The sequence below is a fragment of the Crinia signifera genome, chromosome 3 (assembly GCF_055691185.1).
Source record: "Crinia signifera chromosome 3, ASM5569118v1, whole genome shotgun sequence".
Classification (NCBI taxonomy): domain Eukaryota; kingdom Metazoa; phylum Chordata; class Amphibia; order Anura; family Myobatrachidae; genus Crinia; species Crinia signifera.
This window is the reverse complement of record NC_139219.1, coordinates 245,389,967-245,534,145: the sequence shown is the minus strand read 5'-3', so window position 1 is coordinate 245,534,145 and position 144,179 is coordinate 245,389,967. Positions and strand designations below refer to the sequence as shown.

General features: G+C 44.0%; 4 protein-coding genes across 11 annotated transcripts; 2 read left to right on the top strand and 2 right to left on the bottom strand.

The window, feature by feature from the left end:
* Positions 1–35,475: 35,475 nt before the first annotated feature.
* Positions 35,476–50,012, top strand: MYNN (myoneurin). Of its 3 annotated transcripts, none has more exons than XM_083177800.1 (8): positions 35,476–35,675; positions 36,637–36,927; positions 40,517–41,292; positions 42,654–42,813; positions 43,318–43,496; positions 44,128–44,211; positions 46,214–46,300; positions 48,515–50,012. In XM_083177800.1, exons 2-8 carry the CDS (start codon positions 36,662–36,664, stop codon positions 48,775–48,777), a joined length of 1,815 nt encoding a protein of 604 aa, XP_083033926.1. In that variant the 5' UTR covers positions 35,476–35,675; positions 36,637–36,661; the 3' UTR covers positions 48,778–50,012. The 3 variants fall into 3 exon arrangements, with proteins under 3 accessions (XP_083033926.1, XP_083033928.1, XP_083033927.1); XM_083177802.1 differs by lacking the exon at positions 35,476–35,675 and adding an exon at positions 35,698–35,875; XM_083177801.1 differs by lacking the exon at positions 35,476–35,675 and adding an exon at positions 35,894–36,140.
* Positions 50,013–52,336: 2,324 nt separating this feature from the next.
* Positions 52,337–73,664, bottom strand: LRRC34 (leucine rich repeat containing 34). Of its 3 annotated transcripts, none has more exons than XM_083177806.1 (11): positions 73,398–73,664; positions 71,055–71,160; positions 70,253–70,371; positions 64,497–64,561; positions 64,317–64,400; positions 58,895–59,023; positions 57,027–57,122; positions 56,779–56,933; positions 54,857–55,012; positions 54,510–54,636; positions 52,337–52,623 (listed from the first exon to the last, which is right to left on the bottom strand). In XM_083177806.1, exons 1-11 carry the CDS (start codon positions 73,531–73,533, stop codon positions 52,429–52,431), a joined length of 1,368 nt encoding a protein of 455 aa, XP_083033932.1. In that variant the 5' UTR covers positions 73,534–73,664; the 3' UTR covers positions 52,337–52,428. The 3 variants fall into 3 exon arrangements, with proteins under 3 accessions (XP_083033932.1, XP_083033934.1, XP_083033933.1); XM_083177808.1 differs by lacking the exon at positions 73,398–73,664 and adding an exon at positions 73,112–73,316 and having other exon boundaries at positions 52,338–52,623; XM_083177807.1 differs by having other exon boundaries at positions 52,339–52,623; positions 73,369–73,524.
* LRRIQ4 (leucine rich repeats and IQ motif containing 4) lies at positions 73,388–88,816 on the top strand. 3 transcript variants are annotated; one of them, XM_083177803.1, is made up of 6 exons: positions 73,388–73,555; positions 76,003–77,128; positions 79,710–79,883; positions 82,204–82,342; positions 85,202–85,398; positions 88,599–88,816. In XM_083177803.1, the coding sequence occupies exons 2-6, from the start codon at positions 76,034–76,036 to the stop codon at positions 88,749–88,751; spliced, it is 1,758 nt and encodes a 585-aa protein (XP_083033929.1). In that variant the 5' UTR covers positions 73,388–73,555; positions 76,003–76,033; the 3' UTR covers positions 88,752–88,816. The 3 variants fall into 3 exon arrangements, with proteins under 3 accessions (XP_083033929.1, XP_083033931.1, XP_083033930.1); XM_083177805.1 differs by having other exon boundaries at positions 73,388–73,586; XM_083177804.1 differs by having other exon boundaries at positions 73,388–73,638.
* An 8,504-nt stretch (positions 88,817–97,320) lies between these two features.
* Positions 97,321–136,942, bottom strand: LRRC31 (leucine rich repeat containing 31). 2 transcript variants are annotated; one of them, XM_083177798.1, is made up of 10 exons: positions 136,362–136,942; positions 132,291–132,524; positions 131,238–131,375; positions 129,595–129,762; positions 124,733–124,900; positions 121,768–121,935; positions 103,873–104,040; positions 103,305–103,472; positions 99,160–99,327; positions 97,321–97,829 (listed from the first exon to the last, which is right to left on the bottom strand). In XM_083177798.1, the coding sequence occupies exons 1-10, from the start codon at positions 136,372–136,374 to the stop codon at positions 97,513–97,515; spliced, it is 1,710 nt and encodes a 569-aa protein (XP_083033924.1). In that variant the 5' UTR covers positions 136,375–136,942; the 3' UTR covers positions 97,321–97,512. The 2 variants fall into 2 exon arrangements, with proteins under 2 accessions (XP_083033924.1, XP_083033925.1); XM_083177799.1 differs by having other exon boundaries at positions 136,259–136,393.
* Between the last annotated feature and the right edge of the window lie 7,237 nt (positions 136,943–144,179).

Sequence of the window (144,179 nt, the reverse complement as noted above, 5' to 3'; positions counted from 1 at the left end):
AAATAAATAGTTCAAATTAAAAGTGTGTTTTTTTTTTTATTCATCCAAGTGTAATTATACTTGGCCAGCCAGGAGACGTTACATGATAAGTAAGATAAGCTGTTGAACCTGGCAGTGAGATGTTGGACCTGGCAGTGAGATGTTGGACCTGGCAGTGAGAGAAGTTGTTGGACCTGGCAGTGCCTGCAGTGTAATAATATGATAGGACAATTTGGACCACATGCAAGGTTTGGCTGCTCCTATTCTCTGACAAGCCTAAGGAAATAAGAGTTGTAATTCTCACAACAAGGTGTATATTTACTACAGTGCAGGTTTTCAGAAGTACAGATGTTATTAATAACAACAACCAAATTCTATCTAGCACCTTCTAAAAGATAATAGCTGGAATCTGACAAGCAACATCACCACTTCTAAAACCTGTGTTTTAGGAAACATACCCCAAAGACTCACAATATACAGTTGTTTTATTCTCTTTTGTGGGTGGTTGTTTAAGTTCCCAATAATTATTCTGAACTTATTAAATATTTCAAAATTGATTGCCCTAGTTTATGTGTAGGAGTGCACTAACACCTTACTAGCAGAAAGCCTCTGCCAAATTACATGTGTCACTACAGTTAGAGTTTTCCCTCTCTAAAAAATGATCAAAGAAGAAGAAGATGTTTTACACGAGTTTATCCCCTGCTCATTTTTCAAAAGTTTATTATGGAATCAGCAATTCACAACATTTAGATGAGTATGACTTTAAAAAAAAAAGTGGTAACATAGTAACGTACAGAGTAAGCAATTATGTATAAAGACATCCGTCTATCAAGTTCAATCTGTTTTTTTTTTTTTAAAACAAATTAGTTGTGGGCTGGAGATTAACCTAAGATTATATTTGACTAATAGGGGCATAAGCATCAATTATTCAGTCTCAGACCTGATTATTGAAATTTCATATCGCAGCTATTCACGCAAAGTACAAATGATGGTCCTCATTCAGACCTGTTCGCTTGCGATTCCCTGCACAAGCATGCGAGTGTATGTGTACACATCCGCTGTCATGTGGCCGCATGGAGGAAAAATCATTCGATGGTCGCTCACCATCGAATGATTTTTCCTCTGTTTGTGGATAAAAGTACATACTTTTATCCTGACGGAGATGGCCATAACGGGGCGGACGCTGATGTCATGTGATGTCAGCTGCCCGTCCCAAACAGGCATGGGTACTCCTGTGTCCGCAGCGATATGCCAAGTGTTTCTATGAGTGCACCCATAAAATGGGCATTACCCTGCTTCTGCATTATTCCGCATTATTATTTGTTTTATTTATTAACAGTTTTTTACATAGCGCACACATATTACGCAGCGCTGTACAGAGAATATTTGAACATTCATATCGGTCTCTGCCCCAGTGGAGCTTACAATCTATATTCCCTACCACACGGGGAGAATATACAAGCTCCGCCCAGTTAGGGCCATGGTGGAACTGAACCCATGACCTCAGTGCTGTGAGGCTGGAATGCTAACCATTACACCATCCATGCTGCTCCCTTCCCACCCACTATTGAGCGAATGCCCCGGTGACTGTAAAACTCGCCGAAGGTGTTCGCTCCGGGGGTCAGAACATGCTCATATTTGTACATGTGTAAACCCCGAACAGGGGAGCGAATTCGGCCTGCAGCAAGTGGGTCCGAATCGCCCCCTTATGTAGTGTCCGAATTGATCAAAATTCACTTCCAGGGACTCCATATGACAAGGCAGCATATGTCTGCAATGTCACTGCACTTCTATTTCGGAACACTGCAGATTACTGCGCATGTGTGGTCCGCTAAGCATACATGTACAGCAGTCATTGCACTTGGGGAGTTCTAAAGGCACACTTTCCCAGTAATGTTGTGAAGCATAGCCTATAGACTACAGTGGCTAAGGCCATCTTCAGATGGTGTTAGCTACTGGGACCAAACTAGCTTGGTAAACCTGGCAGATTCACAGCCCCGACAGACAAGTATGGGGGCTTTGGCGGCTGTCGGAACTGGAGTTAGCATGGCAGATACTGGAGGCATCCGCTTGCTGCATCCTTGTGACATTCAGGTGATACTTACTATTTCAGAATATCCTCTGAAATATTTGTTTTCAATAGATATGCCTCAAATATTGATTGATAAATAGGTCAAAGAATGAGATATTTATTTGTAATCAGCTTTATTGGCCAGGTATACTTGCGTATACAAGGAATTTATTTTCGGGTTTGCTGTGCAACAGCCAGGTGGGTAACAAGTAAACAGGTAAACAGTATACAATATAAACAATATAAACAGGTGGGGGAACATGTACAGTCGTACAGAAAGATATTCCATGTGGACACAGTGTTAAATTATGTGCAGAGGGTTATGGCGCGCCTAGACAGTGAATTGTTCAGGAGTTCACGTGTCAGCAGGTGAACAGCTTGAGGGAAGAAACTTTTTAGGCTTCTGGTGGACGGTGACCTGGTGGGAATGGCCCTGTATTGTTTTCCTGATGGCAGCAGGTTAAACAAGCAATGGCCAGGATATAGTTGGTCCTTGGCTATCTTCGTTGCCCGTTTTTCTGCTCTGGACAGGTACAGGTCCTGGACAGAGGGAAGGTCCGCCCCGATGATCTTCTCCGCAGTTCTGACTACCTTTTGGAGTCTGCATTTGTCTCTCTCTCTCTCTAGCAGAGCCGTACCAGACCAGTATCAATGTACCAGTACAGCCTCCACAATCCTGGAGTAGAAAAGGAGCAGAAGCTTCTGTGGGATGTTTTACTTCCTTAGTTGTCTAAGGAAGAACAGCCTCTGCTGTGCTTTTCCAATGAAAATAGTGCAATACTTGTTGGATAATAGCGAGATGAAATTTGCTAAAGAGATATGTATGTTATTCTATATTATGCCCTAAATAATTTGAGTATTTTAATAAAAAGTAAACCCATATCTGCAATCTACACAAAGCATGATTTCCATCCTGTGCTCTGGCTTACAGCTGAACACATGGTCTGCAGTGCCTCCATGAGGAAGCTTGTGGCATTACACATGGCTGATTTCTTTTGGCAGCCAAGGAACAATTATAAATAGAAATTACTGTATACTTAAGAAACTATTCTGTATCATAATAAAGTATTATTTTTGGAATTTCTCTGCAATACAAATACATTAGCCAGTAGAAATAAATGATCAGGCAAAGAAGATACTCAATTGAAGATGTCACTCTCAGTATATAGATAATAAAAATGATATATGATAAAGAACAGCACAACTTTAATGCCTACCTGGAAAGAAGGGGATGTTATCTACCCCGTGAGTATGGTTTCCTTCCACAGGTTTTGGCAGGCAGAGGATACCTACCTACTTGCCAAGGTAGGTAAGTATCTGTATGGATGGGCTCTGGATGTAATAAAGTTATACTTTTATTGTGTGTTTGTTTTTTTATTTCACTATTTGTACTGGTGTGGAGCTACAAGTTTCAGCGGGCACTTTAATGCCCCGCATGCTGGTACTTGTGGTTCTCCAAGTCCCTGCATGTGGTGCAAGCTTGCTAGGACTCATAGTTCCACAGCAATACACAATATTTTTACACATTTTTCAGCCCGATGCCCACCACCCAAGGGGTATCAGGGACAGCCCCGGACATCAGCCTGGGCAGGAAAATTAAAACTAAAAATCGCACCATATCGCATTTTTTTTGCCATGAATTCGAATCTCATTAAATAGACGAATTGTTCCAAAAAATTTGATTTTGTAAAATGCAATAAGGTGCAATTTCAGAACTTTACTATAAATTGCATCCCATTAAATCTCATCCACTGTGACCTTCTATGGACATTCAGCAGGTGTATCCTGACCACTTACCTCCTGCCACACCCTCTCACCTTGAGGCCGTGACGAACCTCGGTCCTGGTAAACTCCGGCACCCAGACATGAACACCTAGGAGGAATAAAAGATGGTGAGACTGGTTCCTCCTTAGCGCAGACCAAAGCGTCCCGCAACATCTCTACAGCAAAAGGCTTCAGGCTCCAGGGAGCTTCATCCTCAGCACTCATCAGTGGCGTAACTATAAAGGAGGGTGCAGTGGAACAAATGGAGGGGAAGGGGACAGAGGTAGAGATATCATAGAGAGCAGAGCCACGGGAGGACGGGGATATACAGATAGAGGTGATGTACAGTATATAGGAAAGTGAACAGAGGCACAGATGGCCAAGGGGACAAAGGCATAGAATGGGCAGGAGCAGGGGCACACATGGAGCAAGTGGAGACAGATGGTGGGGCCGCAGAGACGCCGGGGGCGCAGGGACAAAGACAGAGGAGATGCAGGGAAACACGGCAGGGATTATTGTTTTGCACCCTGCAGTTTCAAGCAGCAGCAGAGAGGGGACCAGCGGTGGCTCAACAGGCAGCGGGGCTTACAGCCGAGTGCACTAACCGGGTGGCAGCAGAAAGGGGACCAGTGGCGACTCAGGAGGCGGTGGGGCTTACAGCCAGGTGCACCCGGAGGGTTACATATAGACACACATATATATAAATCTGCTGCAGCCATGTAAAAAATAAAATAAAAAGAAAGGTTCTAGCATGGGGGAAGCGGGATCTGCGGCACCAGGAAGGGGAGGTGAGGAGAGGGAAGGGTGTTTCCTCTCCTCTGAGTCTTCCTGTTGTGTTACAGCACAGCCGAGGCCGGCGGCCACAGCATACAGTATAATGAGTATTCTTACTCATTATTAGTACTACTGCAGCGCTACCAGCCACTTCATCGTGGTGGCTACAGCAGCTGCACTGCGGCTCCAACAGCTCCTCCGTGTATAAAAAAAAAAAAGTGTCAGCAATGACAGGAACCGAGCCAAGAACTCCCTCACAAAAGAAATCAGTCTAGCAAAAAAGCAGTTCTCGGACAAGCTGACAAATGACCTATCCACTAATGGATAGACTAATTGGAAAGGAATGCAATCTATAACCAGCTACAAGAAAACCACACCCAAACCCACCGCCATTTACCAAGACCTAGCTGATGAGCTGAACAACTTCTATTGCAGGTATGAAAAAGTAGTCCCATGCGAACCAAACCATACCCTCTATGCTGCCCCAAATGTCAACTCACCCCCATATTCACCAGGATCTTCAACAAATCACTGGAGCTACGAAAGGATCCCTCCTGCCTCAAAAGCACCACTATTGTTCCGGTCCATAAGAAATCCACTAATACAAATCTGAACGACTACCGGCCGATAGCTATCACGTCTGTGATCATGAAAACGTTTGAGCCCCTGGTACTGAACCACCTGAAAGCTATGACTGGCCACCAGCTAGACCCCATCCAGTTCTCCTACCAATCGAATCGTTGTGTCGATAATGCAGTAAATCTGGGCCTGCACTACATTCTGCAGCACCTGGGTATGCCTGTTACCTATGCAAGGGTCCTGTTTGTCCACTTCAGCTTAGCCTTCAGTACAATCATACCCAACATCCTCCACCCAAACTCTGCCGCCTAGAAGTCACTCAAGCTACATGTTCATGGATTGTGGACTTCCTGACTGATAGAAAACATGTTGTAAAAGTGGGGAAATTCACCTTCCAAGTGCGGTCCATCAGCACAGGAGCCTCCCAGTGCTGTGTACTCTCACCCCTGCTCTTCTCCCTGTACACCAATGACCACCTCAGAGGTGCAATAAATAAAGATAATCAAATTTGACGATGACACTACCATCATTGGCCTCATCAAGGACATGGACGAATTGGTCTACAGACAAGAAGTGGACTGATTGGCCTGTTGGTGCAGAAGCAACCATCTAGAGCTCAACCCACTCAAAACCATTGAGATGATAGTGGACTTTAGGAAGAAGTCTGTTGGTAATCCTCCACTAACAATTAATGACAGTGTGGTGTCGCTAGTGGACTCCTTCAAGTTCCTAGGAACCACAATCTCCCTGGACCTTAAATGGGGGCCCAACACTGATACTATTGTTGGAAAAGCACAGCAGAGGCTGGTCTACCTTAGGCAACTAAGGAAGTTCAACATCCCAGGAAAGCTTTTGCTCCTCTTCTGCTCCGCTATTGTGGAGTCTGTACTGGCTGCCGCACAGCAAACCGAAAACAAATTCCTAGTATACACATGTGTATATATATATGGTCAATAATGCTGGTTCCAATTCTGTCGCTAAAATATTTCCTGCCACTGAAATTGGTGGCGAACCATCTTTAATTGTGTTTTTATTGTATATTTTTTTTAAATACATCTTCTCCATTGAAGAATTTATATTCACTGCACCTTAATAAAAATTATTTGAATACATTATATTGATATTATAATTGTCAGCTTCATTACTAACACCACTAATTTTTCTGCGTTGCCTTCCCCTGTTTACCTCTGATAAATTGTATTACTCAATTTGCAATGATTGATAGGAAGCAGCAGCAGATGGACTAAATCTACACCTGTATGGCTGATCGGGGCTTCCAGCGCTAAGAGTTCATTTTTTATTTTCTTTACATTCTGTACAACACCTGAGTAAGAATAATAATAATTTGCAATCATCAATGTATGGCATATTGTATAACGGTATGCAAGCATTTAATAGTATGGGATGACCACGTACACACGTGTGTCTGTCAGAGCTGCATCCAAAGAGTGCATGTTGGCAGGACTGTAACTAGTGACTGACCAGGATGGCACTCCCCAGGCCCCAACCCCTGGAGAGCCCTGTCTGCTACCCAGAGGACCCATTCTATACCTTTATTATTGTTCAATACATTTAGGTCCATTTGCTGTGCTCACCAGTCCAGACCAATCAGAGGAGAGTATGGAGCCTCCCATCTCTAGTGCTGGCTGTGGCTGGTGTATCCTAGTGGGCAGGGCCAGCGGCTGCCTAAAGATTTAGAAGGAGCCTGCATCTTACTGTCACTGCTGTCACTGCACCAATCTCTGCGCCCTGTAATCACAGTGGGACTGAGCTGCATCACTGACCTTTTTGAGAGCGATTTGATGGCTGGAGACATGGGAGTCATTCATACACCATCATCCCACTACAGAGGATACCAACATGCCCTATCCCTCTCCCCCTACCTTCCTAACCCTCCTATCCCCTCAGCCTAACCCTAACCCCCCCGTACCATGTCGTCTAAACCCAAACCCCCCTCCCCCCCAACCTAACCTTCCCAACTCCCCCACAGCCTACATTGGAGACGCCGGCTGGTAAAACTCAAGCATCTGCATACGAGTCCATGTCTGAGTTCTAGCAGCAGTCAGGATCTGATAGAGTCGCTAGGCCGACACTATGAAGGTCGATATACATTACGTCGACATGGCTAAGGTTGACAAAGTTGGAAGGTCGACACAAGCCTTAGGTTGACAATGGGAAGGCTGACAGTCAAAAGGTCGACATGAACTTTTTAATTTTCCAAAACAGGCGGTGTTTCATACCCTACCATCCACTAGAGCAGGGGTTCCCAATCTCTTTCAATTCACGGCACCCTAGAGTATCAGAAGTTTTCCACGGTACCCCTAGGCCCAAAAAGAAATATATAAATGAAGTAGATGGTGTTTATATGTGCTTCTTATCTTCAGTTATGTGGTAACGGGCAGGGTTTGCTTCTGATTGTACATATATATGATTGGCAGCCACCAGCACTGGTTTTATCCATAAATCATTTATCATAAATAATTTGGATTGGTCCTGGACCAACAAACCGTAGCACCCCTGCAAGTGTCCCGAGGCACCCCAGGAAGCCACGGCACACAGTTTGGGAACCACTGCACTAGGGCATCGAGATAGAATATAATAGTGTGCCGAGCATTGACATTTGGGACAAAAAGCGTAAAAAACTCATGTTGTCCTGTTAACTGTCAACCTTCAGACCCTAACCATTTCAACCTATTTCATGTGTCGACCTAAGTCCTGTTGAGCTCCTAGTGGTCGACCTAATGTATATCAACCTTTATACAGTCGACCCTATGACTCATACCCGTCAGGATTCGGGTACCAGGATTCCGTCAGCCGGCATCCCCGACTGCTGGGATTATATATACAACCAGGGAGAGACAAAGGGGAGAGTTGCTGATGAATACACTGACCCCCCTGCCTCTCCACCACTGACCCCCCTGCCTCTCCACCACTGACTTCCCTGCATCTCCACCACTGACCCCCCTGCCTCTTCACTCACCTACTGTCAAGTGGCACCTGCAAGGCCTGCAAACTGGTCAAAGTTGGTTCCAGCCGCATCTCTCACTAATGTGTATTACCCCAGCTTCTGCAGTTCATGTTCTTACAGGCAGTCAAATTGCAACCCTTCGTGTTGGTCGCAAATTGTTTGCGTCTGTTGGTCTTTATTGCCCTATGCCAAATTATTCTGTATGCCATGAGATTTGGTTCACAATGCCTCCATTTATTTTGTTCTGCATATTTGTATTGGTGTCAACCAAGACATTGGCTATCAGCCGGGTATGGATTGTAAGGTCGCCCTAAAGATGGTCCACAGTCATTAGGTCAACACCACTAGGTCGACATACTGGAAGGTTGACAGGGGTCTAGCTCGACACAAGCATTAGGTCGACACAAGCATTAGGTCGACATTGCCTTATAGTTATACCAAGGTTACTGGGGTATGAGTCATAGGGTTGACTCAATGAAGGTCAACATGCATTGGGTCCACCGCTGAAGGTCATGTCGACATTTTGACTGTCGACCTTCCCATTGTCGATCTAATGTTTGTGTCGACCTTTCTAACCTGTCGACATATTTCAGGTGTCGACCTGAAGCCCTGTCGACCCAATGTATGTTGACCTAGTGACTGCTCATAGATTGCAGGCTATCTATGAGTAGTTGGAAGTTGTCCTGTTGTAAATTTCCAAAAGCAGTAGTGAAATTGGATGTTGCAGCTGGACTATTTGTTCTGCAGCCTGAAACAATAATAGTGAGTTTTTGCAGCACAAGATCGTATTAAAGATGATTCTTGCATGTCTTAATCCCTTTCCCCTTAAAATATGTGGTGTGTTGAGTTTTAAATGCTATTTATCATTAAAACGGCTACAAGCTCAAATGTTTACTAGAACTTTACATTTTCTTAAGTTTGCCAACTACTGCAGTCACTTGCTGCCACCTGTAGAACATGAGGAAGTAATGCGCCCACATTAGTAAATCGATCACTCCTATCAATCGAAATCTCTCTAAAACGTAACATTACAAGAACTTCCCCAAATCTACATCTGTGTCAATGAAAGTCACACTGCCAGGTGTATGCAGCTTCAACCATCTACCCACAAGTGCCCTTAATTGCTGGAAAGAGACATTGAACACTTGCTATACCATTATCACTAGGATGTGACGAGGGGAAAGGAGGCAGCAGGAAGTCACAGACTGAGTGTTGTATAGTGAGAGGAGCAGGGTCCACAGCAGCACAAAGTATATCAGGAGATAAAGGATGTGTCAGTGAGGCTGCACAAGACAGGGGCAGTGACATGATGTGACGAGGGGAATTAATGTAGCAGATAGCCAGAGACTGAAAGTTATATAGTAGGAGGAGCAGGGTCCCCAAAGCCGTGATCTCTTATCTCTTATTTTTTGTCTGTTTGTCTGCATTCGGACATTGTTGGACCAATTTGGAAGAAACCAACGCGAGGTGGCTTTAGGTTTACAGCCACTAAGACACCCACTCTTGATCCCATGAGTGTCCAAGGGGCCCAAAAAGGGTCCAGCCACTACACAAAGTGGGTCAGGGAAGCAAGATGGCATAGCATAGAGGGGGTAGAGGACATGGGGTTTAAGAAAGAAAATTTGGTCAGATCCGGGAGCTGACCACAGAGAGGTGTATGCCAGGCACACCATGGGCATGGGGGGCATGTTCAGGGCCTTATGCTGTACAGATTTGGAGGAGAACTTCAGAGAGGGATGGTAAATGGTCTGTGATGCCTATTGGCGTGGCCAGGACCTCTGTTCCATGTGAAGTTGGTGTACAAAACCCGAGCAATGCCGGGTACCTCAGCTAATACTAATATCCTGTAGTTCTGCTACTTCTAAAAAATATATATATTTTACAATGTCCATAATTGGCGGCACTCTGGACTAATAAAACAGTGTCATTAATTCAATGTTTCAGCATTTTATTGTAATTTCAACTGAATATTGAGTTAGTGACACTTTAAGAGTATTTTATTAGTTCAGAGTGCCGCCAATTGTGGATATTGTATTTATTTGACTGCCGGATAGAGGAGAAGAAGTTTGCCCAGGGTGCCAAGAAACCTAGCACACTTCATGAAGAATTGAATAGTGGATTAAAGGTTCATACATTTAAGTTTAAAAAAAAAAAACACAGTTGATGTTGAAGATTGGAGATGACTTCAAAAGATATTGTGACCATACGACTGATTTTTAGTTGGGAAAAAGCAAGAAAGTAAATTTAGATAAAATGTGCAGAGAGTTAGATTTGGATGGGATGTGTTCAAACTGAAATCTAAATTGAAGTTTCAAAATAAAACTTTTATAGTACTTGTGGGCTGCAGGCAAAAGCAGCCAGTATTTACTTTGCATGCAACAAATTTGTTTGCACCCCTTGCATTGTAATCTAATTTGTCCAGGTGTACAGTTACTTGCTTTACAGAATAAGGCCCATTGTGGGGGTTCTATGGCCTAGTACTGGCTAGTTAATATATGCCTCAAAAGATGATTACACAATATTATTTAGGTTAATCCCAAAGAATTCTTGATTTAAAAATAGAATTTACACCTAGAATGGTGATGATGCAACCCAACAGAATGTAGATATAGGCAGTAAGACACCAATGAAATAATGGATAAGTAAAATGTGTACTCTTTTAATGCCCTTGAATTAATTTAGTCAGTTGGAATTGAAGCAGTTAATCTGAACAAACATACAGTTTGTTTGATTTTTTTGTTTTGTGAAGGACAAGGGAACAAGATTAATGGCATCACCTGACCAATTATCTGTAAGTAGCTGACCCTACCCAGTAACTCACACAACAATCAGGATTCATGTGACAGCGCAGAATGCTGTTTAATCATAGCACAGAACACTCATGTTGACTGAAGGACTCCACAGACAAATATGCATTCATCTGAATGTATATGTGATATTGTGTTATCTGTTCTACTGTTTACCTTATCATAGGGTAGATGGGAATTACAAAGCCTCTAACATGTTCATTTTCACCTAGATTCAGATAGCTGTGGGAACCCCATGCACTAATGCTGCTTTCACATCAAAAATGAAGGTTCGCACCGGGATATGAAATGGGTCAGTCCCGGCACGAACCTACATTTTGGAATGTTTACATCCCCACAGCGAACCGGCAATATCAGGGGGCACAGTGGGGAGTCGGCGCGTCATCAGGGGCAGGGGAGGAGGCAGCTCTTATAGCTGATGCTGCTCCAAGCGCTACCTCCTCCATAGTGTGAGCGGGAAATGGGTCAGTCAACCCGTTTAACCCTTTCACCCCGCTCATGGCAACAAACCGGTAAGGACTTTTTTACCAGTTTGTTTTGCCGTGTTGCTATCCATTTTCGGTAACCCCTTTCACATCGCACTAATTACCAGGTGAAAATGGCTTGTGCCCGGTAATTAGTTGCGATATGAAAGGGGTATATGCTGCAGAGAGTGGGGTTTTCCTTGCAGACTCAGGAGCTGCAGTGTAAAACTTGCGTTAAAATGTTGACTGCGCATTTTATGTGCATGGAAACGCAAAGATTCCAGCACTTTGCACATAATCTATGGGTTAATGTGCATTAAACCAATCTTCAATACTCAAGAAGAAAGCCAAACACTTTAATAGATTTGGGAGTGAAAAACATTGCTATTTACCACACAAAAAAAACTCTTCTTTGTGTGAAAATTCTCCCTATGCTTTAGAGCAGGGCTGGGCAACACCGGCCCTCCAGATGTTAATGAACTACACATCCCAGGATGCATTGCATTAGTATTGCTATGTGGCCATGCTGAAACTGATGCAAGGCATGCTGGGATGTGTAGTTCATCAACATCTGGAGGGCCGGTGTTGCCCAGCCCTGTTTTAGAGCTACCTGTGCTGAATTAAATGATTTTCTTCAAAATTCCATCAACTATTTCAGTACATTTATCTGTAATATCAAATTACAGGGAAAGTTTGAGAGCAGAGCTTTTTGTACCTGAGGACAGGGGCGAAGATAGCTCTGTGTGCCCAGATAATGGAAGGGGTATGACCAATAAAAGGTATAGGGCGGGATGTTGCAACATCCGCAGCCCTGTTCGCCCCCCCCTTCGCCGGTCACCGCATTATTAATAACGGCATATGCTCTAACATATACTGTTATTAACGCAAGGGACAGCTCTTCCGATAAGAGCTGTCCCTTGTGATGCAGCGCCGGCACTGGACTTCTGGGTCTGTGACCCGGTAGCCCATCTGCGCATGCGCAGAGTGACGCGCCGGCTGCAGGGCATGCTGGGAGGGATCCGTGATGGATCCCTCAAACAGCGCTGCGGTAAGAAGCCCATAGGCTTCGGCAGGGAATCACCAGCTTTTTTACCACATTTCTGTCTTAGAAAATCACCCCCATAGTGTCACAACTGAGGTCTGACCTGCACCGGTGAAGGCCTCAGGCATACTGGCTGAATGACCTTAGCCTAGATGAGGCTCTTGTGCTTGTGCCAGGATATGGTAACCTTAGGAGTAGGCCCAAAGGTGTGACCAGAATAGAGGAGACGAAATATATAAAAACAAGTCTTTTATTTAGCACGCAGGTAAGATGGCAAACAACGAAAGATGGTACTGAGATTTGGCACTTTGGTATCAGGAATATAGGCATACAGATAATCACAGGCACAGAGGTATCGTCAATACTGTAGCAAGTAACATTGATGGTATGATGTCATTTAGGAACACTGATGAATTCCCAGTGTAGATGAGCAAACAGCGGAATATACAATAGATGATGGCACTGTGGGATACAGAAGGTAAAGAACCGATAGATTGCAAAAAGAAGCAGCCACTAAGGTATAGATTCCTGAAGTTACCTTAACCCTTCACCATCCACATGTGCAATAAACAAAAAATTCAGGTGAGAGTTTGCATTCAACCCAGATGGACAGTGGAGGAGCTGAGCCTTAAACCAGGAGCTGCATCCCAGGCCAAGGCTTAAGAGATGTTCGGGACCTGAGTATATATCTACACTTTTTGAGAACTGCCTAAACCCAGTTCTGAATGACTTGGTAATTGCATACCTCCCAACTGTCCTGCTTTTGCAGAAACGTCCCGTTTGTTGGGGACATTCCAGTGTCCCCTGGGGCCAGCAGTGTCCCTTATGGGGGCGGGGGCAGTTGGGAGTCGTCCCCCCCCCTGTCACCCATGAATAGATGAGTCTATTCCGGCAACCTGAGGGACACAGCCAGCAGCTCACGAAGCCACTAGCCATGCCCCCACAGCGGGGGAAATGGGGGGCGTGGCCTCATGGGAATAGGTCATACGCCCTTACTGCCAGGATTTGGTTAGATTTGGGGGGGTGGTTTGTACTTCAAACTGATATCTATATTGCAGTGTAAAAATAAAGCAGCCAGGATTTACTCTTCAGTCTTCACAGAAACAAAATAACACCCAAATCAAACTCTCTGCACATGTTACATCTGCCCCACCTGCAGTGCACATGGTATTGTCCATTAAAGAGAGAATTTGCTTTTGCAAGTTAACCAGAATCAGATCCACAGTGCCAACATCTGCAATAACAAAAAAATGGAATATAACTATATATTATAAATATGTAACGTGTGCAGAGAGTTGGATTTGGGTGTTATTTTGTTTCTGTAGTGCACATGGTTTTGTCCATTAAAGAGATAATTTGCTTTTGCAAGTGAACCAGAATCAGGACCTGTGTACTTACCGCTGAAGACTTTAAAGATACTGGCAGTGATGAATGTCAATGACGGAACACCGGTGGTGAAGAGTATCAATGGAAGAACACCGATGGAGCAGGAGTATCGATGGAGGAACACCAATGGATCAGATCATCGATGGCAGAACACCAATGGATCAAGAGATCGATGGCAGAACACCAATGATATCAGAAACAATGCTGGAACATCACTGGAGTCAGGCAGCACCATGGGTGGAACAGGTGCAAATCTCTTTTTTATTATTAATATCGTTTATTTATATGGTGCCACGAGGGTTCCGCAGCACCTGACAATACATAGCAAAAGAACAAAACAAGAAAATAGTGATTTACAGCACAAATGCAAATTAGAACAAGTATATGCTAAATAAAAGACAGTTGCAGCAGCAGACACTGATGCAACTATAACAGTGGCAGAGAAATAAGGAGGGCCCTGCTCCTTAGAGCTTACATTCTAAAGGGAAGGGGCAGACAAACTGGGGTGACACAGCAGTGATAGAAGTGAGCATAAACAGAGGGTTAGGATGAGAGATGGTTGGATTTAATAAAGAAGTGGGTCTTGAGAGCCCATTTAAAGTTTTATAGGGAGGTGGCAAGTCTCATAGGGAGGGGTAGAAAATTCCAGAGATACAGAGCACAACGGCCAAAATCTTGGAGGCGGGAATGGGAGGAAGTGACCAGTTTGCAGGAGAGGCAACGTACATTTGTGGAGCGGAGAGGACGGGATGATAGCCTCTAAATAGTGGGACTGTACCGCTGTAATTGGGACAGTTGGGAGGTATGGTATTTACTAAAAATTTATAAAGGGTTGCAGATTATGCACTCTTTAATGGTTAGCAAAACCATTATGGCCAGCTGGTCACAACCCCTACAGATACTGACCACACACCTTAGCATGGCCCCCTAACACTGCACTCACTGTATTTCATGCCCCAGTCCAACACTGTCCATATGAGGACCAATGGGGCAGATATAGTGGCAGAGGGAGAGAAGAGGGAATCACTTCACCCCTGCACATCACACATGCAGAGTGCCGATTTTCTCTCGCTTAGACCCATTCGCTAGGCTGCAAATTTTACATCAGCTCTGGCCCGGATCTGTTTCCATTGCAGCTGCTGAGTAAGTCCAGAGCTAAAACTGAAAAAAAATAGTCACTAAGACTTTCACACAGGACTGTTATTCACTAAATTACCAGGTAGAACTGCTTCACCCGGTAAATTTGTTTTCTGTGTGAAAGGGGTATTACTTTTAAAGTCAAAGGCAACAGATCAATTTAATTGTATTTTGCCAAATGTGATTTGCCAAGAAGATAGAATTTTTTAAATAATACGATCTAGAAACACAGTTCTACTGTAAGAATATGACACTATTCCTTTTAACACTGTGAAGCTAAAATCCCCTTGTAAAGCAGGTGCATATACAGGTATACAACACTGATTTTTCGGCACCAGATGGTCCAGAACCTCTGGTGGGGTCGACCTAATGACTGTAGACCTAAATGCAGTCTGACGAATGATCCCATTCCGTCCAATGTATCCTGTTTAAAATATTATTATAGAGGTTTTTAGGTTATCAATGTAACTCATAATACAGTTCTTAGAGCTACAAGTACATCCTTGAATATGACTGTTGATTATACAGATTTGTACATGTTTAGTATTATATGAAGCTCACTAAGTTTTTGTATGATTTGTTTCCTATGAATCTACAATAGATGCTTTAAATCTTGACTTTATCTGGCATATGGGTCACCCTGATCCACAGCAATGTACACAAAAGCTTTTAAGACAAAGCAATTGTTATGTTTATAATATTTCACTTCTGGGCAAACCATGCAGTCAGATTTAAATGAATGGTACTCTTTACCTAGCACGGCGCCCATCGCGGGCATTGAATGCAATAAAAAATCGGGTGCAACGCGACCGACGCGATGCCCGCGATTTCCCATAGGGAACAATGTTAAATTTCTCAATTGACACGATTTTTCCATAGGAAACAATGTTAAATGGCCCACAGAGGCCAAATACCCACCCTGAAGTGTGAAATGGCCCCCACAATTGTTAACGCCACCCCACGATCAACGTGAACCCGAAGCGTGGCGAGCGCAGCGAGCCCGCGAGGGGCGGTGGTACGCGTCCTACGACCTTTTCATACCCCCACTATCCACGTCGGCGTGGAGTTGAGAATAGAATAGTGTGGCGAGCGCAGCGAGCCCGAAGCGTGGCGAGCGCAGCGGATACCTGTGAAGCCCGCGAAGGGACGCGTTTACCTGTGAAGGTATCCGCGTGCGCTCGCCTCGCTGCGCTCGCCACACTATTCTATTCTCAACTCCACGCCGACGTGGATAGTGGGGGTATGAAAAGGTCGTAGGACGCGTACCGCCGCCCCTCGCGGGCTCGCTGCGCTCGCCACGCTTCGGGTTGACGTTGAACGTGGGGTGGCGTTAACAATTGTGGGGGCCATTTCACACTTCAGGGTGGCTATTTGGCCTCTGTGGGCCATTTAACATTGTTTCCTATGGAAAAATCGTGTCAAAGGAGGCATTGAATAGTAAAATCGGGTCAATTGAGAAATTTAACATTGTTCCCTATGGGAAATCGTGGGCATCGCGTCGGTCGCGTCGCACCCGATTTTTAGTGCATTCAATGCCCGCGATGCCCACGATCAAAATCGTGGGCGCCGTGCTAGGTAAAGAGTACCAAATGAATTATAGGTACTTGTTTCCTAGAACGGCCACACCGATTTTGATCGGGTTGGTCGCATCGCTTCGATCAAATCGCATGCGATGCGACCGACGCGATGGCCCCGATTTTTACATTGATTGAAATGTGAATAGGGACCCTGGGACCCTATTTTACATTGGATTCAATGTAAAATACTCCCCAGACCCCAATTTTAACCCCCTCAAAGGCACCCCACGATTGACGCCAACCCGAAGCGTGGCAAGCGTAGCGAGCCCGCGAGGGGCGGCGGTACGCATCCTCCGACCTTTTCATACCCCTACTATCCATGTCGGGGTGGAGTTGAGAATATAAAGTGTGGCGAGCGCAGCGAGCCCAAAGCGTGGCGAGCGTATTGAGCCCCACGAGGGGGCGCGTATAACTTCACAGGTATACGCGTCCGCTCGCCACACTTCGGGCTCGGTGGCTCGCCACACTTTATATTCTCAACTCCACGCCAACATGGATAGTAGGGGTATGAAAAGGTCGGAGGGTACCGCCACCGCTCGCCACGCTTCGGGTTGGCGTCAATCGTGGGGTGACGTTCACAATGGGGGGGGGGGGCATATACAATGAGAAATGGCCCATATTGGGCCATTTCCCATTTTTTCCCGGATTACAATGTTAAAAAATTTTTAACATTGAACCCTATGGCAAAATCGGGTCCATCGCGTCGCGTGCCATGTTAATGCACCCGACAGATGCGATGGACCCGATTTTGCCTTTGCCGGCAAAATGGACCTGATTTCAAAGGAAATCGGGTCCATCGGGGGTAATCATGTACCTTAAATTAAGGTACACGATTACCCCCGATTGTGGCCGTTCTAGGAAACAAGTACCGAATTATACAATTCATACCTCCCAACTATCCTGTTTTCTGCAGGAATGTCCTGTTTTTTGGGGATGTTCCCGCGTCCCGCCTGGGGCCGGCAGTGTCCCGTGGTGGGGGGGGGAGGCAGTTGGGAGCCCCCGTCACCCATGAATAGAAGCTTCATGCCCTACAAAAAATGGCAAAAATGGAGCTTGGCCTCACAGGAGCATTGCAAGTATAGGCCACACAAATTAAACCTGGAAGTTGTGAGTTATGTAAAAATGAATTGCTGGTGCCTAACTATTGTTGTTATTAATAGTTTGAACTTTGGTGTGACTTCCTTTAATTACACAAAGACATGTTACATGCAATTGGTTTATTATAGAATTTTGTTCATCTCTCTTCAATCACAAACCCAGCAGAGGCAGATTGTATATTTTGAAATGTAACTTGCAGTATGTTGTAAAATAAGTAATAAGAGATACAGTAGTATTAGCAGTGGTGATGTGTGATGCGGTGAAGCAGAGCCTCTCCTGTCATACTCCAATGTTTTCCATGTAAAATGATAACAATACAGTTTAGAAATATCTTCTTTATATTCTTCTATTATTTGTTATAGCCAAAACTCTGCAGTAAACAGTATATGACAAGTGAGGCACTGCCTTCCCTGCCTATCATATCTTATCAAAACTCACCAAATATCTAGGAGTAAATACTGCTACATCTTTGTATAATGAAAGAAAAAAGGAATATTCAATAAAGAATAAATTCAGGTGCCTAAGAGGTACTTGTGTAGTATCACGGCTCCCACGATGTGCATCGTATATGAAAAAATCGCATCGCATGCGATGCGATGCCATTTTTCACAATAATCATTGACGTGTTAAAATCATGTTAAATGCACCCCAAAGGGCATTTGTTTCTGTAGCACCCCCACTATGAACGCCAACCCGAAGCGTGGCGAGCGCATCGAGCCCGCGAGGTACGCGTCCTACGACCTTTTCATACCCCCACTATCCACGTCGGCGTGGAGTTGAGAATAGAAAGTGTGGCTTCGGGCTCGGTGGCTCGGTGGCTCGCTGCGCTCGCCACACTTTCTATTCTCAACTCCATGCCGACGTGGATAGTGGAGGTATGAAAAGGTCGTAGGACGCGTACCGCCGCCCCTCGCGAGCTCACTGTGCTCGCCACGCTTCGGGTTGGCGTTGATAGTGGGGGTGGTAGTGTGAAAAAAGACATTTGGGGTGCATTTAACATGTTTGCTACTAATTTAAATGTATTTGTGATCAAAATCGCATGCCATTGCATAGCTTCGCATCGCATGGCATGCGATTTTTACAACAAATGCATAAAAAACCCGTTAAAATCGCATCACATGCCATCGCATGCGATGGGAGCCGTGATAGTATACAAGTACCGCCTAAGATTTGGGCTTGTTTCCAATAAGCAGCTGTGAACAACAAAGGAAAAGCACAAAGTAGCAGCGCTAATGATCCAATCACAAGTAAACGTGAAATTATAAAATATTTACTTCTTATTGCAAAAAAAGGTACTTGTTTCCTAGCACGGCGCCCAGATTTTCTACGTACGGTACCATACTGAAATTGCATTGCATGCCGCGTTATAGTGACATGAGATGCGATTTCAGTACCGATCCCATTCCCGCCCCCTGTTGGATTCTCTCAGAAATCACTCTGAGGTGATTTTCTGTAGTAGTGGAAGCATCACTCAGAGCTCCTGGTGTTTTATTGATCGGATAGTGATATCAATTGATATGGCAGCATCGTTGGACATATTTACGTTGCCTCAGTCCGAGGAGGAGGCCATAAGGTTTTTTCAAGACCACAGACTTCTTCCAGTCGCGCAAAAAGGCACATAATGCACCTCACAGTTAAGGAGGCGATGTGGCGGTGCCACATAAAGGTCTGCTGACTTAAGGTGATCCTGAGAGCCGCGTACTGGTTCCCAGGCTGCCGCTTACCGTTTCTTACGTTGGTGCGTTTCTTGTACTCGTGGGCACAGGAGCTGACGTCTATAGAGTATTGTGCGCAGCAGCCCCACATCTCAAAAAAAACAAGTGCTGTACAACCGCTGGATGAGGGAGGCGTGTGCCCTGGATATAATGGCGCAGCCACAGCGCTGCTTCGGTGGGCCAGGAATGATTGTTGAATGTGACTAAACATTATGGGGGACATTTACCAAAATGGATTCGTAGAAAAAAGGTGTATTCGTAGGGAGAAATACACCTTTTTTTTTTTTACGAATTTGTATTTTCGGGATTTACAATCCCAAAAATACAACAATTCGTAGTCCTAAAGATGGGACATTCGTATTTGTAGTTACAAATACGAATGTCCTACACCATCGATAGGATACGACAGAAATCACCATTCAAAAGAATGGTGGTTTCTGATTTACTAAGCAGCCGTATGGATAATACGGCTGCTAAGTGGTGTGAAACACCCACGCAAATACGACAGGAAAATAGAACACCATTTTCCTGTTCTATTTGCGTTTTAGCCTGCACGGATCAGTCAGATCCGTGCAGGCTGCAGTGTAAAAAATTGAAAAAAAAAATAAATATTAAAAAAAAAAACGGCGTGGGGTCCCCCCCACAGCTGTAACCAGCACCAGGCTGAAGGAGCCGGGGCCGGTAATTAAAAATCAGGGAACCTGACAAATAGGGGTTCCCCGATTTTTAACAACCAGCCCCAGGCTCCAGGTCCGGGGCTGGTTCCCAAAATACGGGGGACAAAATGACTAGGGGTCCCCCGTATTTTAAGAACCAGTCCCAGGCACAACCAGCCCGCAGGGTAATGTCACAGCCGGGGGACACTTATGATATAAGTTCCCGCGGCCAAAACATTAACCCTACCGACCAGTCAGCCTGGCCAGGGGCCCTGGGGGAGTGGGGACCCCCCCAATGAAGGGGTCCCCCCCCTCCAGGACTTACCTGACCAGGCTGAAGCCTGGTACTGTCCTCGATGCCCCTGGGCGGTGGGCATCGAGCTGATAGTGGTGTAAAAAAATAGATTAAACTATTGTTTTTTACTGTGGCACTACAAGTGCCAGCAAGCCTCCCCTGGTCGCCCTGGTCCTGTGTCGTCGTCTTCTGGTCCTGTGTCGTCTTCTGGCTCCATGTCGACCGTCGCTGTCGCCGTCCGGATCCGACGAAATCCATTTGGGAAGCTGTGGAAGGAAACCATACTCACCTGTCCCAGCGCGACGTAGTCCAGGTAAGTGTCTTGGCAAAAAAACAAACCGACACCCGAAACCAAGCGGACAGAGAGCCGCACGGTGTTTGTGTACATCGTGCGGCTCCGCCTCCCGAATGCCGCTATTGGCCGCCTTGCGGCCTAGCGGCTCCTGATTGGCCGCTAGGCCGCAAGGCGGCCAATAGCGGCATTCGGGAGGCGGAGCCGCACGATGTACACAGAGTACCGTGCGTCTCCCTGTCCGGCTGGATTCGGGTGTCGGTTTGTTTTTTTGCCAAGACACTTACCTGGACTACGTCGCGCTGGGACAGTTGAGTATGGTTTCCTTCCACAGCTTCCCAAATGGATTTCGTCGGATCCGGACGGCGACAGCGACGGTCGACATGGAGCCAGAAGACGACACAGGACCAGAAGACGACGACACAGGACCAGGGCGACCTATGGAAAGAAGATAGGTAAGTATTAGTATGTGTGGGCTTTGTATGTATTAAAGTTTTATTTTAAAAGTGTGTCAGTGTGTTTTGTGCACTATTTTTTTAACTGTGGAACTACAAGTGCCAGCGGGCCCTTTAATGCCCAGCAGGCTGGGACTTGTGGTTCTCCAAGTCCCAGCTTGCTGGCACTTGTAGTGCCACAGTAAAAAACAATAGTTTCATCTATTTTTTTACACCACTATCAGCTCGATGCCCACCGCCCAGGGGCATCGAGGACAGTACCAGGCTTCAGCCTGGTCAGGTAAGTCCTGGAGGGGGGGGACCCCTTCATTGGGGAGGTCCCCACTCCCCCAGGCCAGGCTGACTGGTCGGTAGGGTTAATGTTTTGGCCGCGGGAACTTATATCATAAGTGTCCCCCGGCTGTGACATTACCCTGCTGGCTGGTTGTGCCTGGGACTGGTTCTTAAAATACGGGGGACCCCTAGTCATTTTGTCCCCCGTATTTTGGGAACCAGCCCCGGACCTGGAGCCTGGGGCTGGTTGTTAAAAATCGGGGAACCCCTATTTGTCGGGTTCCCTGATTTTTAATTACCGGCCCCGGCTCCTTCAGCCTGGTGCTGGTTACAGCTGTGGGGGGGACCCCACGCTGTTTTTTTTTTTTTATTTATTTCATTTTTCTATTTTTTTTTACACCTTGCAGCCTGCACGGATCTGACTGATCCGTGCAGACTGCTAGAAATAATTCGTATTAGCAGCCGTATATACGGCCGCTAATACGGATGGTTACACCATCGGAGGGTTACAAAGCAGTCGTATCTGACTGCTTTGTAATTTCCCCTCCGGAACACGACTTTGCATACGACTAAAACAGTCGTATGCAACCGTAGGGGAAATACCAATACGAAAAACTAGGTTTTTCATATTGGTAAATTTCCCCCTATTTGTCAAACGCATTTTGCCACAACAGTGGATTTTTGGTGGTATATGCCGGGAAACCGGACAGTGTTTCTTGGAAATGGTGGCCAGCCGTGATGCGACCACATTGATGAACTGCATTATCCAGAATATAGAGCCGGGTACAAATGTGTATACAGACTGCTGGAGGGCATATTGCAGTCAACAGTTACAACTGGCAGGATACCACCATTTTACTGTGAATCACAGATACAATTTCATCGACCCAGCAACAGGGGTTCACACGCAAACTGTTGATTGTGGGGCCAATGTAAATGGCGCAACAAGCACCAAAGAGGAACAGTGAGACATGAGCTGAAATCCTATCTAACCGAGTTCATGTGGCGAAAGACATTGGGAGCTGAGCAGCTTTTCAAACGTATTGTGGAAGCACTTAAACTGCTCCCCAAGGATGATTAAGTGTGTTTAAATTTGTTGATTAATATTGTATTCTTAAAAGTTCATAAGAACGCGTCATCCGACCTTTTCATACCCCCACTATCCACGTCGGCGTGGAGCTGATTCTAGATAGTGTGGCAAGCGTAGCGAGCCACCGAGCCCCACGAGGGGACGCGGTTTACTTTGCATGTTCTCCACGCCCGCTCGCAACGTTTCGGGCTTGGTGGCTTGCCACACTATAGAAAATCAACTCCACGCCGACGTGGATAGTGGGGGTATGACAAGGTCAGAGAACACGTTCCGCCGCCGCTCGCCACGCTTCGGGGTGGCGTGGATAGTGGGGAGGTGTGTGTATCCTTCAGGGTAGCTTGGATAGTAGAGGGGGGGGGGGCGGGAAAATCACAGTAGAAAATGACATTGTATTGTATGTCATTTATTTGTATTTATTTATAAGTACTCTGTAACATATGGAAAATCGCATCACATGCAAAAAAAAGTGGATGCAATGCAACACGATTATCTTACGCAATTAGCTTAGTGGGCGCCATGCTAGGATACAAGTACCCAAAAAAATATGATACCACTTAAACAATTAGTATAACAAATACCCATAAAATACAAAATTAAACATGCCACACTGAGGTAATTTGGTATAATGGAGCACACAGTGATTTAGAAGAAGGTCAAAGTCACATGGACAAAGAGTCATAAAAAAGAAACAAAATATGCAGCGCTAAATAAAAAAAACTCTGACTGTTGGATTGACTTTACAGATTTTTTTATATATTTAAAATGAAATGACAATTTAATAAGCCAAATGGCTACACATACTAATACAGTAAAAATACAATAAAAAAGGTGCACTCATGTAGGGTGTTAGAAGTTATAGCTCTGTCCTTACTGTCCGTTCCTATGTATGCCTGGAAAAATAAATAGACCAACATGGACAGAGGTAAGTGCACTTTACCCTGCTGCTTTAACCCCTTGAGTGGTATGCCCGGAAATTTTCCGGGCTCAGCTGCGCTGAAATTTTCCGGGCATACCACAAATATGAAATAGATACGTGCCAGTGGTGTCCAGGTGTGCACCAATGGCACAGGGATAAACTGAAATGGCTGACCCAATCAGGCTGGAACCAAGCGTCTTCTCACGGGGGTGGCTGTAGATGAAGTAGGCCACCGGAGGATATCAAGAGTAGAAGGTCCCAATGCTGAGCCAGGGGCTGGTGATAACAGAAATACATCCCTTTTGAGTTTGCGGTGGGTAAAGCAAAAAGTTAGCTCCACAAGAAGGCAATAAAGAGGTCCTGGAGACGGGACAGCAAACTGACGTGTTTCACTACCTGCTGTAGCTTTCTCTTTGTAGAGATAGGGTGCCATTTTTTAGACATGTGCAATTTTTGGTAAAAAACTGCAAAATTCTGAAAATGTACAGTTTTGTGCTCCTTTCAAAAACACAGGTGACCCCTACTCATTTTGTCCCCCATATTTTGGGAACCAGGACCAGCCCATGAGCCTGGTGCTGGTTTTAGAAATTGTGGGAATCCCCTATGTTTTTTGGCCCCTGAATTTCTAAAACTAGAACCGGTTCAATGAGCCTGGGGCTGGTTATGCTCGGGGCGGAACCCACACTTTTTTTTTTTACTTAATACCGTACACTTCCATGTCTAAAAAAAAGAATAAATTCGCACATTATCATTACTAAAAACCGCAAGTCTAAAAATCGCACATTTTCATTACTAAAAATCACACTAAATCGCGAATTCCAACTTTGTCTATAAAAACCACACCCTCTTACATTTGCGATTTTCAGACAAAAATTGCAGATCCAGCTCCTACCATAACTCCAGTCCTGATACAGAAAAATTGTCAGTACTAACACTGAACAGCGGATATACTGGGGGGGGGTTGTGCATCAGTGAGTGGGTGTTTGCCAATATGTCTGTGGACTATGTAATTCACAGCCAAATCGCATTGGCCATGTAGCACAGCTGACTGCGTATACTGTATATTGTGTGTGTGAATGTACACTTACTGCACAGGCCACCAGTGACTGACATAACTGGGCGGGCACATATAGATGCATGCCCAGTTGTGCTGGACAACAGGCACAACCCATCAGACCAACAATAGATAATAAGTGTGTATGCACTTTTTGTCTCCTAGTCTCATCCAAGGGCGTACCTACCATAGGTGCAAGGGGTTTAACTGCTATGGGGCCCAGAGCTGAAGGGGGCCCATATTTGCTGTTTAACTAATATGTTTTACATACATTTATCACCATCAATTGCTAATTAGGGGGCACTTACAAACTTTTGCTATGGGGCCTACTAATATCTAGGTGCACCTCAGGTCTCATCCCTTGCTACTAAAAAGTAAACATTGTAAAAGAAGGTTAACTTTGTATGTTTCGTCTACTAGCAACGGCCATTTTACAGAGCCAGAAATTTGACATTATTAATGTGATAGTTTCAGACAATGGGGATAACTCCTAATGCCCTCCTGCAATCTGTAATCGCTTCCTGCTTTCCGTGTCTGACAGAATGAAGTGAAAATAGTTCTACGATAAACACAAAAGAATGGACATGTTTTTCTAACTGCACTCTGCTCCAAAGGAAGAGGTAGACTAACACATAAAAAGATTATATCAAGTAGAATCTCAGCATGCTGGTAATAGAAAACCTTCTTGGAAAAGCTGAAGATAAAGGTATGTATCCACAAGGTGAAGATAAGGTTGAAAAGTGCCAAAAATGGACACGATCTGTCATTGCGTCTGATCAGACTTGGGGTCAGCTTAGATTATGGTTTTTAACATACTTGCTTTCACACATGGGAGACGAAACAGAGCTGGCTGAACTGCAAACCAGTTTCAGGACAGGAGAATTTACACTGTTGTGTTTGAGAGCAATTCAAGCTGTTTCCTGTGATGAAAAATATAATGGTTGTAGAGTAGACATATTGTAGCTGCTCTAAGTACTTTAAATCCCATGATGCAGACACAATATTATGTGATGAAAGAAATGATGGAATTCAGCTATCTGGAGACGTCATAGCCTGAAGGAAACTGCTGACGTACAGCCTTTAGACTCCCAATTCTAGAAAAGGCCACAAAGTCATGCAGGCACTCAGACAGAATACATGAACTTCTCATATAACCAAGATTACAGAATGAAGGAACACAAGTGTGTACATTTACATGTCCCAACCTTTTACTGCAAAGATAGGTATAATAAAAATAAAGTAAAATAAAAAGAGAGAGATGAGCTAACAACTTGAAAGAAGCATGTTTAGAACTACTTACCTGTGAATTATACATGGGGTGATTCAGTAATGATCGCCCGGGGGGGGGGGGGTTCGTTTGGACAGATGTGGGAGAACCAGATGGCGACTGCACCGATGGCATGTGTTGGACACAAATTTTTGATTAGGAATAATGTGAAATGCTTTTGAAGCCAATCCGAACACAACCATGTAAGATACACTAAGGCAGCAAGGATATGAATCATAAATCATATTTTGATTTGTTTCTGCTGAAAAGGAAAACTAGAGCTGCAATATCCCTTTTACCCCCCCCCCCCCCCCCCCCCGAGCACCTGGACAACCCACATTGCAGTGCAAGGGGTGCATATAACAAGAGTTATGGTAGACCTAACTTAGGTTAACTCTCTTTCTTCAAGGATCATGGTACCCACAGGGTGAAATCGGGGTTGTAGGTGGTTCAGAGGACCATGGCACCAATCAGCGAAGCTTTCAGGTTTCCCAGGATGCACGGCTCCCCTCCCATATAACCCCGCCTACATGCCTAGCTCATCAGTTTGTTAGCCAGCCAATAGCAGAAAGCGAAGAAGAAAGAAGATTGACAACTTCTCTCCCACTTTGGAGCTCCCCCTGCTGGAGGTCCACCCCATCATGCTGCAGCTTTATCTGGCTTGACTGGGGGTTGTCTAGTGGCCCAGGCTTGTTTGGGCTTAGACTTCGTTGGCTTGGCAGTGGTTGGTGTGCGAGGAAAGGATTGACCTCTCGCTTTACCTTGGGGAAGAAAGGACCAAAAAGGTGTAGTGTCCACGCCAGCTGCTGCGGCCCGTCTCCCTGGCGCGCAGCAGGACAGTGATTTAGTGCCTTACCTAGTGTTCCCGCTAGGCCGTTTTAGCGGGGCGCTGCGCCCTGCCGGATTTTTAAAGGGCAAAATGCGCCCTGCCCCTCTCGCAGCACCCCGCTAAAACAGCCTCATGGGGAAGCCCAGCGTCGCCATACACGGCGATGCCCGGCGCTTCCCCAGCAGCATAGTGGCTTCAGAGGGGCCGGGCCCACCCCTTTGACGACGCTGGCGGACCACGCACCCCCCTTTGATGATGCCAGGGGCCCGGGCACGCCCCTTTGATGACGCCGGCGGCCCGGGCACGCCCCTTTGATGACGCCGGCAGCCCGGGCACACCCCTTTGATGACGCCAGCGGCCCAGGACCGCCTCCAGCTGTGGCTCGGTCCGCCCCCCGGCGCCCTGCCCGGTCTCCATGCTAGAGTGAATACTATTACCTGTACCTGTGCTCCGGCCACGCTGTCGGAGGTTACCAGTGTCCGGCAGTGCTAGGCGCCGGGCTCCACCTCGCCGCATACCAGGGTCATGGGGAAGTTTGGGCACTGGCAGGGGGGTGGAGCTGCCGCGCTGTCGTCAATGTGACTGACGGTGCAGGTAGCCCAGCAGCAGTAATGCTGCACAGTGTCAAACCCCCCCCCAAAAAAAACCCACCTCTTTGGGATTGCCTCAAACTGATAATAAAAGGTGCTCCAGCTTCCTGCTGGCACCAACAAAAAACTGATGGGCTAGGTATGGAGGCGGGGTTATATGGGAGAAGAGCCGTGCATCCTGGGAAACCTGAAAGTTTCGATGATTGGTGCCACGGTCCTCTGAACCACCTACAACCCCGATGTCACCCTGTGGGACCATGGAACCCGAAGAAGTAACATACATTTTATGGCATAGACTCTATAAAATCGGGATCCCCACGCTTGGGATGTCAGTGGTCAGGAGACCAACAGCAGAATCCCAATGGTCAGGAATCGGACATCTTTAATAGAAGTAGGGTAACTCTCCCCCCCTACCCCTGAACCCTCCCTACTTGCAACCTAACCATGACCACCCCTGTACCCCCTTAGTGCCAACCACCTAACTCCTTCTAATGCCTAAACCTGTCACCCCTCACCCTAACTATCCCCCTGCATACTTACGTTTGGGATGCCGTTTGGATTCTGGGGCTGGTGATATTATGGTGCAAGTCTTCTGACCAGTGTTGGGATTCCAATTACCGGCATACTAATCAGTTCCCACCACAAATACTGGGCAGCTTTATTTGTACACTGCAGTTTAGATTTTAGTTTGGACACACCACACCCAAATCTAAAGCTGGATACCCATTGGCTGATGTGTACCCAGCCTGAAATTGCTGTCAACTGGATTCAGCCGGTAACAAGTGCATACACACTTGCCGATGCCCCGTCCGACAAGAAGAAGCCACATGATATCCTGATGGAGAATATCACTAGCAACATGCAGGAGCATTCATCTCATGGGTCCACACTATGTCACTCCAATCTGCAGAATCAGGCAACATATAATGGAGTATGTACCCAGAGTAACATTTTCTCTCTCACATATTACATCTGTCCCACCTGCAGTGGAACATGGTTGTGCCCAGGGTGCACATTTACTCTTTTTATTTTTGCTTTATTCCCAACTTAGTATCAGGCCCTGTGTACCTAAGCACTATAGCTTCAAAATTTATGTAGAAAGCACATATTTAGTACTCTTGTAATCGGCAGACCAGACTGAGTTGCCATATGCAGGGGCTGTTTCAGAGTTGCACACAAAGTGGAGCAGCTAATGCAAGACTCTGCAGGGCTTACATGAAGGTTTGTACAGATGTAGCCATGATGGTTGTTGCCACAATGTTTATTCCCGAGGCTGCAAAGTCTGTCAAAGTTTAACCTTGTGCTCATGCATACACACACATGCCTCACAGTCATAGGCACACTTGTCGTGCCAGCTTTGACACAATGGCCCTTATTCTGGGTCACTCGCAAAGGCAAATTCCTTCTCAAATGGACAAAACCATGTGCACTGCAGGGGGGCAGATGTAACATGTGCAGAGATAATTATATTTGGGGGAGTTATTTTGTTTCTGTGCAGGGTAAATACTGACTGCTTTATTTTTGCGCTGCAATATAGATCTCACTCAATCTAAATTCTAATTCTCTCTGCACAAGTTACATCTGCCCCCCTGCAGTGCACATGGTTTTGTCCATTTGAGAAGGAATTTGCCTTTGCAAATGAACTAGAATAACGGCCAATGTGTACTGAGCTTCCTACATCTACAAGTGAAAATCCATGCCGATCATAGATTTTACTGCAGCCAATCACAAACATGTATCTATACATGCCCTATATGCAAAACTCCTCATTTGCATTAATGTGAATAGGTCTGTCCTACTCAGAAACAGACCCACAATTGCCCTGTAATAAATAAATGTAAATTGGACATGGACCCTGCTCTATAATAGATCACAACTCACTCACTAGTAACTAGGATTGTAAAATGAAATAACACAAGTATATAAATATTTGATCCAATGTTTAATAAGGGGGTATTGTAAGTGTATAGCTCTGCAGCCCATGTTGCAGTGTATTCTAGACACTTAAAATGTGTATGGCTTAACACCTTGGAGTCACGTGCCCTGTAGCACATGAAAACCTTCATGAGGAACGTATTTGACTTGCAATATCTGTATAATGAATAATTGCATGTCCTGAGATGCAGGCGTGTGCTCGCCTCCTGGCCAACTACTCTCACTGCTGCACTAGAAAGGGATAGATCAGGAGACAGAATAATCCTGCTGCATATGAAATAGCACAGTACAGCAAGGGGAGGGTGGCGCTGAGATGACATGGAATATATCAGTTGCATATTACCAATATATATTACTTATTGGGTACATAACATATAGCAAACATGAGAGCATCAGGAGCCTGGCGTGGAACTGCTAGGCATGTATACAATATTATCCAAACACTAAAATGTGCCCAACCCACATAACACAGCAAGAACATAAGGGAATACAAAACTGACAAGCAAACTTTACCTGCTAATGCTATAGTACTTTCATGTCTGCAATGTTTACATAAAAAGGATTTCCATACAAAATAACAATACTGAAAAACTGCTGAGTGTTATTTTATGATGAAAACTATAAAACACAGGCATTCTGTGTGTCTACTGCGAATGGGGCAAACATTACATATGAACACATGTACGCATCACACCTTGCACAAAGTCCATTCTATTTTAAGTGCAAACAACATCATTTTTCATTTTAGTGCATGTTATATAATTGTGCTAGCATCGCCATCTGGTGGAAATGTTTGACAAAGTTGTCAGAACAACGAAACGCGTTAGTTTGCACCTGCAAGTTGGACATTGGACTCACAACAGCTCATCCCACTTGGCCCAGCTCCCCAATAACACCTACACCTCAGATCCCCAAGTTTGTTCAAAAACCTTCCAACTGGACATTTCTATCTGGAACACCACCACCTGCCAAATCACCGGAGACCCCTCTTTTCTCGGCTTGAAATCAGGGAAACCTGACCCTCTCACCGTCAGGAAATAGCTGAAGGGTCCTCCAGCCAGGTTTATGGACACCCACAATAACCAGTACCATAAGGATTACAAAATGGGAGACCAAGCATAACCATCTGAAGAACAAGCGGGACTGAATTATAAATTCCTTTGTCCTATGACTGTAATTTCAAGTGTGTTTATATACTATATGGTTTTTATTATATGTGCTTTTTAATACATATTGATCTGTCAATTATTTAGACAGTCGATATATCTTAATAAACATTTCCTTTAATTAAATGTGATACCCAATTGATCACTCATACTTTTTTTGAGAACTATATCCCAGTTAGCGCTACACCACCCTTTTGTTTGGCTGTGTATTTTCTTCTTTCCAATTGGGGATGACCTCCCCTGGGTGCGAGCAGCTTGCTTAACATCCCTTCCCACCAGCGCCTATATAGTTATAACAATGTTTGGTACTCTTTACCTAGAACGGCGCCCGCGATTGGAATCGTGGGCGTCAGGGGTAAAAAATCGCGGGCATCGCGGGTACATAAAAAAACGGGTGCGACGCGATGCCCGCGATTTTCCCATAGGGATCAATGTTAAAACGGTGATTGACCGCGATTTTACTGTTAAATGCCTCAATGCCCGCGATTTGGCCATAGGAAACAATGTTAAATGGGCCACAGAGCCCTAATAGTGCCCTTGAACTGTGAAATGGCCCCCACAATTGTTAACGCCACCCCACGATCAACGTCAACCCGAAGCGTGGCGAGCGCAGCGAGCCCGCGAGGGGCGGCGGTACGCGTCCTCCGACCTTTTCATGCCCCACTATCCACGTCGGCGTGGAGTTGAGAATAGAAGTGTGGCGAGCGCAGCGAGCCACCGAGCCCGAAGCGTGGCGAGCGCAGCGAGCCCCGCGAGGGGACGCGGATACCTTCACAGGTAAACGCGTCCCTTCGCGGGCTTCACAGGTGTCCGCGTCGCCACGGACACCTGTGAAGCCCGCGAGGGGACGCGTATAACTGTGAAGGTATCCGCGTCCGCTCGCCACGCTTCGGGCTCGGTGGCTCGCCACACTATTCTATTCTCAACTCCACGCCGACGTGGATAGTGGGGCATGAAAAGGTCGGAGGACGCGTACCGCTGCGCTCGCCACGCTTCGGGTTGACGTTGATCGTGGGGTGGCGTTAACAATTGTGGGGGCCATTTCAGACTTCACGGTGACTATATGGGCTCTGTGGCCCATTTAACATTGTTTCCTATGTAAAAATCGCGGGCATTGAGGCATTGAACACTAAAATCGGGTCCAATCTCATTTTTAACATTGGTCCCTATGGGAAATCGCGGCCATCGCACCCGATTTTTAGTGCATTCGATGGTCGCCGTTCTAGGTAAGGAGTACCCAATGTTTCTACAGCATGTTCCATTTAGGCTTAGAATCAATGCTTCATTGGCAATTGGTCTTTTTTTTTATTGGTGCAAATACATGGTAAAAGCAAATAGAGATAGTGAAATAAATAAAATTTACCAAATAAAATGTTACTTTTAAAACAAGGGAAGGCAGTTTAGGGAATATGTGTATGATGTTTGGTTTATTTTAAATCTCTGTACACACGGGACAACTTGAGTCATGTGCTGGTGTTTGGCCTATGCTGATATAAGCAGGATAGACAGCCCATGCGGGCAATGGTGATGCATGGAACCAAGCATCACTATAGGGTGTACTCACAGAACAATCCGTTTCATTTCTAATACCCCTTTTACACCAAAACACTGGGTCGCACACAGGTTTTTGGACCCAGCTTCAACCCGGGTGCGACCCAGTGTTTGTTACCTTTTACACCGGCGCAACCACCCCACCCAGCGCAGGCGGTTCCTGAGCCGCAGCTTGATATCATCTCCAAGCGCCAATCGCTGCTGCCAGGACCTGGAATGCTGCATTGGGGGCAAGCCCAGCACTAAGGTAATCTGCTGGGCTGCCCCCACGCACCCTCCCAGCCCTCATCCAGGATGAGAACGGATGCCGCACACAAGCATCCATTCACCTCCTCCAATGCCGCCCCTGCTGTCTGCAGAGTATAGCAGACAGCAGCGGAGGGTGTGTCCCCCCCCCCAGTCCAACCTGTGGACGCTGCAGTCTGCATTGCACGCCCCCCATTGATGTAAACGAGAGCCGGGTCGTATGACCCAGCGTACCCATTTACACCGCCCTCTTCCCAGGTCCTAGCCATGTTCTACCCAGGTCAGGACCTGGGTAGAAGTCCGTAAAGGGACACGGCCTGATTAATTTACACCGCCGCTGACCCGGGTTTTTGCATCGGTGTAAAAGGGGTATAAGTGAGCTAGTCAGATTGCTTAGAAATTGGGATTAAATGGCCCCATGTGTATGCTCCTTAAGAATGCTTTTAGCTCAATGTCAATATTTAGTCTTATAGGTTACACTTTTTAGTTGGTTTATAAATCCACTGTGTTTCATTCTTTTTGAATAGGGTGACAAAAAGTCTCCTCTCCAATCTTTGTGAGCTTTTTGATTGCCAAAAAGTTTGAGTCTGTGTAGGTCTTTCAATAAAGCGTGCTAATCTTGACTTGATCGCAGGCCAAATTTGTTCTCAAAATGGACAAAACCATGTTCACTGCATGTAGAACAGATGTAACATGTGCAGAGAGTTAGATTTTGGTGAGTTACATTGTTTCTGTGGAGGTTAAATACTGGCTGCTTTATTTTCACACTGCACCCAAATCTTATGCTGCCTATACATGGTACGATGTGCACCGTGAGTTTGGGACTAGATCACATTCTATTTCAAAATGCATTATTTACTAATGCAACGTGATCTAGTCTAAAAAATATGTGCTGCACATACTTTTTGTACCTTGCGATATGATGTACGCAGGAGATAAAACAGTACTGTGTGTGGGGCCACCTTTACTCTCTCTGCACATGTTACATTTTCCCCACCTGCATTGCAACATGGTTTCGCCCATCCACAAACAAAACTTGCCCTGCGATCAGGTCTGAATTCGGCCCATAGCTCCTTGTTGTTGCTTTTCTATATAACATTTGTGTCTGGTAACATCTTTAATTATTCATCTAACAGTAGTGTGCGCCACTGAAAGTCAACTATTATATGTCTTTCTTGTTCCTGTTGTACTGGGAAATGAAGGATGGATCCAGGTTTTCTGTCTGGATGATAAAAAAAAACAAAAAAAACCACAGGAATTGTATGGGGGCCTTAAGGTGGGCTGCCTGATATCACATCACACCACTGACTGCGCATGCTCAGTAGCCATTTCCAAGGAGTAAACTATCACTGTGGGGGCCAATCCATGGCCTGCTTTAGATTTCAGACATTTGTAAAGCCCCATACACATTAAGCAATCCCTGCAGTGGGACCGGGCCTCAGCAAGTGCATACACTTGCCAACTAAAGGGCTGATTTTTGTACAAAATAAGTGTTTAACGACTATTATTGGACACATAGACAATCCATTTTATTTAGGAGCTACAGCCAGTGGCAGTTTTTACCTAGGGGCTGCAGATACCGCGCCAACCCCCCCCCCCCAAACAAAAAACCGCCGCCACCAATAAGCAGTGATTGCTTAGACAGGGGCATTATAGCGCAATTCCACCCTACCCCAGTCAACCTTAAAGGTGCGTACACACGGGGGCGATAGGTGCTGAAATCGCTGGAAATATGGTCGCTGGCGACCACATTGCCAGTGATTGGGAGTGTGCACCGGCGATAAATCGCCGGGTGCGCGCTCCCGTTTTCAGCCCCTTTTTAATCGCTGGTCGCAGGAGCTTGCTCCTGCGACCAGCTAATTACCTCTGCGGCACCGCCAGCAGTGGTTCCTTTTCATCAGCGACCATCTCTAGTCGCTGATGCAAAGGAGACACTAGGCAATATATCTCCCCCCGTGTGTACGGGGCTTTAGTGTCTTCTATGAGCAGCACACATGAGCACCATTTGTGACAGTGAGCCACAGGAGTAGGGATGGCCATCGTTGCCTTTGCCATCGATGGCAAAAGTGCAACTGCCCATCGATAGCCTTTAACCATTCTATGGATGACCATCGATGTTTTTGCATATTGATGGTCATCCATTTTCTCTGATTGAGTGGCCTGTGGGTCAATCAAAATGCGGGGACGGGGCTTCGCAGGTGTCGGGGGCGGAGCTATACTCTGTGTCCTGACACTGTAGGGAAAAAGCAAAAACGAAACTATTCGTTTATGCTTTACATCGATGGTGGGAAACCATCTGGTTCTCCCCCATCGATGCCAAAACTATTCGACATCGGCCATAAACCATCGATGATTTCTAATCGTCGATGGCCATCCCTACACAGGAGACTGATCAGAATGTACTGCAAGGCCGAACGAAGCACCCCCCCCCCCCCCCTCCCAACCCAGGAGCCACTACCAATTACAGCACACATTTACCAATGGGGAAGATGCATTAAGCCTGGCAAAGAGATAAACTGGAAGGAGATACCACACCAGCCAATCAGCTGTTTTAAATGACAGTTAGGAGCAGATTTGGCTTGTGCGGTCATTCCACTTTGTCTCTGCGTCAGGCTTAATACATCTGCCCCAATATTTGCAGATAATTCCCCCAAAACACAATTTAAGAGCTTATCCACAAATATTAGGTAATGCAGCACACTATATTTAAAAAATAAAAAAGAATACTATACATTTGGCTTGCACATGGTACAAGACAACCCGTGGCTCTCCAACGATTATGAACTACAACTCCCAGCATGCCAAACAACTTGTTGACTAGTCAGGATAATTATCAACAGACCGATATTTCGTCCTCCCATAACCCTGCTGTACATGACAGAATCCGACAAGACAAACACATGATGGTAGCGCATGTATTGACACTGTCGCAAGTATGTCGCAGCGTCAGGAGATGGCGATGCGGAGATGTCGGAGCCAAGCTGCGATTGCACGTCCCACAGCTCAGAGACGGCAAACAGAGAAGGCAGCCCGGCTCGCATTATTCTCCCCCATCCCGCGACGGTCTCCCCGCCACTGCCCGCAGCCACCCAGGCTGACAGAGACGAACTCTTCACGGCTGCCAGTGACAGCGGCAGACCGCGGCCTTACAAGGAGCAACTGCAGGAACATTGCGCGGGGAGCGCGGGGTGCGGGGCTGAGGGAGCAGGAGGGCCCCCGGCTGTCGTTTTTTAGTCCTCACCACTCTGTGCTCTTTCGCCCGCTGAAAGCCAGCCAGTAAAACAACGGGCGCGGTAAGAGCTGCGCTGGAACCCTGCGTATTAGGGTTAGTATTAGTGCAAGCCCTCCGGCTCCCCTGCGCCACCGGCGTAGTAGCGCTCTCATGCGTGGCCAGACTTATATAGCTGTGATGACGTCCCTGATCACATGACAATACAAACATTGGCTGGCGGGAGGGAATGCTGTAACCAATCCGGAGGCGGAAACACTTTTTACCACTGACTGCTAATTCTCACCACCCCTTCCTATATGTGCCCGCACCCGCTATAGCGCTGGGCCATGCAGTACATTCCGCACTGCACCATAACACCGGTGCTCCCCGGCGCCGGGTACCGCAGGAGTTAATGTCGCGCTGCTGCGGTGACGTGCCGGCGTGCGTGGCGTGTGACGTCCGGACACAACAATGGATGAGTAGAAGAGGTGAGTTCCCCACGCGTATATGGCTGCCGGCATCCGTAAAGAAAGACACCCATGGGCGTCCCTCCGCCCGCCCTCCCTGCCTGCAAACCTGGCACACGGTGTTACATAGCCCCCGCCAGGGATAACGCCGTGCTGCTGATGCCGCTGTGCATTATGTACGGGGAGGCGGCTGCTGCCGGGCTCCTCTACAGCAAAGCTCGGTAACCTGCCTTTTGCCCAGCTGCTGTAGAACTACAAGCAGCAGCAAGACTTGCAGCCTCTCGGAACAGCAGATGCACAACAGTGGGCGCTCTCCGCGTACAGCAAGTGTTCTTATGCACCTATGGCATAGTTGCTCTGCGTCAGTGTCCGTGCGGCAGCAGCACCTATGGCATCATTGCTCTACGCCAGTGTGACAGCTGCACCTGTAGCATCGATGCTCTGTGTCGGTGTCAGAACCGCAGCTGCACGTACAGGATTCTTGGTGTGAGTACAGCTGCTCATAACTCTTTGTCAGTATCACTAGTACACAAATAGAATCATTGTTCTGTGTCAGTGCGGCAGCTGCACCTATAGCATCATGATGCTATAGGTGCAGCTGCTGTACTGACACAGAGCAATGATGCTATAGGTGCAGCTGCCACACTAACACAGAACAATGATGCCATAGGTGAAGCTGCCACAATGACATAGAGCAATGATGCTATAGGTGCAGCTGCCATAATGACACAGTGGCAGCTGCACCTATGGCATCATTGCTCTGTGTCAGTGCGGCAGCTGCACCTATGGCATCATTGCTCTGTGTCAGTACGGCAGCTGCACCTGTAGCATCATTGCTCTGTGTCAGTGTCCATATGGCATCTGAACCTATAGCATCAGTGAAACAAGTTGTGTGCTACGATATACAGTCTATAATGTCGTCACTTACAGTCTATAATGCCGTCGCTTATGTTCATGGTTTACTTTTCTGTCTCTCTTCCAGGTAAGACATTACGGACCTTGCCATCATGGCATATTCTGACCACTGTAAACAACTGCTAGACAAATTAAATGAACAGAGAGAAGGCGGCTTCCTGTGTGACTGCACCATTCTCATTGGCGGCTTCCAATACAAGGCTCACAAAAATGTGCTGGCTTCTTTCAGTGAATATTTCGGAGCCCTTTTTAAAGATTCCTTGGACTGCATTATACTTCTGGATCAGAAGCAAGTGACACCAGCTGGATTCCAAACAATGTTGGATTTTGTATACAGTGGTGACTTAAATTTTGACAGGTGAGGTGCTTATTTTGTTACTTGTGTACTAGCACGGCGCCCATCGCATCGCAGACCATAAGGCATGCAATGGTATGCGATGCAATGGCAGGCGATGTTATACAATTTTAAATTGTATGCCATTGTATCGCATATACAATGGTATGCAATTTAAAATTGTATAAGCACCCTAATGGGTTTTTCAATGTTAAAAGTGCCCCCTATAACATAATTAAACGTGATGGGTGCTTATTATGTTAAAAGCACCCCCACTATCAACGCCAACCCGAAGCGTGGCGAGCGGTACGCGTCCTCCGACCTTTTCATACCCCCACTATCCACGTCGGCGTGAAGTTGATTTTATATAGTGTGGGGATGTGGAATACAGTCCGCGCACCACGCTTCGGGCTCGGTGGCTCGCTGCGCTCGCCACGCTATATAAAATCAACTCCATGCCTACGTGGATAGTGGGGGTATGAAAAGGTCGGAGGACGCATACCGCCGCCCCTCGCGGGCTCACTACGCTTGCCACGCTTCGGGTTGGTGTTTATAGTGGGGGTGGCATGGGGGTGCATTTAACATTGTAAGCCCCCATTAGGGTGCTTATACAATTAAAAATCGTATAGGGGGCTTATACAATTTAAAATCGCATCGCTGTGTATGGCATGCGATGCGATTATATATCGTATAAATTAATATCGTGAGCGCCGTGATAATTAAATAAGTACCCTTATTTTATATCGGATGTAATGAAAAACCCACACAGTGCAATATGAGCTACCGATTTTGACTAAATAGTCAAAATTCGTTTAAAACTTGGCACATATTGCACCATGTGTATACAGCTTAAGGTGCGTACACACGGGGCAATATGATCACTGGCAATATATTGCTCAGCAATCATATTGTCCCGTTTTCATCTGCGACCAGAGATGGTCGCAGATGAAAATTTAAACACTGCTGGGTGAAGAGGCAGGGGATGTCGCTGGTCAGAGGAGCATGTTCCTCCGACCAGCGACCATTCAGGGGCTGAAAACGGGAGCGTGCACCCGGCGATTTATCGCTGGTGCACACTCCAATCACTGGCAATATGGTCGCTCAGCGACCATATTTCCAGCGATTTCAGCCCCTATCGCCCCCGTGTGTATACAGCATCACAGTGATGATCCATGCCCCCGAGTGATCCGCATCGCAACAAAAAAAAATACTGTATAGACAGGTACTTTTTTTACTATATTGTATTCAATCTAGTGTTCCAGTATAGTCAAAATCTTATATAATCAAAATAGCAGTGTGCATGCACCTTTAGAGGTAACTTTTTGTTTATTTTAGAGCACTAAAATGTTCCTCAAGATCTTGTGGGCATAATTCAGAGCTATACATAAAATTCCAATGTTTTCAGATATGTTTGAAAGCTGCATTGTGTTGCACATTCTGCATACTGAAGCCACTATGCAGCTTGGCTGGCTTTCGTAGCGTGTATTTTCCAGCCATCCTGAGTAATATTTGGGTTACACAGATGATCCAATGCTGCAACCTCAAACGGAGTAGCCAGGAAGTGTCTATTTAAACAAGATGCCTCCTGCGGCACAACTGCAGCGTACTCAGCAGCTGTGTGATCAGCGTACATCTTTAAATCAGGCCCTGTAATCTGCTAGATCATATTAAGAAACATTAAAACCCACCCACCCTTATGTTAATCTACATAAGGGTGGGTACACACTTATACCCCTTTTACACTGCCGTAAAAACCCGGGGTTTTCCCTTGTGGACCCGGGTCAGTGGCAGTGTAAAAGGGATTAACCCGTGTCCCTTTTTACACAGGACTTCTGACCATGGTAGAACACAGGCATGACCTGGGTAGCGGGCAGTGTAAATCGGTATGCCAGGTCATCTGACCCGGCTTCCGTTTACAGCAATGGGGGCGCACATGGTGGTCGGGCAGGGCAAATCCTCCGCTGCTGTACTGTGCAGACCGCAGCGGAGGCAGGGAGGAGGTGAATGGGTGACTGTGTGCGGCATCCATTCACCTCGTGGGGGGGTCCCAGAGGCTGGGGGCAGCTCAGAAGCTTACCTTGGTGCTGGGCTTGCCCCCAGCGCAGCGGTATGGGGCCCGGCGCAGCAATCGGCGGTCCCGGCACTTGGAGATTGATGTCATCTCCAAGAGCTTCTCCCGTTTACACTGTGGGTCGGCACTGCAGTGTGAATGGACCAAAATCCTGGATCTGACCTGGCTTGGAACAGTGTTCCAAATACCGAGTCGGATCAGGGATTTTGGTGTAAAAGGGGTATAGGTCGATATTGGCATGACTAATCGTGCTGATTGTCATGCTAAATCTGCTGGTCAGCCATGCTGCATAGCCAACTGAAAGATATCGTGTGTGTGTGTGTGTGTGTGTGTGTGTGTGTGTGTGTGTGACCTGGAGCACTGTAATGAAGAACAAAACAAGATTGCTTAGTGTGTATCTAAACACTGGCATGGGGCAAAGGGAAATTGCTCTGACCATTGGCCTGGTTGTTTTAAGTGCGTGTACATCATTAGACAGCCCTACTGCAGAAGCCTGAAAACTGGATACTTGTGTATTATCACGGCGCCTGGCTATGCTACGTTTTCAGCATAGGCTAAGCTACATTATCAGCGTAGCCCAACAGCTAGTCACCGTACTATCCCCGGGAGCTGCAGCGGAGAGGGGATCATGTGGGCGCCGGCGGAGAGGCGCTCCATCTGTCTGAGATGCAGGAGCGTCTCAGACGCTTGAGCATCCCAGTAAGTATTGCGGGACGTCTCCTGCACAACGGAGAGGGTGCGGCCGGACATGCGTCTCATGCACAATAAAGGAAGCATTTGCCAGTGCTCCATGTTACATACTGGCAAATGCATCCATTTGAAACCCCCACTATCCACGCCAGCCCAAAGCATGGTGAGTGGACGTGTTACGCACCCACCTGACCTTTTCATACCCCCCCTATCCATGTAGGCATGGAGTTGATTTTATAAAGTGTGGCGAGCCACCATGCCCAAAGCGTGGCGAGCGTAGGTCAATTTCTTTACATGTATTCCGTGTCCCCTCGCTGCGCTCACCATGCTTCAGGCTCGGTGGCTCGCTGCACTCGCCACACTTTATAAATTCGACTCCACGCCAACGTGGATAGTGGGGGTATGAAAAGGTTGGGAGGATGCTTAATGCGTCCCCTCGCAGGACTCTCCACGCTTCGGGCTGGCGTGGATAGTAGGGGTGTTTCAGGAACACATTCACACCTGTCATGTCAGGCAGGTTAAAATGGTCAATGGTTCCCACACAATGTAATAAGCGCTGACTCACTACGCTAACTGTGTAACACTGACTGACTACGCTAACTATGTAAGCTCCGGCTGGCCGCGAATGGGCGAGAACGCTACACTACGCTGGCCACGGGAACACTACGCCTATTCTGACAGGGCCTGCGTAACGAGCGCCGTGATAATACACAAGTACCGAAAACTGGAACTGTACCACAAAGATCTGTACAGTGGTGAGTTTTGTCACAGTAGTGTCTGTGCATTAAGATTGTGCTTGCAGATATCTATGTATAAAAGAAAGTTAATACTTCCTACTACTTTTTCATACAGGTGTAATATAGAAGAAATCTATAAGGCTGCAGAATACCTCAAACTAGACAATGTTGTTTTGACATGCAGAACTAAAATGGACTCTGTCTTGTTGGAAAAAAGCTGTGTAACAGAATTGCCTCTTACAGAGCCAAGCAAAGATAAGACTGAACAGACTGCTAATCCGCATCTCCAAGGCACAGTTATTACAGAAAAAACAGAGGTTATATGTTCAGCCAAAAAAGTTGTCAGCATTAAAGCTCCTAGGAGCAAAAAATGGAAAAGGAAAATACGTTCATATCAAAAAGTTCCAAAAATTGCAGCAGATCAGCAAAATTCAGTCTCCATTGCTCCCGCGGATCTTAGTCTGGACATAAATGAACTGACCGAAGCTTTTGTAGGACAGGACTCTCAGGATAAGGATGACTGCTCGCTGTCACTTATAAGTGCACTAAACTCTGAAAGCCTTTTATCGGAAGATGGTGTTGTACAATCTGCCTGTATGAAGCGCAAACGTGTCAAGTTACAGGAAAATGGCGCTCTTAAGGAGCACTGTATGGCTAATATTGTAAGTGCAAATAATGTGTGCAAGATGGAAGGTTTGGTGAAAGGCTTGGAACAAAACTACTTCAAGAATAAACCCACATGCAATACTTGTGGAAAGGTTTTCTCAGAAGCCAGCAGTCTTCGGCGACACATGCGGATCCACAAAGGCGTTAAACCTTACGTGTGTCATTTATGTGGAAAAGCTTTTACTCAGTGTAACCAGCTGAAAACACATGTACGGACCCATACAGGTAAAACAAGGTTGCACAGGGGTTTTTTAAGGATGTTTTGTAACTGATGGTGGCCTTTCAGACTGTGATTTTCCTAGTGCAGGTTTGAACATTAAAGCAAATGTTGTTTCCTGTAGATTATACCAGGGCTTTTTCATGGCCCCTCTAGGCCAAAAGGTTCTTATTAAGAAATTCAGGTAAAATATTAAATTAATTAAATTAGGTTCCGTTAATGTGGTGAGGGACAGAATTCACTTCTGTTTGTCCCTATAGTTTATGAATGGAAGCCACAAGCTCTTGTTTTTCCTGTCACATTGACCATAATTAATTTGAATTGGTCCTGGAACACCAACCATAGGCACCGCAGGTTGCCACAGCAAACAGTTTGGAAACAACTGGTTTAAACCATATCTGTGCACATAGCAAGTATATATTCAGACCCCCTGTGATAAATAGCATCCAGAGATTGGAGATAAAGATACTAATATATTTCCCTTTGCTGTACAAAATATGTTTATATGGTTTCCCATCTGAAGTACAATAACTACCTAAATCTAAGGAACAACTTCCTATCTGTCTCCAAAATTATATAGTCTGAATGAGAAGTTAGGCAGAAAAAAAAATGTCAACCCTTTAGCTAAGAGGTGTGGTATAGCTGAAGAAGAAAACAATTGTGAAAAAAAAGACGTGTTAAACTATTGCTTGTATTGACCTTTTGACCGCATGTATGGTGTCAACTGATTGGCATTGTCTGTCAGCCATACTGGTAACCTTACTTAAGCCGGCATCACTAATATGGGCAGGACCGCCCCTCCAGAGTCATTATGGGTGCTTGTCCTGCCGAAGACGCCTCTGAAGGTGTGTGCCCGGCACCTAGAGATGTGCAAGGCTTCCCGCAAGCTCTCTGCTCAATGTGAATAGTTGCCATGCACATGTGCACGGCATCTGTATACAAGGTGGTGGTGAAGTCACGGACAGGCTGTTTTAGCAACCTAGCATGAACACTAGATGGTACAGAAAAAAATGTCACCCTTACATCACCCTTAGGTGGATAGCTCAGTGAAATGTCTTTTAAAGTTAATGGAGGAACTGTAAAAAATAAATGAATAAAATGGTCTGGTATCCACAGTAGTCTGCCTCCATTGGGGTTCCCTTGCTAGTGGCCGTCACATACTGACTTGTTCATTTCAAACCGAAACAGGCAGAAACCTAGATGTAGATATAAATTTTAAAAATCATATGACTGTTTTCTAGTTTTGATGATTCATTTCTGTATGTATAACCAGTGATCTAAGAAGATGTCAGTATAATTAATTTATTAAAATTGTTGCACAACCTTCAAACTGAACTGGGATATTTTTTGTTCTGTTTTATTCTGTCAGGAGAAAAACCATATCAGTGCAAACTCTGCGACAAAGGGTTTGCTCAGAAATGCCAGTTGGTCTTTCATAGTCGAATGCATCATGGGGAAGAGAAACCATATAAATGTGATGCGTGCAATCTACAGTTTGCAACTTCCAGTAATTTAAAAATTCACGCCAGGTCAGTAACACGCCCAAGTAGACGTTTAATAAATAAAATAAAAACTTGTTTGGCTTTTGTTTAAGTGATTGCCCAAGGAAAACGTATGGTAGCATGATGTCACGCATGTAAAACAGTATACTGTTCTAGGGACATCACACAAGTAGTGAGTGAATAATGTAGTGTTCATTCTAGCACCCGCCATCTTTGAAAACCCATGCAGTTCCCGTTTCCTGCCTGGGTTGTCGCTGTCTGCTGTGGTGTTTCTAGCACAGGTTCGGTTTGCATATCAGTGCTGATATACAGACCACACTGTTCTAAAACACTATAGCAGACAGCGACACCCCAGGCAGGGGAAGGGAACAGCATGGGTTTTCAAAGATGGCGGGTGCTAGAATGAACACTGCATTTAATGCATGCTGGGCAGCAAGTTCTAATTCTTTAAGTATAACCTTATATTTTACATTATAAAAATAATAATGTGCTAGTGGATAAATGACTTAATGCTCACTACTGTTTTGTCAGAAAACACAGTGGAGAAAAGCCATATGTCTGTGACAGGTGTGGCCAGAGATTTGCACAGGCCAGTACCCTGACCTACCATGTCCGTCGCCACACAGGAGAGAAGCCATATGTCTGTGACACTTGTGGCAAAGCCTTTGCGGTTTCCAGTTCTTTAATTACTCATGCAAGAAAGCATACAGGTAACAGAAGCAGTTGCACCAACTACACATAAGGATTATTCCACATTTGCACTTTGTTTTCTTTAGAAACACTGACTATTACTCGTAACTTGATTCTCTCTGTGGGGCAATGCAGTTTTCCATTGTAGGTTGTTTTCTTCTAGGGACTCCTTAGGGCAGGGCGCCATTCGTCAGTGATTGCACAAGTGCTTGCCCGAAAAAGGTGGCATGGCCTCTCAGGGACAGGGTATGGCTACATGACGTGTCTATTGCATCACTCTAGAGTAGGGATGGGCAATAAGCGGCCCTCCAGTTGTTGATGAACTACACATCTCACCATGCGTTGCATAAGTTTTAGCATGGCCAAATAGCAAAACTAAGGCAAGGCATGCTGGGATGTGTAGTTCATCAACAGCTGGAGGGCCGCATATTGCCCACCCCTGCTCTAGAGGGTGTGCTCAGGACTCAAGCAGATACTGGGCTGCCCCCAAGCTCTTCCCACACTGTGAGCATCCCAGTGCATACAGCAGTAGTACGCCATGAGGGGTACAGCTGCGGTCTTTTTTTGTAAGGGGAAGGTTATTGCTAAGAATTGCATTGGTTGTTAATAAAGTTACAAATGCACTGACTTTACTCTGTATGCTGTATTTAGGGGAGAAACCTTATATCTGTGGAGTTTGTGGGAAGAGTTTCATATCTTCGGGAGAACTTAACAAGCACTTTCGATCCCATACAGGTAGGTAGATGTTTTCCGAAGGCTTTGCTTTATTTAGGTTCTGGTGAAACTGTACTAGTAGCATTAACACTTTAGTGCAGTGCACCAAAGTGGTTATTGCATGAGAATACACCGCTACCAGGGACATTGTGCAGTGTGATAGTAGCTCGGGTATCCATCAGGTTTGAACACCAGTTAAACTCGGCTCAATGTGCAGTATGAATGGGAAAGCCAGCAGCGGCGAAAAAAGTGGGACCAGTTGTTTTAATCTATGGTTATATCAACGTTTCAGGACAACACCGCCCCGTCGTCAAGATACATATACATCGTTCTATGTATCCTAACGATGGGACATTGTTGCCCCGAAACGTTGATAAAAATCATGGATTAAAACAACTGGTCCCACTTTTGTTACCGCTGAGAATCTCGTGAAAAGCATTTACTAGATAGAGATAGATATGTCTGTCTGTCTCTATCTCTTTACCCTGTTTTTAGCGTTTTGGTTCTATGGTAAATTACCAAATTTGCATTTATTAGCTTATACTTAGCACAGTATGTACAAAACATAAATACCTTTCAGAGTGTTACAGATAACATGTTCAAATATAATGATGCAAAACTTCCATAGTTTAACAGAACTTGACATTTGCTGTGCAGTTGAGTGCAAATAATATTTCTCTATTGGCTCCATTCACACTGAGCCCCTCACCCAGGATATTGCCAGGGCTGTGTGACAGACTACCCGGGTTCGATGCCCCAGGTCATGACCAGGGTTGAACCTTCAATTGACCTGGGTAGTCTTCAGTTTGAAAACATGACCCAGGTAAGCTGACACAGGTCACGTTAAAAGTATGTAAATAGCCAGATCTCAGACGCTTGGTGGTGATGCAGCTTAGTATGTTTGATCACAGCATATTACCTGGGAGCACATGATGACTCCCTGATGAGTACCCGGCCTAAGAATTACTTATATCCCGTTCTCACTGTAAGGCAAATTCCCGTGTCTAGCATGTCGACCTATTAATTTGCCTTTTAACGCAGGTTTTGTTTCAGTGTCAAAATTCTCGGGTCTCCAACCCTGCTTTTTATCTGGGTTGGAGACCCGGGTATGCAGACGTAGGTTGCATTCACACTGCAAAAAAACCTGTGTTAAAAGCAGGGGTGAATTTAGGGGTCAGGCCGCCCCTAGGCACAACATTTTTTGCCCCCCCATATGTATGTATACGTGCACCTGCGTAATATATATAGATAGATAGATATATATCTATATATAGATATATATCTATCTATATCTATCATAATAAATAAAAAACACCAGTACTCAATACTGGTGTTGGAAACACACAATAATTAGCTCTGGTAAGAGAGGCACACACTTTTAACAGGCCAATTTAGTAGCACTTACTGTTACTAGAAGGGATGCAAACAGTTAAAGTGTCTGCTCCCGACAGAGAGGAGGGAGGGCTCCGTAACCTGCACAAGGAGAATACACACAGAAGATCACAGTTTTTCACAGCCTGGGTGGACGGACTCCACCGGAGTTTCAGGCTGTCAGCGCATGCACTGCTCAGAACTAGGGAGGGACGGGACTGTAGTTTCAACCAGCAGCTGACAGCAGCAGCAGCACTGCCACTGAGCACACAGGCAGTGCAGGAACCGCTGTGGGAATACAGAGAGCACCTCCCTGCACTGAGGAGCGGTGGCTCTGTAAGTGTCAGTGTCAGACTGACAAACTATGACAGCAGGTGCCTGGCGGCTGCTGCCCATGGCAGGTGCCGCCCCATGGCCCATGCCTCACGGGCCTAGTGACAAATCCGGCCCTGGTTAAAAGGCCAACTACCGGGTAGAACTGCTTCACCCGGGAATTTGCCTTAGCAGTGAGAACGGGCTCCGGCGTTGCAGTCCCTGGCATAAAATTCTGGGTAAAAGCTGGGTATTTCACACGAGCAGTGTGAACATGGCATAATTTTCAGTATGATATTGTTAGTGACAGCATGAATCTTACCTCACACTCTGGCTCTAGGAGAAAGACCCTTTGTCTGTGAAGTGTGTGGAAACTCCTATACAGATGTGAAAAATTTAAAGAAGCACAAGCTGAAGCTGCACAATGGTAAGCATAGCTACGGATTCTTTATGCATTATTTATTGCATGTACCTGCATAACGTCCTGTACATAGAACAGAACGTAACCATCTTAGCCCTTTATGACCCATTGCATGTGTAATGACACTGATAAGGTATACAAATGAGGCACGAAGTAACACTGCACCCCCACTTTTCCCCATACAAAAAAATGGTTGTTTTTAGAGCCCAATTCAGAATTGATTGCTGATCTGCGAATTCGCAGATGGAACAATTATCGCATAACTACATATACGTACGGTTGTAGTGTGCATGTGTCAGTGTGAGGAGGGGCAGAAATTGCGTACGGATCGTAAAATTTGGCAGGAGGTTGACTGACATTTAGCCAGCATTAGTGGGTGGTAACCTACCGTTTTCAGGGAGTGTCTAAAAAAGTAGGCGTGCCTAGGTGTTTATAGGGAGGTCTGTGATGTCAGCGTTGGCTTCAATCAGCCTGTTTCTGTGGCAGATGACCAGTGGGGTCAGACTTGTTTATATTTGCATAGACTGGAAAAATTATTAAATGGTTCGTGAATCACCTTGCATCCACTCTGCCATCCATCTCCCGCCTTGCGTGCACTCTGCCATCCATCTCCCGCCTTGCGTCCTCTCTGCCATCCATCTCCCGCCTTGCGTCCTCTCTGCCATCCATCTCCCGCCTTGCGTCCTCTCTGCCATCCATCTCCCGCCTTGCGTCCTCTCTGCCATCCATCTCCCGCCTTGCGTCCTCTCTGCCATCCATCTCCCGCCTTGCGTCCTCTCTGCCATCCATCTCCCGCCTTGCGTCCTCTCTGCCATCCATCTCCCGCCTTGCGTCCTCTCTGCCATCCATCTCCCGCCTTGCGTCCTCTCTGCCATCCATCTCCCGCCTTGCGTCCTCTCTGCCATCCATCTCCCGCCTTGCGTCCTCTCTGCCATCCATCTCCCGCCTTGCGTCCTCTCTGCCATCCATCTACCGCCTTGCGTCCTCTCTGGCCCATGTAATGGAAACCAAGAAGGTAAGTATTCTAATTTCCCCTTGGCCAGTCTATGGTATGTCTTGAATTCTGTAATACCCGGGATTAAGATTGAGGACTGCACATCTTCATTTTTTAAATCTAAATAAAGAAGATATAACCCTTCTTCATTGTTAACAAGCTAATTGCTCATTAAGTAATTTAACATTTTCAGCTTCTGTTGTGTTGAGGAAATTACTTTTATAAGGCTTGTATAATTACATTCTGGGTTCAACTAGAGATCATGGGGGAGATGTATCAAGCCGTGTAAAGAGTGGAGAGCTTTTATGTAGCCATTATCGAGGAAATTCTATAAAATGCCAGTTACAAGCTGATTAGTTGCTATGGACAAATTCTCTACTTGTCAATTTCTCCACTCTTTACACCGCTTGATAACCCTCTCTCCATATTTCCTTATGGGACTTATTAGAAATCACAGCAGTGATTGTTAGACCAAGGCCAGCATTTTTCCTGCAATATCTGCTGTCATTATCTCCTGTTTCTCTGCAATAAGTTGGGTAACTTAATTGGAGGTGTGTATCTTAGGATGGGGTTTACAATGCTCTGTAAATCTTATCATAATGTTCTGCAGACAAGGAATAGTGTGAATGGCAGCAGTCTGGAAGCCACTGGTCACTACATATACACCACAAACTGTGTGTTACTTCTTTTCATCCATGGTCACTTGTTGCTATTCCACTCATCACGTAGAAGAACATCTGAAATCTGCGGTTTCTACATTCAAACACAATGCATACTCTACACACTGATTAGCTTCACTGTTTATTACATTTTATTGTATGTTACAAATACATTTTATTATATGTTACAATAGCAGGCCTCCATTGCAACTGTTAAAAAAAAAAAAAAAAAATCTGTGCACTGGATTAAAGCCATACTTGCCTACCTGACCCTCTCCATGCGGGAGAAAATGCTCTGTTCCTGGACTTCCCCGGTAATGTATGATTGCCAGCACCTGTGGGGAGCTGGGTAAAGGTGTTTCACCACAGGTGCTGGCAATCATACATTACCAGGGAAGCACAGAAACAGAGCATTTTCTCCCGCACGGAGAGGGTCAGGTAGGCAAGTATGATTTAAGGTAATTTTTTACATCTATGTTTAGAGTTAAATTAGCGCTGGGGACTAGTGAATAAAGTAAGGAGGGTTACCAGTGTTCCTTGTATTTATTTTTACACCCTGTATTGCAGGAAGTCAAGATACAGATGAAACCGATGCTATTGATGATACACACAATGAGGAGGACACTGAGGAGATATGTCCAGAACCGGATAACCTTGATCTGAAGCCATCCGAATTGTTCCTGCCCCTCACTCTTCACATAGGTCCTGAAGACCATCAAATGTTGCTACCTGTATCTGATAATCAATGTCTCCCTTCAGAGACTGTACTGAGGACATCGTCAAACAGCTATTCAGAGCCACAATTTATATTTCTACAGCAGATGTACTGACAGACAGAACTCAGCAACGCTAGCAAATAACAAAAAGAATCCCTGTAGGAAGAGAGTACAATAGAGATTTCGAGCTGCCCTTTTTTCCTTTTAGGAACAGGCTGTTTGGTCTATGATGTAGAGCAGCAGTTCCCAACCCTTTCTCTTTCCTGTAACCCTTGATTAGGTATTTATGAGGGTTATGGTATTTTAGATCTAAAATGTCTAGGTCTACAGTCATGAGGTCGACCTCTATAGGTGGACAGGGTTAAAAAGGTCGACAGGAGTTTTTTTTGTCTATGTCGACATGGGTCGGTATGGACACCATCTAAGTACCGTGTGGCTCGCTACGCTCCCCATGCTTCGGGCCTCTGCACCGTATGGTATGGCATGAAATACCTCCTGTCAGCTCAACTTATTTTATTTAAACTCATGTCGACCTTTTGACCTTGTCAACAAATAGTGGTCGGCCTTATGACTGTCGACCTAGAGTCAATCAATCATTAGTCCGGATACCATTTGAGTACCCCCTCCTCAATATGAAATATCCACAGTACTTACGAGTAGAGTGGAAGTGGGCGAGGGGAAGTATGTGTGTCCTTATATTAAGGAGTAGCGAGGAGTAGTGTGCGGTCAGCAATCGGGTCCCTCTGTGTCTGGCCGCTGGCTGTGTACGGTCTCTGGGAATCCCGCTAACATCTGTAGGATTAATGCCGATGGTTCCTCTCCCCATGTCAGCGCGGATCAGATGAACAATTGTCTGAGGGCAGTGCCGGTAGCTCCCAGTGGATTGCTGGTCGGGCAAAAGCATGAGGAGACGCTGATGGTGCTGCAGACCGGAAAGGAAATGATGCACCGCGGTTCATCTCCACAGCAATAGGAGACTTCTTCTGCCATTGAGAGACTACTACTTCCGCCATTACCGATATTATTTCCAAGTATCACCAACATGTCACCAACATGTCTGCAGTTTATCCCCAGAGGTACACGTACCCCAGGTTGGGATGTAGAGGGAACATTTACCCTAATATTTTTTACTTGCAATATTCTTGCAGCACCATGGCGGCTTTGCTGGAGTTCAATTTTTATTTTAGTGAATGAATAACTGATTGCAGTAATGTGTTAGAATGTTTACATAACGGTGATTTGCTTTATTTAAATAGGAGCATATTTTTTTTTTAATGTATGTTTTTAAATGTCTCACAGCCCAGTTTCAGTACTTCCAATAAATACATTTGTATCTTTTTTTGACCAAACTTTGAAGCCTCTTTCTGCAAGTTCAGTTAGCAAATCCATACAACTTTTTACATAAGTGGAGCTCCCCCTATAGATATACATATCTACAGTTTCCCTTTTGCTGTAAGACAGTGATTGCTACATGCTTTGCATCATTTGGTTAAGGGGTTCTCTGAACATACATGAGAGGGTGCCAGATTAAATCAGTAATCCCATCAATTTGTTATTTTTTTCAGGCTTCTATTAACGATTTATAATTTTGCACAGTACCCTGGCAACCAATGTTCCCTCTAATTTTACGAAGGCTGTGTGCGGCTAAAGATTTTGGCTGTGCAACTTTGGAATGAAATTTAAATTTTTTTGTGCGTCACTTATATATAACTGGAAAATGACGTTCAGCATTTGTGTTAACTTTACTTCAAAATTAAATTAAACATTTAAACATTCAAAATACAGCACACAATGTAGTTAATGGGTGAAACACACATTAATTGAGTCCACAACTGCAAAAAGGGACCACTGCTGCTTTGTGCGCTCAGTTGTAATGTCTGTGCGCACGCTCGTCAAAGTGTGTGCGCGCGCACGTGCGCACAGCTTAGAGGGAACACTGCTGGCAACCACAGTCACGTGGCTTAAGTTGTAGTGAGCCCTTAACAAGCTGGGTCATAATGCGACTGGCAGCCATACATGTATGCCCTTCAGAGAAATTTTGAAAATAAGATAATTTAAGGGAGGAAAGCCAAGAAAAATCAATGCATTTTTTCGAAGGTACTAAACTTGCTAATTAAAGAAAAGTTCTATATGCCTGGAGAAATGTGTAAAAAAATCTTTGGTGCAAAAAAAGCCAATGCTATTACTAATATAGTTAACCCCTGCAAGTGTGAATAGTATATTTTCACATGTGATGTTGCTATGGGCAACCAATCAGTCTACTTATTTATTTAGCACCCTCTAGAACAGGCATTCCCAACCACGGTCCTCAAGGCACACCAACTTCACATTTGATATTGCTATGGGCAACCAATCAGACAGGATCTGATTGGTTGCCCATAGCAATATCAAATGTGAAGTACAATACACATCTTAGTAAATTTCCACCATAGACTTTCAGTTACTCACTACTTAATTATGGCTTGTGGTTGCCAGTCATAAAATATGTGGTTAAACAGTAGCTAATCTTGTTACTCACTACTTAATTAAACCTAAAGATGACATTTAAACATAATTTATTTAATTAATATTTTTGTCTTAATTTCCCAATAAGAAACTTTTGGCCTGGGGGGGGGGGGGGGGGGGGGGGGGGGGCATGCATATGATTCTGATACTATAGGGCAGGCATGTCCAATGTTGGCCCTCCAGATGTTTTGAAACTACACATCCCAGCATGCTTTGCAATAGTTTTAGCATTCTCTAATAGCAAAAATGACTGGCCGTTCTCTGATTGGCTGGCTGAGAGCTCAGCCAATCAGAGAACGGCTAGTCATTTGACAGGAATTTTAAAATCTAATACCCGCCACTGCGCGTCCCGTCCCGCAGCGCTGCTGTGCTGATATCTATGATCATCACCGCCAGGCCAGGTTAGCACTCAGGAACCCGCTGCCCGCCCCACTGCTCCCCCGGTGTCTGCATGCATATGCCTGTCAGGTGGGCAGGCATATGCATACAGGGAGGTCGGACGTGATCGTATGTACTGACCTCCCTGATCCGGTCCGATGCACACGGGACCGCGCATCGGATCAGATATCACACACCTGCGATTTTGGGCTGATTTCACCCGATTATCGGCACAAAGTGCCGAAATCGGATGAACTCGTCCCAAAATCGCATAGTGTATTGGGGGCCTTAAAGGTCAACAGGGCTTATTTCGACACATGAAATAGTTCGATATGGCTAAGGATGCCCGGGTCCGAAGGTTGAAACAAGCATTAGCTCAACAATAGGAAGATCGACAGTCAAAAGGTTGATATGGGTTTTTCACTCTCAGTATCAGTGTACCACGTCCCCTCACATGGCTCACTGCACTGGCTATGCCTCGGGCACGGTGCCTCACTTTATATTCTCCCTCAACCTATTTCTTATCTGGGACCATATCCCACTTTTTGCTGACCACATCCCACTTTTTGCCGACCATATCCCACTTTTTGTCTGGCATACTGTGGCAAAAATCGTTAATGTGCTTTTCCAACAGCTCTTGCACCTGATACATAAGACCCTGTTTATAAAGTAATGTGTGGGATAACAACAAAAGTATGAGCAAATTGTGTTTCTGTATAATGCTGAGAACTCTGCTAAATCCATTAGATTAATTCACACCTGTGGAAATCACAGCATATAATCCACTATAGAAAGTGTTTAAAATATTTTAATACAGTATTCTGCATTTAATGCAAATATTTGGGGTTATGTGATATGTATAATGTGTGATAGGTTCTAATTTTAATAATCATTTGTTATTGTGAGGCTGGAATTGCATACAGGGTCATCTGCAAATCCTTCACTTGGAGTCCAGTAATAATGTTTTTTCAGTCCGTGAAAAAGCTCTGCAAGATAAATCCGTCCATCTGCAATATATGGCCGAACATCTGTTGAGGAGGAACTGAGACGACCAATGGAAAGTAGGTTTGAAAATGCCTGAAGTGGTACATAGAAATCTAGTTAGTATATCTGATTAGGTCACTCAGGGGTAGATGTATGAAGCGGTGATAAGGGAGGAGAAGTGATAAAGTGGCTGGTACTTTATCACTGGCCAATCAGCTCCTGGCTTTTAAGTTACAGGGTGGGTTTAAAAAGGGACAATTAGTAGCTGATTGGCCGATGATAAAGTACCAGGCACTTTATCATTTCTCTTTCATTATCCCTGCTTCATACATCTACCCCTTAATTAGGTGCACTTAATAAAAATATAGAATATCCAAGCATCTATAATTAGGGTAAAACAGGTAGAAAAAGGTACATGTATATCGCATTAGGGTAAATAAATAGAAAACATGGCATTTATAATTATAAACTCTATTTAGGGTAAAAGTTACAGGCATTTAGGGGGAAATTTACTAAGATCCAAGTTCTATTTTAGATGGGGTGTTGCTCTGGTCAACCAATCAGATACTATCTTACCTTCTAGAAGGTGCTAAATAAGTAGATTCTGATTGGTTGCCCATAGCAATAACCCATATACTATAGTACTCACATCTTAGTAAATTGCCCCTTAGAATGAAATAGGTAGAAAGGTCCAAACACCTAGAATTAGTATAGGGGTGACCTGACCAGCTACCAGCTGTCTTCTTTCTCTAAAGCTGGGTACACAATAGACCAGTGGTTCTCAGACTGTGAGTCTCTACACCAAAGTGGGTCACGGTCATCTCAGCATGGGGTCGTGACTCCATGTTGATGACTATCAGGCTGCTCTGATCTCTTAGCCAGTGATCAAAGTAGTCTGAAAAATCTGTTGAGTTGTTTGTTACTTCAGATTCCTTGAATCCTTAAGGTGCCCACACACTAGAATGATTTTTGGGCCGATTGGCCGATTTTCGATAAATCGGCCGATATTTACCGATAATCGGTCGAAAATCGGCCGATGCTCGCTCCCGTGGATCTTTTGCTAAATCTTCTGATCTTACGTGCTGCACAAAAGATCAGAAGATTTAACAAAAGATCCATAGGAACGCACACGGGATCTTAAGAAAAATCTTTGGTAAAGATGTGCACTTGCCTGAAATCTTTTGTCGAGATCGGACAAAAGATTTGAAGGCTAATTTATGCGCACATCTTATGATCGCAGATCTTTCTAGTGTGTGGGCACCTTTAGAGTTCTGCTGAGTCATTGGACAGCTCTGCCACCACTCCAAATCTGCCTTTCCTTTCTCCATCAGGATGACCTCACAGCTCCCTTATCTACATCAGATATCACCATGAAGCATACAGCTGGCCATTGTGTCCAAAAAAATTCACATTAGCAGTCACTTTACTTCTGATTTGTGCTCTGAAATGCTGTCATACATGTGCAGTCTGTGATAATTTGCTGGGGTCCCGTAATAATTTTATTGTCTCGGCCCCAGAGCAAATAGTTTAGGGGCCTCTTGCACTGTGTGGGGAAGAGAGTTCCGTAAAATCAGCCACAGACTGTAAGCTCGACCCCTCCCCCCGATGAGTTAAGGCAGATTCTAGGTACAGTTAATATCAGTCATCTTCAGATCATAGTAATAGAGAGGGGCAGTAAGGAATCAAGTACCTTTGGCGCTGGTCATGAAAGGCCTTGAAAGTCCCTAAAATAATGTGAATATGCTGTAACAACTCCCATTTTCACATTATATTAGTACAGATAAAAATTGGCCCCTTAGAGAGACTATAGAGGACAACAGCAGCTGAAGCATCGGAGGTAAATATGCTTTCATTTTCTATATTAACTCTTTCAACTATACCCAAAACATTGTTTCTTTTTGGAATAATTTATTTTTATACATTTATCATTTCACATTTTTTTAAATATACAATATTGTAAAGAGCAATAGTATACATACCGTGCAAGCATCTTCATCAAGTACATTTCCCCAAATGTAGATGTAGACTAGACCATTATTTGCATTAATTGCATCTGCCAGCACCTTGAGACCTTGTCCAGTGATATTGTTGCTCACAATTGCTAATCTAATGCAGGGAACAAAGGAGGTATACTGTTAAATAAAATTAAGGACAATCGAAAACATCAGGAATCTCAGTTCTGGAACATATATTATAAGTATTTTGTAAATATCTTATGATGAGAGAGTCAATGTCCATCTGTATGAAAATGAAAGACTGAGGACCTATATACAGTACTTCCATTGTATATTGTTGTACCATTGGGATTTAGGAGTGTAATACTAACGCTTTGAGGCTGCTGTTGTAGGAATGAATGGCTTCAGCAAGGTAGATTGCTCCTTCATCTTCCATTCTGTTTGATGTCAGGTCTAAGATCTCCAGTGTTGTGTTAGTCTTCAGAAGTTTGGCCAAACACTGAACACCATCAGATGTTATATTATTGCTGGAAGAGTAATACAGAAACATTATATATGTGGTGTGTGTGTGTGTATATAGCTAAAAGCAGGGAGACATGACTCCCGAGCAGCCGCTTGTTGATGCGGGTTCCTATGGCAATGATGCCGGCGGGTGAGAGCAATGACGTCATGCCTATGTGCCCCTGTGGATGGCGTGCAGCCTGGAGGAGTGGCGTGGGCGGTGGGGAGAGATGTTGGTGCCATGGATCCTTTTTAAATGGGAAGATGTGTATGTGTACTATATCCCCTTGAAAACGGGGTGTTAACCTCCGAAACGGCCCGTAGAGGTCTAGTAAAGAACCATGTCTGTTTGAAAAAGCTGCAGTGATGTGCTTGTTCCAGATCACCTGTGGGGAATTTAGGACCCTGTCATGTATGTATATTGGCAAAGGTACGCAGCGTTCTTGAACTGTTGGTGAGGAGTGCCGTTCCATTTGCGGATATATATATATATATATATATATCTATATCCGCAAATGGAACGGCACTCATATACATATATTATGTAGACAACAAATGTCAACACATGCCTGATGTTATACACATCTAGGGCAGCGGTAGCATCCTGGTTGTTTAACGCATACATTAGGGTTATTGGCAGACTCAAAATCTGTCACATCAGTATGTACAAGAATGTCCCTCAGATTGCGCCCCCTAGTGTAGCAAGCTAATGGCCTTACGTTCTTAAATACAGGTAAATCCTTGTCTGTAGCCAAAATTGGCCAAAGAGCCTTACTGGCAGTCGGTACTTCCGCACTGGAGGAGTCATATTTAGAAAGAAAGGGGAAAACTTCTTCAGACTTCCTAGGTACTGTTTGCAATAGGTCTGATCTTTTAAGTTTAAGGGCTCTCAATTTTAGCACATTCTAAGGACTTAAGGGTATAGCTCTCTGGTGAAACCTTGTAATAACCCTATTAAGTTCTTCAATTCTGGATTCATCACTAAAAATACGAACAACTCTGACCATTTGGGAATATAGCAACCCTTTCTCCAATGGGGGCGGATGGTGGCTACTCGCCAACAGTAGCATATTCCGATCTGTTGGCTTACAAAATAATGATGTACTGATTTTTCCGTCAGCTAGCGTTACAGACACATCCAAGAAATTAATAAATTGATTACTAGAGGTGTAAGTAAATTTGATCGGAGTATCTGCCACATTAATTTCACCCATCATAATTCCAAACAATTCTACACCGCCATTCCAGAACATGAAAAGGTCATCTATGTATCTGCAGAAAGCCCGGATGTGTTGGCCAAAACAATGTTGGAAAAAATATTTATTTTTCTCAAACTCAAACATAAATTCCCCCAGGGAATATCCTGCAAATATTATACAATAACTAGGACCCACAGAGTTGATGCATGTGTGTTTGGAGACCATTATTTGCTGTGAATTATTACAGATTTGGTACAGAATCTGGTTATTTTGGTGCACTTTAAAGCTTTTACTGTACATACCTGGGGTATTATTAAGTACATAAGAAGTAGGACGATAGTTTGGGCCACATAATTCAGATGCTCAGTACAAAGGTTCAAATTCCCAATGCTGTTTATAAGGAAATGAGTAGTAGTCTGTCACGTCTTAGCTGACTGCTAAACTAAACACTACTACAGTAGATGTAATAATGAGATTCTAAATTCATCCTTTATACCATTGCTATAGACTGAGGTAGCATTTTGAGACTGGGCACCAAAACCACATGTACATCTTTTTTTTTTTTTTTTGTATAATATTGAATGAAACATTACCAGCTTAGATCAAGATATTTCAGAGTGCCGTTCCCATATAAGCCTTCACATAAGCGCTCCACTCCAGAGTTTGTCATCTCATGTTTAGCTAGATGGATCTCCTTCAGAGTATCATTCGCCTTCAGCATCAGAGATATGTGAATGGTCGTGTCTTCCTTAATAGTAAAATATACAATAAAATCTCTGTTAAAATATAGTTGTTGTTTTTTCACAGTGTAACAATTTAAATACTTCCCTACAGTACATACCTGTAGTACATAGAATAAAGGGCGGTTTAGATTTATAGACTTTATCGAGTTGCTGTGTTTTAGAACCGTGGCAAATGCTATTAAACTTTGTATACCCTGTAAGAACACATGCATCAAAGGAATTAAAAACATTATTAAAAATAAAAAAGCCAGACTTTAAAGCAGTTATACATGCAAAAATAGGCATTTACCATATAATATGTTATCTATAGAAACTAGAACTAGAGCCAAAAATATCGATCTTAAATCTTATCTTTAATCTAATATATAAATAAATAAATAATTTCCAATTTTTTGATACCAATATCTTTGTTATGCAGAAACATGTGGAAACCATGAAACTTAAGGAACCTTTTTGTGGAGCATACCATGGTAGACATGGCTCTACAGCTGCCATACTTGGAGGTGTTCTATGAATGAATTATACTGACTGGGCCAGGGGCCTAACTAAGACCTTGTGGGTCCCATAGCAAAATCTGGAAGCCCACTCCCTTCGTTGTGACTGCTATGCCCCTTGGGGGGTTGGGGGGGGGGGGGTAGTTATAGGATTTCAGAGACAAATAGGGTGTGAGGGGGAGACAGAGAGAGAGGAGTGAGTAAAAGAGTAAGAGATGAGTGTTCACAGAGGGGGAGACACTCAAATCGCGGCACTGCCTGGAAGCAAGAGGGGTCTGCTATATCCTCCCACACTATGGCAGCCTGACACACAAATATACCAGGGGCACACTAACGTACACACATACACATTGTACAGGGGGCAGGGACACACTAACACACAACACATACAGTACATACATTGTGCAGGGAACGGGGGTGGGGTGCACTGAAAGTGACACACACATTGTATAGGATACATGGACCAGGAGTGCAGACATACTGTAACCAATCCCCCTTCCCTCCACCTTCAGGATGAAGAGTACCTGCTGCGTGTCCCCGGAGGAGCGGTGCTCTCATGAGTCACTGTGGGGATGGGAGCGCTGTATGGGATCTGGCCAGCAGCAGTATGGCAGATATCGCTGTGATGTTTTAGGCAGTGGCGCTGCATGCTTAGAAGAGCGCTCTATGGCCAGCACTGTGCAGGGCATGGGGGAGGGTTGTTAGGACACAGCCAGCGGCCGTTCTCACATTGGAAGTGGAGAAGAGGGAGATGCAGGAACCAGAAACGCCTCGGGCCCAGTGTTCCCTCTAAGCTGTGCGCACGTGAGCGCGCACACAACTCGATGAGCGTGCGCACAGACATTACAACAGAGCGCACAAAGCAGCAGTGGTCCCTTTTTGCAGTTGTGGACTCAATTAATGTGTGTTTCACCCATTAACTACATTGTGTGCTGTGTTTTGAATATTTAAATGTTTAATATCATTTTGAAGTAAAGTTAACACAAATGCTTAACGTCATTTTCCAGTTATATATAAGCGACGCACAAAAATGTAAATTTCCTTCCAAAGTTGCACAGCCAAAATCTTTTGCCGCACACAGCCTTCGTAAAATTAGAGGGAACATTGCTCGGGCCCCATAGCAGCTGCACCCCCTGCACCCTCGATAGTTTCGCCAGTGGACTGAGCTGAGGGTAAGGTCCAGCAACCCGAATTAAAAGAAGGGTTTTACCTGGGTCAGACCTGGGATGCTGGGCAGTGTGAACCCATTCACAATATAGGGAGGAAGCAGCATCGGCTCCAAGCGCTGCCTACTCCCCCACACCCGAGGACAAGCCGCCGGGTTGCTGTGGGGAGCTTCTCACAAATGGCGGAGCACTCCCAGGCAGGCCCTGGTTCCAATTCCTGGGTGCGACCCGGCCTTTGCAATGTGAAAGGGGTATTACAGATGATCCCAACCAAGGGATGAATGAAAGCCCATTTCCTGGACATACCAAGTCACAGTCTCCAAGGTCCAGTTGTTCAAGAGTGGAGTTAATTTGCAGCATAGCCGCAAAGGACATCCCACCCTTATTTCCAATTTTGTTGCCTGTCATCCTTAGGCTTCTAAGAGTGTCATTCCTCTGAAAGAAAACCAATGTCACATTAAACATGAAACAAAGCAATATCTATTTATTAAGCTTTTTTAAATATAATTTTTAGACTTTCATTTGCTTTTCTTTTGGTTTCTAAAAAGTCAGTGCAGTTACAGAAAGTCTTGAAAGACTCTTACATGTATAATCATTTCCCTGCCTCTCTATACCAGTAAGAAGCCAGTTACAGAGTTATTGGCTTACTTATATAACTGCTAGATAAGGGTTAATAAGTTTGCTATATGTTTAATCACAGGTGTTTTTGTGTGTTACATAACCTTCTAAGGGGTATATGTCTCTGTTTGTCACTCATGGATGCCAAGACACAGGGAGAGCCCCTGGCACTAGTGGGAGTGGTCACATGCCTGGATGTGCTCATGGCCTTTCAGGCATCCTGCAACAGCAGAACAGCACAGTTGGGGGGCTTGTGGGGCTTGTGTACTTTCCACACCCCATTCTTGTCATGTGTATGTTGGTATTACAGCTCCCCTTATATCGTTTGCGCTGTTGAAGCACATCAATTTAAATACTTTGACTGACTGTGTTTGGCACGTGATGTTATCACCATTTCATTGAACACTCGTTGCAGTTAATGACATCGCTATTGGGACATATGGACTTCCTAATCCCCAATGTTTAAGAAGGAAGGGTCATGGACAGTAAAATGGTCCAATGGTGTAACTAAGGTAAGGCAAATAAAAGTGTATAAAGTTTCTGACTGAAAACATTGCAAGATACTGAAAATATGTTAGTGTAGTACCCCTGGACTGCTGTGGAACTACAAGTGCCAGCCTGTCTCTGCATTGCCAGTTGCTGAGGCATGCAGCCCACAGCCTGATGCCCCTCTCTTGTTGACACCCAAAAAGTATAGTAAATCTTCCCAAGAGACTGCAGGGGTTAACTCCATTTTACTGTACTGTGAATAGCAGGAGTCTGCAATGAGCTGTGAAATGAGGAGGACTTTAGGACCCAGAAATGACTGCAGGGGAAGAACACATGTGAGCAGGCTGCTGGGACAGGAAGTAGAAAGGAGACTGCACTTGAAGTATGCTGTGAGAGCTAGGAGCTGAGGGAGCTCTAATGAGAGAGTCAGCAGTGTGCTGAGAAAGTGAGAGAACATGTTACAGCCATGAGCAGCAGTGTGCTGAGATACAGAGCAGATGTGTTACAGCTGGGAGCAGCAGTGTGCACAGTGATGCAGGACAGACCATGAGGAGCAGTGGTAGGCATCATACCAGCACAGATTGTGTGAAGTACAGAGAAGAGTGGGAGCAGCAGCTGCAGTGGAATCCCTGCTGTACAGATATCAGGAAGGGTTCAGCATTCGGGTGCCTTTTGACCCTGGACATTGTGAGTATGTGTTGCCCTGTACACTCACATTGAACACTACTCCAGACTTTCTATTATACATGGAACATTTGCCCTAAGGGTAACACTCCAAACAAGAAGAGAGGAGAAAGGAGCCTTATAATTATAGGTATCCTAGGGATGTGCTGATCCCTGTGACTTAGTGACATTTCAGCTACACCAAGTTAATGTAATAGGCCATGTGGGGAAAGAGAGTAACTGGTCCCCATCCCACATGTTAACAGGGCCTATGCAAAGGAGGACTCTAATTACAGTAGGCTGCTTGGCTGCAGTACAAGACCCAGGTAGCCCCATCTACAGGACAGTGTCTGTATTACAGTGCCTGGGAATAGTCCCATCTAGTGCATGGACATATAGCTCTCATTGCTTTTAGTCCTGTAAACCATTGGAGTACAGTTAATCCTTCCTTGTTGAGCTACAAGGACAGTTAATTTGCCTTCCACAGTATTACATGACAAGGATATTTTCACCATTACCTCGGCCAGAGTTCAAGAGTGAACTTCTGGCTACTTATCCGTAGGAAGGCCAGAGTTCACGAGTCACCCTCCGGCTACTTATCCGTAGGAAGGCCGGGTTGCCCCATAGGGACACCTCCCCCGGGAACTGTACATTGGTTCCTGTACACAGGCCGAATCCTAAACTCGGATCTTGGATAATAATGGGGTACCGGTACCAGTTAGACTCAAGTTAACGTAGGCCAAAGTACTGTTAGTATATTATGTATGGTATGTTGAGAATTTATTGTTTTTACTGATTATTCCAGTATCTTGTACCATTGACCTGGTGGGTACAGAGATTGGTTCACCAGAGGTCGTAATATTTCTTATTGTTATAAAGTGAAGAATAAAATCACTCCTGTTCAATTGCATCTGCGCTCTCAAGCCTGCTTTCGTTTATTGTCTACCAACCCCCTGGACGACTGAGCCCCTAAGCGTGGGTGTCACATTTGGCATCATACCGAACAGGATCGGACATGGAGGTGCATAAAGGCAACCCCACCGCATATGACAAGTCCATCAGTGAAATGTCTGTCATACTGGATGGACTCATCAAGATGACTGCAGAAATAAGGAAGACCCTAGCTAATGATAACATAAGACAGACTGTATCAAGAAACAGGGAATGGCATTCAGAACAAAGAGTGAACAACCAATCCAGATGGAATGTTACCCAGGAGATGGGAAGATGGGTGACTAACAAGTTTCATGCTCGAGGGAGGCCAATATGTTGGCGATGTAGACAAAGTGGTCGCATTGAGAGGAATTGTCAACAACTCTCAAGTAGACCGTCACAAGGAGAACCACCCTGGGAAGGACAACCCAGGAATGCAGGCCCGTCTGAAGTATTCCAGAGCCAAATGAGAGTGTCTGGGGTACAAAATGCTGTGCATAGTGAGCGAACCAACCCAAGAAGGATCTCCGGTCATGTCATGTGGTTCAGTGTACCACGTGGGTATGGGTTCATCAAGAGAACAGACAACAGACAACGCGTGTATGTACATTTTACAGCAATTCAGAGAACAAATCCAGGAAACTGGTTCCAGAGCCTGAGAAGTGGCGAAATGGTGGAATTTGAGTTAGCAAACGGGAGGAAAGGCATCAAGGCTGTACATGTGACCGGTCCGAATGGGGCTCCAGTGCAAGGCAACAGACAAGCCACAGAGGGCAGCCGGTATGGGCACTGTCCAAGTTTCAGAGAGCCTCCACGCTACTGCCAGCAAGATTACCATTACAGTAAAGGTAGAGAGGAACCCAGCAAAGTTTTGCCTGTTGAGGAAAGACCCCGGGGATTTAACAAAATGCAACCAAAGCTGCAGGATGTGGTCAGGCTGCAATTTCCCCCAGAACCAAGAGAAATGGAGGGCAGTAAAGTGGTAGAACGCACTGGTTCCAGCACAGCCAACCCCAGACCAACAGATGCTGGTGCGACTGACCAAGAAAGAGCCATTGAAGCTGTGGGGCAACTGGTTGTGGCAGAGAGATCTAGAGCCTTGGAATCCAACAGTAAAGAGTCAGATGTAGCAAAGTCTGAGTGTAAGGCCCCGGAAGAAACCCCTAGTGCAGCTAAGGAGAATGTGACCTGGCTCTTCCCAGAATTACATGGACCCGATGTTGAGTACCACACGATAAGCAAGGAGGAAGTCACCTTGTGGTTACAGCAGGCATCAAGAAGGCAAGGAAAAAGATCCAAAAGGAATTTCTAGCAGCTAGAAGCACAAGGAATGTCTTGCCCGCCAGTTACGAATATTGATTGTTCCCGTTGCAATTAGCTGTTGATGCGTGAGGACACGCACATGAAAAAGTGTGGGTGAATGTAGTACCCCTGGACTGCTGTGGAACTACAAGTGCCAGCCTGTCTCTGCATTGCCAGTTGCTGAGGCATGCAGCCCACAGCCTGATGCCCCTCTCTTGTTGACACCCAAAAAGTATAGTAAATCTTCCCAAGAGACTGCAGGGGTTAACTCCATTTTACTGTACTGTGAATAGCAGGAGTCTGCAATGAGCTGTGAAATGAGGAGGACTTTAGGACCCAGAAATGACTGCAGGGGAAGAACACATGTGAGCAGGCTGCTGGGACAGGAAGTAGAAAGGAGACTGCACTTGAAGTATGCTGTGAGAGCTAGGAGCTGGGGGAGCTCTAATGAGAGAGTCAGCAGTGTGCTGAGAAAGTGAGAGAACATGTTACAGCCATGAGCAGCAGTGTGCTGAGATACAGAGCAGATGTGTTACAGCTGGGAGCAGCAGTGTGCACAGTGATGCAGGACAGACCATGAGGAGCAGTGGTAGGCATCATACCAGCACAGATTGTGTGAAGTACAGAGAAGAGTGGGAGCAGCAGCTGCAGTGGAATCCCTGCTGTACAGATATCAGGAAGGGTTCAGCATTCGGGTGCCTTTTGACCCTGGACATTGTGAGTATGTGTTGCCCTGTACACTCACATTGAACACTACTCCAGACTTTCTATTATACATGGAACATTTGCCCTAAGGGTAACACTCCAAACAAGAAGAGAGGAGAAAGGAGCCTTATAATTATAGGTATCCTAGGGATGTGCAGATCCCTGTGACTTAGTGACATTTCAGCTACACCAAGTTAATGTAATAGGCCATGTGGGGAAAGAGAGTAACTGGTCCCCATCCCACATGTTAACAGGGCCTATGCAAAGGAGGACTCTAATTACAGTAGGCTGCTTGGCTGCAGTACAAGACCCAGGTAGCCCCATCTACAGGACAGTGTCTGTATTACAGTGCCTGGGAATAGTCCCATCTAGTGCATGGACATATAGCTCTCATTGCTTTTAGTCCTGTAAACCATTGGAGTACAGTTAATCCTTCCTTGTTGAGCTACAAGGACAGTTAATTTGCCTTCCACAGTATTACATGACAAGGATATTTTCACCATTACCTCGGCCAGAGTTCAAGAGTGACCTTCTGGCTACTTATCCGTAGGAAGGCCAGAGTTCACGAGTCACCCTCCGGCTACTTATCCGTAGGAAGGCCGGGTTGCCCCATAGGGACACCTCCCCCGGGAACTGTACATTGGTTCCTGTACACAGGCCGAATCCTAAACTCGGATCTTGGATAATAATGGGGTACCGGTACCAGTTAGACTCAAGTTAACGTAGGCCAAAGTACTGTTAGTATATTATGTATGGTATGTTGAGAATTTATTGTTTTTACTGATTATTCCAGTATCTTGTACCATTGACCTGGTGGGTACAGAGATTGGTTCACCAGAGGTCGTAATATTTCTTATTGTTATAAAGTGAAGAATAAAATCACTCCTGTTCAATTGCATCTGCGCTCTCAAGCCTGCTTTCGTTTATTGTCTACCAACCCCCTGGACGACTGAGCCCCTAAGCGTGGGTGTCACATTAGGATGTAGGAAACATCACACCCACTGTATCATTTACTTACATGTAAGGCTTTAGCAATGTCCGCAGCACCTTCTGTTCCAATGTCATTTCCCATAAGATTTAAATGATCAAGAGAAGAACCATCCTAACAACAACAAATAAATGTCCATTTTTCTTGCAATGGCAGTAACAAATTTCAATAAAAGCACATGAATTCTTTAATGTACTTTTTGCAACATACCTGAAGACATTTAGCAATGTGCGCTGCACCATTATCTGTCAATTTGTTGAACCGCAAATCAAGATCTAAAACAAAACATGTTTTATATACAGTTGCTTACGATCACAATATAATACATATATTTGCAATAATATACTACATTATACTGAAGGACAATACCACACAAAATAATTTCATACAGTGGACAATTGTTTTTAAGCCATTAACTCCTTTTGTCATCACTCGTGCGGAATGGGATCATTTGTCAGACTGCATTTAGGTCTACAAGCATTAGGTCTACACCATTAGGTCGACTTGCATTTAGGTCGACCTGACTGAAGGTCGACATGGGTTAGGTCGACAGAGTCAATATGTCGACATGGTCATTAGGTCGACATGTGTTAGGTCGACAGGTATAAGGTCGAATGGGTCATTAGGTCGACAGTGAAAAAGTCGACATGGTTTTTTTATTTTATTTATTTTTTCATTTTTTCGAGCGTCGACACAGTCAACATGGCACCACGTCCCCTCGCATGGCTCGCTGCGCTCGCCATGCTTCGGGAACGGTGCATCGCTACGCTCAGCACACTATTTTATTCTCCCACCACACCCTAGTGGGTGGTAGGGCATGAAATACCACCTGTCGGCACATGTCGACTCATAAAACAGTCAAATGACCCCATGTCGACCTTTTGCCTGTAGACCTTCCCCATGTCGACCTAATGACCCTGTCGACCTTATAAAAGTCAACCTAATGACCCTGTCGACCTAATGACCCTGTCGACCTAAGTCATGTCGACCTTCAGTCATGTCAACCTAAATGCATGTCTACCTAAATGCAGGTCGTCCTTAATGCAGGTCGACCTAGTGGTGTAGACCTAATGCTTGTAGACCTAAATGCTGTAGACAATATGACCGTATCCCACTCGTGCATGGTGCCTTCTTTGGACCTCTACCAAACTTAAAAGCTGCCACTAGGTGGCATACCTTTTATTTCCTACAAAAACCAAAAAGTAAAATAACATGGCTGAGAAACATTAACGAGCACGAGAGATTCAGGAATTTCTATAAAAAAACGTTCTACGCAAAGATAATAGAGCAGGTAAAATCTTAAACTCAAGGAAAGTACAGTTTCAGGCATAATACGGTAGAGAAGTTACTCAAACACTCAATTTAGTTATTTCACAGTTGCATACCTCCCAATATGCATGTTGTGTGACTTGGGATGTCCACAGGGTGATGTGGGCTTCAGGAAAAGGGGGTGTGGCTTTGTGATTATGACAATATTGCGAGCCACGCCTCCAGTTTTCATCATTAGGCAGACATACTCAGTGCTCTGGGAGGTGCTGACATGCCCTGCCCGCCTTGCCCCCATGAATAGACGCTATGGGCAGATACATTTTGAAGACAAGAATTGTCACTATGAACTTTTGATCTTCAAAATATAATTCATATATTAAAAAATACCGTCTGGTTCCTGGCTGAGGGAGAACAGGGGAGGACCTGCACATTTTCATCTGAGGGACCATTGAACATAGGAAAGGCTATTGAGAAGGTGGTAGCGAATTACCGTAATTGGAAATTTGCCTGACAACTCATGATATATACCATTACAATGAGGATTCCGGAGAAGACATAGCAGTGAAACAGCCCTGGAGTATGTGCTAAATAATCTGATGGCAAGAGACTGGTAATCTTAATCCTTCTGGATCTCTCTGCAGCATTCAATACTGTGGACCATGGGCTTCTGATCAAGCGCCTGAAACATTTCTGTCAACTGGATGGCACAGGTCTAAGCTAGTTCATATAATTTCTCACTGGCAGGTCACAGAGAGTGTCAACTGGAGTATACCCATCACCATCAGTGCCACTGCCATGTGGTGTCCCACAAGGTTCTATACTACCCCCATGCTTTTTGTAGTGTACATGCTGCAACTTGGTGAAATAATTAGGCTCCATGGCCTGGTCTACCACTGCTAAGCAGATGATAATCAACTGTACTTGTCCTTTGCTCCGGGCACTGGGGACCCAATAACAACCCTAAATGGCTGTCTAGCTGAGCTCCAGGAGTGGTTGAGTGCCAGTTGGCTGAGACTGAGTCCTGATAAAACAGAAGTCCTTATGATAGGGCCTTAACAACAAAAGACAAGACTGCAGCATAGCCATCCAACTGGATTGACACTTGGGGGTACAGAATTACAAAACTCTGATCATGTGCGGAATCTTGGCATTGTACAGGATGGTTGCTTGGCACTTAAACATTCTGATATCAGCCACAATCAAATCATCGTTCTTTTATCTAAAGAGGAACATAGCCAGAATCAAACATTTAATTCCCTATGAAGATCTGCCAAAAGTCATACATGCATTTGTATCATCTCGATTAGATTAATTCAATGCCCTCCATCTTGGTCTCCCAGTATAATTCCTTTCTCTACTCCCTTCACTGGCTGCCCATAAAATGGCAAATCATCTTCAAGATTATCCTACTGAGTTTCAAAGCCCTACATGACCAAGGTGCCTGAAGCAGCTTCTGATGCCATACTGTCCCACCCGATTCCTGTGATCTGTAGATGATGGACTTTTAGCAGTCCCTAGAATCTCCCGTAATTCATCTAAGGGGTCGAGCTTTTAGCCATGCAACTCTGACTCTATGGAACTCGCTTCTCTGCACAGTTTGAGATGCCCCATCTCTAGAATCCTTCAAAAGTAGACTCAAGACTTTCCTGTTTACTCAGGCATTTCTGTAATTCCCTTAGCATTGTTTATGAAAAGCTTTTCTGTACTCCATTGTTCCTGTACTGTATTACATTACTCTGTGAAGCGCCTCAAGTCCTATTAGAGAAAGAGCACCATATAAATAAAATTATATAGTGTAACGAACAGCCTACTTAGGCCCAGGGCAGCTGAGAGGCATGCCGGGCCCCGGTAAAATTTCAGGGGCGTGGCCTAATTGTAGGAGATGTGGCTGCCTCCCGTGATTAGGCCACACCCCCAAAATGTTTAAAAGGGGTTGAAAAACACTGTAGATTTGAGAGGAGAGTGTTATCCCCCCCCCCCTCCCTCAGCAGCAGCAGCACATACCTACAGCATGTGCTGTGCTGACAGCAGGCTCATCATGAAATCACACGCTGTCAGTGAAGACACTTATGCTGAGATGCTGCTGCTGCTCAGGAGGGATGGAGGGGTCAGGGGGGAGTCAGACCAGAGCCCCTGTCAGGCCCCTCCAGCAGGCCCGGGAATGAGTCTCTGAATCTGTACACAAAGTGCTACAACGCAGCAGCCACAGCTTTTTTTTCCAATACAAGTTCTGTTCTGCTCCATATACAGACTAAGGGCCAGATGAAGCAAGCTTTAAAAAGTGATAAAGTGGAGAGTGATAAACAACCAGCCAATCAGCTCCTATCTCTAATTTTTTAAACCCAGACTGCAACATGGCAGTTAGAAGCTGATTGGCTGGTTGTTTATCACTCATAGTTACACTCTCCAGTTTATTCCTTTTTGAAGCTTGATACATCTGACGCTCAATCACACAAAATATACAGTACAAGTGTCATATATCAAATTATGCAACTAAGATGTATTTTCAGCAAAAAAGGGACACTCAATGTTAGCAGAGTTGCACAGGACATGGTGGATCGCATCTCCAGTTGAATGGAGTATTGAGGCTAGATGTATGAGTATGCATCTTTGTATGTATATGACCATTTGCAAAATTGTAAGCATCTCTGCAGCTGGACCTCCTCTAACTGTATGCTTGCTTTCATAGCTGTCATACTTATCTGTGTGTGCCAGCCATATACATGGCATCAACCATAAAACTTTTCCTACCTGCAACAGTCCCAACAGTACCCCCTTTTGTTTGCAAGTAGAGATACATACATTTGGCTCTGGAGCAGTATGAAAACATACAAGATATGCTCTTCATTTCTGACTTGCGTATCAGCCCCATAGCCTTTTTTTTTTTCAACAATTGTTTATTGGATTTTCAGCATATTAAAGAACAAATAGCAACATTTTGTCATGACATATTTCGTATCAGTATGGCGTAGGAGAAGGTTTAGTGAGCGTATAAGTATTTGACACATAGGCCCTTATTCAGATCTGTGCGGCCGGAGCCGCATACGGTGCTCCGGCCGCACAAACCAATCCCCGCCCACAATACGGATCGCCACGGCCGTCCGTACACGGACGGCTGGCGATCCGCATGAAAATGGTGGGGCGTACGCCTCCACCATGGTGGGAGCTGCCCCCTGCATTCGATGGTCTGCGACCATCGAAGGCAGGGCCGCACGCCCCACCAGCTCCCGCAAGCTGAGACCACACGGACAATCGTCCGTGTGAAAGCTTGTATGGGGGCGGAGAACTGACATCCGGCGATGTCAGCTTTCCGCCCCCATCACTGGCGTCATAGCCTCATTACCATGCATACGCCCCGCGTTTGCATGGGAACGCCCATGAAACGCGGGGCGTATGCATAGGGAAATGAGGGTATGAAGCCCCTCACGCCCCTATACGCCCCCTTTGCGGCGTAGAAACTTTATGTGCGGCGATTTCGCCTGCACATGCGCAGATTGACCTCTGCGCATGTGCAGAGTGAAAACATCGGCGGTACGGCCGCACGCGGGCCGTACCGCTCAGTTCAGAATAAGGGCCATACACATTAACATCGTGTGTTCGGGGTTAAGATATCACAAAACTTAGGTACATGACATTGTGCAGATACGTCTCGAAAATCTAACAAACTGTATAAATCAGATAACATACATGCTAAACTTTATGGGGGAAGAAAGAGAAAAGTAGAAAAGAGGAGGAGATAGTATAAGGGTGAGGGGGGAAGGGGGGGGGGCGACGTCTACTGTTGTCATGGATTAGTCTAGAGTTTTAGGTCGATCTATCAGTTGGTCTTAGATGCTAGTATGGGTAGAAAATTTGCTTGTGACTATAAGCATATTTCTTTTTGGCGTATACTCGAAGTTTCACCGGTGTATATCTCAGGGGGGAAGGGGGGAAGGGGGGAGAGGAAAGGACTCAAATCTGCTTGGTAATGGTTAGGTTTTCGTAAGTCTTCCATCTTCTTAAGAATGCATTTGGGTGTCCACCAGGCGTTGTCGCATCATATTTATCAAAAAGCATAAGTTTGGTTAGTAGCTGGAGAAGATGAGTTAGTGAGGCAGCCCCTCAGCCTTTATATGCATCTAAATACAACCCTGATGCCCTCCCCATGTAATGATCCTGTTTTGTATTGGTCTGTTATGTATGTACACTGTGTGGGAGCAGTGGTTATCGGAAACAAATTCCCTGTGTTATTTGTATGCTGTACATTGATATACTTGGCAATAAAGTCATTCTGATTCTGATGTCACTGTTGCACAGCTCTGCCGACTGTGATTCAGAGCTGCACACAAGGCCAATCTGCAGATGGATCTTGTAATATTTAGCACACATCAATGGGTGGTTCAGAATCATACACTTCTCAGTTGCATAGCTGAATATGTGTATAGAGTTGACTACAGCGCACACGTACAGGAGAATTGGGCATTACACCACATTATGCAGAGTTCTGCCTGACTCTAATGAATCACTTGCAGTAGGTGCATAGGTACAGTACAGTATATGGATAGTGGCAGCACGGCTGCATAGATGCGGGTAACAATGCATATGAGCAAATATATACACTTTTCTTTCCATGCACTCCCATGTGGATGCAAGTGTGTCATCTTTACATTGCATTGTCTGTGACTCATCTGACATACTGTAAATCATGAAAGACTTACTTGTTATATAACAGTTGTGTTTCAGTATGTGAGCTATGACAAGGAAGTCTTCATCTGTAATGCGCTTGCCTGACAGCATATGATGATTTCCACAGAGATTCAAGGAAGAAATATGTTGTCTAGAAAAAAAAGAATATTCCAATTCAATAACCGGCGTACTGTAAGTACCTTTTTATATGAAAAAATAGTAAACAATAATAGAAAAATCTATCTCGTGTAAATGCACACCGCTTATGATTAGAGGCTCACCGACGGCTGGGATGCAGTGTACCAATGGCAGCTCATTGCCTAGCTAACTATACAGGTAGCACTTAACCCAGGACTGCAAGAATAATACAGGCATATCTGCTTTCCTCTCTGCCCCCATCCTCCCAGACATGGAGACCGTGTGCCTCCTTTGACACTGGATGTAACCCCACTATTCATGATATCTAAACCAGGCACGTCCAAACTATGGCCCTCCAGCTGTTGTAAAACTACACATCCCATCATGCCTTGCCACAGTTTTGCTATTAGGGACTGCTAAAACTATGGCAAGGCATGCTGGGATGTGTAGTTTCATAAAAGCTGGAGGGCCACAGTTTGGACACGCCTGATCTAAACTAAACGTTTATCAGTTTGCCCATATCATTATGACCTGATCCATAATTTTGCAGCAACTGACCTGGCCTCCTCCTCCATATGACTACAATCTGATCCTCAGGGGTTGCTGTTTAACACCTAACCTGGCTTTACAAGAACACATGTTGCAGCACAAGTATCCTGGTAATATAAATATATATGACAATCATAATATACCTACCCAGGTTGCTCTTCTTGTAGAAGTATTTCCGCAATAACAGGATTAACAGCTTGGTTTAATTCAGTACAGGCCACTTGATACTGCTGGCTCAGACCTGTTGACATGGCTAAACAACATATTAATGACATTATTTTTGTTTTACATGATTTACAGCATTCAATGGGGACAATCCTATTTCCTGTGAAGGGGAGGGGGGGCAGCGGGACAGAGAGGTAGTCAGTCAGCGTTACGCAGTTAGCGTAGTCAGTCAGCGCTTATTACATTGTGTGGGAACCAATGACCATTTTAACCTGCCTGACATGACAGGTGTGAATGTGTTCCTGAAACACCCCCACTATCCATGTCTGCAGGAAGCGTGGCAAGCAGACGCGGTACGCGTCCTCCCGACCTCTTCATACCCCCACTTTCCAGGTCGGCGTGGAGTTGATTTTATAAAGTGTGGAGAACGCAGCGAGCCACCTAGCTCGAAGCGTGGCGAGCGGACACGGATTACTTGACGTGTAATGCATCCTTTATTGTGCATGAGAGGCACTTGCGGACCGCACCCCCCCCCCCCTTCCCCCTTTGTGCAGGAGACGCACGCGCTACCAAACCCCTAACCCTGTCCGTTTCCCTGAAGCGGACACGGGCAGGGTTGCCGTACCCTGCCGCAAGAATTACTGAGAAGCACAAACGTATGAGACCCTCGTGCATCTCAGGCAGATGGAGCGCCTCTCCGCCGGCATCCACCAGCACAGGGGATCTGGCGGTTACCGGCGCTGTGTGAGAGGCACTCACTAGGCTTGCAAGGGACAGAGCTGCAGCTTGCAGGGACAGTACGGTGACTACGCTGCCTGACGGGGACACTACGCTGACTACACAGGGCTGCCGCGGGGACACTACACTGAGTACACTAGGCAGCCGTTGGGCTATGCTGACAACGTAGCTTAGCCTACGCTGAAAACGTAGCTTAGGCTGGCGCCGTGATAATTCACAAGTACCGGAGGAAGTGAGAGGTGCAGGGGGGATGGAGAGATGCAGAGAAGGGGAAAGTGAGAGATGCAGGGGGGATGGAGAGGTGGAGATAAGGAGGGGACATGGATGTGTAGAAGTGCAGCAAGACAGGTGGGCAGGGAGGTGCAGGGGTGACAGGGACAGAGAGGCGAGAGGAAGGAGGGAGTAAGAGGTGTCAGGGAAGAAGAAGTGCAGGGAAGGAGGACCTGAGAGGTTCAGGGGGATGGAGAGGTGCATAGGAGGGGGAAGTAAGAGATGCATGGGGGACAGTAGGTGGAGATAAGGAGGGCGTTAGAGGTGACATGGATGGAAAAGTGCAGTGGAGACAGGGAGGTGCAGGGGTGACAGGGGACATAAAAGTGCGGAGAAGGAGGGAGTGAGAGGTTACGGGCACAGAGATACAGGGAAGGAGGAAGTGAGAGGTGCAAGCATTGGCGTAACTATTAAATTTGCGCCCCCCCCTGCCACAAATTCGGGCAGCGGTCTGCATTATGGGTGCAGTCATTTTCTTAGTGTCACTTTTTATTAGGAGAGCCGTGACCCGACAGAAGCACCGGCAGTAGGAGCAGGCGGCAGCGGATAACAGGTGACAGGTGACAGGTGATGGAGAGGTGGAGGGAGTGAGAGGTGCAGGGATACACACACACACACATATGTCCAAGGAAAAAGTAAGGCACCCCACTGTGTATAAAGTCAGGAGTACCTGCCCGGGTGCCAGCTTAAGGGAGAGTGAAGTCCTCACGTACAGATCAGCAGGAAGAAGCTTCACTCAGGGACTTGTGATAAGCAAAAATGTGATTTAATACGGTTAACTGCATTAAAGCACCTTTTTTTAGCATATCACAAGTCCCAGAGTAACTGGGCATGTTATTTGCATGCTGCTGCCTATGGTGCGCCATGCCTCTTACGTCAAGAAATCATTAAAAGTGCCATAAAGGGTGGTCCCATTAATTGCAAAGTACCCAAATTACGCGGCAGGACGCATTGTAGCAGTAGCACTCAGAATCAGGGTCCTGATTCTAATTTGGGGACCGATGTTTCCGAACTGCATAGTGCATACTCACATGTACAGGGCTGCTGTGCTAATCAGCGAACTTTCGTTGCTTATCCAGCCAACCAGAATCACCCGCAGGGATTGTTGGGGGTAATTGGAGTACAGGTGTATGTGGCCATATCTATAATAGGTTATGGCACAGGACATGTACGAATAAAGGACGCTCTTACTGTGCACGCAGAAAGGCAGCGGCGGGCACGGATAGTACATAGGGAATTACTGCGTCACCTCATGTAGCGCAACTGTATACTGTACACACAGTGATACCTGGCTGCTGCTGTAGTCAGGGAACGTACTCTGTCTCCGGCTTGGCCCGTTCTGTGGCTGTACTACAGTACTAGTGTTTGTCTCCCGGTTGCCGTGACCACGGCGCAGGCGCACCCGGCTCTCTCCCGCCCGGGATACGTTACCGGGGCAGCCGCTGTAAGACATTGACCCGTGCGGCGCTGTACAGGTAGGAGGACAGCCAGGAACCAGCAGTGCGGGTAATATGACCGGCACTCTCCCGCTACTCTCATCGCCCTGCTACCATCCTCGGTAATGCTGTGGCATACGGTGCCCGCCAGTGCCACATCCCGGGGTGCACTACAGCTTTCCGTGCTGTTACTTACATTTATAAGGGGGCAAGAGCAACGTTCTAGGAAAGTTTGATACATCTCCCATTTTTATCAACCAGGGAAGTTATATGGAGTTTATGTTTAGTTTCCAACCACTTATCGCCCCACAGGCCACACATATATTATAATAATGCTGGGGGATTAATGAGAAGTCTAATGAGAGCACATGGGGTACTAGAATCACTACAGAAAAGTGCAATTCACGGGGACTATGTAAAAACCGGACCGGACTACACTCCGGACCGCCGGACAGGACATCAACATCTGCAGTCCGGAGCTTGTAGGGTCCGGGGGGTGTCCTGTCCAGGGGGTGTCTTGTCCGGGGGGTCCCTGTGATAGCTATCACCAGGGACATGGGGGAGGGGAGATTACAGCCTCCCCGGGTGGTCCGGACCGTCCGTTTTTTGCTACATGCCCGGACCATACAGGGAGGCTTTATTCTACCCCTCCCCTTCTACCTGGTGACAGGTGTGACAGGCAGCCCCTCCGGACAGGACACCCCCCGGACCGGAGGCTACAAGCTACAAAATGCAGAGTTTGATGTCTGGTTCGGCGGTCCGGAGGTTTTGTCCTGGTCCGGTTTTCACCCATAACCCAATTCACGGGACTATGTAAAAACCGGACCCGGACTAGACTCTGGACGGCCGGACAGGACATCAAAATCTGCAGACCGGAGCATGTAGGGTCTGGTCCGGGGGGGTGTCTTGCCCGGGGGGGTCCCTGTGATAGCTATCACCAGGAACATGGCAGGGCCATCTTTCCCATTGGGCATGATGGGCAGTTGCCCAGGGGCCCTATGACCTAAGGGCCCACCCCAATGGGGAACATGGCATTGCCTTTACACCCACTCCAGCCGGAGGTGGCAGCTCGGGACAGTCCTGTCAGCCACCCGCCCGCTCTCCGTCATGCCCAGTGCATGCCGCTGTCCATGGTGCTGATCCCCGCCTGTGGCTCAGCCTCCTGCAGTGCGGACCCGCAACCCCCCCCCCTCCAGGCAATCACAGCATCGCAGCCTCCCGGGTACCTGGGGGAAGTGGTGCTCCGGCTCGCTCAACCCGGGATATGGGAGGGCTTCCTGTGCTCCGGCTGCCTGACAGCGGCTGGACAGTGTCCTGCTATTTCCCGGGTCGGCGGGACACTGAGACTAGCCGGATTCTGATTGGCTAAGAGAATTCTGCCAATCAGTGTCCAGTGGACACTGATTGGCTGAATTCTCTCAGCCAATCAGCATCCACACAGTCTTTTCAAAATCAGCAGCGCTTCCCGTCGACCCGGCAAATAGCGCTACAACTCCCAGCCACCGCTGCTCAGACACTGCTGCTCATAGGTATGTGGTGGGGTTGTATGTGAGGGGAGCCGTATGTGAGGGGGGCCCGCACTAGTGTTCTGCCCAGGGGCCCCTGACAGTGTTAAGATGGCCCTGGAACATGGGGGAGGGGAGATTACAGTCTCCCCGTGTGGTCCGGACCGTCCGGTTTTTGCTACATGCCCGGACCATACAGAGAGACTTTATTCTACCCCTCCTCCTCTACCTAGTTGACGTGGAGTTGATTCTATATAGTGTAGCGAGCGCAGCAAGCCACGCTTCGGACTCGCTGAGCTTACCACACTATATAAAATCAACTCCACGCCAATGCTCGCCACACTTTGGGGTGGCGTGGATAGTGGGGGGGGGTGCCTAAAACCTCATTGTATGTCATTATTGTATACCTAATGGCATCGTACACCCTATACAATATAAATAAAAGAGCACTGAATACATTACATAGGAAAATCGGATCTCATCGCACGGCACTTACAATGGCCCATGCAATGTGATGCGATTTTCCTACGGTGCCGTACGTAACAAACTTGGGCGCTGTTATAATACACAAGTACCCTGAGTTAAATCAAAAGGGCACATTTTACACAATTTAATGTACTAAATATACAGGGCATCCATTTATTATAGATTGCAATTGCAATGTTATGTGGGTGTGATATAAGCACCCAAGATTGCATAACATCAGTGGTATGTCAGAGTAAGCCCGCAGGGACAGAGCCTCTGAAAGGTGATGGGCTGTAATTGCTGCCAGCTGTGAGCAATATACACTACCCAGTAGGTCCTCTAGCATTTGTCTCCCCCAAGTTAGCGGCCATCTTTGGAAGGACATTGAAATCTGGAGAGACCATAGTGCGGGATCCCATAGCACAGGCTCCCCTAATCCACTGCTTTGTGCCATTGTTATGCCACTGTCTATGTTACATACACAATAATTCAGTTTCTGTCTTTTTCTATTTGTAGATTATAACCTAAGTAATATAACACTGAAGAAATGCCTGAATTTAGTGAAGATACACCTGATAATATGGCCAATGTTCGCTTTTCAAAAACTGTGACATCTGTTTTCTTGGACACTAAAGAGCAGACATGGGAGACGCTTCAAGTGAAACACGAGTCTGAGTTGCCCAGTCCCCAGAAATATCGTGTCCTCTTCATGGATTCAGCTCAGAAAATGTATACAGAAATCCCTGCTCCTGTTCTTCATCTGCAAGACCTGGAAGAACTGCACTTGGAGAAGAACCAGATTAAAACCCTTCCAAAAGATATCTGCCATCTTCATAATATTAAAGTTCTGTACCTAAATGACAATAACATTACTCACATTTGTGATGAACTTGGGGAGCTGAAGAATCTCCGCAGTTTAGACCTTAGCAGCAATCCGCTGACATGTAACTCTCTGGATGCCATCAGCAAAGTACATCAGCTTCGCGAGCTTAGACTATATAATGTAAACATGGAAGTATTTCCTATTCAGATATGCAAAGTTCTCCATCATTTACATCTGTTGGGTCTGTCCAATAACAACCTAAAATCACTCCCATCAGAAATAGTTAATTTAATACATCTGAAAGAAATTTATTTGCAGAATAATAAATTTGCGGTTTTCCCAACACAGATATGCGCTCTGCAAGCTCTAGAAGTTGTTGATCTTGAAAGAAATAGATTGACCATTCTTCCTGTTGATATTGGATCTTTACGCAGTCTTGTTAAGCTGTTTGTAAATCACAATAAGCTGTCATTTATTCCCAATACAAACTTTCAGTGCGCAAAGTTATCTGTGCTGGATGCCTCTGATAATCGCCTCCACAAGCTTCCCCGTGCTCTTAGTGAGCTGAAAGGACTAAGTGAACTTGTACTGTCAAATAATGCGTTGAGAACATTCCCATCTAGAATGTGTGCGTTGAATTCTCTCAGTGTTCTCTATCTGAAAAACACTGGCCTGTCCTTGTTACCTGCTGCTTTTGCTAAACTGGAACTTCTGAAGATATTAGATCTTAGCCAAAATTATTTCACTGATTTTCCAGATGTGATTTGTGAACTCAAGAAACTGCAAGTACTGTCATTGGATGATAATTTAATTGGCATGGTAAGAACACCTAACATCTAGTATCTTAAAGTAACAGTAATATTACTATTTAACATGAGGTATACAAATTAACTTTGATTGATGCAGTAGAAGCGATATTGTAGTACTGGTATCTATGGTACCTGTTCAGCCTGTATAGCAGCATTGCTATATGTCCTACCTGATACCACAGGAAGCCTTGCTGCAGAGGGAGCTACTGTTAATGCCAGGAACCCATTGACGTTGCATTAACACTATGAAAAATGCACATTTGCGTGTTCTTTTCACAAGTGTTTTATGGTGACTGTAGGTAGTCACAAGCTTACTTATATTATCATATGTAGTATACCCAGAGTGCTAGTAACAGCTGTGGGTACGGTATCACTAAATAATGATTCTGGTGTTGTAACCACTTATGCTGGGTACACACTGGAGCGATTCCTGCGGCAGTGGGAGAACCATATTGTACAAGCACACTGAATGATATCGGTCAGTGATGTCACCCGCCCCCTGCTCTGTACATGTAGTCGCTGATGATATTATCGGATTGAGCTATGGCTACAGATGACTGGGGGTCGATAACGATATTGAATGTACATACTGGACGATATGGCATGGGTGCTTGTAAAATGAAATATCGCATTGCATCACATTTGGTGCCATGCGATACTATGCGATATTTCATTGTATAAGCACTCCTGTGCAGTTAACATGCGATTTCACTACGCAGAATAGCACACTAAGCTATTTGCATAGTGGGTGCCGTGCTAGGAAACCAGTACTGTGTTTTGTGTATCTGTCCAATGTGTAAGTACGTAAGGTGTGCTACGTATATGTGTGTGTAGTGTGCTGTGTGTATCTGTGCAATGTTTAAGTGTGTGTGTTCTGTGTGTTGTACTGTTTTTGACTATGTGTTGTAGTGAATGTGGGTGTGTGTTGTACTGTGAGTGGTGTTATGTGTGTGTGTTGTGTGTATCTGTCCAATGTGTAAGTGTGAGGTGCGCTGTGTTAATTAATTAATTTATGTACAGTTTCTTATATAGCGCAGCAGTTTCCGTTGCGCTTTACAATAGTAGACAGTGATAAAACAAACTGGGTAACAACAGACCGACTTGGAGGTAGGAGGGCCCTGCTGTAACCTTATTATCTATAAATTCTTGTTTTTATGGAAAAGGTCTATTTAATAAAATATCCTTTACTTTGCACCCTACTGTATCTCATATCCTTTATTACAACATCACATATAGAGGCAGCGCTTCAGTCCCCCTTACTTGTTTTTTTTTTTTTCAAATAATCAGCTCCACCTGTGATCTTTTAAAATGTGTCAGTGAATAACGAGTGCACCTGCCAGATGACCTGGAAAACGTGCACTGTTGGGGGTCCTTGAGGACCGAGGTTGAAAACTACTGCCTTAGTGTATAGGGTAACACTAACTCGTGAATGACTATTCATTTTGAGAAAGCCACTTAAGCTGGTTTCACATTGCAAAAACCTGCTTTCAACCCGTTTTTGCAAACGTGTCTTAAAACTGGTCAAAAGCCATTTAAACCGCTTTCATATTGCATGTTGTAAAGGTATATTGCAGTTTCAATACTGTTTGTGTACCTTCAGATTCAACCCGTTTCACCCATAGAAAGCCATACAATGTCATTTTAAATGTTATTTTTTCCTGCTTGTGTGCGGGGATCAAGTGTGGTTATCATTTGTAGCAAATGCCGTTTCTGAGCTCAGTGGCGTAACTAAGTTTTGGGCGCCCCCCGCCGTTAGGGGGGGGCGCCCCGCCAAGCACCCCTAATCCCCTGCCGCCCATGCAAACCCCCCCCCCCAATCCCCCGCTGCCCATGCAAACCCCCCCCAATCCCCTGCAGCCTTACCTATCGCGCTGGTCCCGGCGGCTCCGTTCTTCTTCTGCTGAGGACCACCACAAAATGGCCGCCCCCATACAGCAGACAGTTTCAGAGAACAGTGTGCTATATGGGGGCGGCCATTTTGTGGTGGTCCTCAGCAGAAGAACGGAGCCGCCGGGACCAGCGAGATAGGTAAGTCTGCGGGGGATTGGGGGGGGGGGTGTAACTATAGCACCGCAGCCCCTGGTGCCCCCACATGCACAGCGCCCCCCCGCTGTGGCGGGGGCTGCGGTGCTATAGTTACGCCGCTGTCTGAGCTGTTCAGACTGCAGGAAAAAGGCTCTGAAACGTGTAGGATCCTGCTTTTAACACGTTTCAAAATACCAGTATTCTGTTACCGGTAAATTGATTGTGGAGCTTTCATATTGCAGCTGGTACCGTTTTAAAGCAGTTAAAAATCGGCAATATGCCGTGTTAAAACTGCAATGTGAAAGGGGCTTAAGAGGTAGAAAGCAGCCGTTACTAGGCTATTGAGCTAGTGGTTGGGTTGTTACAGTTAAGACCTATGGCATTATTACATTAATCTTGGTTTATCTGGATTGGTGAGTGTCTCATTTTGTTTTTACTATATTGCTTTAGTAAAAAAATAAATGATCAGGTCACATAATCACTATTATTAGATTTCTTATAGTTGTTCTTTGATTTATAAAATATCTCTTTGTCGATTAATAAGGAGGAAATATTCCTTAATCTAGATTACGCCAAAGGTGAAGTCGTTACAAGAACTGACTTACTTGGGGGTTACTGGGAACAGATTTGCTGCTTTCCCAGAAGAAGTTTTCCTGCTGGAGTCCTTGGAAAAGCTGTACATTGGGCAGGATCAGGGGACAAGACTCGCAACATTACCAGGAAACATTTGCATCCTCAAGGTAAAGTTACAGCACACTGCATTTTTAAATTCATTGATTTTTTTACAATAATACAACCAACAATAAAAGAAGTAAGTAGTATTTGACAGGGCAGTCACGGTAGCTGGGGTTAGGAGCACTAGGTCTTTACGTAGAGCAGGGGTGGGGAGCCTCAGGCCCTGGGGTCGTATGCGGCTCCCGTAGGCAGTCTGAGTGGCCCGCCCACCCGCCCGGCGGCTTTGCCGGGAGTCAAGTACAGGGGATTTCTCGCGAGAGGTCGGTAGTTCTTGCGAGATTCCTCTTAATCAACAGCAACCGGAGACAGTCAGTCCTATTCAGCGGCAGCCGCCGGAGTGTGGGACGGCTGCAGCAGGACAATTTGTAAGAGAAATTTTTACATATGGTCCCCGAAGGATTTTTTTCCCACATACAAACGGCCCTTGGCACAAAAAAAGTTCCCCACCCCTGACGTAGAGGATGGACCAGTCACTCAAATCTCCAGAAAGCCTGCAGGAAAATCAAAAACAGGCAGTCCTCCCCAAACAGGGGAGTATACCTCATAATTAAAGGCAGTTTGGAGAAACAGACACTTGCAGGATATATTTCAGGATTTCTGCAGGAGAGCTGCTTGCTCCCAGCTATCCCAGTGATGCAGCGATACGACAGCACACCTCTGGCGGGAGGCTAGTCCACTTATTAGTTACCCTTTCTGTGTAGTTATTTTTCCATAAATTTACCATGAGCCTGCCTCCCTCCATTTTCAGTGCATGTCCTCGTGTTCTAATACTTCTCGTCCTTGACGAATGTCTCACTTCTGTTCTTTTTCAATACACTTGATATATGTGAATGTTTCTATCATGTGCCCACTTTCTCTTCTCTGCTTCAAACTATACAAACTAAGATCCATTAGTCTTTCCGGGTAAGTTTTGTGGGGTAGACCATGCACCATTTTAGTTGCCCTTCTTTGTACACTCTATAATGTAATTCTATCCTTCTGAAGACATGAGGGTATATTTACTAAAATGGGAGTTCTGTTGAAGATAGGATGTTTTCCAATCAGATTCTGCTAGAACCTTCGAGAAGAAAATAGATAGAATCTGATTGGTTGCCCACAGCAATATCCCATCTTCAGTATTACTCCAATCTTAGTAATAAAAGCCATGGTCTCCAGAAGTTTACATATTTTAGATGAGGCCGTACCAATAAGCTATACAGTGGCATTATTACTTCTTTCTTTACCTGCTACTGATTCCTCTCCCTGACTTGCCTCTCATTGCTTTGTTACATTGCTTTCCTGTCTTTAAGTCACTTAAAATAGTGACTCCTAAAACACTTTCCTTCTCAGTTGTTTGCATTATAGTGACATTTTTGAGAACCAAGTGTAGGATTTTGCATTTTTTAGCATGAAACTTTTGCTGCCATATTCATTCATGTAGTCTACCTAGATCATCCATTATTTGTCTTACTCCTACTGGTATGTCACATACCTTTATGTCATCTGCAAAAGGCATACTTCCTCATCAATACCATTAGCATTGTCACAACAAAGATATCAAAGAGCACTGGTCCAAGTACATATTCCTGGGGTACTCCACTAGTAACATTTCCCTCCATAGAATGCACTCCATTTACTACAACTGTTTGCTTTCTATCCTGCAACCACGCTCTTATCCATTTAACAGTTTTGTACTTTAATTCCACACATTCAAGTTTATTTAGTAGCCTGCAATATGAGACTGTCTAATGCCTTACTAAAGTCTAGATATGCTACATCTACACGCTTCCTTGATCCACTATTTTTGTCACGGAGCGCTCCATCAGCCAATCAGCAGCCGCCCATTCATTTGTTTGGGAGTTTTCAAACCTTTGTACATTAAACAAATCGCATGCAATTTATCGCATGTACAAAATGGCACATCAAGTGCCAAATCGTATGCAACCCCCCGGGGAGCTGCCGGGAGGGTTGAAGGGAAGTCAGGTCCGACTTGTCCCTCGGACAAGTCAGACCTGTATATGGGGACATGACTCTTTTGATACAAATATCTGTTGCTTTTAGTATTCCACTTTTTTATTTTTTTTAGTAGCTCTTTAAATGAGACAAAAACAAGAAAATTAGCGCAAGAACTTGATGTAATACTTCTCTAAATGTGTTACTTTAACGGCTTATTATAGTTTTATGTGAAGGGCAAAGCCCCATTTTGAGTCAGTACTTTATTTTGTTATTATAAGGGGCATGTTTGGCTATAGAACAAGTGCAGTCTTTCTCACTGCGTTATTTATACACAGTATGTATGCTGATATGAGGATGAACACTGAGATTAACTGTTCTTGTTCAATCTAGAATCTGAAAGAATTGTACATTGAAAACAATAATCTTGAATGTCTTCCATCCACATTGAGCCTGATGCTAAATCTTGTAGTCCTTGATCTCCACAATAACCTGCTAAAGACTCTGCCAGATTCCATCTGCAAAATCCAAGGTATTTTTGTATTACTGATACTGATTTGTGCTATTGGTTATGAAGCACGTGATGAGCACAGTAAAGTGCTTTGGTTCTGCAGCTGTTCAGTTGCATTGCCTACCTTGCACATGCTTCTAAAATGGCGCAGCTGCATCGCCTTAATAGCACACACTTCTGTAGCGGCACATGTGCATTGTCTTCCTGGCACATGCTTCTGTGATGGCGCACCTGCATTGCCTTCCTAGCACATGCTTCTATAGCTGTAGAATTGCATTGTCTTCTTAGCACATGCTGCTGTAGCAGAGCACCTACATGTCTTCGCAGCACATCGGGCGGTATTCAGACCTGGTCACCCAGCTGAAAATTCACGAACCCAGCGATTATTGATAAATGCATGCGTATGGCTATAAGATCCTGCTACTTATTTGATCGCTGGCCGTATGCAAGCTGATTGACAGAAAGCCAGCTTTTAGTTGTTTTTTTGGGAGTGTCAGAAAAAATGAAGATGTGCTTATATGTTTGATGGGAGGGTGAGTGATGTCAGCTCCAGCTCCAATCTGACTGCTTCTTTTGCAGTCGAGGATTAAATCCTAAATAAACGTACTACTACTGGGCTACACAAAGACTGCATATACTGGAAAAAACATTTGATGTTGAGCGGCTTGCAAATGGATTTGCATCTAATCGCTGATCCAGATAATTTTTGCAAATCGAAGGCGTGTACAGGGCAGGATTACACTCTGGGTGGAGAATACCTGATCGATGGGCTCTGCAATTTAGCAGCAGTGCGATCAAGTCTGAATAACCTCCATGAGCCTGTAGCTGCACACCTACATTGCCTTCCTAGCACATGCTTCTGTAGCAGAACATCTGCATTGCCTTCCTAAGACAAGCTTCTGTAGTGTCACCCCAGCATTGTCTTCCTAGCACACCCTTTTGTAGCAGCACACCAGCATTGCCTACCTTCCATATACTTCTTTAGTGACTCGTGAGCATTGCCTTCCTAGCAGACTTTCTGTAGCGGCACACCAGGTTTGCCTTCCTAGCACACACTTCTTTAGTGGCACACCAGCATTGCCTTCCTAGCACACACTTCTTTAGTGGTACACCAGCATTGCCTTCCTAGCACACACTTCTGTAGCGGCACACGAGCATTGCCTTCCTAGCACACACTTCTGTAGCAGCACACCAGCATTGCCTTCCCAGCACACACTTCTGTAGCAGCACACCAGCATTGCCTTCCTAGCACACACTTCTGTAGCGGCACACCAGGATTGCCTTCCTAGCACACACTTCTGTAGCAGCACACCAGCATTGCCTTCCTAGCATACACTTCTTTAGCGGCACACCAGCATTGCCTTCCTAGCACACACTTCTGTAGCAGCACACCAGGATTGCCTTCCTAGCACACACTTCTTTCGTGGCACACCAGCATTTCCTTCCTAGCACACACTTCTGTAGCGGCACACCAGCATTGCCTTCCTAGCACACACTTCTGTAGCGGCACACCAGCATTGCCTTCCTAGCACACACTTCTGTAGCGGCACACCAGCATTGCATTTCTAGCACACACTTCTGTTGCGGCACACGAGCATTGCCTTCCTAGCACACACTTCTGTAGCAGCACACCAGCATTGCCTTCCTAGCACACACTTCTGTAGCAGCACACCAGCATTGCCCTCCTAGCACACACTTCTTTAGTGGCACACCAGCATTGTCTTCCTAGCACACACCTCTGTAGTGGCACACTAGCATTGCCTTCCTAGCACACACTTCTTCAGTGGCACACCAGCATTGCCTTCCTAGCACACACTTCTGTAGATGCACACCAGCATTGCCTTCCTAGCACACACTTCTTAAGTGGCACACCAGCATTGCCTTCCTAGCACACACTTCTGTAGTGGCACACTAGCATTGCCTTCCTAGCACACACTTCTGTAGTGGCACACTAGCATTGCCTTCCTAGCATACACTTCTGTAGATGCACACTAGCATTGCCTTCCTAGCACACACTTACAGTATGTAGTGGCACACTAGCATTGCCTTCCTAGCATACATTTCTGTAGCAGCACACCAGCATTGCCTTCCTAGCACACACTTCTTTAGTGGCACACCAGCATTGCCTTCCTAGCACACACTTCTGTAGTGGCACACTGGCATTGCCTTCCTAGCACACACACTTCTGTAGTGGCACACTAGCATTGCCTTCCTAGCATACACTTCTGTAGATGCACACTAGCATTGCCTACCTAGCACAAGCTTCTCTAGCAGCACATCTGTGGGGGCACAACTGCATGGTCTTCCTAGCACGCACTTCTGTTGTGGCACCTCCTTGGACATGCTTACCATCCACCCCCTGCAGATGTCTCATTGACATTAATGTGATCCTTGGAGAGTGAAAAATCCAGTCTCCTACCTCTTTAGTGAATCATAATTTCATTCAATATATGTCTGTTATCTGAGCATATTTTGCATGCTTTCACACTGCACATGCTCCGGTATAGGAACATATGATTTAAAGTCATATTCATTTCAGTTGCATCAACACTTAGGTCCTGATTCAGGTCATAATGCAAGGCTGTGAATTCACAGCCCTGCTGATTATCAATAGACTGTGCATGCATATTTTACATTGTGCACATGCACTTGACCATCCTGCGAACAAAGCCAGCATTGGTTGGGCATCGCTGGCCATTCACAAGATGATTGAAAGGCAACGGACATTTGTGGGTGGCACCCCGGTGCTGCACAAAAACACAGGTGGATTCTATCACTTCTCCAAGGTTAAGAACATCTGCCCCAATGTGTCATAAGCAAATGTTCTTATTTTATTAAAGGCTAATTCAGCAGATTATAATTTTCCTGTTTTGTGTTCAGGTTTGCAACAATTGCTTCTTCAGAACAATCAGTTGTCCAGTCTACCAGGCAATCTGGACATGTTACACAAGCTGGACCAACTGTTACTAGAAGGGAATCCAATGCAAGATCCGGGGTTGGAGGTGTGCAGCCTAGGGAAAACTGCTGTTTGGGAGTACTTAAAAGAAAAAAGACACAGAAATCTGATGGCTACAAAGGTAACAATAATACATTCTGTATAAACTATGAGGTAATGGCCCTCATTCTAGTTTGTGCGTGTTTGCACGGGGGAGTAAACATTTATGCGCATGTGCAACCTTTTATGCTAAACATCCCATTGCATGCGTCCGGGGAAAGCGGCGGTGAGAGGGGGCGGGTGTTTGTGCGGGCAGCGTTTAGATGACCCTTATATCTGCGCATTTCGCAGCTTTGCGAAGGGCCAATGAGGGCCAATGTGCAATGGCAGAATTAGCATACGCTTCGCTGGGACTTTTCCCTGTAGGCCAATTTCCTAATAGGTGCCACCAGTGTTTTTTTATTTTCTTTATTTTTTTTTAAAATTACATTTACATTTCATTGAGGAAAACAGGGCTAGAGGGCTACCGTCCAAGGCCACACGGATGAAGTTCCTTGTCACTTCCTTTATAGGGCCCTGCAGCCTATCGCTTCAGTGCATGGATCCCACATACAGTATTCTCTGAATCTCTCTCTGTACACACTTTGGCCACCTCCTTATAGACCTTACAGTTGCAGTGTGTTTTTTTTGCAGCAGGATAGACATCACTCACTTGGGAGCGTGCTGTGTTGAGTGATTGCAGATAATGGAGCAGAAATGAAGGGGTCTGGGTTAGTGGTGCCTAGTTTATGAAGAATTTCTGTAGGAGTTAATTAAAGGAAAATTATATATTTCAGCTGAGCACCAAAGTATATTTTATTACGTGTTGTAACAAAGTTCCTAGCAGTTCGGGGTGACATTAAAAAATAATATCAAAGATTTTGCAGACGCCTAATTACCTAGCCAGGTGAGTCTTTCTATATGAATAACAGGCTTGTCGCAAGTGCCAACACAGTACCTAGGCCCTTATTCTGGTTGGTGCGGTCGAGCCGCATATGCGGCTCCGACCGCACCAGACGAATCCCCGCCTACAAGACGGATCGGCACGGCCGTCCGTACACGGACGGCTGCCGATCCGCATGAAAATGGTGGAGGCGTACGCCTCCACCATGGTGGGAGCTGCCCCCTGCATTCGATGGTCGTCGACCATCGAAGGCAGGTCCGCACGCCGCGGCAGCTCCCGCAAGCTGAGACCACACGGACAATCGTCCGTGTGGTAGCTTGTATGGGGGCTGAAAGCTGACATCCGGCGACGTCAGCTTTCCGCCCCCATGAGTTGCGTCATGGCCTCATTACCATGCGTACGCCCCGCGTTTGCATGGGAACGCCCATGAAACGCGGGGCGTATACATAGGGAAATGAGGGCATGAAGCCCCTCACGCCCCTATACGCCCCCTTTGCGGCGTACAAACGTTATGTGCGGCGAATTCGCCTGCACATGCGCAGATTGACCTCTGCGCATGTGCAGACGGAAAACATCGGCGGTACGGCCGCACGCGGGCCGTACCGCACGAACCAGAATAAGGGCCCTAATATTTATCCATCTAACTGGTATATTTCCTGGCTTAAACCAGAACCTACTCTTAAGGGGTGTTTCTATTCATTCCCGATTCGAATCAGGGTTGAATCGCACGGCAAGGCAAACACATTCAATTTGGACTATATTGTACAGATCTGTACTATATAGTCTTGCCTACACAGTCTATCTTTCTATTGAAGTTCGATGCTGCACAGCCATGCATGCTGATCGAATCAAAATCGAATAGAAAAATAGACCACATTGGACCGCATGCACGGGGCATTAGACCTTTGCTACAAGACATTTGGTAGGAAGTTGCCTTCACTTTTCAAACAACAATACACAATTTTGGTCTCTTGCTTCCCCCTCCAAATGTTTCCCGGGGATATCGTGTGATATATTTAGACACACGGCCACCAGGCACACAGGGTTGGGAGAAAAAAGAAAACCAAAAAATTGGGCGCACAGTGTCTGGAATATTAATTATATTCAGAAAAAGTGACACCTGCTGCTCTCAATTGAGGAACTCTGCAATCCTGAGCGCTGTTCAAGTATAGACAAAAATATATAGAAACAATATTTAGAGAGCGCATATGTGACACTATTGCTTTACTAATTGAAAAATGTATTCATATACACACACATATATTTTAAACAGTAAAAATAAATTTAAAAAGCTCAATAAATTGCATATGCATCAACTTGATGTTAAAAACATATAAAAAAGCTGTGGACAATTATCAGCATGACTCAGTGTTCATAAGCTCGTTAGCCCAATTACTTTTTTAGCAGCCTGCCTGGAGGGTTTGGACCACTGGTCAGTCACTCCAATTGACTGCTAATATCAGGAATGTATTTGTAAGATATCCGGAATTAATAAGCTCAAACCGCTTATGATGTTGAGGTATGTCGGTTACTATACAAAGTAGCTATTGGGATTTTGCCCAGTCAATGGTGCTTGTATGCTGACAATTACCGCTGTGTTTGGCCGTATTTACTTTCCCCACTCAGGGGTCTAGTGATGTTGGTGAACTCTCCAATTAGTCAGTCCTGGACCATAGGGGTTTTTTTCAGTGCGGAATATTTTTTTATATGTTTTTTAACATCAAGTTGATGCATATGCAATTTATTGAGCTTTTTTTATTTATTTTTACTTTTTAAAATATATGTGTGTGTATATGAATAAATTTTTCAATTAGTAAAGCAATAGTGTCACATGTGTTACTAAACTATTGTTTCTATATATTTTTTTCTATACTTTTCTATTTTTGTTTAATTAAAGTCTAAAGTTTTGGTTTCTTTGGCACTGAATGTTATATCCACCACTTTTCAGAAGCTGAATATAAAGGGGCAATGTGTAATTGCTTTCAGCCATTACATTAAACCACCAACCTAGTATTGTGTAGGTCCCCCTTGTGCTACTACACCAACTTTGACCCGTCAAGGCATGGATTCTCTAAGCTCTAAGTCCTGTGGTATCTGGCACCAAGACTTTGGCAGCTGATCCTTTAAGCCCTGTACGTTTTGGCGTGGGGCCTCCATGGCTCGGGATTGTGTTACCAGTGAATGTATCAGTATAGGTCACCAAAATCCAATTCAATTTTAAATCTTGCTACCGTGTTTGAATACACCTCTGAATAAGGCCATGGATAATTAAACCTGATACATGTGTTTTGACCAATATTGATTATCATTGAATGACATACAAGCTGGGTTTATCTGATCTTATCTCTACTTCTATAGTGCCTCTATAGTAATATAATAATTTGTGTCCTTTATTGCAGATCCAGGCATTGTGGCGTGGGCTAATGGTACGGAAAAGGCTCGGACCATATGCTTCTCTACTTCAGAATGGGAAAAATGGAAGTAAAACTAAAAAAGATAAGAAAGCAAAGAATAAAGGCAAAAAGGGTGGTGTGAAAGGAAAGAAGAAATAGTGGAGAACATTTAAGTTGCACAAGTTCAATGAATAAAATGAGGACTAGTCCATGACTGCTATTAACTCAACAGCTTAGTGTATTCTCTGTAAAATGACATGCTCAGGGCCGATTGTTGTCTGCTCAGTCCCTGCCGTATTCGCACCAGGGACCGATGTTTTGGCTCTACGCATGCCCATATTCGCATATGCACATGTGCAGGGCCACTGTGCGGACGCCTTAGGTGACTTGCATAGTCACCATGGTGTTCACACAGGGTGGGCGGAGGTAGGCAGGGGGTGTTTGCATGGGGACACCTTGCGTTTTCTGGGCATACCCACAAAAATGGTGGGCATACCCACAAATAATGCTGGAAAGTCCCCATGCAAACGCAGTCGGGTTGATTGCTTCCAGGGCAGGTGGCTGACATCACAGGACATCTGCCCACCCCATTCTCTGAGCCGGAAGCCGCCAATATAGTTCAGTCAAGATTGACTTATATTTGGGAACAGGGGAAAAGATCCCTTCGCAATGCAGCGGGGATATTCGCATAGCGGTGGGTGGCACTACATGGCTTGCTAAGCAGTTATTTTACGCTGCTTAGCGAGTCAACCAGAGTCAAGCCCTCAGTTGCAATTTGAAATTCGTACTTCAGGCAGGTTTGTCTTGTCTGTAACCCTCCCTAACCTCCAAGGCCCTTTTGCCGGACTTCTGGGATCATAAAAGGCCAACTGACCACTAGTGAGACATTGACCTTCCATTGTCTGTGTAAACGTGTTTAAATTTAATAGTAACTTCAAAAAACAGCAATAACGTATGAATAAAAGTTTAATAATTCATCACTGTATTAAAGAAAACACATTTTAATATTACGTCACAAAACGTAACCAATGTCAAAATATATTGGGGGTGATTCTTATTAACTCTGTAAACTGTGAAGTTCGCAGCTTACCGAGTCCTTGTGACGCCACCCCAGCGAATATCCCCCGCAGACATTTCCCCCGATGTCTTACGAAGACACATCCCCTTGCATGTGCCCGCAGCAGAAGAAATCATTCGACGGTCACCAACCATTGAATTATTTTTCCTGCCTTCGCAAATATAAGTCAGTGGAGACTGCCTTATATTTGTGAACGCCAGGACGGAGACAGGACGGACGGCTGACATCATGAGATATCAGCCGCCAGCCCTTCGGCAGACTGTGTCCTGCACTCATACCCATGGGAATGCCCAGCATTTTCATGGGGACACCCCATGGCCCTGCATGACATCACAAAGGGCTTATTGCTGGACTACCCAGCACTAACTTAAAAACCACTAGCAAAATATTGACCTTTCATTGCTTGTGTACACACTTGATTACATTCAATAGTAAGCTTAAATATAGTGAATATGAATAAAAGTTTACTAATTTGTCCTTATACTAAAGACAATGCACTTAATTTTAAGGTACCACAAATGGTTTGCAGTGTTATACATATGGCTATATAATGGTAAGCCAAACCTCTGGTGCCTGGCCACACCCCCATGCATGGACCACTACCATTGCATTCCCCCGGTGGGGCCTTCATGCCCCAGTCTGAAGGCCCCCTTACAACAAATTAAACCTGATTGACTCGAGATTTATCCTATGTGCAGGAGGTTCAATCTCTTCCAATCTCTTGGTTATACCCAATGGCAAGGGATTGTGGATTGTCTCCTACACATCAGGCACATAAGATTTTGTCAGATGGGCACATCAGATTTTGTCAGATAAATTGACTCAAATTGGATCAAATCTCACAAGTGTAAAGGTGCCCATACACGTTACAATTATTGTATACAATAATTGTAACGTGTATGGGCACCTTAAGGGGCCCTTGACACTGCTACTTCCCATAGGACTCAGGGGGAGCTGTGGACCCACACTAGGAACTCAAACATGGCCACTTACCACGGTGCACACAATGAAGCCTCGTAGGACCAATCCTGCCAGACCCATACGTACCGGGCTCCTGGCTCGTTTGTCAAAATCTATATATGGCAATATTGAAAATCCCTATAAAAAATTGCTAAAGACAGCATAATAGGAATTACGGACGTAGATATTAACAATAGAAAATACATTTTTAGCATGGCGCTTTGAGTGATAATGTACAATATAGGAGGTAAAATAGAAGAGATTGTAGACAGAAAAGACAAAATCGCACCAATTATGGGAAAAATAACCACAGTGATCAATATACAATTCACTCAAATAAATCTCTTGACTCCGAGAACCACAGTACATCCCCCTAAAACTAAAATGACTACAGTATAGTAATTCCACTGATAGGACTCTGCACTTTCCACGTAATAGCTATACTAATTACTCTCCCAGAATGTCATCAGGACTCTGGAGAGAGTAGACCCTTCTCCCACATGCAGTGCAATGCTACCCTGTTCCTTAGTGAAGTGAGCAGCCCAGGGGGCTGATGATGAGATTTGCATTGAACCATGTCATTATGGCCTCATCCCCTTATTTTACCGTGACATAATGCTTTGCATAGCGGGGACGACTCCACGATGACATGATTATAGCGCCATGTCATGGAGGGAGCATCTTCAGTAATGCCACAAATATATTATAATGTAACTAGCTGAAGTACCCATCTTACAAAAAATCTATTTCAAATATTAAACACAAAGTATAAATAACATCATGCATCTCCTGATATACTATGTGCTGCTGTAGGGGCCCTGCTACTGCCACTATATCTCAGTGTGTGGCTTCCAGCTATCTCCATTCCCCTCCTCACATCATGACACTGCCCCTGTCACATGCAGCCCTGTTATCCATGACATATCATGCATGTCCTGATATAGTATGTGCTGCTGCCCCACCACTAGGCATGCTAGGGGTGTGTTACCCCCACAGAGTTTGTTCACAGATTGTAAGTCATATGTGTACCAAGCGTTGTGTAAATTGCTCCAGCCATTCCAGAGTTATGATGTCTCCTGATTTACTCTGTGCTGCTGTCCTAATCTCTAGGGGTGTTTTGCACCCACAGTATTTATTTGATCCCAAATTGTAAGTAAGGTACTTGTGTAGTTTCACGGCGTCAGGCTACGCTACATCTTCAGCGTAGGCTAAGCTACGTTGTCAGCATAGCCCAACGGCTGTCTAGCGTAGTCAGTGTAGTGTCCCCGCGGCAGCCCTGCGTAGTCAGCATAGTGTCCCCGTCAGGCAGCATAATCACCGTACAATCCCCGGGACCTGCAGCTCTGTCCCTGGCAAGCCTAGTGAGCGCCTCTCACACAGCGCCGGTAACTGCCAGATCCCCTGCGCTGGCGGATGCCGGCAGAGAGGTGATCATCTGTCTAAGACGCACGAGCATCTCAGACGCTCGTGCGTCTCAGTAATTCTTGCGGCAGGGTATGGCAACCATGCCCGTGTCCGCTTCAGGGAGATAGGGTTAAGTAGCATGTGTGTCTTGTGCACAAAGGGGGGTGCGGGCGCAAGTGCGTCTCATGCACAATAAAATACGTGTCCTCCCGACCTGTTCATAGCCCCACGTTGGCGTGGAGTTGATATTATAAAGTGTGGCAAGCGCAATGAGCCACTGAGCCGAAGCGCTGCAAGCGCAGCGATCCCCGCAAGGGGACGCGGATTACTTGACGTGTATTCCACGTCTGCTCGCCACACTTCGGGCACGGTGGCTTTCTGCGCGTGCCACACTTTATAAAATCAGCCGACGTGGATAGTAGGGGTATTTACAGGTCGGGAGGACGCGTAACGCGTGCGCTCGCCACGCTTTGGGCTGGCGTGGATAGTGGGGGTCAATAGTTCCCACACAATGTAATAAGCGCTGACTGACTACGCAAGCTCCGGCTAGCCACGACACGACGCTGATATGGACAGGGAGGCTACGCTGACATGTAACTGCCGCCGTGAAACTACACAAGTACCGTAAGTAATATGTGTACCAAGTTTGGTGTAAATTGCTGCAGTTATTCCAGAGCTATGCTGGAAAAATCAATATGAGCATACAGCAAAAATTGTGGTTTTTAATTAATACAAAATGAACAGTAATTAATTTCAATTTGGATTTTCTTTAGTTGCCCCCACCCTGTTTTTATACACTCATATGTAGAATTGCATTCTTACCTTGTAATCTATGGATTTGTATAGAAGACAGGACAGACAAATTTCCACTTTTATATATTAGATATATTTTATTATTAACAAGTTTAAGTTGTACATATTTTTTCAGTTGTGTTTGTGTGCAACCAGCACATGGGTAACCAATTATCCATGTATATTTAGAATAAAGGACACAAAAGTTAGTAAAGGTTTAATGTGTATTTCAGAGCTCCAAACAAAATCAACCTGTTAAAAGAAAGTGTCAGTAGATATCCCAATAGTCCATCAGTGATATCCGATAGACAAATGATAATATAATTGCTTTTGGTGTCACTTAATGATTGTTTAGCTATATTAAAATGTCAATGGCCTGGGGGCGTGGTTACGGCGGCCATGTGAACGGACCCATCCTTTAACAGCTCCCTGCTACAGTTATCCTTGGTGACCATCCTACAACCGCTCCGGTCCATTTCACTGCACTGTCTGGTGGGGGAACTTTCCTAGCATACTCCTATTACTTCAGATCCGGAATCCGACCGCCCGCTCCTGGGATATTCGCTCCGTTGCAGTGTAGTCCCGTGGTGGTGATCATACGCCGGCGCCATCTTGCAGCTGCTGCCTCGCATAGAAGCTGAGATCCGGAGCTATGGAAGGCTACACTCCTGCCCGGACAGCCTGTACTGCTGCCTCACGTCTGACGGTCTCCTGCGGCGCCTGTCAACTCCACTTACCTTACGACCAGCACAGTTCGGCACTCTATCATAGAAGCAAGGTAGAGACCGCGGCCATCTTGCCCAGTAGGGATCAGCGTCATAGGCGCCATTTCTCCATTCCTCTGAACACAGGCCTGAAACCTCTAGCCCTCTCCCCTGCACATCGGGTCACTACGTGTTGGGCAATCTTTATTTGACTGCTCTATTGGAGGCGTGCTAGCCGCCTCCCCCTCTTTGAGATTGTGAGTCTGCCTTTACACTTCTGCCCACTCCACGTGCTGGGGATGAGATGGGGGACCCTCTGCACCAGATCCTATGCGCTATTACAGCCTCTGCATCCAGGCTTATAACTACATTATCGGGCGTGAGTAGAGTTATTGCCTCTCCTGCAGCTGTCCATGCTATGAACACTGTCATCCCTGGGGACATTTATCCTGAGCCCTATTATGCCTCTACCCCTATGGTCCCTGTGTCTTTCTGTGCCCAGGACATGTGCCATCAGATACCTGCACCTACACCTATGGCTTCTGCGTCTTTCTGTGCCCAAGACATGTGCCATCAGATACCTGCACCTACACCTATGGCTCCTGCGTCTTTCTGTGCCCAGGACATGTGCCATCAGATACCTGCACCTACACCTATGGCTCCTGCGTCTTTCTGTGCCCAGGACATGTGCCATCAGATACCTGCACCTACACCTATGGCCCCTGCGTCTTTCTGTGCCCAGGACATGTGCCATCAGATACCTGCACCTACACCTATGGCTTCTGCGTCTTTCTGTGCCCAAGACATGTGCCATCAGATACCTGCACCTACACCTATGGCTCCTGCGTCTTTCTGTGCCCAGGACATGTGCCATCAGATACCTGCACCTACACCTATGGCTCCTGCGTCTTTCTGTGCCCAGGATATGTGCCATCAGATACCTGCACCTACAATCAAGGCCCTATGGAACAATGTAGCTCACCATTCTGAGTTTGCCCCTGAGTACCCAGGACGGCTCTACTTCCGTTTAAGGATCTCTATATTACTCTGGCTCTACTCCTCTACCTACTATGGAACTTATCCTGATGCTGAAAAACCTGACGTGACAATCTGTGCGTCCACTGGAGCTATAGACTGGCCGGATTAACATTCTATATTACATGGATACTTCTGTTCTCTTATCTTAATCTCACACCTCCCTTCTCTCTAACTCTCAATGATTATTTTCCTACTTTCTCTGCATTACAAGTATAGTATATCCTGTTTCTGTGGCAACATGTAAGGCCGAAATACAGACTTCGTTGTGTTACTCCGGGTTGATAGCGTGGCCGTCATGGTTTGTTTTTATCCTTTATATACGTTTATCTCTTTTTGAAGGGAAGGGGAGAGCTGATATTGATACTGTTGCGGTTGTTATTACATTATATGTTCTTTGGTCCATTTGCCTGCTATCCTTCATTTGTTAGTTGGGTGGGATAGGTGGGGCAGGTTACTTTGTGTGGCGTGTTAGCTATTGGGGTAGATGCTCTATACCCCCTCTGGCTAATGTCACTGACTTGCTACCTCCTGTAACTACCCGGGTAGGGGTGGGTACTTAATAGATTAGTTATATTAAGGTGGGGAGGGGAGGGAGGGGAATAGGTTAGTTAGTATAGTGGGTTAGACTAGGGGAAGTTATTGGGGATCCAGGTATACCTCAGTTGGGGTCAGGTCATACAGGGTGGGGGGTTATGGTTTGGTTTGCTTTTGGGTATAGGGGGTTACGGGATGTTCAGGGATCCAGGTATTCTTTAGTTGGGGTTAGGTCATACAGGGTGGGGTTTTTTTGGGGAGGTTTGTTTTGGGCTTATTAATATTTTTTTATATTATGTTTATATATTCTGTGTTTATTCTGGGGTGCATTGGGCTTCAGGGTCTCAAGTGGCTATACCAATAGAATAATATGGCGGATGATATATCCTTTGTGTTATTAAAGTACGGCAGTGCTCGTGTGGCGCCTACAGGCACTGTGTAGGATTGTCCCTTTTGGAACATATTTCAATCTCGGACCATAATGAACATCTATGATATACCCTGTACTATATTGTGAAACTGTGATATTGATGTACACCTTGGAACCCTTGCACTTCATGATCCTATTACTAGTCGTATGGGAATAATTGTTATTGTGTGTTTGTTTGTCTCTGAAAAACTAATAAAAATCATTGAATTTAAAAAATGTCAATGGCCTCTCGATCCCCTGTGACATACGTTTAAAGCCATTACAAATCTGGGTACTTATGTAACATCTGGGCTCCCGTTTTTCTTATGAGACCGCGTTCCCTCACCACGCTTCGGGCTTGGTGGCTCGCCACACTATATAAAATCAACTCCATGCATAGTTGGATAGTAGGGGTGTGAAAAAATGGGGTGCATTTAACATGGGAGCCCAGATAATACATAAGTACCCAAATCTGCCATAGTATGATGTCCTGAGCTAAGTATTTCATATGTCACTATAATCTATAAGAAGTATTGAGACTTATGGGCCTGATTCAGAGGGGTCCAAAATATTGCAGCTATGATTTATTTACTATACTGTACGAACATATTGGTGCAACCACCTGGATTTCTATTGAGACGCTCACCAGGGGCTTTGCAAATCCCAACGGCTGTATACATAGACACAGAACCGGTCCCAGAACAGCCAATTATTCTGGTCACTCAGCAGGACTGCAGGAAGATAGAGGAGCTATTGCAGCTGCTTACGTGTTCACAGTAGCAGTCTCAAACAACACCACCCCCCCCCCACCCAAAAAAAATGGTTGAGACATGTCTGCATTTGTCCCCGCTGCTCCTCATTACCTATAACATTACCTATATTGTATTGGTGCTGTATAAATAAAATACAACATACTGTACATACACCAATCTTTAGGGCGGTATTCAATCCCCCGCTGCAATTGATCCGGGATTGAATACCCCCTTTAGTCTTAAATCAAACATATGAAGCTAGGAGGTGTCCTAACGAGTTTTAAACTCTTATTAGGGGCCTATTAGTTATAATTTACAGTGGTCCAGTGGACTTATGTTTCTAGCTGAATGCGAGCTGTGGCAGTGGACACCAAGTACTGATTCACTGCACGGATAATATAAACTATCATCACTACTAAGTACCAGCAAAAGGCAGGGCCATAGGGGGCAGAATGGATTCCTCTTCGCACTTTGGACCTCCTTCCAATAGGAAAGAGTGTGGCTCAGTGGCCCGAAGATGGTGTCAGTTCTGGTCACCAAGCTCCGGACACTTTCCGTTTTTGGAGCTTGATGAATGAATGGTGGTCAAATAGGGACTCCAAGCATCATGAATTAACCGGTTACTAAAATTTCCCCACAGTTATAAGGCTCATTCACTTTAATGAATAAGTCCAATAGACATTTTTTTTGAGAGCTTCACAGGGTGCAGTGTACATCTTTCCTCCAAATGTCTTTGTTATGCGATACCACCATAAATAGTTTGATGACCAAACTCCGAAGATTACGGTGAGGACTATTGTTTTCAGCCGTATCCGAACAACATATCGGATAGATCTTAAAGCGTGTACCAATGTTTGTGTGATCCCCGGGCCCCACTAATATCTTCACTGCTGTACGGTGCATATTGATAAAGGATGGGACAGAGATTGATCAGTCTATCATGAAATCTTCCTGGTGTGTACAGGCAATCAGCCATCCTCCGGGCCAGAGGGAAGCACAATTTTAGGTTTAGAAAGAATTGTGTTTTGATATTCTTATCCACAAAAACAGCTCTGTGTTTAGTAAACTATAAAATCTTAAACTTTATTTGTAGATAAACGAGTACACTTTTGTAATTGTCAAGAAGGTAGGCTCTTTTCTTTGGGAGATTTAAAGAGAATAGCCTATCCGTGCTAATCATAGTTGGGACTTTGGGAATACAGATGTAAAACCTGTTCTTTCTTCATGTGTAATTGTATTTATACCACGATCAGTCATAGTGAATATTGATGTTATTTTCCCTCTGGATACGGTTCAGCTGCTGCTGCTCTGCTGCAGACAGTACCCAGCGCTGCATTCCCAGTTCCCGCAGCGTAGGCAGCTTCTGCAGACTGGAGAGTAAGTGAATGAACCATGGCCCACAGTCACGAGCAGAAGCAGGTCTCAGGCTCATATCTATTTCCACAGCATTCTTCAGAGCAGGAGCACTTTCATAGAAGAGGGACCAGCCTTCATCAGGTATGGTGTCATTGTAGGCAAGGTCCAGCTGCTGTAAGTTGTCCAGATGCCCGTCTTGTGCTGCTGATGCTAAAATACAAAGACACATCTAATTACTTACAGTAATAACATTATTATTGTGGATAAATGGATATTTTACACAGCATTTATATACTAAGGGGTCTAACTTTACTCATATCAAATAAGGACACTAGAAAATCGAAGAACCATGATTAGAGTATTGGGTCCCAGCCAGTAGGAGAAATACTCAGTGCTCCCTTCTTAATAATACTTAAGCCAATCAACAATCTTATCTTATGGTCGTTAAAATTAGATATTTTTCATGTCAGTCTCTTTATCCTGCCGTCCTCTATACAGTAATAGCTTCCACATGTGATCATTATGGCAGCATAAAGAGGGAAAACTTGGCACTTTGCCGTCCCTGCAATCTGAGTGTGGTGTCGGGACTGCTGCTCTGCCACTAAATCGCAGATACACAGCAGCCACTTCTAGGAAGGGTTCCAGGAAACCCTCTGCTGGCTACTACTGTGATGTGTAGCCCACAGGCTACAATGAACTACCACCATTTTCAGATGTGCTAAGATACAGTGGCCAGCATCATATTTCAGATAGAAACCTATGGGGAGGATGCCGCTGTAGGTTATCAGAGATACTTGCTGCAGTCTCTCCTTCATGCATTGCTGGTATACCAAATATTTGTGGCTAACCCCCATAATCTGGTGCTTTCTGGGAAATAGCCTTAAATATGCTTTGAAAAATGGGCCCCTTGGTGATTTAGGCATGATAAAAGGAGGGGTTATTCTGCAGATACACATAGGTAATGCTGGACAAATGTCCATGGGAATATGAGTTCATCAAAGAAAATTATGGCACAGGTATGCATTCCTGGAAAATGTGCGCCTACAGGGATGGAACTACAGTAGTAGCATGGTAGGCAGTTGCTTCTGGTCCCAAAGCTGTGAGGGGAAAGGGGGGGAGGGGGGGGAAGGAGTGCAAATTTAATACAGCTCTCTAATGGACAAGTCATAATAACCAAAAGGATGCATGTGATTGGTTAACGTCAGTTTACTTTAAAAGTAGCCACACTGAAAATCAATATAGGGAGTTTCAGTTAGAGGTCTGTTTGAAATACATTGGGCCCCATAGAAAATGTGCTGGTTCAGAAATGTCTAATTATACCCTTGTGCACAGCATATTAGCCTTTTATACAAGTCGTTCCCAAACTTTTTTGAATCACAATGCCCTAAAGTATCAAAAAAATATTCATGGCACCCCTAAGCCAAAAGTTTCTTATTGAGAAATGTTTTTAATTTTCAATTTTTTAAATGGTAGAAATTGTGTTAAGAGGTCACTCTTTGGTCCAATCTTTGCTACAGATACTTGTTAATGCAGAATGTACCTAAAACTGCCAGATCTTGTGTAAGCAGATTGCAGCTGCTCAGGAGAAGGCTTTGTAGGACAGTAGTATTTTTCAGGGTTTCGGAAAACATTTTCAGGTTTCCACCTACACACTTATTCCAGGAAAGATCCAACCTTTGCAGGTCCGTTAGATAACGGGAAGCTTCAGCTGAGGATACATCAATTTATTAATTTACAGTGTAAAGAGCAAATACATTTTACCTTCTGCTAACAGAATCATAGCTAAGAACATAGCATTCAGAGCCAGAGTTTGCAGAAAAGACATCACAGATGAAGTTAAGGTGACACAATGAATAACCTATGAATACAATACCACTAATCTGAAGAGAAGGAAAGGCCACATACTGTAATTGTATACTTTCAACGTTGGCCTTAACATGGAAGTAAACCGAAATAAAATGACTTTACATGTCGGGACAGCGCTGTATGCATGGAATGTAAATTTCTGTAAAGGTCTTTCATATTTTAATTAAATGGTAGACATCATGGCCAATGGTTAATTCCAACTTTATATTACAATTTAGAAAAATAATGGCAAACACATTGAGGTTCCTTGGAAGAATGAACAGGTTTCCTCCCTTTGGTGACCTCTAGCTGCCTCCTGTCCATGTGCTGCAATGATGAAGGAACCACTTTGCACAACACTTTGCACATGTTCCTTTTCATTGTGTACAATTATGGATCCCAACAACACAGTGGACGGTCCCCAAGGGAGATATTTCTCTAGATCAGGTAGGGAAAAGTAGGGTGCTTTCGTATGGGTTATACAGTATGTCTAAATTTAAAAAAGGTAGAGTTTAATAATAGGGGAACCACTTTTTACAGATTATGGGCCTAATTCAGACCTGATCGCAAGACATATTTATACTCAAAATGGACAAAACCATGCTAAACTGCAGGTGGGGTAGATGTAACATGTGCAGAGAGAGTTAGATTTGGGTGGGATGTGTTGAAACTGAAATCTCAATTGCAGTGTAATAGTGTGTACACACGGTACACATTGCCTTCCGATGTTGACGTATATAGTCAACATCGGATCAGAATCGGATGCAGATCGCAAGGGTTTTAACCCTTGCGATCCCGATCCGTAGTCAGAATTGTATGCAAATTGGATGTGCCTTGCAATGCGATCCGATCCCGGATCGTGGATCGCATCTTAAGGCACATCTGACCGTGTGTACACACCATAAGAATAAAGCAGCCAGTATTTACCCTGCACAGAAACAACGTAACTCACCAATATCAAACTCTCTCTGCATGTGTTACATCTGTTCCACCTGCAATGCATCATGGTTTTGCCCATTTTAAGAACAAATCTGTCCTGCAATCAGGTCTGAATTAGGCCCTATATCTTAGCATAAATAAAACAAAAATTGGTTGCAAACATTGAATTTTGAAACATTAAATTGAAATAAAACATATTTTCTTTTTTAATACCTGCAAACCGTAAGCAGGGTTTTGGTAATGCATACGCAACTCCCCATTATATTGCAATTGCATTCTCTGCCAGTGGCTCCTAGAGGAGAGGAGGGTACTAGGCCCAGCCCTGTTGGAGGACTGTACTCTATACCATATACTATTTATTGTATATTTAAGGGGAAAAGGGGGTGTGGTCACTCCTCTGTGATTAGACCCGGGCCTGTCCTTGCTCTCTACAGCCCTGGTCTATGCTTCAGAGCTATCTTGTTCTCTAGCCTCATACAAATATCAAACAGGAGGTCATTAAAACATATACTGCCCAATTAAAACAAATTTTAAAGTACTTGTTTTGTACGGATGATACTCTTTATCATATGGAGTTGATTTGCAATAATAAAAGAAGTCAAGTATTATACATTAGGTATTGAGCACATAGAGAACAGGGGAGTGAAAATACAACTATTAAAGAAGGAATCATCTTAGGTATTTAAACAAAAAAAAAGCTATCGACAAGGATGAATCAAGATCTCCGTGGCCCAGCAATGATCAGGAAATCTGTCCCTCAACCCTGATGTCTTGCGGTCTCATTCCACACACATCCCCTCCCTATCTGGTACGGTGCTGGATGACTGCCCGACATCGGAATCCCAACTGTTTAAATGCTGACAGTCGGGATCCCAACTGACAGGGGCTATTCTCCCTTGTGGGGGTCCATAGTCCCCATAGAGGGACTATGGACCTCTATGGGGACTATTCATAGAGAATAGAACCTGTGGCGAGAGAAGTGAGCCCCCCCTGTCGGAGCACCGGCAGTCGGGATTCCAATGTCAGGATATTGACCATCGGGATCCCGATGGTCAGACCGCTATACCACACCCATTTACTTCCCCTCTCCCCTTCCTTATGTTCCTCTACTTCACCTCTGTTCCTTTCCTTAGGATTAGGCAAGTATGGTGAACATGTATAAGTGTAATGTTCTAGTGGGGCATTAATGCAATGTAGGCTTGGGTGCTAATGTATTGTAGTACAATACAAGCTAACACAGTTATGTAATGGAGTTATATGTGTATTGTGAACCCTGCTAGGATTATGGACATAAGATGATGTTAATGCAGTGTGGGAGTTGGGTGCTAATAATGTAAGGTACTTGTTTCCTAGCACGGCCACAATCGCGGGCATCGTGTGCCTTAACTTTAAGGCCCGCGATGCCTGCGATTTCCCTTGAAAAAAGCACAACTGTGGTACATCGCATCGGTCGTGTGCCTTAAGAAGGCACACGACGCGACCGACGCGATGCCCATGATTTCCCCATAGGCTTCAATGTTAAAATATTTTAACATTGAAGCCTATGCGCGTCCGACGCGATGCCCCCGATTTCTCCATAGGCTTCAATGTTAAAATATTTAACATTGAAGCCTATGCGATGGACCCGATTTGTCCATAGGCTTCAATGTTAATATATTTTAACATTGAAACTGAGTACATTTAACATAGGAAAAAATGGGAAAAGGCCCAATATGGGCCATTTCTCATTGGGTATGGCCCCGTCACGATTGACGCAAACCCGAAGCGTGGCGAGCGCAGGTGCGCGTTCTCCGACCTTTTCATTCCCCTACTATCCACGTCGGCGTGGAGTTGAGAGTAGATTAGTGTGGCAAGCGCAGCGAGCCACCGAGCCCGAAGCGTGGCGAGCGCAGCGAGCCCTGCGAGGGGACGCGGATACCTTCACAGGTATCCGCGTCCCCTCGCAGGCTTCACAGCTGTCCGCGTCCCCTCGCTGCGCTCGCCACACTAATCTATTCTCAACTCCATGCCGACGTGGATAGTAGGGGAATGAAAAGGTTGGAGGACGCGCACCGCTGCGCTCGCCACGCTTCGGGTTCGCGTCAATCATGGGGTGGCGGCCACAATGGGGGGCCATTATTTTTTACACACTTGACGGGGCCATACCCAATGAGAAATGGCCCATATTGGCCCTTTACCCATTTTTTACTATGTTAAATGGACTCAGTTTCAATGTTAAAATAATTTAACATTGAAGCCTATGGACACGATGGACCCGATTTCTCCATAGGCTTCAATGTTTTAACATTGAAGCCTATGGAGAAATCAGGTACATCGCGTCGGTCGCGTCGTGTGCGTTTTGGTATGCACCCGACGCGACCGACACGATTTTTTCCGACACGACCACCACGATAGAAATCATTGTGGCCGTGCTAGGAAACAAGTACCTAATGTAATGTAGTGGAGTACAGAAGTAATGTGGAGGCTTTTGGGGGCTGTTTATATAATGGGCTATACATGTAATATACTGTTGTAGGGACTATTATTGCTATGTAGTGGAAGCTATTATTGTAGTGTGAGGGCCGGTTGGCTGTTTATACAAGGTAACAGCATTCAGCAGCTTCATTTAATATGAAGTCTATGTTAAATATTTGTAATCTGAAGTTGAGTTGATCTCTAGTGTAAAGGCAAGAGGGACTTGTGACAGAATGAGACTCTGATTGTTAGTTTATGAAGCTTTATAGGTTGGCGAGGAAGGGGAAGGCACTCCGTAGTAGTGTCACCACAATGTTTATAGGACATCATACATCAAATAATTCATAACAAAGACTCTTGTGGCTGGAAAGAATGATAAAACAAATTTTAAAAATAATTTTTAATTAATATTTAAAAAATGCTAAAAAAAAAAAAAACATTCCATACCCAATCCTGCAAGGGATTCTCTCTGTAAGGTGCAGTTGCTGATAATCACAGATTTCAGCTTTGGCAAAAAACGTAGTCTGCTAAAGAGATGTTCAGGTGAAAGTCCGACATTCTTATTGGACGATATATCCAAGACTTGAAGATTGGACAGAAGAGGTATGACTTGAGCTACAAAACAAAAAGTATACATTTATTGAACACCTCTTCAAAAACGGTTATCGCTTTCATTATGTTTACCTAATTGTGATCTGCCCAATTTTCTCCTAATGCCCCTATACATTACTGCCGTGGCAAAAGTTTGTGGACTATTATATTAGTGCATCATGTACTTAAAAAATTTGATCTATTTATGCTATGGGTCAAAATAATTCAGGATAAAGATATTTCAAAAGGGTTCTCATTGAAAATATATTGTTAGGATATCCTCGCATTGTACACATTTAATTAAAAACTTTAAACCCCAAATTTTAACCCCACTCAGGAGCACTCAAGCGCTATAGCAAAATTTGAAAAAGAAAAAAACCCATAAGAATTAATATGAATATAAATAAATAAGCCCTATAATTACTTAGCGCTGCAACATCCTCTCCGGTAAGGCTGCATTGATGAATATCCAATAGCTCCAGCTGTTTAAAGGCAGTTAGATGCGCTGCAGCCTCTCGGAATCCACCCCCTGCTGCCTTATTACAGGAGAGGTCCAGCCTACGTAAGAATGGCCAGTACTGGAATGCAGAACCTAGGGGAAATAAACACAATGCATGTTCCAGTAAACGTCCAACAAGTATCTTAAAGCAAGATATTCACAAGTAATTTTTTATATCTTGTGCTTTTAAATGAGAAAGTAATATGGCTGTAATTAAGCCAAAATGGTTAATCCCTGCTCTGGGTAACTGCTAAAATTCAGGGTTTTCAGTTAATCATGTTCTTCCAGGCTTGGTTTACATCTGCTTATTATTCAATCTAGAACATGATCAATTTAGTGCATCTAGAAAGTATTCACAGTGCTTTACTTTTTCCACATTTTATTATGTTACAGCCTTATTCCAATACATTGAATTTTCCCCTCAAAAATCTACACAAAATACCCCATAATGACAATGTGAAAAGTTTTTGGGGAGATTTTTGTTTAAAATAAAAAACTAAGAAATCACATGAATATAAAAGTATTCACAGTCTTTGCTCAATACTTTGTTGATGCACCTTTGGCAGCAATTACAGCCTCAAGTATTTTTTAATATGAAGCCACAAGCTTGGCACACCTATCTTTGGGCAGTTTCATCCATTCCTCTTTGCAGAACCTCTCAAGCTCCATCGGGTTGGATGGGAAGCGTCGGTGCACAGACATTTTCAGATCTCTCCAGATATGTACAATCGGATTAAGGTCTGGGCCACTCAAGGACATTTACAGAGTTGTCCTGAAGCCACTCCATGGATATCTTGGCTGTGCATAAGGGTTGTTGTCCTGCTGAAAGATGAACCTTTGCCCCAGTCTGAGGTCAAGAGAGCTCTGGAGCAGGTTTTCATCCAGGGTGTGTCTGTACATTGCTGAATTTTTCTGTCCCTCTATCCTGAGTAGTGTCCCAGTTCCTGCCGCTGAAAAACATCCCCAACAGCATGATGCTGCCACCACCATGCTTCATTGTAGGGATGGTATTGGCCTGGTAATGAGTGGTGCCTGGTTTCCTTCAAACATGACGCCTGGCATTCACAACAAAGAGTTTAAGCTTTGTCTCATCAGAACAGAGGATTTTGTTTCTATGGTCTGAGAGTCCTTCAGGTGCATTTTTAGGAAATGCCAGGTTGGCTGCCATGTGCTTTTTAACTAAGGAGTGGGTTCCGTCTGGCCACTCTACCCTGCAGGCGTGATTGGTGGATTGCTGCAGAGAGGATTCTACTTCTGGCAGTTTCTCTTCTCCACAGAGGAATGCTGTAGCTCTGACAGAGTGACAGTCAGGTTTTTAGTCACCTCCCTGACTAGGGTCCTTCTCCCTTGAATGCTCAGTTTAGATGGCCGGCCAGTTCTAGGAGGAGTCCTGTGGTTCTGAACTTTTTCCATTTACGGATGATGGAGTCCACTGTGCTTATTGGGACCTTCAAATGCAGCAAATATTTTTCTGTAACCCAGACTTGTGCCTTGAGACTCGGAGGTCTACAGACAATTCTCGGAGGTCTACAGACAATTCCTTTGACTTCATTATAGGTTATTGTGTGTAGAAATTTGAGGGGAAAAAAAAGAATATATTCCATTTTGGAATAAGGCTGTAACATAAAAATAAATGTGGAAAAAAGTGATAGGATATATACCTATATATAAAACTTTGATAGGATATATACCATGCCTTAGGTTAATAAGGGTGTAATGAAATGTTTCCAAAAATGGGAACCCTTCATTAATACCAAAGATAATTTAGCTCAAAAACTCGATCTAAATTATATGAAAATACGGATTGGAACTTACGTAGACATATTCCAAGTAATGCATGACCCTCTAATTATTTATTTATGGTGTTGCTCTGACCCAACTGCTAGTGCAAATACACCTTGATTAGGCTATGTATTTGCTGTCTTTTTATCGCAACTCCTAACACTTTGGGTATAACTCTGGCTGTAGTAACGACTGCTGTACTCAGTCAGGGGGGCGAGCGCATCGAAGCCCTTTGCGGGCTCACTGCACTCACCATGCTGTCGGCTTGGTGATTTCTGCAGTATGGATGGCGTAATGGTTAGCATTACTGCCTCACAGCACTGAGGTCATGGGTTTGATTCCCACCATGGCCCTAACTGTGCGGAGTTTGTATATTCTCCCAGAACTTGTGTGGGTATTCCGGTTTCCTCCCACAATCCAAAAATATCCCGGTAGGTTATTTGGCTCCTAACAAAATGAACCCTACAATGTCTGTGTGCGTGTATATGTGGTAGAGAATATAGATTATAAGCTCCACTGTGGCAGGGACTGATGTGAACGTTCAACTAAGTGCTGCGGAATATGTATGCGCTATATAAGAAACTGAATAAATAATAATAATTCTGCGCTCGCCACAGGTCCTGTTCTCCTTCTTTGGACCTCCACGAGGGAAAATTTCCCCTGTCAGTCGGGATCCCAACTTTCAGATATATATATATGAGAAAAGATGTAGAGGGCGCTGTAGGAATTCCCACCACCTTATTATGTGCTCAGGTTTCAAGCAAATTGGTAGAATAATAATTCAATCACATTTATTAAAAATACAAATGTATGACATTTACAAATTCAGATTCTTGTGAACCGCATGGAAACAACCCAAATCGCGTTTCGTCTCCGAAGAGACTTCCTCAGGGGTACACTGTGGGTGGTACAGAATGCCATAAGAATTAAATATATATATATATATATATATATATATATATATATATATATATATATATATATATATATATATATATATATATATATATATATATATATATATATATATATATATATATATATAGAAACAACAAGAAAAGGAGCGCTCCATAGTGCAATATCGTTTGAAATTTATTATATTAAAAATAGCTTTTGACAAGCATAAAAGCAATGGGTAACGTACCCTTACTGACGGTTGACACAACCGCAGTGTTTCACAGCATAGAATTTGTGATTTTAACACAATGGTGGAGAGGTTACACTCACGGTGGTCCAACACAGTAGATCGACGCTAGGCCACGCCCCTACGCGTTTCGTCATCAACGGACTTCGTCAGAGGGCTGGCCTAGCGTCAGTCAGATCCCTCATTATAACAGGCGCTCACCCATTAATTAAGCATCATGTGTGCATATTCTAATTCTAATCAACGTGATGCTACAAGCATCTGTATATCAACTAGGAATGAAATAAAAAAAAGGGGGAGTGAATCGCCCGTTACAACAAGTACTAAACAACAATATGCTATCGGAATCTTCATAACATACATTACATTACCCATACATAAAAACTATATAGAAAAACTATATGAATCATAAAAAAAGGATTAAAAAATATTATATAATAAATGAGTACGTAAGCGGTAGATTATAACCGCCATTGCATTTTCTCTAAAAAACACAATAATTAATCTAATTTCATGTATCACACTTGCGCTCCTAAAAAGCATTAATTGTAATGAATTCATACCCATATTGTATGCCCGTTAACCGGTATACTTTTAGATAACGCATGACATATAAACATGATCAGCGCTAGATACAGACACATCTTAAAGGTAAATGACATTTATAACCTATACTACTCATAAAACGTCTCTAAACCTATTCTAACACATTCCAATATTTTCAAATATTACTTTAATAAGCAACATTTTTCAATTTGATTATATTATAACATAACAGATCGCATAATTTCTTTAAGAACCTTTAACCGACAGTTATGTCGACAGCATTTTCATTAGACACAACCATAAAACATGAAACATTCAATAGAACAGCAATCATGTAGGGTTTTGTCTTCTCCTAAAACGGAGAAGTGAGCAAAATTTTTCCCTACAATAAGGAAACAAAAAGGGGCGACACAAATGGTCAACCCACACAAATGACGACATCAAGGGAAAATAAGAGAAAACAAGGGGGAAAAATGGCGTATTGGTTTTCAATCATATGGTGCATATTTCTTATGAATTATAAACTTGTTTCAATTGACTGAAACACCTTTCATGGTATAATTTATAATCTTACTTTAGCTTCCCCGTAGGAAAGGGGTTATCTCCACACCCTCATTTAAACCTACGGGTATTAAAGAGTTCATTGTGAATATCCAGTATGACTCCCTTTTTAATAGCAGTTGTTCTCTGTCCCCACCTCGTATATCGAGGTTCACTTGTTCAAGGGCAAAGAATTTCATAGTGCCTGGATTGCCATTCTGGCACGCTGAAAAATGTCTAGGCACGCTATGATTGGCAACACCATTTTTTATATTTCTATAGTGTTCCAATATGCGCACCTTTAAAATTCTTTTAGTTTTTCCTATATACCATTTTCCGCACCCGCAGATTAAAAGGTATACTATGTAGGTAGAATTGCAGTTTATGAAAGATTTTATCATTCGTTCTTTTCCACTGCCATCTTTAAAGGTTTTAGTTTTTATACCATGGGCACACATCTTACATCTTCCACATACATAAAAACCCTGCACTGTCGAACCACAGATAGTGCCTTGGGCTTTCTCTTGAGGGACAATGGGCAATAAACTGGGGGATAATTTATTTTTTAAAGTGGTAGACCTTCTAAATACTATTTCAGGTCGAATGCTGACCTTCTCTCCCAATATCGGGTCCATTTTAATTAGATGCCAGTATTTCATGAGGATATTGCGTATTTCTTTGTTCCTCACGTTAAATTGTGTAACGAAAGGACAAAAGGGGCTAGTGTCTTTCTCTCTCTGATCTGGGGTCTTATATTTGATTAGATCTTTTCTATCCAAATTTTTTGCCTTTATAATAGCAGACTCAATTAATTCCAGGGGGTAACCTTTTTCAAGGAATCTTTCAATATAAATCGGAACTTGTTCCTCAAACTTAGCCATAGAGCTACAGTTACGTCGCAGCCTATGCAACTGTGCATATGGCAAGTTTGTCTTCCAGTTTCTATAGTGGCAACTTTTAAAGTCAAGATAATTATTGCTATCCACAGTTTTAAAATATGTGCTGGTTTCAATAAAGGAACAATCATTTTCCTCTTTACTAACAAGATTCAAATCGAGGAATTCTATCGATGTTGCATTGAAATTAGAGGTAAAACTTAAGTTGTATTCCTCATTATGCAAATATTTAACAAATTCTTTAAAGGATTCCTCTGTATCTTTCCATACCACAATGATATCATCTATATAGCGCTTGTATAGCGCTATATAGTTACTAAATGGGTTATTGGTGTATACAAACCTCTTCTCCCACTCACCTAAGAAAAGGTTTGCATACCCTGGGGCACAAATCGTCCCCATCGCTGTCCCATTGAGCTGGACATAATAGTCCCCCAAAAAAGTAAAATAATTGTGACACAAAACAAACTCTAAGCAATCCTTGATAAAATCTGATTTCCCCTTTGGTACATTCACATCTCTTTTGACAACATTGGAGATACACTCTAACCCCTTAGAATGTGGAATTGAGGTATAGAGCGCATTCACGTCAATAGTACCCCATTTATATTCTTTGTTCCAGGTCAGATTTTCTACCATTTGCAATACCGATGTTGAATCTTGAATATATGATTGCAACATAGGAACATAACATTTAATATTGGCATCTACATATTCAGATATCCTCGAGGTCAACGAGTTTATACCCGAAACAATCGGGCGGCCTGGGGGGTTGGTCTGGTTCTTATGAATCTTAGGTAATTGATACACAGTGGCAATCCTAGGTTGTTCATTCCAGAGGTATTCCCATTCTGTATTAGATAGGAAACCTAGTGATCTTCCTCTGTTTAGAAGATTTCTTAATTCCACTAAAAACTCCGCTGTGGGATCTTTGGAGAGTTTTTTATAGGAAATGGGATCACTTAATAATCGGTTCATTTCTGCCACATAATCTGTTCGATTCATTATAACCAGACCACCCCCCTTGTCAGCCTGTTTAAAAACTAGGTCAGTATTCTCTGTCAACTCTTTTAGGGCACTAGCCTCTTTTATATTAAGATTTTTTGTTTCTTTTGGTACCCCCTCTTCTAATTTATCAAATTCCTTTTTAACTAACTGTGCAAACAGATCTATATTAGCACCCCTTGATTCTACAGGGTAATAGGTGCTTGGTTTTTTTAAACCTGAAGAATTAGCCACTGTTGTTTGTTCCCAATTTTTTGATATGGCTCCTGACTTAATATCAGTTCTTAAAAAATGGCGTTTTAATGTCATTTTTCTTACATATAAATTTAGATCCATATATAAGGCGAACTTGTTTAGCCCCATAGTGGGTGCGAAGGTCAATCCTTTTTGTAGTAGAGATGTTTGTGCATCGGTTAATTTTACTTTAGATAAATTAAATATTCCTTTAGGTGTTACATCATTATCTAATTTAACGTTCTCTTTTTGAAATATGGGAGTCTTTCTCCCTCTTTTGCCCCTTCGTCTCGGTCTCTCTTTCCCCATCTGTTGGGAGAGGGCAAGTCTGCATGTTCGTCTATTCTGAATCTGGTGGTTTTCCGTCTGGCCCCTAAAAAACCCTCATGTTCTTGATTTTCTGCCCCTAATATGCTAAGGGGTTGAAATCGATTGGTAGTCACCGGTGATTTCCATTCCCTTTGTGGTACATAGTTTTTTCTAAATGTTCTATTTTTATTTGCTGGTTCCCAGCGTTCATAGGATTGTGTCTTTTTTTGTTCTATATACGGTCTATAGGAAGAGCTATAAGATTGCTGTCTATATGGTCTATTTTGTGTCTCTGGTCTCGTTTGAAACATGCGATTTCTATTATTAGCACGAAATTTTGGCCAATCTCTTACTTGTTTGTTGAGATAATCTTCTCTATCCCTTTTATATTTTTTAACTTTGGTCTGTATTATCTCTTTTTCTAATTTGGGTATTTTTTCACTTATATATTCTTTAAATTCTCGGACATCCTGTGCATTTTTGTGCTGGTCTAATTTTGATTCTGTTGTTATAAGCTGAGTCTCAATTTCTTTTAAAGTTTTCTTTTTTTCACTAATGAGAAGTTTCATTAATTTAATGGAGCAATCGTCCAACACCTGGTACCAATCCTCCATAAATTTTTCATTGTTTTGACCAAACGTGGGCTCTTTAAGAAGCCTTAAGCCTCTAGGGATTCTATTATTTTTAACATAGTTTTCTAGACTTTCAATGTCCCACCACGTTCTTGTTTCTTTGGTTAACAATTTTTCTGCCTCAAAGAAAATATCATTATCATCCTTAACGATAGTACTTTCTAAATCCATATCACTGTGATCATCGAAAACATTAACACATTGTTGAACCCTTCTGGTTCGTAATTCAGCAAATTTGGACATTTTGCAGGTTATGCAGCAACTTAATATGAATCACACTTAAACAAGGAAATGAACAAACGAAGAATAAGTGCGCAAGTCCCACAATAGTCCAGTAAAATTAGGGTTAATGTAAACCCAAGTCCAGATCCTAGACTCCTGCACTTTGGTCTGTGATAACAACCGGCAGCTCCTGTCAACACACCCGGATTCTGAGGGTCAATAAATCTAGAAACAACAAGAAAAGGAGCGCTCCATAGTGCAATATCGTTTGAAATTTATTATATTAAAAATAGCTTTTGACAAGCATAAAAGCAATGGGTAACGTACCCTTACTGACGGTTGACACAACCGCAGTGTTTCACAGCATAGAATTTGTGATTTTAACACAATGGTGGAGAGGTTACACTCACGGTGGTCCAACACAGTAGATCGACGCTAGGCCACGCCCCTACGCGTTTCGTCATCAACGGACTTCGTCAGAGGGCTGGCCTAGCGTCAGTCAGATCCCTCATTATAACAGGCGCTCACCCATTAATTAAGCATCATGTGTGCATATTCTAATTCTAATCAACGTGATGCTATAAGCATCTGTATATCAACTAGGAATGAAATAAAAAAAAGGGGGAGTGAATCGCCCGTTACAACAAGTACTAAACAACAATATGCTATCGGAATCTTCATAACATACATTACATTACCCATACATAAAAACTATATAGAAAAACTATATGAATCATAAAAAAAGGATTAAAAAATATTATATAATAAATGAGTACGTAAGCGGTAGATTATAACCGCCATTGCATTTTCTCTAAAAAACACAATAATTAATCTAATTTCATGTATCACACTTGCGCTCCTAAAAAGCATTAATTGTAATGAATTCATACCCATATTGTATGCCCGTTAACCGGTATACTTTTAGATAACGCATGACATATAAACATGATCAGCGCTAGATACAGACACATCTTAAAGGTAAATGACATTTATAACCTATACTACTCATAAAACGTCTCTAAACCTATTCTAACACATTCCAATATTTTCAAATATTACTTTAATAAGCAACATTTTTCAATTTGATTATATTATAACATAACAGATCGCATAATTTCTTTAAGAACCTTTAACCGACAGTTATGTCGACAGCATTTTCATTAGACACAACCATAAAACATGAAACATTCAATAGAACAGCAATCATGTAGGGTTTTGTCTTCTCCTAAAACGGAGAAGTGAGCAAAATTTTTCCCTACAATAAGGAAACAAAAAGGGGCGACACAAATGGTCAACCCACACAAATGACGACATCAAGGGAAAATAAGAGAAAACAAGGGGGAAAAATGGCGTATTGGTTTTCAATCATATGGTGCATATTTCTTATGAATTATAAACTTGTTTCAATTGACTGAAACACCTTTCATGGTATAATTTATAATCTTACTTTAGCTTCCCCGTAGGAAAGGGGTTATCTCCACACCCTCATTTAAACCTACGGGTATTAAAGAGTTCATTGTGAATATCCAGTATGACTCCCTTTTTAATAGCAGTTGTTCTCTGTCCCCACCTCGTATATCGAGGTTCACTTGTTCAAGGGCAAAGAATTTCATAGTGCCTGGATTGCCATTCTGGCACGCTGAAAAATGTCTAGGCACGCTATGATTGGCAACACCATTTTTTATATTTCTATAGTGTTCCAATATGCGCACCTTTAAAATTCTTTTAGTTTTTCCTATATACCATTTTCCGCACCCGCAGATTAAAAGGTATACTATGTAGGTAGAATTGCAGTTTATGAAAGATTTTATCATTCGTTCTTTTCCACTGCCATCTTTAAAGGTTTTAGTTTTTATACCATGGGCACACATCTTACATCTTCCACATACATAAAAACCCTGCACTGTCGAACCACAGATAGTGCCTTGGGCTTTCTCTTGAGGGACAATGGGCAATAAACTGGGGGATAATTTATTTTTTAAAGTGGTAGACCTTCTAAATACTATTTCAGGTCGAATGCTGACCTTCTCTCCCAATATCGGGTCCATTTTAATTAGATGCCAGTATTTCATGAGGATATTGCGTATTTCTTTGTTCCTCACGTTAAATTGTGTAACGAAAGGACAAAAGGGGCTAGTGTCTTTCTCTCTCTGATCTGGGGTCTTATATTTGATTAGATCTTTTCTATCCAAATTTTTTGCCTTTATAATAGCAGACTCAATTAATTCATATAGTTTTTCTATATAGTTTTTATGTATGGGTAATGTAATGTATGTTATGAAGATTCCGATAGCATATTGTTGTTTAGTACTTGTTGTAACGGGCGATTCACTCCCCCTTTTTTTTATTTCATTCCTAGTTGATATACAGATGCTTGTAGCATCACGTTGATTAGAATTAGAATATGCACACATGATGCTTAATTAATGGGTGAGCGCCTGTTATAATGAGGGATCTGACTGACGCTAGGCCAGCCCTCTGACGAAGTCCGTTGATGACGAAACGCGTAGGGGCGTGGCCTAGCGTCGATCTACTGTGTTGGACCACCGTGAGTGTAACCTCTCCACCATTGTGTTAAAATCACAAATTCTATGCTGTGAAACACTGCGGTTGTGTCAACCGTCAGTAAGGGTACGTTACCCATTGCTTTTATGCTTGTCAAAAGCTATTTTTAATATAATAAATTTCAAACGATATTGCACTATGGAGCGCTCCTTTTCTTGTTGTTTCTAGATTTATTGACCCTCAGAATCCGGGTGTGTTGACAGGAGCTGCCGGTTGTTATCACAGACCAAAGTGCAGGAGTCTAGGATCTGGACTTGGGTTTACATTAACCCTAATTTTACTGGACTATTGTGGGACTTGCGCACTTATTCTTCGTTTGTTCATTTCCTTGTTTAAGTGTGATTCATATTAAGTTGCTGCATAACCTGCAAAATGTCCAAATTTGCTGAATTACGAACCAGAAGGGTTCAACAATGTGTTAATGTTTTCGATGATCACAGTGATATGGATTTAGAAAGTACTATCGTTAAGGATGATAATGATATTTTCTTTGAGGCAGAAAAATTGTTAACCAAAGAAACAAGAACGTGGTGGGACATTGAAAGTCTAGAAAACTATGTTAAAAATAATAGAATCCCTAGAGGCTTAAGGCTTCTTAAAGAGCCCACGTTTGGTCAAAACAATGAAAAATTTATGGAGGATTGGTACCAGGTGTTGGACGATTGCTCCATTAAATTAATGAAACTTCTCATTAGTGAAAAAAAGAAAACTTTAAAAGAAATTGAGACTCAGCTTATAACAACAGAATCAAAATTAGACCAGCACAAAAATGCACAGGATGTCCGAGAATTTAAAGAATATATAAGTGAAAAAATACCCAAATTAGAAAAAGAGATAATACAGACCAAAGTTAAAAAATATAAAAGGGATAGAGAAGATTATCTCAACAAACAAGTAAGAGATTGGCCAAAATTTCGTGCTAATAATAGAAATCGCATGTTTCAAACGAGACCAGAGACACAAAATAGACCATATAGACAGCAATCTTATAGCTCTTCCTATAGACCGTATATAGAACAAAAAAAGACACAATCCTATGAACGCTGGGAACCAGCAAATAAAAATAGAACATTTAGAAAAAACTATGTACCACAAAGGGAATGGAAATCACCGGTGACTACCAATCGATTTCAACCCCTTAGCATATTAGGGGCAGAAAATCAAGAACATGAGGGTTTTTTAGGGGCCAGACGGAAAACCACCAGATTCAGAATAGACGAACATGCAGACTTGCCCTCTCCCAACAGATGGGGAAAGAGAGACCGAGACGAAGGGGCAAAAGAGGGAGAAAGACTCCCATATTTCAAAAAGAGAACGTTAAATTAGATAATGATGTAACACCTAAAGGAATATTTAATTTATCTAAAGTAAAATTAACCGATGCACAAACATCTCTACTACAAAAAGGATTGACCTTCGCACCCACTATGGGGCTAAACAAGTTCGCCTTATATATGGATCTAAATTTATATGTAAGAAAAATGACATTAAAACGCCATTTTTTAAGAACTGATATTAAGTCAGGAGCCATATCAAAAAATTGGGAACAAACAACAGTGGCTAATTCTTCAGGTTTAAAAAAACCAAGCACCTATTACCCTGTAGAATCAAGGGGTGCTAATATAGATCTGTTTGCACAGTTAGTTAAAAAGGAATTTGATAAATTAGAAGAGGGGGTACCAAAAGAAACAAAAAATCTTAATATAAAAGAGGCTAGTGCCCTAAAAGAGTTGACAGAGAATACTGACCTAGTTTTTAAACAGGCTGACAAGGGGGGTGGTCTGGTTATAATGAATCGAACAGATTATGTGGCAGAAATGAACCGATTATTAAGTGATCCCATTTCCTATAAAAAACTCTCCAAAGATCCCACAGCGGAGTTTTTAGTGGAATTAAGAAATCTTCTAAACAGAGGAAGATCACTAGGTTTCCTATCTAATACAGAATGGGAATACCTCTGGAATGAACAACCTAGGATTGCCACTGTGTATCAATTACCTAAGATTCATAAGAACCAGACCAACCCCCCAGGCCGCCCGATTGTTTCGGGTATAAACTCGTTGACCTCGAGGATATCTGAATATGTAGATGCCAATATTAAATGTTATGTTCCTATGTTGCAATCATATATTCAAGATTCAACATCGGTATTGCAAATGGTAGAAAATCTGACCTGGAACAAAGAATATAAATGGGGTACTATTGACGTGAATGCGCTCTATACCTCAATTCCACATTCTAAGGGGTTAGAGTGTATCTCCAATGTTGTCAAAAGAGATGTGAATGTACCAAAGGGGAAATCAGATTTTATCAAGGATTGCTTAGAGTTTGTTTTGTGTCACAATTATTTTACTTTTTTGGGGGACTATTATGTCCAGCTCAATGGGACAGCGATGGGGACGATTTGTGCCCCAGGGTATGCAAACCTTTTCTTAGGAGAGTGGGAGAAGAGGTTTGTATACACCAATAACCCATTTAGTAACTATATAGCGCTATACAAGCGCTATATAGATGATATCATTGTGGTATGGAAAGATACAGAGGAATCCTTTAAAGAATTTGTTAAATATTTGCATAATGAGGAATACAACTTAAGTTTTACCTCTAATTTCAATGCAACATCGATAGAATTCCTCGATTTGAATCTTGTTAGTAAAGAGGAAAATGATTGTTCCTTTATTGAAACCAGCACATATTTTAAAACTGTGGATAGCAATAATTATCTTGACTTTAAAAGTTGCCACTATAGAAACTGGAAGACAAACTTGCCATATGCACAGTTGCATAGGCTGCGACGTAACTGTAGCTCTATGGCTAAGTTTGAGGAACAAGTTCCGATTTATATTGAAAGATTCCTTGAAAAAGGTTACCCCCTGGAATTAATTGAGTCTGCTATTATAAAGGCAAAAAATTTGGATAGAAAAGATCTAATCAAATATAAGACCCCAGATCAGAGAGAGAAAGACACTAGCCCCTTTTGTCCTTTCGTTACACAATTTAACGTGAGGAACAAAGAAATACGCAATATCCTCATGAAATACTGGCATCTAATTAAAATGGACCCGATATTGGGAGAGAAGGTCAGCATTCGACCTGAAATAGTATTTAGAAGGTCTACCACTTTAAAAAATAAATTATCCCCCAGTTTATTGCCCATTGTCCCTCAAGAGAAAGCCCAAGGCACTATCTGTGGTTCGACAGTGCAGGGTTTTTATGTATGTGGAAGATGTAAGATGTGTGCCCATGGTATAAAAACTAAAACCTTTAAAGATGGCAGTGGAAAAGAACGAATGATAAAATCTTTCATAAACTGCAATTCTACCTACATAGTATACCTTTTAATCTGCGGGTGCAGAAAATGGTATATAGGAAAAACTAAAAGAATTTTAAAGGTGCGCATATTGGAACACTATAGAAATATAAAAAATGGTGTTGCCAATCATAGCGTGCCTAGACATTTTTCAGCGTGCCAGAATGGCAATCCAGGCACTATGAAATTCTTTGCCCTTGAACAAGTGAACCTCGATATACGAGGTGGGGACAGAGAACAACTGCTATTAAAAAGGGAGTCATACTGGATATTCACAATGAACTCTTTAATACCCGTAGGTTTAAATGAGGGTGTGGAGATAACCCCTTTCCTACGGGGAAGCTAAAGTAAGATTATAAATTATACCATGAAAGGTGTTTCAGTCAATTGAAACAAGTTTATAATTCATAAGAAATATGCACCATATGATTGAAAACCAATACGCCATTTTTCCCCCTTGTTTTCTCTTATTTTCCCTTGATGTCGTCATTTGTGTGGGTTGACCATTTGTGTCGCCCCTTTTTGTTTCCTTATTGTAGGGAAAAATTTTGCTCACTTCTCCGTTTTAGGAGAAGACAAAACCCTACATGATTGCTGTTCTATTGAATGTTTCATGTTTTATGGTTGTGTCTAATGAAAATGCTGTCGACATAACTGTCGGTTAAAGGTTCTTAAAGAAATTATGCGATCTGTTATGTTATAATATAATCAAATTGAAAAATGTTGCTTATTAAAGTAATATTTGAAAATATTGGAATGTGTTAGAATAGGTTTAGAGACGTTTTATGAGTAGTATAGGTTATAAATGTCATTTACCTTTAAGATGTGTCTGTATCTAGCGCTGATCATGTTTATATGTCATGCGTTATCTAAAAGTATACCGGTTAACGGGCATACAATATGGGTATGAATTCATTACAATTAATGCTTTTTAGGAGCGCAAGTGTGATACATGAAATTAGATTAATTATTGTGTTTTTTAGAGAAAATGCAATGGCGGTTATAATCTACCGCTTACGTACTCATTTATTATATAATATTTTTTAATCCTTTTTTTATGATTCATATAGTTTTTCTATATAGTTTTTATGTATGGGTAATGTAATGTATGTTATGAAGATTCCGATAGCATATTGTTGTTTAGTACTTGTTGTAACGGGCGATTCACTCCCCCTTTTTTTTATTTCATTCCTAGTTGATATACAGATGCTTGTAGCATCACGTTGATTAGAATTAGAATATGCACACATGATGCTTAATTAATGGGTGAGCGCCTGTTATAATGAGGGATCTGACTGACGCTAGGCCAGCCCTCTGACGAAGTCCGTTGATGACGAAACGCGTAGGGGCGTGGCCTAGCGTCGATCTACTGTGTTGGACCACCGTGAGTGTAACCTCTCCACCATTGTGTTAAAATCACAAATTCTATGCTGTGAAACACTGCGGTTGTGTCAACCGTCAGTAAGGGTACGTTACCCATTGCTTTTATGCTTGTCAAAAGCTATTTTTAATATAATAAATTTCAAACGATATTGCACTATGGAGCGCTCCTTTTCTTGTTGTTTCTAGATTTATTGACCCTCAGAATCCGGGTGTGTTGACAGGAGCTGCCGGTTGTTATCACAGACCAAAGTGCAGGAGTCTAGGATCTGGACTTGGGTTTACATTAACCCTAATTTTACTGGACTATTGTGGGACTTGCGCACTTATTCTTCGTTTGTATATATATATATATATATATCTCAAAATATTAAAACCTTTTCTTTCAAAAATGTGGAAAAATATAATATATAATACATACCGGGAGTGTGCGGTATGTTGTAAAAACAATCTTTTAAAATTCTTTGTAAGTGTCAGACAGAATACATTAAAGATCAGAAGATCACCTTACAAAAAGTCCCTAAGTAAGGTGATCTTCTGATCTTTAATGGTTCATTTATCTATAGGTACACTCCCCCCCTTTTTCCAGTGCCCAATTCTGCTAAAGGGCCCTTATTGAAGGCCTGTCTACATCGGGTATGTCTACTTACCTTATATTCGTATATGTCTTTTTTTCCTCCTCATCATCCTCCCTTTTTTTTCTTCATCTATTATGGTAGAATTTACTACGTTTGACTTATGAGACACATGCTCTGGTTTACAGAATTTTTACAGAATCCTTTCCGTATTCTGTCTGACACTTACAAAGAATTTTAAAAGATTGTTTTTACAACATACCGCACACTCCCGGTATGTATTATATATTATATTTTTCCAAATTTTTGAAAGAAAAGGTTTTAATATTTTGTGTTTTATATATATAGGATTCTTATGGCATTCTGTACCACCCACAGTGTACCCCTGAGAAAGTCTCTTCGGAGACGAAACGCGTTGGGTCGTTTCCATGCGGTTCACAAGAATCTGAATTTGTAAATGTCATACATTTGTATTTTTAATAAATATGATTGAATTATTATTCTACCAATTTGCTTGAAACCTGAGCACATAATAAGGTGGTGGGAATTCCTACAGCGCCCTCTACATCTTTTCTCGTGTCTTTTCTCTTATCTCCCACTAACAGGGGGGATTTTGTAGAGGTAGCCGCTATCTATCATTGGAAGCGCATTCAGGGTCAAATTATATATATATATATATATATATATAAAGCATGAAGCAGCAGCACAATAGATTGCGGACAGAAGTGGCCGACCGGTTGGTGTTCTAAACAAAATTGGTGTCCCAGAAATCAAGTTATACAGTCTGACCCCTAAAGCAAATGTGTGTAACGGGTATGCAGCAGGTGTGTAGGTGTTTTCCAGTAATTATCTGTGTGATTTATTCCACATGTAGAACTAGCCTGACAGGTTGCAAGTACTCTATAGCAGGTTGCTTTAAACTGTTCGTCAGAGATGCAATTTACTTTTTCTTGCAGGACCAGTGCTTGAGTAGTATTTATGTAATTACTATTAGTAGATGCCAAGAGACAAAGAGGGATAATATTAGACTTCTTAGTATTGGAGGCTGATTAGGGCTGCCCCGACTGTCACACACTTAAGTTATTCTGGTTAATTCGTTTGCATGCGAATTCGCACGCAGCTCGTTCTTTTGCACATTGCGCATGCGTATTGTCTGCAGTGTGCATTTGCAGGTTTGATCACCCATACACATTCACACCCTTGCGAACAGAAATACGCTTGTGAACGAGCCCTACCAACAGATGAAAAAGGGCAAATGGCGCTTGAGTCCTGTTCACACTAATTTTTCCACCCCACATGGGTCCTTATCCTCTCGACACGGATAACATAGAAAAAAGGAGAAAAACACAATATTGTCTAGTCCATCCATAAACTAAACTAGGTAGGGAAGGGGTATAAATGCCTCAAATCATATTCTAACTTACACTGGAGGGGGAATGCAGACACCCGACATTCCAAGTAAGTGACTAATGAAGTGTACCATACTCACTAAATCATAAGCAAGACCATTCATATAAAGGTATCTTTTGCCTCCTCCCAAATGGTGGGCCGGGCAAGATCCTTATTCGATTATACCAGTGTTCAAGCATGAAGTGTGACCCAGATGAATGCAAAGAAACCTTTACGCAATTAGATGCCCCCTCCAGCATTGAGGCATTTATACCCCTTCCCTATCTAGTTTTGATTGTGGATGGACTACACAATAGTATTTCTCTCTTTTTTTTCTCAACGTTATACACGGCGAGAGGATAAGCACCCTTGTAGGGTGGAAAAATTGGTGTGAACAGGACTCCAGCGCCATTTGCCCTTTTTCATCTGTTGTACTTCATCTTAGTAAGGACTGTGTGGTGGACCTAAATCGGTGGCGAGTCAGGAGGAGTCTTTGTGCCTTGGGACTTTTTTATATCCATTGTTGTATCCTCTAAATTCTTTTGTTAGCATAAACCCTTACAATGCTGCATGACTCATATCCTGTATAACTCCCTGCTCCTCTCAGTAGAAGAGACTGCTCCCTGCCACAAATTCCAGTGGGAGGAAGATCAGGATCTCCCTAGAAGTGGACACCTGGAACAGATTGCCAGATCTTCCATTTCTACATTGATTAAGGAAATTTCCTTTAAAATCTATTACTTCTGGTACATGATTTCCGCTTGACTCCATAGAACATATAGTTCTACTGCTTCCCTTTGTTGGAGTGGCTGTGGGAAATGTGGTATTCTGCATGCAATTATGGACCTTCTGAGTGCTGTATTAAATTCTGCCATAAATGTTAACCCATGGATATTACTAGACTAAAATAATCTATTTTGTATAGGAAACTCCAGTCATCATGGCATCGCACCTGTCATGTGACTAGATCTTCATATGTATGTATGTGCAGAGGATCATTACTGACAAGTGAGCTGGGAGAGTGCTCGCTAACTGATGTTCTAGGCATAGAATGTATAGGAGTGAGCGTCATTGGACTTACATCAGTGGCCTCCTTAGTGCATTGTAAATGACACCTTGTGTTTTGCAGAAAACATTGGGCTCTAAGATGGCCCTGATTAGACCAAGGCCGATAGCCATCAATCCTGCTCCACCTGTACAAACTTTTACAGTAAATGATGCCTTCATTATTTTTTTCTTAAGCCAAGCCACTTAAAAAAAATAAAAAGAGATAAGAAATGCAACTACTAACTCAAACACTGGATGCTGTCCTGACATAAGCCGGTGGAACGGAGTTTTAGCACAGACAAACAAGTGCAGTTTTTGAGATTTTCTGTGATATTCTTGATGGCACTTCCAAGCTCTTTGTTCTCTGATAAGTCCAAAATCTCCAATCTTGGCATTCTGCTAACAGCATGCGCTATAGATAATATAAAATAAATCTTAATTACTGAAAATCTTCTAATACAGTATTCCTTACACATACATTTTCTATATACATTTTGGGGTAAATAGAATAGCTCATATATTATGAGATGTGTCATTGCTATCTTTTAAATTATCTTTACATTACTACTTAAAAAAAAAAGGTCAAACTCAACAATTTCTCTTGGAAGCCTATTACATTTCCCCGTATGTCTATCTACTGAACCAAAATCTTAACTTTTTTAAATACATAATCCTAGATTGTGGCCAATGGCACAATGTTTGTTGTAGGGAGACAGTCCTTAAGTGGGCGAGCGGGGGTGTGGCTGCGCAGCTTGACCCTTAACATCACAATGCAGTGACTGGTGCCAACCCATGCTGGTGCTCAGCGCTGCCTGTAAGAAAAAGGTCAAGTACAAGATTTTTCATCAAAAACTTCACTAAAATACTAGGATATTCCAGTTACTGGGATTGGCATCCCTAGTTGGTTGGTTGTTCTAACTGCAGTGTAGGCAGATCAGAAGACACTATAGAAAACCCACAGAAGCACACAATAGTCCATACACACTGGCCAATGTGCTCAATATGTTGGATCAAACTGCGCAGAATGTTGCACAGATACTTTAGGTAAGGACTGCTGTTCTTGAGGAAAGCTGTGTCTCACTACCCGGCTGGCTCCAGTGTGCATGTGCATGGTCTCTTGCACAGCCCTGAGCTGCCATCCGCCACAGCAAGGGACAACACTGTCCCTGTTGTGGAGGATAGGGCAATGACACCTGCATACCACCCCTGTCATTTACCTCACACCGCTGATGTAATACATGGGAGGGAAGCAGTACCAGAACACATAACGTGCCCTCATATCTCTTCCCTTCCCATATTTATGTTTAATGCATTTACCCCTTAGTCCCGAGGGATACAGTCACTATCTACAAGCATTAAGTCAACACCACTAGGTCGACACGTGGAAGATCAACGGTCAAAAAGGTCAACATGCAGTTTTTCACCTTTTTCTTTAGCCGACATAGGGCGTGGTGGAGGATAAAATAGTGTGTCCGAAGCATGGCGAGCGCAGTGTGCCATACGTGGGGATTCGGGGGTTACGTTTCAGTGTCCATGCCGACTGCGTCCACATTCGGGCCAAAAACAAAATAAAAACCCCAATGTGGACCTTTTGACCGTCGACCTTCCCCATGTCGACCTAATGTCCTTGTCAACCTAACCCATGTCGACCTTCCTTCATGTCCACCTAGTTGCTGTCTGTCCAATGATACATTCCCAGTCCGAGAGGTTTCCTTTCACACATGCAGAAATTCTGGGATGATGGACATTCACATGCAAACACCCAGAATATCGCTGCATGTGTGAAAGGGGTATTAAAACAGCAACAGTAACAAACAAAACAAACCTGTATTTGGGTGTATTACTACTGTGCTTTTACACCCAGCCATTGAATGTGCAGAGAATCAGTGATGTAGTAAATATACCCTGAGCATTAGATAGTAGAAAGAGCAGGGTCCTTCAGCTTCACAGATTAAGGGCGGGATGTATTAATATACATCGCCGCCCCTCGCCGCGATGCTAGCACATATGTATTAACAAATGCGGCTAGCATCGCACTGCTGTTACGGAGGCCCCCCCGCAATACCTGTAATGTGGTGTGCCGTCACCTCCATGGGCGCCTCCTCCTCTTCTCCTGCCGGGACATCTAAGCAGGCTGTCCCCAACGCCTCCTCCTCCCCCCTGCAGCCGGAAGGACGTCTGACTGCCTTGCTAGGGGGAGGAGGGGGGTTTACCTTCCAGGAGAACCGGCAGCAAGGTAAGCCAGAGGTAGGGGGAGAGGGGGGGAGGCAGGCAGAGGTGGCGGGTAGCGATAAGAAGCCCATAGGCTTCTATAGGGTATCGCCACCCAAAGCTGGCGATACCCTGCCCTCCGAAGACGGTGCGTCGGGTTTTGGTAAATTTAAAAATGCGGTAAACCAGGGGTTTTACCACATTTTCGGCTTAGTACATCCCGCCCTAAGGATGTCATACTCTTGCCACAGAATTGTTTAGCGACAGCCCTAATTATCTCTAGGAATACACTCTACAACATTATTAAATGACTACTAATTAAATTACTATTAAATGATTACTAACAAACTTAATATTTACTAATTATTCCTTACAAATTAACCCAATGCCAGGAGTCAGAATACCGAGGCTGGCATTCCCCACGAGCACCAGAAGACTGGAATCCTGACTGCTGGCATCCTGAGCATAAGTATGCAGCGTTCAGCCTGGGGGGGGGTGTTAGGGGCAGATGTACTAAGCATGGTGAAGTGATAAAGTGGAAGGTGACAATGCACCAGCTAATCAGTGTGACAAGGAAGCACATACACTGTCTGGATCAGATGATGCCTTGGTCTTCATTTTTGTAGCAGTGGAACAACATACTAATTAATCAGCACAGCATGAAAGGTTACAACATTGCAGCCTACTGGTCCCAGAGCATAATACAAACACCTCAGAAAGCTCCATTGGTCCCTACCGTAGCCCACACCCTGGCCTATCACTTGGGCAGCTATTCCACCATCAAGAGCAATGACCTGGAAACATGTATATCGGGAGAACACAGGTGCTGCTTAATCAAACAAACTTAAATCACATCACTTAGGAAACCTGGACTGGATCTAATCTTCATGCTGCTGCTCTATAACCTGGTCATGATTTTCCATCTTACCCTCAGGCTGTATATGCCACAATATATTTATATATACTTTCTGTGTTAATATATAAATAAATTGAGTTACCTAGTGAGTCGCCATCTTTTGCTCTAAGGTTGCAATCTGTTAAATTCAGTATCTTTAATTCGCATTTGTCTGCCAGGTGCTGAGTGAGAGTGGACAGGGCTCCTCCCAGATCACTGTTCCATGATAAATCCAGTACCTGCAGATCAGGAATATACTGTAGCGATTCTCCTGTAAGGAATAACATGGAAAGGATATACCTCATTAGAAATCGTAATACTCACATTATCTACAGCAGATAATATTGAAGTGATGATTAAATTCTGATCTCTGCATCAAGAAAGAAGGGGTTTGAAATATCACTGTTATAAATAATAGGACTGTTCTGACTTCATCATTCAGTTTACTGTATTTGGAAAACTGGCTGAAATGTATAAATAAGATTACAAATATACCTAGTTCTGATTGTTATATACAATGTTAGTTGTCATTCCATTGTTTCCATTTTCCCCGGTTATTCAATTATAATAAGAAAAACTACAAAAAAAATGCACTATAGAGATACCGGAGACGATCCCTCATAAGAAAACATAGTAAAGCGGAAGCTTATGCTATCAGTCCCGGCATTTTACTTCACAAAGCAGTCATCAGTCCACATACTGTATGGGCAAGCGCCAAAAGTCAGGGCCAAGCTATTGGAGCTCGGTACATTTAATTATTTAGAAACCCCAATAGAAACAGGCATTAGCATTCCCACCTAAATAAACCAATTACCTTCAAATTACATATAATTCATTGGGGCCTATCTGTGCTACAAAACACAACTGAAGTCGAGGGATGCGGGAAAATCGCCAACCTGGTTTCTAAAATTTCAGAGGCACGCACATTTGACAGGCATGTCCAGGGTTGATGCTACAATTAGGCAGCTGCCTAAGGGCCTCAGGCTAGAGGGGGCAGCACTGAGGCTGCTGGGATAATAATAAGGATGCCTCTAAAAGAGATATACTTATTTTACTTAAAACTGGTGGTGTTTCCTACAAGACGTGGTTTCCGCTCTGGCTCTTTACAGCTGCTGTCTGGCTGAGACTGCCTACAGACATGTCAGAGTCTGAAATGTCTGATGTAGAGCAGAAGCAGCAATCAACGCCCAGCGCAATCAATCCGGGCATGTGTGTGTATTCAGTCATTTGTGAGGGTATTTGAGGCGTGGTAGGATAACATTTTGCCTACGGTGCCATTAAATCTTGTATCGGCCCTGGGGAAGTCCTCTTTTATAATAAGATGCCACTTTGTAGCTATTGTCAATATGTACTTTTCTGTAGACAGGCAAGCTAGTATGAGCCTATCATGTTTAATATTGTACCTGTACTGGAGCACCAAACTTCTGAGAAAGATAAGTGCTCTCCTTCAAATACTGCCCCCTAGTTGCGAATGTCTGGTGATCAGCAGATAATATTACCCTGTACTACACTAAATATTTTCCATATATGGGTAGGAAGCAGTGACCGCTCCAGGAGGTAGGGCTGCAGCACAGTCCAAAATTCAAATAGGGGAGAAACACCATCTGTCAGTGAGTCCGTTTGGAATGGCAGTTGGTGTGGCTCCCCTATTTGTATTTTGGACTTTGCTGGAGACCCTCTTCTTGAGCAACCACTGGGGAAGGAGGCCACTATCATGCCCATAACTGCACCTGTACATATGGAGGAACTGACATTTTCATATACTAGGGAAATCATAAATCTAAAGTTCAGGTATTGCATCCTGTATATAATAAAAAGCAGTCTCCTCATTTAATGCAATACGTTTTCTATTTCAATAGTAGTCCTTGTTAGATTATTATCAGATTGCACATAGCGGGTATTTAGCATCATGCGTTCTATTGTAGGACATATTGCACTGTGTTTTCTTTTAGATAACGTATTATTGTTGTTGATTTGTAAGCCACCGCCGCACTCTGCAGCGCAGTACAGTGGTAAGTAACAGTTCTGTCTGTAGCACTGGATAATAGGTTATACACAGTGGTATGTATTGTGCCTCAGCCTGGCTGTCTTCCATTGATATAAAGATCAAGCCAAAGTAAATGGACATCTAAGAACACAACCTTGGAATAATCCAGTTACATATTTATTTTCAGGGAGGAAGCTGGATCATGCTGGATATTGTGCAGCAAAGATATTTATGCTTTTCCCACACCTTCAATGTCAACATAGGAAATACAGCTATAAATACGGTGCGTGTTCTCCAGTGGTACATATGGCTGTAATCTCCATATACAGATATACTGTAGGAAGAGAACAAATATGCATAGAGAAAGGGGGATACCTGTGTAAAGCGTACAGTATAACAATGTACAGTTCTTATAAGCAGGGCTGGCTCTACCACTAGGCAGCTGCTTAGGGTGCCAGGATCTGGGGGCGCCACAGAGTCTGAATCTTGGGATAGTCTCTGTTACCCTTTTAAGATCCCAAATGCTGGGTCGGACACATTTAAACAGGGTCACCCATAATACAGAGGGTGACCTAGGTTTAACCCTTCTTATAACCCGGGTTGACTTGCCGGGTTGGATGACCCGGGCTATTAGGTGTGGTGCTTTGACACCGCACCTCAACACGGGTCAACCCAGCAGCAACCCGCCAATTAGCCGGGTTATCACTGTGGTGTGAAAAGGGGTATAAGTCATGCCCCTTTTTATGCCAGGTTCAGAGCCCCCTCAGTACTGTCCCTTTATATGTTCGCCACAGACCCAACTCCGTTATTCTGTTTAATATGCCAGTCTTGGAGCCCCCTTAGTCATGCAGCCACAGATCCACCGCAGTCAGTGTCTGATTCGGAGTTAGATGTGCTGTCAATGTCAGAAGCAATTAAGTTTTTTCTTCTTCTGCACATGCGTCCAGGGACCATGTGTACAGAGTTGTAGCTGTGACTGAGATGTACAGTATCAGAAATATATTTGAAACAATCTGAAGGTTCATGGGTGACAGATATTCATATGTACTGTATGAAGATGTTCATCTTATGGGCGTGTTATGGGACTGCCATGGGCAAGTCCCTGTTATGGGAGGGAACACGGGGATGGTGCAAGTTCAATAGTGTGAAAAATGGTTGCATCTAAAGATGCACCAGGCAGTATTTGAGCATATTAATATGCTGAAAGTGGGTGTCTCAGGCCTTACAGTAAGATGAACAGCTGTACACCAGGGAAGGGATTGCAGTTGTATTTGTATAGATGTGTGACCTGCAGACTATGCAGATGCGGACAATACTGAGTCGGACTCAGAATCAGACCCTATGGCTTGATTGTAATAAGCTATGATTTGTGGGCACTGGCATAACGTTGGTAATACAGCAGCTAGATTTAAAGCACAAAATAGCTTTTAAGGCACAACTACAGTAGATAGCTTTGCCTAAAAACAAATAGATTTGGACCTCTACATTTTATAATGGAAAAGTTGAGAAAGCCTGAAGCTTGTAGACTGGAAAAAGTAGACTAAATATGACAGTATAAACATATATAAGGTGTGCTGTCATTAGGTCAACAGTGTCTAGGTCGACAGTGTAAGGTTTGACATGCATTAGGTCGACATGGTCAAAATGTCGAAACAAGCAAAAGGTTTATGTTTTTTTTTTAAACTGGCTTGTTCATTCTTACTATCCCAGTGGGCAGAGAGGGAGAATATAATAGTGTGCTCAGTTCAGCAAGGCCCCGTTCCTAAAGGTTCTCGCCATGTGAGAGGACGCGGTACACTAATACGTTGTCCATATCGACCTATGTCAACATTCACAAAAACCTCATGTCCACATTTTTCATGTCAATCAATTGCATGTGTCAACCTTTTGACCATCTCGACTTAATACATGCGACCTTCTTCCGTTAGATCAGTGATGTAAACACTGGGCGGGATCCGGCATGCTGGGTGGCCTTGCTCTGTGCGGGGGCCCCCCGCAGCTTGCCGCTAGGAGTTGGAGCTTTGTGGGTTTTGCTGAAATAGGCCCAAAAATACAGATGTGTAATATAAATCAGCGAACCAGGGGCTCAGACAACAATTGTGGACGACAGATTAAATATAATGTATAGAAGTTTATGTGTATGCATCCAGACCATGGTAAGAACTGCGTTTCTTATATACAGTATGAATTGGGGGAAAAAATAAATAATAATAATAAAAAATGTCTTAAAAATAGTAAATGACGGAAAGCGGAGTAGGCACTCATAGTGCTATCCAATGGCTGCAAATATTTTTGGGAAGAAAATGGGGGGGATGCACTGGGTACATTAGCAGAAAAAAAACATTTACAGTAAATGCCTCTTTTCTTACAGTCTACAGGAAACAGGCCACATCTCTCGGAGATGGCTCCAAATATTATTATGTGTGTATTCTCAAAGCCCCCATACACTACTCCGACTTGTTCTAAGGACAAGTCAGACCCAATTTCCACGGAGATCCCCTGGCATCTCCACCAGGAGGGCTCACATAAGATCAGTGGCCGCCCATTCTTTTGAATGTTTTTTTTTTTTTTATTCTACTGCCGCCCGCTGTTTGTCCACCTACGCGCAGCCAGGAGAAGATGCAGAGCGGGGAAAGCGCCTACTCTGCATTGCACTTCCCCATTCAGGAATCAGATGCGATATATAAAGCACCCGCGATGTGCCACTGATGGTTGCACCTACGATTTATATCTTGCGTGCAGCCCGCCTGACCTCCAACTCTGATCCGATGCATAAAGGAACGCGGATCGGATGTCAGACACATCCAATTTGGGTCCAATCAATTGGAATCGGATGAATTCAGGCACAAATTGGACAAGTGTATGAGGGCCTTACGGAATCATGTACACCAAACTGTAAGTGATAAACTGTAATTATTGATATTCTTCACAGCAGTGGTCTTATTGGACATTGCACCTAGTCAATGAAGGAAACATACCTAATGCGCCAGCATCATCACCAGTGAGTCCGCAGTTACTTAAACCTAATATTCTTAATCTATTGACATGACGGAGGTTTGAGGTCATCAACAACAGGGACCCACCAACCAAATCATTCCAGGAAAGATCAATTTCTTCTACATCTGGGAGAAAAGCCATTAATGAACCTGCAAGGACACAAGAAACATTCAGTTATAAAATCAAAACCCCTTTTTTTCACTGATAAATCTGCTTATGTTTGAAATCAATAATGGCCGATACAAATTTAATGATTAAGCCTAATTAAAAAAAAAAATATCCCCACTCCTTACTAAAAATTCACAGTGGAATCAAAACCATGGCAATAGATCAACAGTGACCATAGAGTGGCAACAGATGCCCACTTTCCTCTCCCACTAGCAATAAATACACCCAGTGACGTTACTCCTTTCGGTATATAGGCCTTATATAGATAATCACTAGGTCGACAATCAAAAGGCCAACAACTATTGGTTGACAGTCAGGGTCAAAAGGTCAACATGAGTTTTGCCATCCACATGGGCATAAAGTTAGATTATATTAGTGTGCCGAGCCAAGCAAGGCACCAGGCCTGAAGGTGATGTGGTAGACTTAGACAACGAGAAAAACTCAGGTTGACCTTTTACATGTTGACCTTTTGACCCTGCCAACCATTAGTTGTCAACAGTTTGATTTTATACCTGGACAATGTAGATCTAAAATATCATAATCCCTCCTCTCTAGTGGAAGTACTATGTATACATGTACAGTATGTCACTGGTAAAACAGTGCAGAGCCTTTGAGCGCCAAGTGAATTTGTCAAAATAAGTGTGAAAAATGCAAATCAAACACTTTTATTGTTTTTATCACTACTTTGTAACCATATTATAGTTGTGTATTATACTTGTGGCTTGTAATTCCGCTAATGATGCAAGCGAATCACTGGCCAAAACGTTGGCATCTTTGGAGGAGAAAACATTGGCCCTCTCGAATAAGTTAAGCTGGGTGTATCGGAGAAATTTTTAGTCGAGTGCTGCAGCATTTGGAGGTTTTACATGATGTTATATAAAGGAGATAGAGGAGTATAAAAGGTGGGCATTCCCTGCTTTGTGGGTAAACAGCCATTCTCTCTCCACAACATAACTACATTAATAACGTAATGGAGATCTGACATCTGATTAAAAGATAGATGCAAGTGCTTTCGCAGCTGTGAGTGTAAGCAGCGGCTAATAAAAAATATGCAAATGTGGCAACTACCGGGAATTGCATTGCGACACCGATTGGAGGCATTCTCAATTTGCCACTTTTGCAAGAAGAAGCAACCATTAGCTGCACACCAGTCAATAAACAACCTTCAGAGTAACCCTATTGCTGCATAGACTGCCTGAAGTAACCAAGACCAGCACCATTTTTACCCACAACAGTGCCTTACAGTCAATCACAGCATCATCATCATCACAAGACCATTGCTGGACATGCGCAGTATGACTGACGCATGCACACTGGCTAAAACATCACTCCACTGCATACATACATAACTCATCACTCATTGAATGAGATAACAAAGGTTACAGTTGTAGTACTTATAGCAACTGTAGTAAGCTAAAACCAGTGCCAATAATGCTGCAAGCAGTATTCTACTTACCAAGCTCTTTTAGATCACCAGCCGTCAGACCGCAGTTGTTCAGGTTTATGTAGTGATACTCTGCTTTCTTCCCAAACTTTTCCATAAACTGTGTCACCTTCCACCAACCAGTTGTATCCGAATCCATCTCATCCTCTCCTATGCATTCAACAAAGCACAGTAGTATTATTGGACAAACAGCAGTGTGATGCTCACACAGAAATAATCACTTATTACATACAGTATTTCTCTGTTCTGCGGTGTAATCTTTTTTGGAGGGGTATAGATTGAAAGATAGTGCATAGCCAGCCAATAGGTCGACACAAGATAATTGATAGGCAGTTGCTCAACATGGTCAAGATGTCAACATGTACTTACTTCTACGGGGTCAAAAAGTCAACATGCAAATGGTTGACACATAGGGATAAGGGATATATCAGATATTCAATGGAATACCCAATATATAAGGAGCCCATTGCTGGGTGTGTACTCCCGATATGTGTTTACGACGTTGTTCATACACATAGCATCAGTCCTGCAGCACTGTCAATGACGAATATATCTACATACACATTGGAGTATCTGGCTGTGTACACAGGCAGCCTCTTGACCGCCAACACGCTGCATGACCACCAGTGGCTGATATTGCAACTGCCCTATTGTGAAATCAGGCAGACGATTGGTAAGTGTGTATGTACTTACAAAACAGCTGTGGCCAAGTGTGTACCAGACATAGGGCCAGATGCACTAAGCTTTAAAAGTGATAACCAACCAACCAATCAGCTCCTGCCTGACATTTTTCAAACCTTTTTCAAACACAGTTTGTGATATGTACGGTGGAGGGCTAGAGTTAGGTTGCTGGAGGGGACAGTTAGTTAGGCACTTTATAGAGGGTTATGGGCCAGATGAACTAAGCTTCAAAAGTGATTAAATGGAGAGTGATAAACTGCCAGCCAATCAGCTCCTATCTGCCTTGTCACAGACTGTGTTTGAAAAATGTCAGGCAGGAGCTGATTGGTTGTTTATCACTTTTGAAGCTTAGTGCATCTGGCCCATACACTATTCTGTACTAACCTTTTCCAGGGCTAGGGTCCACATTCTCAGTTTTATGGTCACTGATTGTAGCCGTATTGTCAGGTGCTTGTTCATCCTTTTTACTCGCTGCCTCGTTTGTGTCCTTATCGAACCCCTTGAAGAATCTCTTTACTTGGAATATGTCATTTTTTCCTTTCTCCGACTTTTTTCTTTGTAGCTGGCTGAAGATAATATCGAATGGAGATCTTTTCTGTCCCTCTCCCGACTTTTTTTCTGAGGTTTGTAAAAAAAAAAAAAAAAAAAAAATCAGATATTTAATAGTTAAACCAGTGGTTCCCAAACTTTTGTGGATCACGGCACCCTAGAGTATCAGATTTTTTTCCATGGCACCCCTAGGGAAAAAGTTTGATACCAAGAACTTCAGAAAAAAATATTCAATTAAATAAGTTGCGCTTATATGTCCTCCTTAGGTCCACTTCTGTTTATCCACATATGTTATAATTGGAAGTCACAAGTACTGATTTTCCTTATTACATTGACCATATATATATATAATTTGAATTTGTACTGGACCACCAACCCAGGGCACCCCTGCAAGTGCTCCGCGGCACCCCTGGGAGCCACGGCACACAGTTTGGGAACCAGTTAAACATTAAAATGTAATATTAAGATTAGTGTTTGCATAGGATTTCGAAGGACATGCTGTGCCTGAACAGGTGAATCTATGGCTATTCACATCAATATTACAGACAACTACAAACTGGAATTTGTTGGTAGTGATTAGTGAATATATCACTGACCCTCCTGGCGCTAATAAAGATAGATTGATAACCTCCATAGCTGAATGTGTTAGGGGGATCATTGAAAAATCCCCTAATTGGGAAAGACAAATGGATACAAATTATGTCCACTGCGCTTACCATGGCAACGGACATAACTTCTTGACCGGCCCGGTCCATCGCCATCCAGCATAGTAGCCCAGACGCTCTGGGTACCATTGGCTTCCAGTTGCATCGGATGTCGCACATGTGAGACCACCAGCAAACCACTTAGCATCTGGTAAAGTGCCAAACTCTAGCACTCAGTGGCGTATCTGGTACCATCAATCACCAACACTATACAGTTATACCACTTCACTCTATGAGCCTCCAGTTAGCCGAGACACCGGTATTTGAAGCAGAATCAGCTTTATTGGCCAGATATACTTGCGTATACTAGGAATTTGTTTTCAGTTTGCTGTGCAGCAGCCAGGTGGGTAACAAGTAAACAGCATACAGTATAAACAATATAAACAGGTGGAGGAACATGTACAGTCATACAGAAAGTTATTCCGAGGGGACCGTGTTAGATTATGAGCAAAGCGTTTTGGCGCGACGAGACAGTGAGGTGTTCATGAGTTCACGTGTCAACAGGTGAACCGCTTGAGGGAAGAAACTTTTAGGCTTCTGGTGAACCTGGTGGGAATAGCCCTGTAGTGTCTGCCTAATGGCAGCAGGTTAAACAAGCCATGGCCAGGACGACTATCTTCGTTGCCCGCTTTATTGCAATGGACAGGTACAGGTCCTGGACAGAGGGAAGGTCGGTCTCGATTAAGTTCTGACTACCTTTTGGAGTCTGCATTTGTCTCTCTCGCTGGCGGAGGAGCACAGTACAGACTCCACAATCACAGAGTAGAAGCTTCTGTGGGATGTTGAACTTCCTCAGTTGCCTAAGGAAGAATAGCTTCTGCTGCGCTCTTCCAACCATCTAGAGCTCAATCCACTCGAAACCGTTGAGATGGTAGTGGACTTTAGGAAGAAGGCTGTTGGTGTTCCTCCGCTAACAATTGATGACAGTGTGATGTCGCTAGTGGACTCCTTCAAGTTCCTAGGAACCACAATCTCCCGGGACCTTAAATGGGGGCCCAACACTGATACTATTGTTGGAAAAGCACAGCAGAGGCTATTCTTCCTTAGGCAACTGAGGAAGTTCAACATCCCACAGAAGCTTCTGCTCCTCTTCTACTCCGCAATTGTGGAGTCTGTACTGTGCTCCTCGATACTGGTCTGGCACGGCTCCGTCAGCGAGAGAGACAAATGCAGACTCCAAAAGGTAGTCAGAACTGCGGAGAAGATAATCGGGACAGACCTTCCCTCTGTCCAGGACCTGTACCTGTCCAGAGCGAAAAAGCGGGCAACGAAGATAGTCAAGGACCAACTACATCCTGGCCATGGCTTGTTTAACCTGCTACCATCAGGCAGATGCTACAGGGCTATTCCCACCAGAAAGCTAAAAAGGTTCTTTCCTCAAGCGGTTCACCTGTAGACACATGAACTCATAAACTCCTCACTGTCTAGTCACGCCATAACCCTTTGCACATAATCTAACACAGTGTCCCCTCTGAATAACTTTCTATATGACTGTACATGTTCCCCCACCTGTTTATATTGTTTATACTGTTTACTTGTTACCCACCTGGCTGCTGCACAGCAAACCGAAAACAAATTCCTAGTATACGCAAGTATTCCTGGCCAATAACGCTGATTCTGATTCTGTCCTAACCCTAAAATGTTCTATTACCATTGTGTCTATTAACATTCACATTGTCAACATTATGACATTAACACTATGCTGAATGTTGACATTTTGACTGTCGACTTTTCATCCATGTCTGGTGTTGACATGTTGGATGCCCATATAATGACTGCATACCAGACCTTATATTAACACTGTTGTCTTTCATTGTCACTTTATAACATAAGTTTATTTTGTACAAAACATGGCCCTTATAAAAACGGGGCCTACACACATAGCAATTTTGTGTAATTTTCTAAGCGTTCTGACTTAATTTGACTAGATCGCTTAGAAAATGACCCTACATTGCTCAGTGTGTAGGGGCCATAGTGATAGCGAAGCGCGGCCCTGCATGCCGCTATCGCCAGGCAATGTAGATAAATCTAGTCAGATCGCCAGTGTCCCTGACAGATAGGGTTACCAACTCATCCCTTTAATCCGGGACACATATTAATTACACAGGTTCGGTGGCTGGCTTTCACCTGGTTTTAAACTGCCACAGAACCTGTGTAATTAATGTGTGTCCCGGATTAAAGGGATGAGTTGGCCACCCTACTGACAAATCGCTCAGCACACATCGCTGACACAGCATCGCTCTGTAACATAGCCACATGTGTAGGCCCCTTAAGAATGTTTGTATGGCCGATCTTGTGTGATCTTCATGTAAGTAAATATTACATTTGCTCCCATCCAGTACCAGGTTTTTATTCCATCCAAGCAACTAGTTGGGTGGTTGGAGGAAAGTTGGTCTGATGTGTGGCCAGCATTAGTCAGCAAGAAGAAACTGGTAATGTATGATTGCCATCACCTGTGCTGAACTAGTTAATAAGAAAGGTGTTTCACCACAGAGGTGATGGCAATCATACATCACCAAGGAAGTCCAGGAACAGAGCATTTTCTCCCTCATGGAGAGGGTCAGGTAGGCAAGTATGCAGTCCACCCAGCATGCTTCATATTGCTAATGCTGGCCACACATCAGACCAGCTTTTATCCAACTAGTTGGTTGGATGGAATACAAATCTGGTACTGGATGGGAGCAAATGTAATTTGTAATTTGATCCAAAAATCTGGAAACAGACAAAACCTGTCACTCAGACAAAGTGATCTATTTGTATCTGTTTGATTTTAACTAAAGTCACTGAATGTTTTTGTCCATTTTCCTGGGTTTGTGAGCAAATTGCTCTTTGTCATTTGTTCCCATCCAGTACCAGATTTTTGATGTGTGGCCAGCAGATAATACAACCCTCTGCATTATTTATACTGAGAAATACATCATAAAGTCACAGTAGCAAAATAAAAACATATCATGAAAAATAAATAAAAATACACCACTTCTATTCTTGCCCTGAACAGAGCTGCGCCTAGCAAGTACATAATGTAGCTGCATGTATGTAACAGCCCTGACATGCATTATCCTTGTTCTGTATACTTCTTGCACTGGCTGTACTACTCACAGTGTACATGTACAGCACTGCCACTCCTGCTTTCATTTCTCAAGATTACAGTACATTCTCACTGCACCTGTAAAGAGAAGCACCAGTGGTCACATTAGCATACCTTTAATGTCCATATCTTCCAAGTTCCCACCCTTTTACAGAGGTTCTCTGGTCAAAGATGTTGCCACTTCTGGAAAGTTCCCCCTTTGTGCTAAGATTCAGAGTCTTTTTCAGCTGTTTCCTGCAGGACCTTCATCCTTTCCAGCAGAAAGTTTTAAACCTGAAACTAATCACCTGCACAATGCACATTAAGCATGTTACATTCCTTTCCACAATACAGGAGGGCAGTGATAAGGCGTGAACATGTAGCTGAACAAGCTCCTCTGCTCACAAGCCTTGTGCACAATTCCAGAGCACGCAATGCAACAGTATGGTATGTTACGACCCAGGAAATATGTAGTAGCAGGTGGACTTTGGCTTGCAACTTCCTTCTAGGTTTCAGTTGCCAAGAAGAATGCTTATAAAGATCTTGAGAGGCTGAGTCAGATATTATCTCAAGTTACAGATTCACAAAAAGTAAAAAAAAAATGTACATTGTGTTTTACTAAACAGTTTGTACAGTATATTTAGTATTGTTTGTAGAACTTGATAGAAACATGTACTTTATCTACTGTTTTTATTAAGAAAGTTACTTTTACTTTGCTTGAGTCGTTTATCATTTTTCCAGTAATATGTATCATCCACAGTCTACTATCTGGAAAACAACAGAGAGTGAATCTGCAATCGTCTGAGAAGCCTGATCTGTTCTGACTTCAAGTCTCTGTGTAAGCTGACAAATGTGACCCACCTGATACCCCTTTCACACAGAAAATGAAATTCCCAGGTGAAGCAGTTCCACCTAGGAATTTCATTAAATACACGGGTTCTTTTTCTGTGTGAAAGGGTCGATCCGGATTTTAAACTCGGGGTCTCCAACCCTGCAAAAGGCCATGGTCACGGACTCGGAGTTTAAGATTTCCAGGTCTAAATTTTAAATCCGGAAATTTGTTCTCCTGTGTGATGGGGGTCTGACATCGGAGGCCGAATTACACGGCGATTCAAATGCCTGAAAGCAGTATGTGAAAAGTACAAGAAGAGAGGACTATAGGCTTACCACATTAACCCTTTCTGGTACACTCCTGAATTACACAGGTTCTGTGGTTGATGAAAAACAGGTGAAATGCAGAAATAAAGTCAGCCAGCCACAGAACCTGTATAATTCATAAGTGTCCCAACTTAAAGGGATGTTATGGCAAGTGAATATATAGCAAAAGCATACCTCACAACATGACCCATTCCAGGAGGGACATAATGCTCTATTCCGGGATTTTCTTCTAAGTGTATGGATTGCCATCACCTGTTTTCAACAGGTTAAGTAAAAAGAAAGGTGTTTCAACAAAGGTAATGGCAATCATACATTAATAGGGAAGTCCAGGAACAGGGCATTGTGTCCCTCCTGGAGACGGTCATGTTGGGAGGTATGGCTAAAGTAGGGTGACCAACTCATCCCTTTTATCCGGGACACATATTAATTACACAGGTTCTGTGGCAGTTTAAAACCAGGTGAAATGGAGTCTTGAGGTGTGGCAGTTTAAAACCAGGTGAAAGCCAGCCACAGAACCTGTGTAATTAATATGTGTCCAGGATTAAAGGGATGAGTTGGTCACCCTAGGCTAAAGGCCCATACACATGATATGTGGCACTGCATATCCTATAGTGCTGCAAAATTGAACAACCAGCAGGTAAACACTGAACAATATCTACCATTCAGTGACATCACCAGCGCCCCTGCCAAACATGCACTCACTGACAATACCATCTGATTGGACTGCGTGTTTAGACGATCGGGGTTATGGTTAATAGGGTTACCCCCTCATCCCTTTAATTCTGGACACATTAATTACACAGATTCTTTGACTGGCTGACTTGAAGACTCCATTTCACCTGGTTTAATCAGCCACAGAACCTGTGTAATTAATATGTGTGTAGAATTAAAGGGATTAGGTGGTCACCCTAATCGGTAATGATACAGTGGGTGCACACTGAAGGATATACAGGAAGATATCATTAACGATACTGTTATCCTGCATATTATTCATACAAGTCAGATAGTGTGTACCCAGCTTAAGACTAAATAATAGCCACAGTCCCTGTTATGCTGGGTACACACTGGGGCCGATTCTGGATCATACGCAGTGATCCGACTTTGACCCCTGCCCTGATGATTTCTGTGTATATGCAAACTCTGACTGTGATCGGCCGCAGCAAGGGCGGGGGTGATGGCAGCACTGGATCATGGGAACGCCCAGCGTTTTATGGGCGTCACCATGAAAACGCTGGGCATTCCCATGGGTATGCGGGCGGGCCGATGCCTGTATTCGTCCAGGCGTCCGCAAATAAACGTCAGTGGTGACTGACTTATTTGCAAAGGCAGGAGAAATCCTACAATGGTCGGCGGTCCCCTTGTGCGGTGCGCCCTCTTTGGTGCTGGGTAAGTCTTCGCAGGTTACCGAGCCAATCAGAATCAGGCCCATTGTGCAATATTGAATCAATCGCAATCCATTAATTCTTGGTTGGTTGGTCTGATTATGGCTGAATGTGTACACAACACCCGGAGCTGGTGGTCGTTCACAAACCCATGAGATCAGCTCCCGGGATCAGAAGTGCAGCACAACATTTGTTGGTCTGACAGAAACTGCGAATGCAGTGTGTACAGACATTGGGACGGCTATATTAAGCCCGGGAAAGAGGTAAACTGAAGGTGATAATGCATAGGCTAATCAGCTCCCAACTGTCAGTTTACAGGCTGGGGGCAGGTGAATTAAGCCTGTAGAAGGGATAAAATCAAAGGTGATAACACACCAGTCAATCGGCCCCTAACTGTCATTTTTCAAACTGTGTCTGTAACTTGACAGTTAAGAGTTGATTGGCTGTTGTGTTATTTTAGATTTTGGGGCCAAATCTGGTTCACTCTTAGTGAAACAAATTCGACCCCTGCCCCAATGAAAAAGTGGGCGGGAGGGGGTCTGCTGGGGGCGGGTGGCTGCTGTTACATGATGTCAGCTGCCCGCCCTGTCTTCGTCACGCCACCCGTTAATATAAGTCAATCGATTTGCGATGATCGCCGACCATTAAATGATTTCTCCTGCTGCGGGCACATGCGAGGGGATGTGTCTTCATAACACATCCCCTCGCATGGTTGCTAGGGGAAACGGCAGCAGGGGGCTGGGTATTCACCAGGGTAGCATCACAAATACCCGGTAATCTGCGAATCACCCCCTTTATCTCTTCTCCAGGATTAATGCATCTACCCCATGGTTTGAAAATGACAGTTAGGAGCTGATTGCCTGGAGCATTATCACCTTTGATTTTATCTCTTCTCCAGGCTTAATACATCTGCCCCATTGCCTGAGAAATGCATGTAAAAACTCACCCCAACGGTCTTTAGGGAAATGTTTCATTCATAAAGAACCAATAATTGTGTATTGTGTACATACTGTAAGAAATCGTATGTTTGCTGGATTGTTTCACTGTGTACTGTGCCTGCCAGGAGTGGATTGGATTGTTTGGAAAGCTCCTGGTGTGCCAGTCCCATGCCCCTGTCACAAAGGCCAGTTTATGCTGCCTACCAGGCAGTGCAGGTGTTTGCTCTCACTGTTTTGCAGTGGCAGCCATTACTTCAAATCTGATCAACCACACAAAACTGATGATTTTGAAAAAATCAATACAGTTCTATAAGTAAATGATATGACATAATTCCATCAGCTTGATGTAAGATGTGCACAATTTGCTATGTACATGAGATTGCAGCTCAAGGCCAAAAGGAGATCGTTGTGGACAGTGCTGAACTGGGGGCAACACCCTCGCTGAGGGCCAGATGTACTAAGCCTGAAAAGTGCTAAAATGGAGAGTGATAAACAACCAGCCAATCAGCTCCTACCTGCAATGTCACAGACTGTGTTTGAACAATGACAGGTTGGAGCTGATAGGCTGGTTGTTTATCACTCTCCATTTTATCACTTTCCAAGGCTTAGTACATTTCGCCCTGAATATCCATCTGGTTAGCAGGAGTTTAGCACCCTGCAGCCAGTTTCATTGCTGCTGTGCTGGTGGGCAGGGCCATCTTAAAGTATAGGCATCCTGGGCAGTTGCCCAGGGCCCCATGTTTTTAGGGTCCTCTGAACATGGGTATAAGGTTGGTCTATGGCACCGGCCAGGAGCAGATCATGAGAAAGGGGGGGGGGGGGTGATCAGTGATGATCACGACACTAGGCCACCATTCCAGTACTTAAAATACAGGACTGGGATGCACTGACCTTTTCAAGAATGTTAGTCACCCACATACAGTATCAGATTTGCATTACAGATAAAACTACTCATCCTTATACACAGTATAACCGGCTGTGTTGCACAATTAGACAATGGATCTCTTATGCATTTATTAAACAAAACATTGTTCTGTTGTAATTATTTATTGGCAGATATACTTGTCCTGGCAGCACACGAACAGTCACTGTTCTCTACCACCCAGCCAGGCTCTGCAGTAACAAGAGATGGGGATAGGGGTATTTCCTGGGCTAGGGCATGTAAATGGTTCTGTGCCAGCTGATGACCTGTTTGCTTTGCAGCACTGCACATACTATTGTTCATGTACTATTTGGGGAGGGTGTGTGGAACCACATCTTCTGGCTAGAAAAGGACTGTCCAAACAATTATTAGACCCCCTTTTCCCAAACTCGTGATTCTCCTGCCAATTGTATAGGTGGATATGCTTGACATGTATGGGGTTGTTGGTCAATCATTTTTGTAAAATCAAACAGCTTGGTGCTTGTAGAAACAATCCTATTAAAAACAAAGTTAAATAATTAGCCTGACTTGTATTTACTGTTCAAAGATTAACTTGGATTTTGGTACTTTGCCTCACAGTGACTCTTTAATATGACATGCTTTGTGGGGAATTAAAACCATTAGAACGATTAGTTCAGCAACGCGGTTTAGCAGGAAGGAATTGGCAGGAGAATCCCAAATACTAAACACAATCTAGTCTGCAGATTGGAACATACGTCACTGGTTCTTAATGCAGCTGTGTTGTCTCAAGTATAAAGCAATATCTGAATATAGGAATTAGGAACATGGTAATAGTAAATTGGGATACGGTCAGTTGTCAACCTAGTGTCTAGGTCGACGTTGCACAAGGTCGACAGGTGGTTAGTTCGACACAAGCGTTAAGGTTTTTCACTGTTTTCTTGAGCCGACATGTGCTGACAGGCGGTATTTCATGCCCTACCATCCACTAGGGCGTGGTGGAAGAATAAAATAGTGTGCCGAGCGCATCAAGGCACCGTGCCCAAAGCATGATGAGCACTTAAAACTGTGTCAACATTCAGGTAAAAAAACTGGGAGAAACCCCATGTCGACCTTTTGACTGTCGACATAGACCATACAATTGTGTCAACCTAACCACCTGTCGACTTTGTACCATGTCGACCTTCCAGTGTGTCGACCCGGTGGTGTCGACCTAATGACTGTCGACCATCTTTAGGCCGACCCAATAATCCCATTCCAGTAAATTAGTCATACATATAGATCCTAATGTAATGTAAAATTACTCTAAAGCTTGCATGTCGAAACTGTGGCACTCCAGCTGTTGTGAAACTACAAGTCCCATCATGCCTTGCCACAGTTTTGCTATTAGGGAATGCTAAAACTATGGCAAGGCATGCTGGGGTGCATATTTACACAAAAGCTGGAGAGCCACAGTTTGAACAGGGCTGCTACAGTGTACTTGTGTAATGTCATGGTGTATCTTAGTAGATAAGTGTTATGTACACACGGTTATGATCTAGTCAAAATTGCCTTGTCTGCACAGTCAATCTATGCTAGACAATATTGAGACTAATGCTGTGTGCACACAGTGAGATTTGACATTAGATTTTGACTATATATTCAAAATCGTATGCAGATCGCACAGGTTTTTTACCTTTCGATCCCGATGCGCGCTCCCGTGACAGCACAAATCGAAACCCAGATAGACAGGGCAGCAATGACTATATAGTGCCAATCTAATGCAGATTGTATGTTAAAAGTACAGAGATAGCAAAGATTGCATAGCACTCGAATCGAATAGCAATGGAATCTCACCGTGTGTGTACACACCATAAGCAGGAGAAAAAATCTCCTGCCAAAATCTCACCCTGTGTACACCCCAGATTCGATTGCTATGCAATCTTTGCTAACTCATGTGCTATTTACATACAATTCATACAATCTATATTAAATCTTCGCTATGTAGTCATTGCTGCACTGTCTATTTGGCTTTTCAACTCAACAGCAGCGTGCATCGGCATTGAATCGGGATTGAAAGCCATGTTCTATCTCCAGTCATGGCCGGCGCCACCACTAGGCAGCTTTAGGCATTTGCCAGGCTGTCTGTGAAAGTAATTGCCCCTTCACTGCTGCGGTGCCAGGGGCCATAATGAGGCACCAGCCCCACTAACTGATCCTATGTGGCCGTGGCACTGCCAGCACTAATTGTAGGCGCAGTGCCAATAAGCCGGAGATCAACACAGTATATTCCTCTGCGGGTCTGCCTCTGTCCTCCACCAGACGCAGCTCTGAAAAACGATCTTGTCAGAGCCAGCTCCTGCTCCTTCTCTAACATCATGGATATCTCTCATCCCCTTGACACTATCAGCGGATGGGGGGCCTGCATCTCCTACATACTTCCGGCGAACAGAGCGCATATTGGTTGTAGCAAGCGGCAGCCTCTCCCCGGCGACTATGGCGGCACTTTCCTTTATACATCCCGCTATCCAGCACTTCCTTATCAGGTACCATAGCAGCAGGCTATCATATCTGTTCTTTATTTTCTATGTACTGTATGTGACTCTCGTGGGCAATGCACTACCAAAGGATCCTACAATAGCAAGTGACAGGGTCTAACAATGTGCATGCCCATCGTGCTTCATACCTCAAATACTGCTTTTTTAAATATTATACCTTCATGTCATTGTTCACATATTAGGGGGAAATGTGAACTGTGTTTCTGGGGGGAGTGTACTCTGTGGGAAGTGTAGTTAGGGATGAAAGGTGTACTGTGTGAGGAGCATGATTTCAGCTTGCACCCTTCCAGGGTTGGCAAGGTTAACTGAGGTAAAAGCATACCTCCCAACAGTCCCGATTATAGTGGGACAGTCCCGATTGTCAGGGCCTGTCCCGCTGTCCCACCCGCGGGCGGCAGTGTCCCGCGGTGTGGGGGGGCTGTTGGGAGTCCCCCCTGTCAGCTGCTAAGCAGCAGGGAATAAACGCTGTGCGCATGCGCACAGCGTCTATTCCCGCAGCCAGGGGTCTGGGGGCATGGCTAGAGGCTCACAGAGCCTCTGGGTCATGCCCCCATAGTGGCAAAATGGGGGCGTGGCCTCGCGGGAGAGCCGCGAGTATAGGCCACGCCCCAAATTAGGCCACGCCCCGAAAATGTTGACGCGCCTTTGGCGCACAGCAGCAGCGTCCCGCCTGCTGAGCAGCCAAACTTGGGAGGTATGGTAAAAGTGCCCTGTTTAAGAGCCCAAATGTGACTTTTCACATCACACCATTTAATGTAGGCAGTATGGTAGACTCATTTTATGCTTTATACTAATTAGCACAATCTGCAACATAAGAAACATCTGCAGTCAGAGTCTGGCATCAAGTCGGTGGTAAAAATAGTGTTGTTTTAATTCAACATGGTGACTATACAGTATATAGGGGGGGGGCGGCGGCGGCGGCAGACAGTTTGCCTAGGGCGCTGGGGTGCCTTGCACCGGCCCTGTCTCCAGTCGATGTCTATGATTGAATTTTGACTATATAGTCAAAATTGAATGGCAAATCTTATCGTGTGTACACACACCATACACTGCACACA

Coding starts and splice junctions, on each gene's coding strand:
- LRRIQ4 (XM_083177803.1), top strand. CDS start 76,034: ATGCCTGAATTTAGTGAAGATACACCTGATAATATGGCCAATGTTCGC. Junction 77,129..79,709: donor ATGATAATTTAATTGGCATG/GTAAGAACACCT, acceptor TCCTTAATCTAG/ATTACGCCAAAGGTGAAGTC. Junction 85,399..88,598: donor GAAATCTGATGGCTACAAAG/GTAACAATAATA, acceptor CCTTTATTGCAG/ATCCAGGCATTGTGGCGTGG.
- LRRC34 (XM_083177806.1), bottom strand. CDS start 73,533: ATGTCTTACAGCGGCTGCCCCGGTAACGTATCCCGGGCGGGAGAGAGC. Junction 64,401..64,496: donor ACATTGCTAAATGTCTTCAG/GTATGTTGCAAA, acceptor TGTTGTTGTTAG/GATGGTTCTTCTCTTGATCA. Junction 52,624..54,509: donor TTGATGAAGATGCTTGCACG/GTATGTATACTA, acceptor GTACCACTTCAG/GCATTTTCAAACCTACTTTC.
- MYNN (XM_083177800.1), top strand. CDS start 36,662: ATGGCATATTCTGACCACTGTAAACAACTGCTAGACAAATTAAATGAA. Junction 41,293..42,653: donor ACATGTACGGACCCATACAG/GTAAAACAAGGT, acceptor TTATTCTGTCAG/GAGAAAAACCATATCAGTGC. Junction 43,497..44,127: donor TCATGCAAGAAAGCATACAG/GTAACAGAAGCA, acceptor TGCTGTATTTAG/GGGAGAAACCTTATATCTGT.
- LRRC31 (XM_083177798.1), bottom strand. Junction 124,901..129,594: donor TGATGATGCTGGCGCATTAG/GTATGTTTCCTT, acceptor TATTCCTTACAG/GAGAATCGCTACAGTATATT. Junction 104,041..121,767: donor GGACAGCATCCAGTGTTTGA/GTTAGTAGTTGC, acceptor TATTTCCCCTAG/GTTCTGCATTCCAGTACTGG.